Source organism: Microcaecilia unicolor, chromosome 8 (assembly GCF_901765095.1).
Source record: "Microcaecilia unicolor chromosome 8, aMicUni1.1, whole genome shotgun sequence".
In the NCBI taxonomy this organism is placed as follows: domain Eukaryota; kingdom Metazoa; phylum Chordata; class Amphibia; order Gymnophiona; family Siphonopidae; genus Microcaecilia; species Microcaecilia unicolor.
The window spans coordinates 183,677,739-183,781,902 of NC_044038.1; the positions used below are offsets into that span (position 1 = coordinate 183,677,739).

The following is a 104,164-nucleotide window of genomic DNA, read 5'->3' on the forward strand; positions in this document are numbered from 1 at the left end:
GGTTTGTGACGATGGGCCACATGTAGTGTATCTTTGGGCCAGCAATGAGTTAGAGACAAGCAGGTCACCTGTTATATGAACAAGGCAGCTTCCTTTAGCTCCTAACAGTGAATTGGTCAGTCTTGGTTCACTTCTGAGATCAGAGGATCAAAGAGCCCAGGGTGGTGTAGCTGTAAGCATTTAATAATTTTCCTTAATGAACTGAAGTAGATTCCCAAACATTTCCACCATGTTAGGAGAGGTGTGTGATTGAACACCATAAGCTCATCTGATGCTAGCTAGGGGGTCCACCTTAGGAGTCAAGAAAAAAAATCTAGGTGTCATTGTAGACAATACGCTGAAATCTGACCAGTGTGTGGTGGTGCCCAAAAGAGCGAAAGGGATGCAAAATAAGAACAAGAATATTGTAATCCTTCCATGGTGTGACCTTACCTTGAGTATTGTGTTCAACTCTGGTCACCGTATCTCAAAAACAATATAGCAGAATTCAAAAAGGTTCAAAGGAGAGCGACCAAAATGATAGAGGGGATGGAACGCCTCCTGCATGAGGAAAGGCTAAAGAGGTTAGGGCTCTTCAGCCTGGAAAAGAGACGGGGGGGGGGGGGGGGGATATGATTGAGGTCTACAAAATCCTGCGTGGTGTACAACGGGTAAAAGTGAATTGATTTTTCACTCTTTCAAAAAGTACAAAGACCAGGGGACACTCAATGAAAGTACATGGAAATACTTAAAAAACAAATAGGAGGAAATATTTTGTCATTCAAAGAATAGTTAAGCTCTGGAACTTGTTGCTGGAGGATGTAGTGTGGTTAGCATATCTGGGTTTAAAAAAGGTTTGGACAAGTTCCTAGAGGACCTAGAGACTATTGCAATGGAATCTATGCGGGATGCAAAGAACAAATCATAAAGAAACTCCAAACTGCTCAAAACACAGCAGCCAGGCTCATATTTGGCAAAACGAGATTCGACAGCGCCAAACCCCTACGAGAAAAATGGCATTGGCTCCCAATCAAAGAACGTATTGCGTTCAAAATCTGCACCCTGGTTCACAAAATCATCTACGGCGAAGCCCCGGGATACATGACAGACATCATAGACCTACCAACCAGAAACACTACAAGATTATCATGAGCTTACCTAAATCTCCACTACTCAAGTTGCAAAGGTCTAAAATATAAAACAACCTATGCATCCAGCTTTTCCTATATAAGCACGCAACTATGGAACGCATTACCAAGCGCCGTGAAAACAACTTATGACCACTTCAACTTCCAGAAAGCACTAAAAACTGACCTGTTCATAAAGGCATACCCTAATGATCCAACCTAAATGCCTAAACCCTGCAACACAACGAAACCAAAACCATACTGGAAATAACTAAACCCTTCCTCCTCTTTACTATCCCCAAATGTTTTTGTCACACATGAACTTTACCCTACTACAATTTCACTCTGTATTTTGTTCATACAAGAACTGGCGATTGCCTAATGGTATTATGTAAGCCACATTGAGCCTGCAAAAAGGTGGGAAAATGTGGGATACAAATGTAACAAAGAAATAAATAAAAATCCATAGTCTGTTATTGAGATGGTCATGGGGGAAGCCATTGCTTGCCCCGGGATTGGTAGCACAGAATGATGCTACTAATTGGGTTTCTGTCAGGTACTTGTGGGCTGGATTGACCACTGTTGGAAGAAGGATACTGGGCTAGATGGACCATTGGTCTGACCCAGTATGGCTATTCTTATATGTAAATTCAACCTTCTGAGCTGTTTAACATACAGGAGAAGCATTTATAACGTATCTCGAAACAGCCAAAACTGAAAATGTGAATCCCCCCAAAAGTATGTGTTGTGTGGCTTCAGAATCCAGCAGTATTAATAGAAGGAGTTACAACGAGCCTGTTGATATATTTCTTATGCTGTTAAAAGGATGTTTAGTTTGGCAGAGGTGACATTCCTTTCCATGTCATTTACATTGACATGTGCATAATATTTTGTATCTTTGAATTTGGAGAATAGGGACATTGTGGATTAGCTGCAGTAATTCTTGTCTTGTTACAAATATAAGATTATATGAAATGAAGAAAAAGAAAAGCAAAGCTGCCAAGCACAGTTTCATGGAGGGGAGAAAGAAGAGAGAGAGAGAGAGGGGCCCTTGGCAAGACATTTGAGGGCAGTTTTCCTTTTCTTTCTTTCTTTCTTTCTTTCTTTTTTATCTTTCTTTATTTCAAAATATTAACAAGAACAATCTTGTCATGAAATACAGCCATACAATTTTAAAGAGGAATTTAAATCAACCTTATAAACCTTATATATTTTTTTTGCTTTCTTAGACCACAATACTGCAGGGGGCGAATAGAATATAGAAGTCTACACTACATATAAATTGAAATTAAACATTAAGCTGCATTTCCTCCCTTTATGATTAAAGATGTCTAGAAATTATTTTAGCTGATCTGGTGAATAAAAAATATACTTTGTCTTGTTTCTTAATTTGAATTAATATGATGTATGTTCTCCTCAACTTAACTGACCCCCCCTTAGTCTTAATTTGTGGTCTAAGAAGAGAGTTGCAGTTACTTTATATTAGAATATTTCTTTTTGTTAACCTAGATATTATCTCTATGTTTCTCTTGCAAGGTATATCTTATATAAAGTTTGAAATACTATAAATAAATACAAAATATATACTTTGTCAATCCCATTTTTACAATGCATTTACATGGATAAGCTAGAAAAAAGGAACCCCCTACTTCCAATGTCCTCTTTTTCATAGCTAAGAAAAGTTTTCTTCTTTGCTGGGTTTGTTTGGTAACATCAGAATATATCCAAACCTTCTCACCTCCAAAGAGGGAATTAACATCCTTAAAGTATAACATCACAACTGAATTGAGATCCTGTTGGAATACAAAGGAAACAATAAGAGTAATTCTTTCTGTTGTATTTTCCAAATATTGTTCTAGTAAAGCTGTTATATTATTCAAATCAATATGGTTTTTTTTTATTTCCTGCTTCTCTTGTATCCCCTTCACCCAGTTTTCCCTTTCTTGATCAACTTTTTGTACAGATGTGTATTTGTATATTTGCAGTTGATTCTATGACAGATCTCCAATGACAAGGAATAGCACTATTAGATCCTTTTTGGACAACTAAACATCAGTGAATGAAGGTGCAAAGCCTCACTAGTGCCACCTAGAGGCATTGCCTAGATTTGAGAGAGAGAGAGAGAGAGAGAGAGAGAGAGAGAGAGAGAGAGAGTGTGTGTGTGTGTGCGCGGGTGGGGGTGGGGGGAGGACGTCAAAGCATTGTGAGTCAGAAGAGGAGCAGAGGAATGCCAGAGTGTTGCCCCTTGAAGCAGAAGCAGGCTTTTTTTTCCGGGGGGGGGGGGGGGCTGGGTGTTTGTTGTCTGGAAAACGTGGTGCCTTCTCAGAGGTGATTGTGAGTGGTTCTAATTAAGGTGCTCCTCTTCCACCACAGACACACACACTGCTTCTCCTGTTGGTATTTGTCACCGTGGCTGAGTGGGGTCAGGTAGTGAGCAGCTATTTCCACTGGGTCTGATCATTCAAACTCTCTGCCATGACATCTGGGAGCTGCCATAGGTTTGACTTTGCTGCACAGATGACTGCAAACTGGAGCCACTATAGAAACAGAGAAAATGAGAACAGATCAAAGACCATTTGGCTTTCATTCTGCCCATCCATACCAGCTACTGATCTTTACCATCCCTTCCTCTCCCTCAGAGATGCTCAGTGCTTGTCTCAATCTTTCTTGTATTCAGATGCAGTCTTTATCTCCACCAGGAGGCCATTTCACACACCCAGCACCCTTGGTGACACTGACAGCAGAACAGAGGCTATGAATTTACCATTGGTTTCCAACCTGGGGTCACTGGAGTGGGACCAGTCGTGCTAGTTGCGAGGATGTGATGGAAGGCAGCCATGGAAACTGGAAGCAGGAGTACTGGGACCAGCATCAGAGGGAGAGATATTAATGGTGGAGGACTAGTTGGTGAGAAAGAGGGAAAGCGACTGCTGGAGACTGAGTGGAGGGCAGATAAAGAGGGTTATTAGGCACAGCCTTGGCACTGAGAGGACAGGGCAGGGAAGAGTGGAGGGGATGAAGTGGGGGTTCACAGCCGAAAAATCGGGAACCCTAGGCCGCCTATACGATGTGGAAGGTTGGTTTAAATTTCAAGCCATTGCTTTTGGTGTCTCTGCCAATGACCCCTTTGGAGTGCCCCCGTGTGGTCGTCCCGAGGCTGAGCAGGGAGCCTGTAGACTTTCCCTCTCCAACGGCCGTGTGTCCTCAGACAACCCCGCGCCCAGACAGGCTCAGTATTCCGAGCACGTCCGGGCTGCTGTGAGCTCGAACCGCACACACGATCCGGCACCCCACGATCATCGTGGGGGGGGGGGGGGGGCAGTGAAACGGACCCTCGTACTTTCAGTGTGTGCTGCGCCTACATAGCTTGGGCTTAGGGTTCCGAGGGGAAGAAAACGGGCTGCTGCCTTTGAAGATTGCGGGCAGTGTGGGTGTCTCCGCTATTGCTGTTTCTCCATATTTGGAATGAGGGGCGGGGGAGACAATACAGGCAAAACCTACGGGACTTCGGCTGCACTGAAAATGTGGCCTAGTGACCCCTACCTTTGAAAATTGCTTTCGACAGAAGGAGACCGTCTCCTGCTGAGTAAACACGGACTGAAAACTTCCCGAGAGAAAGAAACCTCCCAGCAGGGTTTTATAATTCCTTTTTATTTTTTTGCAGTTTAAGACCAATCAAAGAGGGAACAAACCAAAAGGCTGCCTTACCCCTTATCAGATAAGAAGGCGTAGCGCAAGGAAATCAAGTGTAGCCTTTACATTTGTAAGAGCTGAGTCCTATCCATCCCTTCAATATCTGCTTTATCCCCATTTATAGATGTCATTTTATATCCAAGTTGCATCGACCTAAGAAGGCCGTAGAATATATCGAAAGACAAGGACATTTCTGTAGCTAAATGAAATCCTAAGGGCTTAATTCCTCCTCCAGAGGCCAGTGAGGGGAACTGCAGTTCGACAAAAACATCAAACACCTTCTTTGTCCCGTCCAGATTGAATAGCAGATCAGAGGATAATGAACATTTATGCAGCTGAAATGTATTGTCTGTTCATTTAAATATGCATGGATCTTATCTTTCCTTTCTTCAGAACAAAGACATATGTAACACATCTGGAAATGGGTGGAGAAAGTACAATGAGTGATGTCAGTATGGCCTAACAGCAAGAAGACAAACATCACAACTTGTCTCATTTAAATATATTCCCAACACTTTTGTGACCCAGTTCCATAGGATGTAAGGGGGGAAATCCCAGGTTTGTAAAGGGCAGTATGAAAGTCAGCAGGGAGGACCAAGACTAAAAGTTGTTAGGTAATTGTAATTTAGCATCTCTTGCCGTTCCAGAACTGAGATTTACACACACAACCTTGCCAGTGTACCTTTCTGCTTGCCCTGGGATTGGTAGCATGGAATGTTGTTACTAATTGGGTTTCTGCCAGGTAACATAACATAATAAATGATGACAGATGAAGACCTGAACGGTCCATCCAGTCTGCCCAACAAGATAAACTCATTTTGCATGGTACTTGTGACCTGGATTGGCCACTGTTGGAAGCAGGATACTGGCCTAGATGGACTATTGGTCTGACCCAGTATGGCTATTCTTATGTTCCTGTCCTGCAGTACCTCCTACTATTCCCATGTTGGGGTCCCTCTCCCCCCCAACACACACACTCACCACACATATGCAATATTGTGATGGGGGTATCTGGCCAGGATGAAGCAATGGATAATGGCTCAAGATTTTGTAGACCTCAATCATATCTCCCCTTAGCCATCACTTTTTTTTTTTTTTAATGTTGATCTAAAAATATATATTTTATTTTATTTTCAAGCAGGACTTGTATTTCCATAAAGTAATGAGTTTATTTTTTTTTTATTAATAGCATACTTTTTTTCTCTATATTCTATTTTCACCAAACAGTTTAAGAGTCAGTATTTTCCTGACTTCATTATCATCTTGAAGCAATCATTATGAGTCCCCTCTCCTTTTCAAAGATAACATCTACTTTCAGTAGTATGCATATCTTTTTTTTTTTATATTTGTTTATTGGTTTTTCAAAAATAAACAACCTCTACTGGTACAAGCTTCTGGTGAAATTATTACATCAACTACATACAAACAATGAAGATCATACAGCTCAGATGCTCATTTCTGTTCCACTTCAATTCTTCCCCCCCTCCCTCCCCTCCCCCCCCCCTCGGGTGTACATCATCCTGCCTCATCCCACTCCTTTCCATTGTTCATACGCAACTCATATTTTTTGAAACTTTTGAAGCTGACCTTTTTGCCGTCAATTTTGACATTTGATACAGGTGATGTAGCCTGCCCATCACCACCTGCATGGCTGGGGTCTCCTGCTGCTTCCAAGCCCGAGCGAGCGCCAATTTCGCTGCTCCTAAGACATGGATGACCAGCTTATGGCTATGTATGGGGCTCTTTCTAGGTCTTACATGCAGAAGACAATTCTCTGCCGTTTTCGGATAGCTAATCTCAGTCATTTCCTTCACCCTGTCCATGATCTCCGTCCAGTACTTTTGAACCTTTGGGCATTCCCACCATATATGCCAAAATGTGCCTTTCCCTCCACAGTCCCTCCAGCAATTTGTCGACATTTGTGGGCAGAACTTCTGTAGTCTAACTGGGGTATAATACCACCAGTATAAGATCTTATACCCATTCTCTGCCAGAGGCTGGGCAATGGAGGGCTTCAATAAGTGTCTATAGCTATGTGTCCACCACTCTTCCGTATAGTTACCCTGGAGTTCCTCCTCCCATTTTCTAGTATAAAAACCCAGTGGGGACGAGAGCAGAAGCAGAGCTCTATATATCCTTGTTATATCACCCCTACCCCCTCCTTGTCTCATTGCCTTTTCCACCTCCGTCTCTGCCAACTCCAATTCATCCCTAGCTCTTTTGAGTATATAATTTCTGAGACAATTATAATAAACTAAGTCCCTCTCCTCCAATCCATACTCATCTTGCAATTCCTCAAATGACCGCATTTCCCCGTTGACCCAAATTTGCCCCAGTTGATAAAGACCCCTCTTAGCCCAGATCTGAAATATCTTCTCCTCCCTCCCCAAGGGGAACCCTGGTGCATCTTGTATTGCCATCTGTTGGAAATATTTTCTTTCTGGAAAAGCCCGCTTTCTTAATTGAAGCCAGGTATGTAAGATGTGGCTCAAGCCCAACGGGACCCTCTCAATTATCGTTAAGAGTTCCTTTCTCGGTTTCCAGAGTGCGTCCCCTGTGTATCTAGTTCCCATCCATGCTCGCTCCCAGTGAAGCCACTTTTTAGTATTGGTCGGGTACCATTCAGCGCACACCCGCAGTTGCGCTGCCTGGTAGTAGAGAAAGAAATTTGGGACCCCCATGCCGCCTTTGTTCGGCCTTTGGTACATTACACTTCTACGCACCCTGGGTGGCCGCTTCCTCCAAATATATGCAAAAACCTTTTTAGTCAACTGTTGGAAAAAGGTACGCGGGATGGGAATTGGAAGCGCCATAAATAGATAAAGCAGCTTCGGCAGGAGCATCATTTTTACCGCATGTATTCTGCCCAACCACGAAATCGTAAGGCCCTCCCACCTATCCAGTTCTCCAAAAAGCTCCCTGACCTTCTTAGGGAAGTTTTCCTGATATAAAAGCTCTATTCTTGGGGTAATCATAGCCCCAAGATACCTTATTGCCCGCGCTGCCCATTTGAATGGGTATAATTTCTGCAATTCCTGGGCCTCCCTCTGCGGTACCATAAGATTAAGTATTTCGGATTTAGTGGTATTAATTTTAAAGCCCGAGAGCTCCCCATACTGCAAGATCACTTCTGTAACCTGCTGTAGCGATTGTTTAGGCTGTGCCAAGGTCAGCAGTACATCATCCGCAAACAGCATAATCTTGTGCTCCCTCTTACCTCTAACCACACCCCGTATACTCTTGTGTTCTCTAATCCTCTGTGCTAATGGTTCAATGGATATTGCAAACAACAGGGGCGATACCGCACACCCCTGCCTCGTCCCCCTACCCAGCCCTATCGGCTCCGAATAGGCCCCATTTATCTTTATGATTGCCAGGGGATTAGTATAGAGCAAGCTGAACCATTTTAAGATTCTTCCCTCCAGTCCCATCTGCTTTAGGACCCCAAAAAGAAAAGGCCACTCCACCCGGTCGAACGCTTTTTCAGCATCCACCGAGAGGAGTAGAACCGATTCTGGTTCTTCATTAGCTTGCTGAATCACATGAAGCAGGCACCTAATATTATCGAACGTCTGCCGGCCCTCTATGAAGCCCGCCTGATCCTCATGAACCACTCTCGGGAGTACCCTTTGCAGCCTCGCAGCCAGAATTTTGGTGAAAATTTTATAGTCCACATTTAATAGGGAGATGGGTCTATATGATCCACAACATGGGGGATCCTTGTCCGGCTTCTGTATCAAGACTACCTCTGCCACCCTCCACGAGTGAGGCATTTCCCCCATGTTGTCAAATGCTGTGATTGCTTTTAACAGCAATGGTGCTATCCACTTGGAAAACTGCTTATAGAAGCTCGCTGGGAACCCGTCAGGCCCAGGCGCCTTATTGTTAGGCAAACTCGCGATTGCCCCTTCTATCTCCTCAAGCGTTATGGGGGAGGACAACTCCTCCACCTCCTTCTCCGAAAGGCCTGGCATTTGTATCCCCTGTAGATATTGTGCGATCTCTTCCCTCGTGCCCCTCAGGTCCGACTTATAAAGTTGGCCATAATAATCCCGAAACACTTCCTGTATCTCTTCTGTGTGGTTTACTAACTGTCCTGATGCATTATATACCCCTGCAATATAATTTCTTTGGGCTTGCTTTTTCAATTTATTTGCTAATAGCCGGCCAGCCCTATTTCCAAATTCAAAATGCTCCTGCCGAACCCGCTGAAGCTGCCCTGCTATCTCTGTCATCTGGAGATCATTAAGCTGTGCTCGGAGTTGCTGCACTTCCTGCAATTTTTGCGTGTCGGACGGATCCTCTTTATGCTTTCTTTCACTGGCCTCCATGTTATTTCTAACTGTGTCCTCCTTCCCCCTATGATCCCTGACAATGTGTGCCTGCCATGCTATAATCTGACCCCTTAATACCGCTTTCATTCCCTCCCAAATACTGGTCGGATGTGCTTCTTCATTATCATTAAGCTCTATATATTCCTTTATGTACTTTTCCAATTCAGCTATATTCTGTGGCTCTAAGAGTAAAGCTTCATTTAGCCTCCAATGGGGACGACCTATAGGCCTTCTTCCCATCCTCAACGTTAGCACCACCAGAGAGTGATCCGACCAACTACAAGGCTCGATAGTCACCCTTTCAACCTGCCTCCTCACCATCGCATCGCCCAGCCAATAGTCAATTCTCGAGTAGGTTTTGTGGAGGGGGGCATAATGGGTAAAATCTTTTTCAGTCCCATGCGTATCTCTCCATAAGTCAGTCAGCCCCCACCTTGCCAGCCAGGACTGGAAGGCTACTCTATCTCCCTGTGCGTATTTTGCCACCCCCCCTGAGTTATCTAGCTTCGGGTCCAGTGTCAAGTTCATGTCGCCCCCTATCACCAAATGACCTTTAGCATGCTTTTGTAAAATCCTCTCCAGTTCCTGCATAAATATCCTCTGGTTCTCATTAGGTGCATATGCACATACCAGTGTGTAATATTCCTTATCAAGGGAGACCACCAGCAATATATATCTACCCGCTTTATCCCTGACCGTTGTATGCACCTGCCAGGGCAGGGACCGGGATAGAGCTATCAAAACTCCCCTCTTTTTCTGAACCTCTGTGGCTGATGCACATCTTATATATGGGTACTGCTTATTATTCATTAAGTATTCATGGACTTTTCTAAGGTGGGTCTCCTGGAGAAACATTATATCGGCTTGCTGGCGTTGCATTTCCCTAAATACCTGCTTCCGTTTTTGCGGAGTATTCAAGCCCCGCACATTTATAGTCACACATTTAAGCATTGTATAGGCAGACATCTTCTCCAGTTATAAGCATCATTAGAGCATATCTCAATATTAGCCACCCATCCCTCCCAGCCTTCTTCCCTCCCCCACCCCTTCCCTCCTCCGCTCCTTTCCTTCCCCCTCCCTCCCTAGTCTCCCCCATCCTCCCTCCTCCCCTTCCCCAAAGCCTTAGCACCTTTACCATATTCTGGATGGTGCAACACGGAGGTGTTGTAACTCACTAATACCCCTTCACATTTTTAGCTATTAATATCTTTAACTTAACTCTTATCCTACTCCCTGTTTAAACCAAAGTTCTATATTACCCTACTGCACCTTATAACCAACAATAACTTTCGACCAGGCCAGCTTGCTGCTTTCCAAGTCCATGGCACCTGGTATACTTGCCGCAAGGGCGCATCCTGTTAAACAAGTGGGATCTTATCTCCCATTGTTGCCATGCAAAGTCAAGTGAGGCGTCCCGCTGACTTCTGGCGCTGAAGGCGACTCTGACCCACTCTTTGCCATCTGGGGTGGGTCCTGGGACCCGCTGTCATTGATGGGCGCTCCGCTGCAGAGGGTATATCCATCTGGTAGTCTCCCTGCAGTATTCTCTGCGCCTCCGCCAGGGTTTTGACCATGTGCTGTTTCCCATCCTTGTAGAATGCTAGTCCAAACGGATATCTCCAGCGATAGCGAATATCCAGTTCTCACAACTTTGCCGTGACCGGCTTCAAATCAGCCCGTCTCTTCAGGGTGGCAGCCGCCAAGTCCTGGTATATTTCCACCCTATTGGTGTCCCATTTATAATCCTTTATTTGTCTTGCCGCTGCCATGACTCGCTCTTTCACTTTGAAGTCCTGGAAGCAAGCTATAATATCCTTTGGTAAGTTCTTTCTATTAGCCCCCAGGGCCCGATGTGCTCTGTCCAAGTTTATTTTTTCTGGTGGAATCGGATCCTCCGTGCTCGCTAGAATATCGCTGGTGATTTGCTGCACCACTTGCTCGCTATTTTGATACTTTGAAATCTCCGGCAAGCCCCGAATGCGAATGTTATGGTGCCTGCTCCTATTTTCCAGGTCCTCCAGTTTTTCAGAAAGAAGCTGCTGACCTATTCGCTCATCCGCGAGCCCAGGGACTCCGAGTGGTCATCTATTCGGCCTTCCGCCTCCTCCACCCGGTGTCCAAGCTCAGCTATCTCCCCTCTCAAGTCAGCCCCCAGCGTCGCCAGCTCTGACCTCATGGCCTTTAGATCCAATCGGATTTCCTGGATCCAAGCGCATAGCTCCGGCAGTCCAGCCCCCTCAGGCTCTCCCTGGGTCTGCGATGCGAACATGTCTCCCGATGGTTGCAATTCCGCATCTGTTCGCTCCGCCATTTCTTCGTTCGCTCGGGCCGCGATGTTGGATTTTGTCGCGCCTTTCTTATATGCGAATTTAGACAAGTTTAGCGGCGTTGATCGCCTTTGCATGGACGTCTCTGGCCTCCTCCGCTCTTCGTTCTTAAGTGGCGTCGTTTTCTTTGCCCTCCTTGCTTATTGTAAGTGCCGGGTAACGCTATTTTCACCTCGGGTACTCGGGAGCACAGAAGTTAGGCAGCCATGCTCTCCGATGACGTCACTTCCTCCCTAAATAAAAACATTTTTCATACAAAAAATAGTTTTTAGTAATGACTAGTGTTGCTAATTGCATCAATAACTGTGTAGAGATTTGCTGGGGTGAATCACGGGGCCTGCAGGTAGGACTGAATTGACACGGCCACCTTGACAGCTCCTATTGTGAGCCATCACTTTTTCAAGCTGAAGAGCCCTAACCTCTTTAGTCTTTCTCATATGAGAAGCGTTCCATCCCCTTTTATCATTTTGGTCACTCTTCTTTGAACCTTTTCTAATTCTGCTATATCTTTTTTGAAATACAGTGACCAGAACTGAATGCAGTACTCAAGGTGAGGTTGCACCGTGGAGCGATACAGAAGCATTATAGTATTCTCATTCTTATTTACCATCCCTTTCCTAATAATTCCTAGCATCCTGTTTGCTTTTTTGGCCACCACAGCACACTGGGCAGAAGATTTCAGTGTATTGTCTACAACAACACCTAAATCTTTTTCTTGGGTGCTTATGCCAAAGGTGGACCCTAGCATCAGGTAACTGTGGTTCGGATTATTTTTTCCAATGTGCATTACTTTGCATTTGTCCACATTAAATTTCATCTGCCATCTGGATGCCCAGTCTTCCAATTTCCTAAGATCTTCCTGCAATTTTTCAAAGTCCGCATGTGTTTTAACAACCTTGAATAGTTTTGTGTCATCTGCAAATTTAATCACCTCACTCGTCATTCCTTCCAATTTCCAGATCATTTATAAATACGTTAAATAGCATCGGTCCCAGTACAGAGCCCTTCAACATGCCACTATTCTCCCTCCTGTATTGAGAAAAATGGCCATTCTGTTTTCTGCCAATAGCCAATTCCTAATCCACAACAGAAAATGGCCTCCTATCCCATGACTCTTTAATTTTCTCAGGAGTCTCTCATGAAGAACTTTGTCAAAAAACTTTGTGAAAATCTAGATAACTACATCAACCAGCTTATCTTTATCTACATGTTTATTCACGTCTTCAAAGAGATGAAGCAAATTGATGAGGCAAGACTTCCCTTGGCTGAAACTGTGCTGACGCTGTCCCATTAAACCATGTTTATTTATGTGTTCCATAATTTTATTCTTTATAATAGTTTCCACTATTTTACCGGGCACTGATGCCAGACTTACCAGTCTGTAATTTCCTGGATCACCCCTAGAACCCTTTATAAAAATCATCATTACATTGACCACCCTCCAATCTTCAGGTACTACAGACAACTTTAATAACAGGTTACAGATTACTAACAGCAAATCAGCAATTTCATGCATGCCATCCGGTCCAGATGATTTATTACTCTTTAATTGGTGAATTTGACTCAGTATGTCTCCCGGGTTCACCAAGATTTCTTTCAGTTCCTCTGCATCTTCAGTCTTGAAAGCCATTTCTGGTACAGGTAGATCACTTACATCTTCCTATATAATAAAACTCACCCTCAACGTTCTGAGGACACTGACGTCAGTGTCACTTCCTTTGGGCACTTCCTTCGGGTTCGAAGGGTTCGTGGTGGTGAAGCCACCGAAATCACTGTCTCTGGGCCCCGCCCTCGCGTCAAACATGATGACGTCGAGGGCGGAGCAATGGCGTCACAGAGCGAGGGCAGAGCAATGGCGTCAGTGGCTTCACGACTCAGGAGATGAAGGTGGCGTGCGTTGATGAGGTGCGGAGCAATGGCGGTCAGTGGCTTCACAACGCCGAAGGGGTGGGTAGGGAGGGGGGGGGGGGTTCAGGAGGAAAACCTTGCTAGCGCCCGTTTCATTTGCTCCAGAAACGGGTATGTTTTACTAGTCTTCCATAAAGACCGAAGTAAAGAATTCATTCAGTGTCTCCGCTATGGCCTTGTCCTCCCTGAGCGCCCCTTTTACTCCTTCATGATCTAATGGTCCCATGGATTCCCTCGCAGGCTTTCTGCTTCTGATGTACCTGAAAAAGTTGTTACTGTGAGTTTTAGCCTGTGCGGCAAGTTTCTTTTCATTTCTCTTTTAGCCTTCTTTATCAATGCTTTGCATCTGACTTGCCAGTGCTTTTGTTGCTTCTTATTTTCTTCATTTGGGTCCTTTTTCCATTCTTTGAAGGACATTATTTGGGCTCTAATAGCCTGTTTCACTTCACCTCTTAGTCATGCTGTCAGTCAGGATGTCCATTTGAAAGAAGAGTAGCTGCAGTTGTCCAAGAGGCACAGGGAGGAGACCTCCTGGTGGACAGCTAGGCCGTACCCGCAGCCCTGCACTATTGAGACCCACTTCCCTACCCAACAGAGCTCTCTGCTAGTGCACCTCAATCCTGTCCTGCCAAACCCTCCTCTGTGCACTTTTACCTGGTCTGCACTTTAAATGCGAATGAAATCTATTTGACCCCCGATATGTAAGTTATTGACATGTTAGGACTAAACTCTAGACTGTGCACATGATCTCCAGGTTTTCTTTACAGCTGAAACAAGTATTGCAGCAGTGAAAGACCAGCATTAGCCTTATCAAACACTGGATGTCAGCTAATGTCAATAAACTCAGATATTGTTATTAACAAAGCCAAAACAGTAAGTTGCCCTGGAAATCTTCTCTTCGATCAATGTGCTATTCCTGTACTAAATGACATTCATTATCTTCCACGGTATTCTTACGTCCTCAGCTCAAATCAGTAATTAAAACTATTTTCTTCAAGCTTTGGTTAATTAGACAATTAGGTGACTACTTCACTGTTGAGAACTTTAGATTACGGTACAGAATATTCCTATCCCTCACTCTGATAACTGAAACTCATTAAACTGAGCACTAGCGACATATGCCCTGCATGCACCATGGGTTACACAAAATTTCATATGAGGCAGTTCCAGATCTGGCCATAACAGCCCTATTTTATGTAAATGCCACTGACTTCCAGTGACCTGGAGGACTCAGTTTAAGGTTTCCTTGATAATAAACAACACTTTTCACAATGAAGCTCCTTTTATTTAGCCTCAACATTGAAGATCTACTGCCCCTCAAGAATGCTGTGGTCAATCTTCTGGATAGTGAGCCTACATGAACTGAAATCTAGCACTTTCCGAATAACAGGTCTGCGACCGGGGAACCTGTTACCTACTCAACAAGAATTTGCCGGATATAGGTTCCAAGATTGTCTTTATTCGATAGGCCGCCTAAAGCTATGCCATCAAGGTGGATTACAACATGTAAAATCAAAAAATAGACAAGAACTCCATATAATCTTAATAGCAAAAGAAGACAGGGGGAAATAGAGGGATGAGGGAATTGACCGTATGCTGTAATCAACAGTCAAGGGCCAAATGCAGACCGAAAAAAGAGCGCCTTCAGCTGGGCCTTAAAGCGAGAGAGGGAATCCTCCACCTGCAGCGACAATGGGAGGGCATTCCATAATAAAAGCCCAGCAATGTTAAACATTGCTTTACGGAAAATATCCAATGGTGCCTCCCAATCCGAGGGCACAGTCAGGAGTTGCTGATATCCCACTAAATGCTGCACTGACTCCCAGTCCCGATCAAAGCCAGATTACTGTTCAAAACTAGCACCCTTATCTTCAAAATACTGTTCAACCTGGCACCTAAGCGCTAGACCTGATCGAGCTATCGCCAAGAAACTACCTATTACTTCACCTACCCAAATGCAGAAACATAATCTACAAAACCACCTACATGGCAGGATTCAGTTATTTGGGATACAAACGGTGGAACTCAATCCCCAAAATCACACGAGGCATCACAAACTACCTCCAGTTCAGAAAAGAACTGAAAACCTACCTCTTCAAGAAATTGTAGGGTTAAAATGTACGCAGATGACCCAGACAAATTGTAACTGAATTGCAACACTATAATCTCACCCAGGGGCGTAGGGTGGGCCCAGAGTTAACCTGGGTGGGCCCATCCCACCCCCACTCCTACCCCTGTACATACATACAATATAGGTTTTTTTTAATGACCCGACGTCTGCCCATTTCTCTCTGAACCCCTCCCCCGGTCCTAACTCAGAGTCGTTGCCTGTCGCAATTCCTATAGGCAACCTGCGCTGGCTCTGCAGGCTTCTCTCTACTACATTCCCGCCAAAGAAATAAGAAGTGACATCATGGAGGGCAGAACATGATAGAGAAAAGCCTGCAGGGCTGGCGCAGGATGCCTATAGGATGCCAGCTCTGAGGTAGACCGGGAGGGGGGATTTCAGAGAGAGACGGGCAGATGCCAGGCCATGAGTGGAGAAGAGGGAGAGAGAGTAGTGAAGCGCCGCCACTGATAAGTTTTGGGGGTCTCATGGGCTGCTGACTGGGTGGGCCTGTGCCCACCCAGACCCACCCTTAGCTACGCCACTGATCTCACCTGATTGTCAACTGTAAGCCACATTCAACCGAAACTTTGCTCCGGATATTAGTGGGATACAAGAATGAATAAATAAATAAGCATCCCATCCTTCCGGATAATGCGCTCAGATGAACTGAGATCTACCACTTTCTGAGTAACTGGTCCGCAGCTGGGGAACTTTTACCTGATGAACTGCTTAAACTGGATTAAGTGGTGTTATTTAGAAAACAGTTAAAAGCATTTCTATTAGGACATCTTATTGGATAATTGGTTTGTAATGTAGGAACTGGAAATGTAGATGACATTAAGGTTGATAATTACGTTTAAATTAATATTTTTTTGTTTTGTCTGATATTTTAAGCTTAAGTTTGCTTAATGTGATGTATTTTAATCTTGTACTGTCTATTTGATAACTGTGATTATGTGTGTATATTTTATGACCCACCAAAAATTTCAGATTGTGTGGAATAGACGTTGTAAAAAAAATTAAAAAAATAATAAATAAAGCTTCCCAATTTGTATGCTGGCAAGGTTTGATTTCCATGAGATTTCAACAGTCATTAACAGCTTTATGATATAAATTTCTGGATGTAAATTCCAGATCACCCCTGCTAATTTCTTCCATTTAAGCATCGCAAACCACAGCAATAGCCTCAGCAAATGAGAAGCAGAAACCCCAGGCCTTTATGCTGTGTGCGTTGAAAGCACAAGTATTCAAGCGCCACCTCCTGGTGAAAAGAATGTAGTGCTGCTCTGCCAATCACAGCTAGTGAAAGAATCAACAGCACAAACCAAGAATGAAGCACATCTGAATAAACCCCTGCTCTTCCCATCCCACACTAATTCTTGCACGTAAAATGTCAGTGAGATCCATACGTTTGCTTCCTCCTGGATGTGCAGGTACTGCTGTGCTCTGCACTTGTGCATAGACTTTCTCTCTCTCTCTTTCTCTCCCTCTGTCTCTCTCTCTCTCTCTCTCTGTCTCTCTCTCTGTCTCTCTGTCTCTCTCTCTCTTTCTTTGTCTCTTTCTGTGTGTGTGTCTCTCTGTCTGTTGCTCTCTCTCTCTGTCTTTCTCTGTCTCTTTCTGTCTCTCTCACTCTCTGTCTGTTGCGCTCTCTCTCTCTCTCTCTTGTGCACCATCCGTTTCGCTGTTTTTCATTTTTTTTGTTTTTTTTTGCAGACACTCCTCTTGGAAGAGCTTTCAGCATCCCATGGCAATTGCAGAAGGTGTAGTTACTCAGCACTGAGATAGAAACCTCCACGATCCCCTTCATATCGCAGATTGAAGAAAGCAGCTGTCGGACATGATCACATCTCATGAACCCAGGATAGTGATCCTGTGGTGAAAGAAGCTCAGGGCTAGATCCTAGTACCACAAGTTAGGAAATTCTGAGGGCCATTTGCATAAATGTGTTTATTATATATACAATAACAAGTCATTTTCTGACATTTCTTGTGTGTCTGTATCACTTATTTTGTTCTTTTTCTATTTTTTGAGGGGGGGGTGGAGCTATCTTCACTTGTATGTTTAATAATATTTTATTACCCATTTAGGGGTCCTCAGGAGAAACAAGATACAACAAAGACTACATATAAATAAACAATTTAGGATAGCATTTGTAGTACATTTGTAGGGACATTTTCGATAAAACATCTAAATTCAATTTTTTTCATGTTTTGCTAAAAATGTTCAAAAATCGAGTGGCAAACAGTCATTTTCGAACCTGAAAAATATATATCTTTTTGTTTGAAAATTGCCTTTTTCTAGATGTTTTGTGCACAGTGTGTTTTTCTTTTGGGACTATTTCTGGAGACTATCGTTCTTAGCAAACTGGTCACCTAGAAATCCCAGCAGAGCAGTGGGGCAGCCTAAGGGGCAATGCTGTGCACTTCACATACAAGGTCCCAGGTACACATCTCACCATAACCCCCTTATACTATATGGTGAGCCCTCCAGGAACAGAGAAAAACCTACTGTACCTCCTACTACAATCTCAAGCTTGCAGGTGTCACCTATATGTAGGTACGGTAGGCATTTAGTGGTTTTTGGAGGGCTCACATGTAGCACCACAAGTGTACCAGTTAGAGTGGGATCCTGGGTCCCCTTATTTACAGTCCTTTGCACCAACCACTAGGCTACTCCATGGACCCGCCTGCTGCTTTAGCAAGAATGCCTATCATATCTAGAGCCGTCATGTCATATCTTAGGGAGGTGGGAGGGGTCAGTGACCACTGGGAGAGTAAGAGGGGTTATGCCTTAATCCCTCCAGTGGTCATTTGTTCATTTAGGGTATCTTTTGGTCACTTAGTTGTGATTGAAAGAGGTCTAGCCAAAAACATCTTGATTTTGGCCTTATACATTTTTGTTTTGTTTCATTATTGCAGGAAAAACGTTTGCATTTTGGTGCCCCCCCTCCCATGCCTCACCCAAAACATACACCCAAGATGACCCCTTGAAATGTGGATGAACTGTGGAGAAAGACGTCTAAAAATGGAGTCTTGAGGGGAAAACATTCATCTACCACCTTATGATGTTTTGGGGATGTTTTTTTGTTTTGAAAATGAGCCCCATAGCCATTTTGGGAATTCAACCATCTTTAACAAATGAATCCTACTGTGCAGACCAAGAGGGAGTCATTACCAACTTGACAGTGGGAATGAGTGATTCCCCTATTGTAAAGGAAATTGTCCATTCTGCCATACCTCATCTGAAGAGGCCAGTGAAAGGGATTTTGACCAGTTCAACTTAAACCCTGAAAAGTCCCTATATTCAGCAAAAAGTTCCATCAATGCAATGGATGATCTTTTTTTTTTTTTTTTTTGGGGGGGGGGGGGGTAGTAATATATGCACCAACAGATTGTTGGCAAATGCAGAGATTTTGAATTCTAAATTTTTAAAACATTGGGACTCTTTTTAACCTGCTTTCTAACTTTTGTTGCTAGTTCAGTCTATTCCACAAATTGGAGGTTTGCCTCTTCCATCTTCTGTATTGAGGGCAGCCATTCTGCTTCTCATATGTGCCAGTAATGAGCAAGCAGTCCGTTTAGGGAGGGGGAGAGGGAGAAGAGATTATTTTCCAGTGAACTGATCCAATGCAAAATTATAGCAATTTGCTATCAAGATTATATCTAAAAGAATATTCTTTCATTTCTCTTTTTACCTCCATTAAGATACAAGTTATTTTAGATCCTAACATGAACTACTATCTGTATGTTTTATCTCTCATTAGCAAATGTCACTTTAAACTAAGAATGATTCATTCAATAAGTAAACTTAATGGATAAGAAGGCTTTACGCAATTTGGTTCATGCCTTGGTCCAAAGTAGTCTAGATTACTGTAATGCTTTGCTTCAGGGTGTCCCAATGATTGATCTCAGACAATTACATTTGGTTCAAAATGTTGCTGTTAAACTGATTACAGGTGCTGAGAAGTCTGTTCATGTGACCCCTTTGCTAAAGGCAGAGCATCAGTTGCCAATATTAAATAGGTTTCCAATCAAAATCTTGATGTTGGTCCACAAAATATTGTATTCTGATGAACATTTTATCTGTTTCGTTATTTGAACTCTTATTGATCCTCACATGCTCTCAGATCTACCCGGCAAAATTTCAGGATCATTTATCAATTGATATCCAAGCCAATGATCCTGAGCCACTGGAATTCCTTAGCATTGAATTTTAGGCTAGTATCCCTTATATATTAAATTTAGGACTGGTATAAACACCTTTTCCTTCATAAGGCTTTCGATTCTTGAGCTGAGATCTCAAGTTAGGGGCCAGACTATGGGATGCACAGAAACACAGTGCTTTCTTTTACTTTTTTGCTTCTATTTGGATGATTGTAACTTTCTCTTTACCTTTTTGTCCTTTTGTCTTTTCTTTGATACTAGTAAAAAAAGGCCCGTTTCTGACATGAAACGGGCGCTAGCAAGGTTTTCCTCGGAGTGTGTATGTTTGAGAGAGTGTGTGTGAGAGAGAGAGAGAGTGAATGTGTGAGTGTGTGTGTGACAGAGAGAGAGTGAGACTGGGTGCGAGTGTGTCTGTGTGAGAGAGTGTGAGCATGAGAGGCCCCCCTCCCTCCCAGTTCCAGGGTCCCCCCTCCCTCCCGCCCTCTGAGTTCCAGGGTCATCCCCCCTCCCTCCCTGCCTCCAAGTTCCAGGGTCATCCCCTCCCTGCCTCTGAGTTTCAGGGTCCCCCTCCCTCCCATTTCCAGGGTCCCCCCTCCCTCTGTCCCTCCGTCCCTCCCTCCCAGTTCCAGGGTCCCATGGAACTGGGAGGGAGGGGGGACAGAGAACGTTGGAGGAGTGACGTCAGCAGGTGGTTACAATCAGAGTGACACACATTGGAACGTTGGAGGAGTGATGTCAGCAGGTGGTTACGATCCCAGTGAGACACATTGGAATGTTGGAGGAGCAAATTATTATATTAGATGCTTTTAAATTTGAATTTTAAATTGAATTTGATTTGATGTAAACCTTTAGTTTTCTAATGGTGGCACATCATATACATTTAAAACTTTGTTAACCCACTACATAAATCTCTAGGCTGATTGCATGGAAAAGAAGTTATTGTACACAAGATGAAGTAGAGGCAGACAGAAATATATAGACTTGTTATCAACTTGTAAATTCTGGGTGGGAGTCACATCTTAGTTAGGGACTTTGAACTGGGTGCTGCAATATTTTACATGATTAATATTCTTTGTCAGGCAGTAAAAGCTTCCAACCTTTGGCGCCTGTGGTTTGATTTCCTGGTCCGTCATGTCTCTTGTTTTCTCATTTTTGGTTCTTCCTTCTGTTTATGTTTCATTCTTTTTCTTTTTCTCTGGTATCCTTTTTTTCCTTTTCTATTTGGTTCTCTCCTTCACAGTTCTTGCCTCTTCTTTCCTGCCTTTTCATGAGTTGTACATCACACTGAGCAGCCTGTGTTGCTGGGAGGTCAATATATAAATAGTAAATGAAATGAAAATCATCAGATATGACCACACCCAGATCCCTTCACGCCTAGAAGAACTTCACCTCTATACTGTGTTTCTCTCTTGAGTTCTTGCAGCTAAAATGCATGAATGCTCATTTTTCAGCATTAAATCATAGTTGCCACACTGTAGATCATTCATCAAGTTTTGTTAGCTTTGTTGCATTCTCATTCCCTCCCCCCCCCCTCTCTCTCACTTCTCATAGACAAACTTTTGTGCTTCACTATCCCTTTTGGGGACAGCAGCTGGATAAGGGCACTGTCCCTTCTCTTACTCCCTCCTTTTTACTGGCATCAGCAGCTGGCTTTCATTTCATCATGGCAGTGGCAGGAGCAGAGCCCGTGAGTCTTTGCAGGAACAGAAGCTACATGAACATCTCTATCTCCTCTGGCTGTACTGGCCACTTAAGCAATAAGAACATAACTAGAGACCAATGTAAAAGTGCCCAGAGTGTCACTTTACTCAACTACCTGGCACATTGCAGCCACTATGGCAGGGGAAATAAAACAGTAACACCAAACACCCAGGCTGGGAATCAAACCACTACTACTACTACTTAGCATTTCTATAGCGCTGCCAGGGTTACGCAGCGCTGTACAAGTTTAAACATGGGGAAGGATGGTCCCTGCTCAAGAGAGCTTACACCTTGCACAGACCTAACCCCTACAGCACACACATATTCAAGGAGCACAGTACACTGATCACAGAGGGCCGTCCCAGCATCAGTTGCCCCCCAAATGGATGTTCTCTCAAGCTCTCTAACCCTCACTCAATGGATATATCATTCTCCGCTCCAAAGGTCGGTGTGCTGCCCTGTGAGACATCTCTCAAGGCCCAAGCTGGGGGCCCTTGAAATCTCCACTTTATGCACTTGTCCACATTAAGTTTGTTAACTTTCGAGTGAACAGGCAGTGACCACTACGTTTGTGCTAGCGATTACATGTTTTAAGGTGAATTGATTTTCCGTGCTAGATCTGAGAAATAAAGTGCTAGAGGACATCCATTTTGAAGACTCCTGAAGCAGGCCATTGTGGTCAAAACACAATTCGTGTTGAGTCTTTGGATGTTTAAAATTAAAATCTTGCATGTTCTACACATCATCTAGCCTTATATATATATTTTTATTTATTTATTTTTTGTGTGTGTGTCACCTTTGCTGTGTTTGCTGGAAAGGGAATTAAGCCAGTGGCCCTGAAAGGTCCTATTTTGCAGATAGGATGTGAATGGGAAGGGCAGTTTCTATTACTCCCAGATGTTCCAACTGAATAACAAGAACGGTATGATTTACCGGATCAGATCCAAGTGTCTGGGTGAAAGAAAGATTTACTGTTATTTCCCTTAGATTTCTTTATATTTTCTAAAGTAATTGAACTCTGAATGCTTGTGAAAGATACGTGTCTGTGCCCCACTTTCATATGATTCTGGTTAGAGGTCTAGTTTGTGCATCTACGCTGGTAGCGTTTGGGTATTGACAAGGTAATGAAGCTCAGTGTTTATTACTGTATGTTCCATGAGCAGTTAATGATTGAACACTGCCTCAGAGATGGGGAGAGACAGAAGTATTAATGAGCTCAGAGGAGACAAAGGTCTGAGGAAGAATCCTGTCCAGGTCCTGTACCAGCAAGAGGTTGAAACTGACAAGGCTCACCCAGCTCGGATGGCTAAGGTAAGCAGAGACTTTCACCAGGTTGGTTCACAGGAAGTTACATGAGGGTGGGCTGACAGATGGTAGACAGGAAACCAAACTTAACTATAGGTTGTGATGTTCAAATGATACCATGAAAAGTGGTAAGAGAGACCTACATAGGAAGGAGCATTTGGCTCTCCCGGTCTGTGTAAGTTGCTCTGCCTTGCTATAGGTTCGTGTGGGTTGATTTTATTGTATGTTTATATTTACCATGATTCTTTTGAACTGCCTGTTGCAAGCGATCTTCTTTTTGTTTGTTCCTTGCGACCTTCTTCCTGTTTTGGCCCTCTAATCGTCCATGAGATTTACAACATTCTTATGATTAAAAAACATTCTATATGGTACAAAACTAATATTCACAATTAATATTACAATGCTCAAAGCATTGACAAACATAAAACAAATCGTAGTTGGATAAAAACAATCATATCCCATTTGAAAATTAATACAATTAATGAACTAAAAGCCACTTAGGGCTCTAAAATTAGTCTAACGCTTGGCCCCCTTCCTTGACTTTCTCTGCCTGCTGCTTCTCCACCTGTGCTTGCCACTATGCTCTGTGTCCGCCCAAGCATCTATTCGGTCATAGTTTTGTCTGTTCACGAAGGCACTGGAGTACATAACAAATAGAGCTCAGCCTCAGGGCTGGCCCGTACTCATCAACTCCACTCCAGAGTTTCTAGCTTTGCCAAATCCCATTCTTTGGAGGGACATGGGCAGTGCCAATGCTTAGCCCTTCCATCCATCAAGCACTATTACCACCAACTCATTTGGGCACAAGACCCTACAGACATTACTTTCACTTGGACCAAACAAGGCACCCAGCCCAGTGGGTATCTGGCCTCTGTTTGGGCTATGGTACCATTAGCACTGTCTCTCTCCTGTTTGCAGGATCAGTTCACTCTTTTCATGGGATGCTGGTTCTCATTCCACTATATTAAGACACTATGGCCATTGCTACTAATTGGTTTGCCTTATCTGCTTGTTCTGATCCCCTGAGTGACCTGTGGTTCCAGCAAGTCCAGCAGTCACCAAAAATGTAAATAATAATAATGGCAATAATAAGAAAAGTAGTGAGGCTTTGTTTTGAAACATACCTGGCTGTCTAATACTATTTGCAGTTTCATCCTACCATAGTACTAAAAGAAGTGCAAGGGGTGAGGTGGGGGTGCATGCTCAGCAACATCTCAGAATATCCCCCCCCCCTTTTGCATTCCTCTACTAGGGTATCACCCATGTATGGCTGACTCATCCTGCTTGTCTAAAGAGAAAGCAAGATTACTTACCTGTAGCAGAGGTTCTCTGTGGACAACAGGATGTCAGCCACCCGTCTCTCCTCTTGGATGAACCTGCCAAGGCTTTGGAATGACTGAGGGAGGGTGTGGGCTGGCTCAAGGGTGGAGGTTGCTGGCTTTCTGACCTTTAGGAGAGCAAATACATCTTGATGCAGTTGGATGACATCACCCATACATGACTGATTTATTCTGCTGTCCACAGAGAACCCCTTATCTTTCTTCAAACCAGATTTTCTCCCACATCTTTGAAATCTACACTGCAAAATCGTATGTGCTTTCAATGAATCAGAAAACAATTTTACTTTACTAGCTGGTCAAGAGAGAACAGCAGTCCCTCCTACTGGGACTACCTCATCCAGAGAAGAACTAGACACATGTGTCATTCAGTCTCCCTCAAAGGTCCTCCATCCCAATCTCTTTCTTTTCCCTAATCTGTTTAACTTTATCCCAGTTTTATTTTTTTTTGTACCATTGGCACAACAAGTAAAAACATATTACAAAATGATCAGACCAAGGAGTCGGCTTTTTCTCCTCTATTTTCTTGTCCCAGTCCAAAAGTAAGGAACCAGTATTTAAAATGTACTCTTGTTGATGGGTGGAAAATGCCAGCAATTGAACTAGGTCAATCAGTGCAAGAGAGGATAATTGAGCCATTGCTCTTTCATTCCAAAGGGCATCAACATGTATTAAAACCTCCTAAACGCTCAGCTCCTTAAGCCCACTGCTAAAACAACATTCACTTCGATTTTCTCGCTTTCCTTTCTCGATACCCAGAGGACAATAAAGTAGCAATATTCCACACCTTGCCACCAAATGTTCACTGTCCCCCTCCCCCCAAAGCATCTACAGCACACATAATTAGGGAAAGATAATAATGAAAATTGATGGCTGTCACCCCTCCCCACAACCCTCGGATCATGTATGTAGGCGAAAGAACATTCTTATTAGGTCCCCAGCCTGAGCACATCCTCTGGCAACATATGGGACAGCTCGATTGTGAGGTAAGTGAAAAATACTTTCTCTGAGTTCTAGTCCCATTTGAAAGGTAAATAACTGTTTCCTATTTAACCATTCCAACCCCTCCAGCTGAAGAGCGCTAATCATATAAGTACATAAGTAATGCCATACTGGGAAAAGACCAAGGGCCCATCGAGCCCAGCATCTTGTCCACGACAGCGGCCAATCCAGGCCAAGGGCACCTGGCAAGCTTCTCAAACGTACAAACATTGTATACATGTTATTCCTGGGATTTTGGCTATAGACTAGCCTCAAAAAGGAGCTCATTCAACCCCTTTGTCATGTTCTGCTTCTGATATATCTTTTCTGAGAGGCGGAGAGCACAACTGTACACAGTACTCAAGGCGTTGTGACATCACTGAGTGATACAAAGGCATTATAATGTTCTTTGTCTTGTTTTCTATCCCTTTCCTAATAATTCCTAGTGTTCTATTTGCTTTTTTGGCCGCTGACACAAACTGAGCTGAAGATTTCAACATGTTGTCCATGATAACTCCAAGATCCTTTTCTTGGGTGATAACTTCTAGAATTATATAACCGTACTTAGGATTGTTCTCCCTTATATGATTGTCCACATTAAATTTCATCTGCCATTTTGACACTCACTTCTGCAGTCTGGCAGGGTCCTTCTGCCGCTCCTCAGTCTGCTTATGTTTTTTTCTTTTTAATTTTATTTTTATGCTATTTTAAAATTCAACACAAAACTTGAAAAAAGAAACATTACTATACTACAAGAAATAATTATAATGAAAAATATAACATTAATCAGCAGTACTAATTACAAAGTCCACAAAAGAGAAGCTGAGGCTGAAATATGGAGATAAGAAGAAAAAAACCTTATAATAAAGAAAACTAAGGTGATCGTAAGCTCCTGCCTCTACTTATAGCAGGTACAGTCTACTGAACAAGAGAAGCCTCGGCCTGTAAGTCTTCAGATACCTGAAAATCAGTCTTATCGCTAAGAAATGTAATCATTTGTGAAGTTTAAAAAAGAAAACATATTTTAACATGGAAAAGACAAAAGAAAGCAGCCCCTATTTGGTGATCCCTAGGTCTAGCAATAGAAACTGCTTTCTTCTTTGAGTTACTACTTTGAATATTTTTGTGTGATCTGCAAGCTTGATTAATTCTTTCATTGCTGCTTTTCCGGATTGTTAATGAGTATGTTATGGTCCCTGAATTAATCCTTGAGTCACTCTCTACTATTTACCTATTTATTTATTACATTTGTATCCCACATTTTCCCGCATAGCAGTAGGCTCAATGTGGCTTACAGTTTCCGGAGAGGAGAGTACCAACTCCGGGAATATATACAGAGTGGAAAATAGAGTAACAGTAGGTGCAAGGAAGCTGATAAGGTTCCGGAAAAGAGAATACAACTCTGGGACGAATATATAGTAGCATATAGAGAGAAGTAATTCCAATGAGGCTGATAAGTCTCCAGGGATGGGACTACAGCTTCTAGTGAGCAATACAGAGTAGGATAAGAGTAGAACTCTCTGTTTCTTATATTTTAGTCAATCCACAGTGGGGCATTTTGACTCTTGAATTTCCTCAGGAGTCTCGCATCAGGGACTTTACCAAATGCCTTCTGAAACTCCAAATGCACAATATCAGCTGTTTTTTTATTCACATCCTTATTTACACCATAGATCAGGTAGGCACAACCTCCCTTCTCTAAATCTATGCTGGCAGTTCCCCATCAAGATATATTAATTAATATGGCCAAATAAATTTTATTTTTAACAATAGCCTTCCACCATTGTGCCCTCCACTATAGTTACTTGAGTTACCCTTACAGCCTTTTTTTGAAAAGCAATATTGCATTGACTACCCTCCAATTCTCAGATACAGAGGCAGATTTAAATGATAGGTTACAAATTACTAGTAGCAGGTCTGCAGTTTCTTGTGTGGATTTCTTTAGAACTGTAGTCAGCACCATCAGGTCCCTGTGATTGGCTATTATTTAGTTTACTGCCATGTAAAATGGAGGAAGTTGGGGAGATACTATACCAGAACCTTTCTAAAAAACAAAGACAAGAATTCAGGTTGTTTTTCAGCTATGACCTTATCCTTCTTGAATATCCCTTTGCCCCCTCCATCATAGGCAATGAAACAGGGTGGGCCATTGCAGCCAGGGCCCTACCAATTTTCTGTGCCACATGGCATCAGTTACTAGGGGATTTGGAGGACTGGGGCAGAGGTTGGCTTGTTTAGCCCCTTCTAACAAAAAAGAAGTTGAGCTGCCTCTGGTTTATTTATTTCTTTTCAAAAATGTATATCCCACTTTAAAGTCAAAGCAGGTTACAATAAAAAACAATCATAATATCAAGAAGAAACCCCACAACAAACAGAACAATCACAAAATAATCATAAATCTCATTCAATATAAAACAAACAGAGCAAAACATGGGAAACTGCCAAAGAAATAAACTCAATCCTATCCATTGATAAAAGCTTTCACAAAATAAAAAGTTTTTAGCAATTTCTTAAATTGTTTATAATCAGCACAAAGTTTTAAATAACCTGGCAAAAGGTTCCATAAATTCCCTCCAGCTATTGAAAAGGTACAATTCCGTGTTTCTGCAAAATGACATATTGAAACAACTGTTTCATTGACATAGATTGCAAATCACACCGTGGCTCATGCATATTCATATAATTCAATAAACATTGCAGAATATTACTATATACACAATGATGTTTCAAAGTTAAAATTTTAAAATATGCACAGAATTTTACAGGTAGCCAGTGCAAACTTTTCAATGTGGGAGATACATATTCAAACCTCTTCAGTCTTATAAGCAAATGAGCTGCTGCATTCTGAACAATTTGCAGAGCCTGAATGTTAGATTAATTTAAACCCAAATAAAGGGAATTACAGTAAACTAATCGAGATAATACTAGGCCACTGCTTGCCCTGGGATTGGTAGCATGGAATGTTGCCATTCTTTGGGATTCTAGAATCTTGTTACTCTTTGAGGTTCTGGAATGTTGCTACTATTTGGGTTTCTGCCTAGTAATTTGGATTGGCCACTGTTGGAAGCAGGATACTGAGCTAGATGGACCATTGGTCTGACCCAGTATTGCTACTCATGTTCTTATGAAATCAGAGCTCCAGGTCCCAAAATGCATCAGGATAGGGTTGTTAGAAATCGAGGGCTGGCCTGAGATCTCCCTCCTGAAATGATGTAATTTGGTGGTCCTGAAAGGGACTTGGGCATACTCCAGAGCTGATTAGAGGACCTGCACTGAGCCCACAAGATCCTCCACTTCAGGCAGTTTTTTGGGGTGACTATACCAGTTATGATTTTCAAGTCTTACTAAACATTGATGGGGGCTAGGGTGGTTAGTCTCAGGCTTTCTCTGGTGCTACAGCTCGGTATGGCATCAGCTTTCTGTGCGAGGTCTGTCTATAGGTTTTACATTCTGAGCACTGACTGTCACTTTTCTCCCCATGGATGCAGGGCTTGTGCTGGTAACACAAGATGAGCGGCTGGTTCATAACCATCCTCCCTTTCCTGCTTGCATCAGGTAAAACTGATATAATAAAAATAATGATAACTTTATTGTAATCAAGAAACCCCATAACTGCAGCCAAAGTGCACCTCACGCAGTCTGCAGTAAGTATCAGAAATTCCTAAACCGTTTTGTAACTGTATCCTATGCCGAAAGCTCTTATAATATGCAACTGTTATACTTGGAAGATGATTTGCTCAGTAAAGATTTGTATTTTGGAGCACAAAAACTCCTTAAAAATATCTCAGCGTTGAGCCCTGAAGGAAATTCGTGCTTACTGGAGCATCCATGCCAGTGGGACTTAGCCCTGGCATTGAGTGTTTCCTTCCAGTCTTATGGGTGTAACAGGAGGGGGTTGGTAGCAGGGGAGCTACTCCCTCCATAGACAATCATCCTGACTCATACAGCTCTACATTCCAGTTTCAGGACAGATGCCTCCTGTTTTTGAGTCCAACATGACCACTGTGGAATTAAAAGAGAACTTTCCAGTTGGTGAGTACAGAGACTGGAGAGATCACAAGGGCTGGAGAAGACCTCAGCTCACAGCCTCACTACCTTGGCTCTTTGACTCTTGTATAATGATTCTTTCTTGGCCTCTTTGGTTAAAGTCAAATGTAAGTTCTGAGCACGGTTGCCATGTCTGTATGTTCCTTATGATTTCAGCTTCCTTCTCTGGCCTTTGAGCATATGTGCAGGAGCATAAAGGTTTGCATGCCAAACAGTGATATGCACAGGGTGAAAGGGTTTGGTTGGTTTTTGGTTTGTTTGGCCATTTTTCCTGATTTGTGGAATTTGTTTTCAGTTCATTTCATGCATATGCTTCAATAAACATTTTAAAATGTATGTGCAAATGAGGCAGGTTCTATAATTGCACACCTCCATTTAAACGCCCCCTAGGTCTCGTGGTAGGATCCTATTCTATAGAGGATCTAGGCGCCTGGGTTCCATTATAGAATCATAGCATAACAGTATCAGCGCACCAGCCATAGAGCTTGGGGTAAATGTAGTGCCTCTGTCCTTACAGTATTCTGTTATTATTTGCCCTACCTATGACCCTTCCACGCTCCTCCCCTCTGTAAACCCCTCACAAATAGTATTTACAGAATACACATATATGTGAATACCTGTGTGCATAAATGTCAGACTTCTGTAACACACATAAATGTCAGTGCCTGGCTTATAGAATTATCCTTTCATTGAATTGAGTCATAAGTTAACAAATGTTATATGGATTTAGCCCCAATTGCATTTTTAATGTGTATTAATGAATGTACGTTCCTACCAAACAAAGTAGCTCTTCGATGGTAACAACTTATAAGGAGTGTAAAGAGACTGGACCAATACCGGGACCCTGACCCATCTTGTCTCCTTAGCTATAGGCTGGGAGTGGAGGGAGGGGAGCAGAAGTAAGAGTGTCTCTACCCAGAGATGGCAGCTGAGTGGCTTTGCTGTGATCTGTGTGAGCGGGAAAGTCTCTTCCCAGCAGATCTAATAGTGACCCAGAAAAAGAAAGTTAAGCCAGTGGTGGTGAAGCAGTGAGTGTCACTTGCTCTGTGACTTGTTAGAAGAAAGAGATCCAAAGCTTAAGTCAAAGGTGAGACCCTTTTCTCTTGTCTCCAGAGAGGATTATCTTAAGGTATGGAACCTCTTCCAATGTCTTCTCTGTCATGTCCATCCTCCAATGACCTGTTCCTTTTAGTAGAGCCAAAAGAAACAGCGGGTGAATGCCTCCACAGCAGTCGAACAAACAAGCAAAAAAGTGGAAGCACAGGTTCCAAGAATTCCCAGAAGTCCAATATCTTCCAATAAAAAATGTATTCTTCGAAGAAAAAAAAAAAAAAGGTCACATGCAATGTCCAGACCCAACATGGACCGTGTTTCGGTAGTATGCTTTCCTCAGGGGTCTCGACTCATCATGAATATAGAAACAATATGGAGAATAACTACCCCTGAGGAAAGCATACTGCTGAAACACGGTCCGTGTTGGGTCTGGACATTGCATGTGACTCTTTTTTGAAGAATAAACTTTTTATTGGAAAATATTGGACTTCTGGCAGTTCTTGGAACCTATCCTTCCACTTTTTTGCTTGTCTGTTCCTTTTAGTGACAGCTGTAACCACTTCACTCATCTGGTTCCTTTCTAAATTCCATTCATTGACTTCCTGTATGCTCCAAAATTTGTTTCAAAATTTTATTGTTAACTTTTCAGACACTTAGAACTAATGAACTTAATTAGCTAGTAAAGTAGATAGTGCCATTTAGTTCAGGCCAGCTTCTTTGCTCATCCAGTTCCATCTCTTTAGTCTATTCAGATGAATTATACAGATCAAGGCCTTTTTGGTGTCCAGGAACCATTAAAGCTTAAACCCAAGAGTTCCCAGGCTCATTTTAAAGAATTCTAAGTCATGGCGCTTCCAGCAGGTCTTCAGTGTTTGAGGCTTGTGGTTTATGGTGACCTTGTGTCTTGGACTCCTGGCTGGTCTTTCCTTTTTCTTCTTTCTCAGTTGGAAGAGTGGTCTAGTGAGTAGATACTACTACTACTAATCATTTCTATAGCGCTACTAGATGTACACAGTGCTATACACATTATATGCAGGTACTTTCTCTGTCCCTTGAAGGCTCACAATCTAAGTTTTTGTACCTGGGGCAATGGAGGGTTAAGTGACTTGCCCAAGGTCATAAGGACCTGCAGTGGGAATCGAACCCAGGTTGCCAGGATCAAAGTCCACTGCACTAACCATTAGGTTACTCTTCCACTGTAACATTGTAGCACTATGGCCTCAGTCTGATTTCTCAATGGCTCATTCTTCCCTGAGACCAGCAGCACTAAATTCACTTGTCAAGAGTTGGTGCCATAGTTAAATATCAGAATGAGGCAATATGACCTGCAGAAGCTAATGTGCCATTGCAGGTCTGTTTAATTTGTTTTGGTTGGTATTTCAACATTTAGAGTGTCCCATTCCTAATAGTGTTTAAGAAATGAGGTTTGTCTGAGTGCCATACTTCCTGGGCAGTGCAAATAGGATGTTTTGTTGTTGAAAAATCTGCCAAACCTGGGTCTGAATTGTGAGCTGAGGACAGTCCCGTCCTGACTGAGGACCTCTGTGATATGGAATGCTAGCAGTCTGCCATTCGACCCCACTGGGGACATGAAATCTTAGAGCCTACCCATAGTAGGTGCTTGGATGTTTCAAATATGGGTGACAGGCGCCCCTGTCACAGTGCTTCCTTTTTGATGCTGAATCTTTTCTGTTCACACAGGCCACATTGCATTTCGACTTGTTGCTCATGATGCAGATAATGACACGCTGTCCTATGGTATGGAAGGATCAAACTCATATCATTTTTCAGTGAATAAAATTACGGGATATGTAACACTTGTAGTCCCTTTGGATTATGAGGTGAGATATACTCTGAAAATGTGATTAAACTGCCTACACCTGTAGAGATCCCATCTTCTGCAAATTGTATTGGGTGTCACTGGTCTGATTAAAAAGAACTTCTTACCGTGTAGATGGCTTAAGAGTGAAGTTCATTATTATCATGGTGTTTGTAAAATTAACCTTTTAGAAACTTTGTCCCCCAGAGATCTCATCTCCTAGAACTCTCTGGAACACCTTACATTTCCAATAACCTCCTGAGATCCCTAGAACTTCCACAGACCTCCTGAGACCTCCAACAACTTGATAAAACCCCCAGAATTACCATGCACCTCTAGAGATCCCATCTCTTTCAAAATCTCCAGAAACTCTGTATGTCTTCTGCCACTTCTTGAGACCTGTATACCTCCAGATTCCATCTCCTTTCAAATCTCCAGAAACTCTTTATGTGTCAGGCCAGCCACTTCCTGAGATCCGTATACCTTCAGGGATCCCATCTCTTTTGAAGTCTCCAGAAACTCTGTATGTCTCCAGTCACTTTCTGAGACCTGTATACCTCCAGATTCCATCTCCTTTCAAATCTCCAGAAACTTTTTGTACCCCCAGCAACTTTCTGAGATCCCCATAGCTCCCATATATCTCCAGAGACTCCATCTTCTACAAATCTCCAGAGACCCCCCCCCCATACTTATGATATTTTTATGAGATGCCCATATACTTCTCAAATAGCTTCTGAGACACTCATACATCCATACACCTCCCGAGGTCTCCCACAAACCTTTGAACCCTCCTTTAACCAACCATTCCCATATTTTATAAATGTTCCGAGAAACAAAACTTTTTTTTGCTGATGTGAATATTAAATGTATTATTTTTAACTTTACAGGCACAAAGATCTTTTAGAGTTACTATTACAGTTGATGATGGCCGTCTTGCTAAGGTATGTCATAAACGGAAGGTCAGTTATGCTCTATGCTCTCAACACCCCTTCCCCTCTGTGTCTGTTCTCTCCACCTCTCCATCCTGTATGCCTCCTCTCCTCTCTGCCTCTCCTATACCCATTTCTTCATTTTCCCTCACCCCATCTCCTACCACCGCTCCCTCTTTGTGTCTCCTTTCAGTTATCATCCTGTCCACTTATTCTTCCTTTCCTTATTCCACATTTACACATCTCCCTCCTCCACCTCTGTTCTTCTCCTGTAACCTCCTTTTTATTTATTTCAGTTCTTTCTGTCTCTTTGCCCTTCTCTCTGTTACACCTCCTCTATCTTTCCCTCCCTTTCTCTCCTCACCTTGTTCCCATTCTGGGGTCTCCTGACTTCTCTATTGGTAATGGTTCCTCTTTACTCCTTCCTTGTGCTGTAGGTCAACATGTCTAATAGATGAAGCTTGTGCTTATTGTTTTTGAAAAAATTGTAACTGTAAGAATTGAAGTCTACTATTGTGCTCCAGGGGCAAGAGTGAGGTACATTGGCAGGTTTCAGTGATGGAATAGTAGAGATTGCTGCAGGGCAGGAGAGACACTCTGATAGAGTTGCTTGTGTGTCATCAGAGTGCGGTAGGACTGTGGTGAATGGTCACTGTGTATGTATGTGTGTGCGTGTTATGTTATGTTATGCTATATGGAGCTTCTTCTCTACAAATACCAGTGCTTTTAGTTCATTGCGGATAACAATAAGAATCAAAAAGTCATAACTCTAGAAAATACATTAAAACCTTGAAATTTTCATGATAAGCAGGAAAACTCCTCATTACATTATAAGGAGCAAAAACATATGTGTATATGTGTGTGTATGTGTGTGTGTGTGTGTTTGTGTATATGTGTGTGTTTATGTATGTATGTATGTATGTATGTGTGTGTGTGTCTGTATATGTGTTGTAAACGGGACTGCTGCGCCAGTAGGGGGAGGAAGGAAGTCTCCTCCCCAGGATTAATCCGAGCCCCACAAATTTCCACCAGCAGATACCTTCAAATATTCTTTTCTTTTATTTTGTTTCCAAGTTACAAACAAAAGCTTCAGTCCAGCCCTGGGTTAGGGCTGCCCCAGGCAGGGTTGTGCTGCCCCTCACCCAGCAATCCAAAGTCTCTGCCCTTTCTTGAGGGCTGCAATAGTCCCCTTTGAAAATACTTCCTTTTCAAAGTACGTATCACAGGCAGTGCTGGCCTTTCAGCAGGATTGTTCCCTCCTGTCCAAACAGGGTTTCCAGCTCCCACAGTTCTTACACAACAATCAGGAGCAGCTGGAGAACCAGGCTTATAACTCTTCCAGCCCTCTGCCCTTCCCCCAGAGCAAACAGTTCTAATCAAAACAGGCTTCCTCCTTACAACAGGTTTTAAATCAAAACTTTTACACACATAGCTTTCCACCTTCAGGTGCTACCTTCCTCAGGGCTCTCCAGCTCCCATTCCATCCTACTTTCTGCGTCTTGCTCAGCCTCTTTAACCCCCTCCTCCACCCAATCCATCCCCTCCTCCTCCTGCTTCTCACCCCCACCCTTCCCTCTTACAGGTGGGAGGCATGATGTATTGATTACAGAGCCAGGGGAACTGGGCTTCTTCCTTCTCCCTCCCTCTTGTGGTCAGAGTTGGTATATACCCATCTTGTCTATCCCTGGGGCTCCCCTTGCTGGGACGGGCAATGCATTCTGGGAGACGTAGTTCAGGATTTTGTTATTTCATTTTGTACCTCTGGGCTGTAGCCTTGTCACAGTGTGTATGTATGTGTCTGTGTGTGTATGTATGTGTGTGCATGTGTATGAGTGACTGTGTGTGTATGTGTGTTTATGTGTGTGTATGTGTATGTATGTGTGTGTGTGTGTGCTTGTGTGTGTATATATATGTGTGTATGTGTGTGCACTTGTGTATGTATGTGTATGTATGTGTGTGTATGTATGATGTGTGTGTGTTTGTATGAGTGAGTGTGTATGTATATGTATGTAGGGACTGGTGACTGGTGTTATTTATTGTAATGGCTTTGGAATAACTGGAACATTTTATTTTGCAGGTGACTAAGTCAATGACTGTTATTGTGTTAAACTGTAACGACAACGCCCCAGTTTTCCAGAACACGCCCTATGTGGCTGAGATCTTGGAGGTAAGGTACCTGTCCTTGCCCTGTGAATTGCTTTGGGAGGAGATGTTGTTTTTATGTCTTTCTGTTTCCTTGTTTGATGGCTGAGTGACCCATAATCTAGGACTTGGGCCTCAGCTACTAGTTGGGACTCACTGCCCAGCCTGCCCTCAGGCTACTCCAGGACAATGTTTCATCTAAAGAGTGGCCTGGTGTGTGCAAATGTTTTTCATGTGAGCAGCAAGTTTTAAAAACCAACAATTTTTGAGCGCCAGTATTAGCAAAAGCATTTTTATAGATAGTACCAACAAAAAACCCCACATTTTTGTGAGCAACCATGTAAACTCTGTGAGTGACACACCTAAAATGTCTGAGCAATCGCTCATGTGCTCCGCTTAGAGGGAACATTGCTCCAGGAGTCTGGAGGTCAAATTGCCTCCCTGGAGAACTGCTGCTGTCTGACGGGATGCTCAGGACTGGTGGAGTTAATATTATTTTTCAAAAATTATTCTTTTCCCGATAGACCTTCCAGTTCCGTTGGATCTTGGAGCCAGAATCTGGTACCTGTATTCTTCATTTCCCAATGTTATATCTGCTTCACACTCAGCCCAGTCATTGCAGTGACAGACCTCAGCCTCCCTTTGCAGTACTGGGCCCTAAACCTGTGTGATCTTAGGACATCTGCACCCCCAGGTCCTGGTCAGCCTGATCTGAGAACTGATCCTAGCTCCGTCCACAAAGCTGTGCACATGACATCAGCCCCTCCCTGATTTAGTGGCAGCATTACAGTTGGCAGTGAGAGCAGTAAGAGCCTCTTTCACTGTCCGCTAAAAGAAGAACTATCCCAACTCCTCTCTCACCAAAGCCAGAGCACACTGGTCAGCACCCCATGGATAAGGCTAAGACAGCCTTTTTGCTGTCTTAACCTTATCTGCTTACTGGACTAAATATTGCTGCTGACCCAATCTCTACCACCAGACTACCCTGGCACTAACTGCTGCTGAGTATTGCCAGATGGCCAGCTTAGCGGGGTTCAGCTTCTTCTGCTCGGTTAAACCCTTGTGACCTGGCTTGGCCACTGTTGGAAACAGGATACTGGGCTAGATGGCCCATTGGTTTGGCCCAGTATGGCCACTCTTATGTTCTGAATATCAGGCCCTCCAGTGTAGTCTTACAATAGGTATGTTCTTCTCCATGGATAACTTACCATGTATCTGTGTATGTACCTGAGGCAATGGAGAGAAAGGGGACTTGTTCAAGGCCACAGCAGGGAGCATGAGTAGGATTTGAACCCTGGTCTCTCTGGTTCACAGCCTGCTGCTCTAACCACTAGGCTACTCCTCCACTTCTTTCATTCTGAGGTGGATCACAAGAAGAACATCCATGAAGGTTGGGGGCATTGACATCTGACTGTTTGTTCCAATGAGGTGCCCTGAGTCTCACAGCCACTGCACCTGACACCTATGTTCCATCTTTCAGAACAGCACCGTGGGCAGCTCACTCTTCCATGTGTCTGCATTGGATGTCGATGACCCAAAACTGGCACTGGCTTTCACCATCACAGAGGTAATTGTGAGATGGGGATTGGGTAAAAGAACTAAACGTCTGATGAGAGAAAAAGAAATTACCTACTGAATGTATTCTGAACGCCTGATATTCAGCCTGGGATCAGGGTCTCTGTGCTGTGTGTGTAATCCTCTCCAACTGTGCTCAGCGCTGTGGTCAGATAGTCTCCATGTCCTGAGAGCCTGGATTACAGGTTTCCCACCCGGGGTATAGGGTCACCCTTGTGCTCAAAGTAGGATCCAAGTTTTGTTGTGTTTGGGGCTGAGGTTTCCTATGTGCTCTTTGCTCAGGGCTGGGGTTTGGATTTTCATATGCTAGTTGGGCACAGGGTCTCCCCTCACTTGAGATGAGAGATCACAGTTTCCTTTTTCTCATGATTGCTTCTTGGAAGGATAAGGGAGAGGAGTCTGGGCCATGAGCTGGTATAGAGAGTGCAACAGCTTTTTTTGCACCCCTGTCTTCTTTACATTAAAAAAGATACTTATATCCCAAACTAGCCTGTTGAGTTCAGTGTGACGGGTAGTGTAATGCAGCTGATCATAGTCAGGAAATTATATAAGAATGAAAACAAACCATATAAACTTATTCATCTGGATATTACACATTTTTGAAATAAAAACATTTTTGGCAGTTAAAAAAATTTGACATGATTAGTTTGATATCTAACCTCAGATAGTACCGTATTGCACCATTTAGCCACCTGATAAGGAAACTTTGTCGAGAGCATCATTTGTATTCTCTCCCCCTACCAATGATGGGGTTGTGTCACTTCCACAAGAGGTGATCATCAGCTTCCTGTATTTGGGAGGAAACATCTCTGCTGAGACTAGGACCAGCAACCTTCAGCTCTACAAGGTCCACCAATCATTTCTTCATTTTCACATTGATAATAAAAAGTGTCAGTGCTAGATTTAGGTGGTAGGAATGTAGGCAATGGTGGGTATTTAAGTCACTTATGCTCATGAAGTGTAAATGAAAGTATGTGCTGTGTACTCTAGTCACTTATCCTTATGTCATGTATTCTAGGGGAATGGGGACTTGATATACCAACTTTCTGTGGTTTTTGCAACTACATTCAAAGTGTTTTTTATTATATGCAGGTACTTTTGCTGTCCTTAGGGGGATCACAATCTAAGTTTTCTGTACCTGGGGCAATGGAGGGTTAAGTGACTTGCCCAGAGTCACAAGGAGCTGTAGTGGGAATGGAACCCAGTTTCCCAGGCTCAAAGTCTGCTGCACTAAACACTAGGCTACTCTTCTACTCTAGTCACTTATGCTCATTGAGTGTAAATGACCCCTTATAGAATGTGTATGTGCCGTGCTTTGATGGGGTGATTTTGCCAGTGGATCTGCGCATTGGCAGAATTTCGGTGGAGCATGGATAGACTGCACAAGTACACATATAAATTATAGAGTATAATTTACACATCTCCTGGCATTTACACAAGCTGTAGAGCTGCTGTATGTGATCACATCTAAATGGAAGCACATGTTTTGCCAGTTGCACTAGGAATTTCATACTTATTTATTTATTTATTAGGATTTATTTATTGCCTTAATGAAGGCATTCACCCTGGCGGTGTACAGCAAGTGTAGGCAATAAACAATTACAGCAGTAAAAATATCCAAATAACTACATATTAGGGTAAAGTATTCTACTTACAATGTCAACACAATACATATTAAAACATCTTAACAGACAGCAAAGGAGACAAGCAAAGGTGAACCTTACAAGACTGGGAGACTGGGCATCCAAATGGCAGATGACGTTTAATCTGAACAAGTGCAAAGTGATGCATGTGGGAAAGAGGAACCCGAATTATAGCTATGTCATGCAAGGTTCCATATTAGAAGTCACTACCCAGGAAAAGGATCTAGGTGTTATTGTTGATATATTGAAACCCTCTGCTCAATGTGCAGTATCAGCTAAGAAAGCAAATAGAATGTTTGGAATTATTAGGAAAGGAGTGTTGAAATAACTCTCAGAATTATTATGACAGAGGTCTACAAAATCCTGAGTGGAGTGGAATGGGTAGACATAAATTGCTTCTTCACTCTTTCTAAATGTACAAAGACTAGGCAATGCACAAAGTAGTCACAAAGTAGTACATTTCAAACAAATCAGAGAAAATATTTCTTCACTCAATGTGTAATTACATTTTGAAATTCATTGCCAGAGAATGTGGTAAAAGCAATTAGCATTGCAGGGTTTAAAAAAGGTTCCTAAAAGAAAAGTTTGTAAACTATTTTTAAAATGGACTTCGAAAAATCCATTTTGTATTCCTGGAGCAGTATGAAATCTATGGTATGTTTTTGGGAAACAGGATGCTGGGCTTGTTGGACCTTTGGTCTGTCCCAATGTGGTGATACTTATGTACCTATCCTATAGACAGATAAGATAGGATAACAGAAATTAGACAGAAGATAACGGTGACTAACATTAGGAAAAATTGCACATGGAGTGAGAAAGGTGTCTGCAAGTGATCTCAGCTAGACTCACGTGTGGTAACAGGTCCTGCTGCAGTATGTGCAGCCAGTGTTGGTCCTTGTGTCTGAATGATATCTCCTGTGCATTCCCATGCAGGTAATTCCAAGAAGCGAAGAGAACCGAAATCTGTTTTACATCACTCGTGAAGGAAATGTGATTCTCAATGGTACTTTGAGCTATAACGGATACAGCACTTTCTATCAGCTGAAAATCAATGCCTCGGTAAGTTCTTCAGACAGCAGCTGTGCACGGGGACCAGTCTGTGGCCCAGGAGATGGACAGACATCAGCTCATCTTTCTTAATGTTGCAGGATAATGGAGAACCACAAAATTGTTATTCAATAATTCAGAGCAGTATCACGTATTTATCTTTCAACATCATCGACGTTCCTGACTTGGCCCCCCAGTTCATTAATGTCCAAGACCTGGTCACAGTCATGGAGAATTCAGCTCTGGTAAGACCAAGTTTCATTTCCCTGCAAGTGACACATGTATCTCTGGCATGTGGAACCCTAGGAGTTATCTTGGCTGTGCTCCTGATCCTATCCGGGCACTGAGGCTTCTCTGTACCAGGCTTCTTGAATATATTCAGCTGCAGTGGGGAGGGATGTAGTTTTCAGTTCTTTTTTGGTGTGTTTGGGCTTTTTTTGTAATTTTGGACTATTTCAAGATTCAAATGTTTTATAACTTTCTATCCTGCTGATGGGAGGAACCATTGAGGTGGCTTACAATCCTAATTAAACAAAGATTAATCAAAAACATAAGTTTACAAAGACAGGACATGGTACAAAGGGAAAGAGGGTAGAACTACAAATTCAAATGCTCTGCATTCTGTGTGTGTCTGTGTGTTCTGCGTGTGTCTCTCTGTATCCTCTATGTGTTTGTATGGGGGGGCGGGGTCTATGTATGCTCTGTGTGTTTGTGTATGTTTCTGTTTGTGTGTCTTTGTGTCTCTGCATTCTGTGTGTTTTTGTGAGTTCTGGGTGTGTCTCTCTGTATCTTCTATGTGTTTGTGGGGGGGGGGTCTATGTATGCTCTGTGTGTTTGTGTCTGTGTCTGTTTGTGTGTCTTTGTGTCTCTGCATTCTGTGTGTTTTTGTGTGTTCTGAGTGTGTGTCTCTCTGTATCCTCTATGTGTTTGTGTGGGGGGTCTCTGTATGCTCTGTGTCTTTGTGTCTGTTTGTGTGTCTTTGTGTCTCTGCATTCTGGATGTGTTTGTGTGTTCTGGGTGTGTCTCTCTGTATCCTCTATGTATTTGTTTGTTTGTGTGTGTGTGTGTATAGGGGGGGGTCTCTGTATTCTCTGTGTGTTTGTGTCTGTGTATGTTTGTGTGTCTCTGCATTCTGTGTGCTTGTTGCTCCATGTATTTCTGAAGTCTGGTTGCTCCTTCTTTGCAGGGAACCTCTGTGCTGACAGTTTCTGCCATTGATGGAGACAAAGGAGTGAATGACAAAATCCTCTACCACATTGGCTGTAAGTTGCTGCTGCTTCAGATTATAGCTCAGAGCCAGTCACATTGCTGTGGATGTGAACTCCCAGACCTCAGAATGGTGACAGGTTTGTCTTGGGAAGTCACATCACTAAAACCTAGCTGAGTAGCTGGTCACATACACAAGGACTAACACACACTAGAGCAGGACTTGCTTATCCACTCCTATCCTAGTTGAGATCATTCTCATCCCTTTTGTATTTTACTAACCAACTGGTCACACGCAACAGCCGCACATACTGTAACAGGACACAGGTATCTCATTAATATCTCTGAAGTGTGTTACTCAGGGTTCTCATTTATGGGTTTTTGCAACTGTTGATAAGCCAAAATAAAGTGATATTGTAGAATCAAAATTAGTATTTAAAATTATATGTGTAAACCTAAAATCTTTTGGTGGCCCTTGGAGCTTTCTTGTGTGCACTTTGCGGCCCTTTGCATGAAAAAGTTTGAAGACCACTGCCCTTTGCTGCTTATTAAGATTTATTTATTTATTTAGTACATTTATACCCCACATTTTCCCACAAAAGCGGGCACAATGTGGCTTACAAAATTACAAAAAGTCACATATCAATAAGGGTAATAACTGTATGAAACAGGTTCAATCAGGAGGAAGAAGGTGTGGACTGAGCGATGTAGTTGGGATATGCCTTCTCAAACAAAAATGTTTTTAAGGATTTCTTGAAAATTTGATGGTCGGCAATCTCTTTTAAGGACCTTGGTAGACTGTTCCAAGACTTTGGGCTGACATGGGTGAAGGATGAGGAAAGGAGCAATTTATATCGAACAGATTTATAGCTTGGATAGCGTAAGTTGAGATATGATCGAGCAGTCAAGGAAGCATTTCTGGGTGGCAAGATGTTTTATTGTGTATTGTAAGAGGCATGCTGTACTGTAATGTGTATTGTTATTGCAATATTGTTACTGCTGTAATAGTATATTGACTGTTTGCGGCTTATTCTTGCTGTACCCTGCATTGGGTGAATTTAAAAGGTGGTCAATAAATCCTAATATATAATAATAATAAGCAGGTGCTCCTTGAGTTTTATAATCCAGAAGTCTAAGAATTCTCTCAGTAAGGTGTATAGAGAGGCAGAACCTCTTGGTGTGAACCAAGAAATTAAAAAAAATATATATACAGTGATGTCAACCCAATGAAAAGTTAACCAGATAGTTATCTGCAAGGGAGGATGGATAGTTTTATGGTGAGGGATAGGTTTCCAGTGGTGGATAGTTATCTCATGATAGATAATTATACACAGATAGTTATCTAGCAATGAATAATTATCTGGTAGTGGGCAGGTATCTGGTGATAGTTATATGGATAGTTACTTGGTGGTGGATAGTTATATGGTGATAGATAGTTACATGGATAGTTCTCCTGTAATAGTGGTTAGTTATCTGGTGATAGTTAGTTATATAGATAGTTATCCATTGTGGTGGATAGCTATCTAGTGGTGGATAGTTACCTGGTGATAGTAATATGGATAGTTATCTTCTGGTGAATAGTTATCTGATGAAAGATAGTTATATGGATAGTTCTCCTTTAGTGGTGGTTAGTTATCTGGTGATATATAGTTATTTGGATAGTTATCTGTGGTGGATAATTTTCTAGTGATGATGGTTAGTTATGTGGTGATGGATAATTACCCCAATAATTATCAAGTGAGGATGGATAGTTCCTGGATAGCTCTTTGGTAAGATAGCTAAATGGTCAAATTTAAGCCAGTGATATCTGCACCAGCCTTAACTAGTTAACTTTAACAAAATATTGTTTCTCCTTTTTGGGCAGCCAGCTTTGGAATGCTCTACCCAGACCAATCCGATTAATTAACAAATACTTGCCCTTTAGAAAACTGCTGAAAGCTCATCTCTTTAAGCAAGCCTATCCTAATGCCCCTGTCGGGTTCTCGAGGCAGAACCGGAATTCGTGAGCCCTTGGGCCACTGCCGAGGAGCGACAGCGGCAGGCGAGACCACCCTGGAACTGGATACACAGAAGAGCTGGACTGGAACTTTGGACTGGAGTAGTAACTGAGGCAGGACACTAGAACAGACAGAAAAGGAACAGCTTCACCTGCACTTGACCACCGTTCCTTCGGAGTTGAGCTCCGGAGTGCGGGTGGCCGGCAGGACTTGCAGGACAAAGCAGGAACTGAAGATCCAGAGGACCCACCCTGGGTCTGGGATATACGAGGGAGGCTGGGCATGGAACTACACTAGGACTGAAAGCTGCACGCTGCCACTAAGCCAGAAACATGATACAGACTAAGGAGACAAGACGTACACAAGGCTGGCAGGAGCAGGGTCTAGGATATACACTCAGGATATACACACTAGCTAGGCAGAGACAGGATTCAGGAATACAAGCAAGCTTGGCAGAAACAGGACTCAGGATATACAAGCAAGCTTGGCAGAAACAGGACTCAGGGTATACAAGCAAGCTTGGCAGAAACAGGACTCGGGATATACAAGCAAGCAAGGCAGAGCAGACAGAAGAAGTAACCAGGAACTAGCAGAGTCTTTGGGCAGGCAGCAGACAATAGAATAAACCAGGGATAGCAGAGTCTTGGGGCTGGCAGCAGACAATGGAGAAAACCAGGAGCTAACAGAGTCTTTGGGCAGGCAGCGGACAATAGAATAAACCAGGAGCAAACAGAGTCTTTGGTGCAGGCAGCGGACAATAGAATAAACCAGGAGCAAACAGAGTCTTTGGGCAGGCAGCAGGCAGAAGAAATAAACCAGGAGCTAACAGAGTCTTTGGGCAGGCAGCAGACAGCAGACAGAAGAATAAACCAGGAGCAAACAGAGTCTTTGGGCAGGCAGCAGGCAGAGGAATAAACCAGGGATAACAGTCAGGGCTGAAGCTTCAGCAGCTCCAAACACAGACAGAGAGAAAATGGCTGAAGCTTCAGACTCCAAACACAGAGCAAGGCAATGGAAGGACTAGCAGTCCACAGACACAAAGCAGAAGGGCAAAAGCCCACACAGAAGGACTAGCAGTCCACAGGCACAAAGCAGATGGGCAAGAGCCCCAGAGAAAGGCTAAGTAGCAGCACAACAGAGCACTCGCTAACCTGACGACCTTTTGGCATAACACACTTACTATGCAAAGGCCCTGAATGCAAGCACAGCACTTCCTTATGAAGGCTCCCACTGATGATGTCACCTACTGCAGGACAGAAGCAGGGAACACACTCACACCAAGGAGAGGCTTGGAACACATAGGAAGTGAACACACAGGAAGGACAAGCAGGAGTCATCTTGGAAGCTGGAATAGAACAAGCGGGAGCCATCTTAGATGCTGGCTCCTCAGAGAGGCATAGCCCACACAGGTGAGGTCTAGTGAAGCAATCAGCACACAAAGACAGAGACAAGACTAACACAGAAACAGACAGAAGCCAGCACAGATGCTGACCCCCAGAAACAAGGTAAGTCTGAGGGTGGTCACGACCACAGACGTGACAGCCCCAACCTAATCTCACCAACCTCCACTCCCAATTCTGTTCTGACTTAGATGACGCTCTCATCATTGGTTTTATTTACCCCACCTCCCCATTCCCCCTCTACTCATCCCATCCTTCTCTTCTCCATCTCCCCTTTATCTTATCCCTCCTTACCCCTTTTCTCCCAAATTATACTATCCTATCCTGTCTACCCTCTCTTATCCTAATCGTACATTATCAAGCTCAACTTATCATAAACTATCAAGCTCAACTTATAATGTTTTGAAATTTCTATTATATGACTTTGTATTTCAATTTACTATGTAAGCTGCATTGAGCCTGCATTATGTGGGAAAGTGCGGGGTACAAATGTAATAAATAATAATAATAATACTATCTAGTAAAATTTAACTGAATACCTGGCATTTCTCCAGTGCCTCCAAGATTTAATGGTTCAATAATATCCAAATAAGTTGTCTGATAAAATTTAGCTGGTCACTGGGTTGGTAAATTCAAAAGCTGAGATTTGTCCAATTAACTCCCAAAGTTAAACGGTCAGATCTTTTGAATGTCAATGGCCTGTGCATAACCCCATTCCCCATTAGTTTTTCTCAGTTTCTACTTTCTTCCTCTGCTTTTTCCCTGAAAAGTCTTTGTCTTATACTCTGCACTTCTAGCTCTGCTCATACACACCTCTCCTGGCCTTGCTGATAGGAGAACCTCCTCTGCACCTCACGCATCTCCTCTCCTCTCCTCTTACATTTAGATGCTTCTGTACCAGGTTTGTTTGCAATCAACAACAGCACTGGAGAAATCTTCGTGAGTGGACTGATTGATCGTGAAACACTTTTGGAGTCCAATGAACAGGTTCTCCTTACCATTGTGGTGAGCACAAACAAACAGAGCATGCAGAGGCAGGATGAGAGCCAGGAAATGTTGACAAATCTTTTTGCTAAGAGTTTTCAGATATTCTGCTTTCAGGAATGAGTTGAGTTATTTGTCCATTGAGAAGTTGTAGATGAATGTGGGGAAGCAGAGGCTGCTGGGAATGGATAAAATGAAATTTTCAACCCCAGCTTCCAGAGTATCTGGCATGTCTAGAGCTAGAGACTTCCAATGATTGTTCTCACGTAGATGAGTCTCCAGTAGATATGCCATAATATTCATGAAAGTCTGCTTGAAAGACCCCAGAAGCTGTTCGGACAGGTTGGGGATCTTGGACTCTTGATTCAGCAGGTGAGTACATTTTTTAATGTTAGATTTGTCTCTTTTCCAGGCACAAGAGTCAAATTTAAACATCTATGGTCAGGTAGCAGATGCCAGGATGAACCTCACAGTTAGAGTGATTGATGTCAATGATAACAAACCCCAGTTTTACAACTGTGAGCTCCCCAACTGTAATTTTAGTGCAAGCCCCAAGAGCAACTTTGTGGGAGAAGTTGAAGAACACTCGTCCTCCAGGGTCCCTGTTGCCAACCTCAGCATTACAGCTTATGACCCTGATAAGGTAAACAAGTCAGACCTGTCTGTTATTGGGCATACACAATTGTAGTGGGGCACGATTAAGGTGTATTGGCAGAGCTGGGTGTGTGTCCGTGTGTTGCTGAGGGTTTTTTTGGTGCTGAAGTAGCTTGGGATGCTGTTGGAAGGAGTGAGATACATTCACAGAGCTGTTTGGGGGTGGGGGTGGGGTAATGTAATATCTTTTTCCAGTGTTTTTGCTCACAAGTATATAATATAGCTAATTATCTGTCACAATGACAACCTTGGGATTGTTGGTTGTGGGTTTATGTTGGACAGGACTTCAACGGGGCCTTTGAGCTGTTTCTTCAGGGCCCAGATGCTGCTGCCTTTTCTGTCTCACCCCATAAAGTTGTTGGCAGTGGAACCGTTCAGATCCTGGTGAGCAACTCCAGCGCTGTGGACTATGAAGTAATGAAAGTCATGACTGTTCAGGTATGTTCACTGTCCGCAGTTGAATCTATTGGGAGGGAAAACATATGTTAATCCCCAAGACCATCCTGGCCAGCTCCTGCAGAGGGAATTGGTGTGATGCTTAGGGTGAAGACCTTTTCATCTCCTTCCCCCCCTACCCCCTCTGTATTTCCTGGAGACAGAGGGCCATGCCAATCACCAAAACCTTTGAGTATTACATGCAAGCCGGGCTATATCCATAACCCAGATGAAACTGGAGAAGCTTAATGCTCTCTCTGTAGTCAGAGTACACCTCTTATCTGAAGAAACAATGCAGGTTTCTTCTCTCTTCCTCCAATAACACTTCACTCTGTGCCAGACTTCACCAACAATGTAATAACAAGGAGTTGTCCTTTCCTGCTTCTCCGTTTGATGCCTGGGGATTCTTTTAAAACGTATTTATTTTTAAAATTTATATTCCGCACAATCTAAGATTCTAGGTGGATTGGATAATACACCCTGAAACTCCTAGGCGTAACAATTGATCGAAATCTTAATCTAGATAGCCATGTAAAAAAATGTTATAAAGAAAATGTTCTATGCAATGTGGAGGCTTAGAAGAGTGAAACCTTTCTTCCCAAGGGAGACAGTCTGCCATTGGCGTTCCGTGGTTGCCTGACACCCAGGGCGGATCGCCACTGCTCCCCCTCCCTCCCGGGTGCAGGGCAACATGGCACGGCACCCCCCACCCCACACAGTCCCCACTTGCCTTCCAAGTTCCAGCTCTGTCCACCCCAGCATGGCGCCGCCTCCCCCCCGATTCAGTCCCATCTGCCAACCAGGTTCCAGCTCCGTCCACCCCAGCGTGGCGCCTCGCATCTGCAGCGCTGCTGTAAAAAGAAGAAAATCGCCTCCTCATCGGCCCTTCCCTCACTGTGTCCTGCCCTAGAGGAAATAGGAAGTTATGTCAGAGGGCAGGACACAGTGAGGGAAGGGCCGACGAGGAGGCGATTTTCTTCTTTTTACAGCAGCGCTGCAGATGCGAGGCGCCACGCTGGGGTGGACGGAGCTGTAACCTGGTTGGCAGATGGGACTGAATCGGGGGGGGGGGAGGTGGCGCCATGCTGGGGTGGATGGAGCTGGAATCTGGTTGTCAGGTGGGGACTGCGTCGGGGGGGGGGAGGCGGTACCACACTGGGGGTGGACGGAGCTGGAACCTGGTTGGCAGGTGGGGACTGCGTGGGGGGGGAGGCGGCGCCACGCTGGTGGTGGACGAAGGTGGAACCTGGTTGGCAGGTGTGGACTGCATCGGGGGGGGGGATGACGGTTCCATGCCAAGGGGGGGTGTGGATGGACGGAGCAGAGCACCCCCCCACCCGTTGACACCCGGGGCGGACCGCCCCCACTGCCCCGCCCTTGCTATGCCACTGCATTCCGCAAACTAGTGCAATCATTGGTATTGAGCCATTAAGAAACTCCAGACAGCCCAGAACACTGCAGCCAGATTGATGTTCGGAAAGGCGAAATATGAAAGTGCTAGACCCCTTAGAGAAAAACTGCATTGGCTCCCACTGAAGGATCGAATTGCATTCAAGATTTGCACCTTGGTTCATAAAATTATTTATGGAGATGCCCCTTCTTACATGTCAGACCTAATAGACTTACCAGAGAGAAACAACAAAAGTTCATCACGCACTTGCTTAAACCTTCACTATCCCAGCTGCAGAGGACTTAAATACAAATCTATACATACATCTAGCTTCTCATACATCTGCACACAACTATGGAATGATTTACCGATCACCTTGAAAACAACACACAACTTGACAACCTTCCGAAAATTACTGAAGACTTACTTATTCATAAAGACGTACAATAAAGACCCCCATAACAATCTGACTTCCAAATTACTCTAAATGCAACTATTATGGAACTCTCCTAATTTGTTTATTTTATTTACTTCCTCATTACTGAATATTATACCTTGTCCTGATATCATTGTATTATGTTTTATCCATTTATCCACTTCCAATCCTACATGATATACTTATGCACCTTTATTTGCAACAATTCTGAAATTATTGTTCCGCTAATATGATTGCCATGATATTCTTATGCACCTTATCTGTATCTATATTCTGAAATTCTTATTCTATTAATGTGAATGTTGTTGTAACGTTTTGTAAGCCACATTGAGCCTGAAAATGGGTGGGAAAATGTGGGATACAAATGCAGCAAATAAACAAATAAATATACATAATCATAAATTATCAATATACAGAACACCATAGACCAGGGCTTGACAAATCCCGGGCACCAGGTCGCCATAGCACCAAGAAATTGCATCCTGGGATTTCATGCCTCCGAAAGATATTTTTTCCTTCCACAGCACTGGCTCAAACTGCTTCTCTGGGCTCTGCACAGCGATTGGGCTCTGCATATACTTGAGAGGCATGTTGCAAGGGGTTCAGGAAGTCTCTCAGGATTTTAAACCATGAGATTTCCCCAACTGCCTGCACTGCACGGCTCAAGTATATGCAGAGCCCAATCGCTGTGCAGGGCTGAAAGAAGCAGTTTGAGGTAGTGCTGTGAATAACAAGGTATGAGAAACAGGAGAAGGGGGGCACAAGAGAGATTGGGGGAAGGCTGGAGAGGGGCATGAGAGGAGCAGAATGAGGGCTGGTGGGGGGGCCTATGACTGAGACTGAGTGAAGGATATGGGGGGTATGGGAGAGAGTTAGACTGAGTGAAAGCTGTAGGGGAGGGTATGAGAAAGAGACAGACAGACTGAGTGAAAGCTGCATGTGTATTGGGGGGGATATGAGAGACAGACAGATCGGGTGAAAGCTGTGGGGGGGGATGAGAGAGAGAGACAGACTGGGTGAAAGCTTTAGGGGGAGGGTATGAGAGGAGAGAAAGACAGACAGACTAGGTGAAGGTTGTGGGAAAGGGGGTATGAGAGAGAGAGAGAGAGAGAGAGAGGGACAAACTGGGTGAAGGCTTTGGGAAGGAGGTAGGAGAGAGAGAGACTGAGTGAAGGCTGTGGGGGAGGGTATGAGAAAGAGAGACAGATAGACTGGGTGAAGGCGGGGGGGAACGAGTTATGAGAGAGAAACTGATGGAGACCCTGAAATATCCTGAAAACCTAACTAGCAAGGGGTACTCCAGGACTGGACTTGGGAAGTACTGTAGTATAGTATAAAATACTATAGTATAGTATGGTATAATGGCAGAAACAAACAACGAGGGGTTAATCCCCTGGGTGAAATAAGCACTTTTTAAAAATCTGTGCATGCCTTGAAGCTGGTCCAAACTCGACAGAGAAATGTTTTGTAACATATGTAAGATGGGGAATACACATGGCCCCTTACAAATCTCTGTGTCCTGGTGATGTCCATGTGCTGAAATTGTTGCTTCTATGTGAATGTGATGTACAAGTAGATGCCACTTTACAAAGGGAGATGCTTTTAGAACAGTGTGAGGACTGATTTTCCTGCCGTTCCCACCTACAGATCGTAGCTAACGACTCGGCCTTAGGCACGGACTGCTGCTCATTTGCCAACGTCACCATCCACCTCCTCGATATCAATGACCACAGCCCACAATTTGCAGAGTCTTTCTACAAGCTTCAAGTGGAGGAACACTGTAAGAATGGAACCGTCCTGTCCACTATCACGGTATGGCATGGAGGATCCATCAGGAGGGGCGTGGACACATAGAGGTCCATATTCAAACAGACACAACCTAGGAGTCCGCTTTTACGCCTCCCTTCCATGTGCAATTCTCTAGAATATTAGCACTTTCATATAAGTGTGCAATTATCCACAAAAGTGCCAGCAGTGCACCTGACTTACATAGTGCAAGGGGCGGAGCATGGCTGGGACATGGCGGGGCTCCTACTTTTGCATGTAACTTACAGAATACTATGTTAGGTGAGTGCTTGCTCATTTAGCCTCATTCTACCAGCTGTATGGCTGGTACAGCTGCGGGTGTGTTATGTTAGGCACACTGATGCCAGGTTACACTAGTATTTTATACAGACCCTGGGTGTCCATTAGAGAACAGAGCTCCTACCCCATGTCCTCAGGGCACCTAAATAGTGAAATTGCTCTAAGTGGGAAATTGGTTTGCATAATGTTATCTGGCTAAGGAGTGGAACTTAACCCAGAGAGATGTGTGGCTGAATCTGTCCAGATAGTTATCCATATAACCTTAGGGTGGTTTTTTTGTCTGGACAGTTCTAGCTGTTCAGCATTGAATATTAACAGCAAAAGGCTAAAGTATAATAGAGCCCCAGGAGAAGCCTCCAGCACTATCTTTTTTTATCTAGGTAAACCTTGTTTGAACTGTGATTTACATAGACAAATTTAGCCTGTGAATGAAGGGGAGGAATGACTTTAAATCACCAGTGTTAACTGCAAAAATCAGCTAAATAGATCCTATGACTATGGTTCTCATAGTTTAGGTATAAATGCCAGCTTCAAGTTACAGGTGACTTAGACTCTAAGCATGAATGATCTAGTGTGGGTTTCTCTGCACGTGTGTGATACAACCACATGGATTCTCACTCTAGGGACAGGCATGTATGCTTTCTCTTCTCTTCCCCCCTTTTGCCCCCCCCCCCCACTTTCTCTCTCTGAACCTTTGCATAGATGTACGTACACCTTCTCTCTTTCCCCCTCTACCTCTCTCACTGACCTTTGGACAGATAACCTTGCATTCTTTTCTTTCTCTCTGTCTGGTCTTCCCCCTCCCCCCACTCCACCTCCATTCTCTATCCCTCCCTTCCTGTCTCTCTATCTGCCCCCCCCCCCAGGGGCCAGCCCAACCATTAGGCAAGGCTAGGCCGTCACCTAGGGCATCTGCTTCTAGAGGACAGCAAAGTACACCTGCAGTCAAAGCAAAACAATAGATCATGTTAGTCACAAACTCAATCAATCAATCATTATTAAGATGGACTTAGGATAAGCAGCTTAACATTTGTTTTACTCTTTTGGGATCTTGCCAGGTACTTAGACCTGGATTGGCCACTTTACATTTTATTATTCCATTTTTTAATCTGACACATGAAAAAGTTAATTCCTTGGACATCCATGTCTACATCAAATCCATTGCTTTTGTTCTGTGAGTGGATCCCAGTTTCATGGACTGGTCAGTTTTTATGGACTTTTACTTTGAATTTTGTCTTCTCATCCTCTTTCCCAACCTGTAAAAAAAAGGTATTTTTTTCTCACGGTAAAATCGATGCAGAAGTTTTCTGGTTTCAAGTGACTTCATTGTTATCTACTGTAGGAGGAACTGGAGTCATCTTTGGAAAAATTTGTCAGAGTATTACTGCTGAATTGGATTTGACAGCTCCTCAAAAGCTTACATTTAGTTCTAGAACTATGAATAATCCTTGGTTTTTGGAAGAATTGAAGGATTTGAAATCTAATGGCGAAAAACTGGAGATAATACTTGTAAAAAATGTTGGAACATTTCTTTTCTCCAACATAAGCATCAAATAAGAACTAAAGAGAACATGTTATTCAGGGTTGATTGAAATAGATAGTCTGAATTTGAGAAAACTATTTTAACTTATGAAGTGTTTTCAACACCTGCTTTAGTAATAGTGACTCTGTTAGTGGTCAGCCCACTTCTAGTCAGCTACATGTTTTTCTCAGAGGAGTGATATGATTTATGTGTATTTTAAGGAGACATTGACCCATGTTTTTGAGGATAAAGAGATAAACACAGTACATCATATTTCTATTGCAAGTCTAGCACATAGACTTTGGTTCACATTTACAGAGGTATCGGTGAGGGATGTGTCACCCTTATTGAAAAACTTTGTGTTCTCCTGTACATTAGATAACCATCCAATCTTTCTGATTTTGAATTCTCCAAATTTGATAATTTGTTGGTTGGTCAATTTCATAAATGTGATCTTTGATCAAGGATACTTTTCTTCATTGATGGGTGATAGACTCCTATCCCCAAAGGAAATGGCCTTGATCTTTCTTTGCCCACTAGTTTTACACCTACCTTTTCTGACCAAATTAATAGAATTCTTGGTCAGTTCTCAACTATCAAGTTATATCCAGCAATTTAACCCCACTTTTACATAGCTGTTCTAGCGGCTGTTGCGTGCTAATGCCAACACAGCCCATTCATTTTCAGCGAGACACAGTGAAGAGCACAGGCACAATAGATCATCTGAAACAGAGGTGGGGTCTCCGGAAGAAGCCTATGCAAAGCGGGTCCCCATTGGGAACTCTGCCTAAGACTTAAAATAATTTTACAGAACAAAGACAATGAGACGATCATCTGAAGTTTTATATGAGCTGTGCAATTTAAGCTAAGTAATAATTTTACTTCATTTAGTTGTTGGTAAAATTATTGGTGAATTAAAAGTTTTGAAATTTTGTCTACTCAGCAACGGTGAATAGGAGGTTTTTCAGACCAATGATGACTTGTTTGACCAATCACACATAGGAAGCTATAAGCTCCAAGTTTGTGGATTGAAGTCTTAATGAGGTCCTTTTCTCCTAGTTTTTGAAAAACAAACAATTTAGAGAAAAAAGAGATTTTGCTCTGTATTTCCTATGAATATACCATACTGTATCTCTATAGCCATATTGAGTCACCCAAAACAACAACAATAGCAAACACTTACTAGAAATAACCCAGTGGAGACCTGCATTTCACTTGACGGAGACTCCATGGTGTGGCACTGTTAACTTTTTATGCTGACACCAAAGCAAATAGGAAGGAGATGTGAAGGGAGGTTTGGAGGAGGTGCTGTCCCCAATGGGTGGTGGCAAGATGGGGAGATGCCAGACTACATGGAGGAAGGCAGGCAGAGGCAGGAGTAATACTATACCCATGTCAAACTTCAATGCAGCACCTCTGTCCCCATTACTAAAATCGGGGACAGAAGGTATCCAGATAGGAAGGAGTCGAGGTCAGGGGTCTATATACGTGGACAATCCCTGAAAATCAGGAGAGTCTGGTACACTTAATTCTAATGCATTGTGGACCTGCAGCATTGATTTCAGTGAACTGAATCAGGGAGTTCAAATACCATACTAATTTTGGGATGTAAGCTTAAAACCAGAGGTAAACAAAAGGTTTCCCTCTGGAAACTGTGTGGTTTGCTAGCTCTGTCTCTCTCCGACATGGCACAGATGGCAAGTCACGTGGATAATATACAGTATGTGTCTCATGGAGTTGGTGGAGGGTCTCATGCTCAGATGCAGTTACCCCTCCTGTCATGCATTCAGGGCAAACCTTGTGAAGGAGAGGTGCAGACAGCAGGGTTCCCCCGGCTCCACCAGCAAAGAAATGAGGAGGACATGGATGGGAGCTGTGAAGCTGGTTGAGATCTCTAAGTCCCATCACTTCAAGAAGTAAGTCATAGCAGGGATGAGAACTGCAAAACTACTGGGGATCCCCAGGACCCACAGACTAAAAAAAAAAAAAAAGAGTAATGTGTAGACTGTTGCAGGAAGGTCGGCACAGATTCCCAGGCCCCACTGGCTGAAGATAGGATGTGTGAGAACAGAGCTGCACCAAATGATGGAAAAACTGAAGTTTCTAGACTAGAGAACAAAAGAGAACAAATCTAAGGGGGGAGGGGGGAGCCTGAAGTCAAAGGGGGAGGAGATAGGGTGAGACAAAACAAAATAGGGGAAAAGTTTAGTTTTGTTTATTCAATAATTTGATACACTGCCTTCCAACCCAAAGGCACAAGGCAATTTACAGTATACAGTTGCTAGTGGAGGAGAAGCAGAGATTGAGGCCAAAGGATTTACACCCCATGTACACTACCAACAAATTCTCATTCTTTGGTTTCACTTAGGGGGGCAGCAAATCTAGCTTTCCTGGCATCTTCCTGGTGCATATGCAATGCACGTCTACTGTTGCTGATTCAGCAAAAGTCTCATGTTTATGTTTATTAACTCAATATACTGCCTTATCGAGTGACCCATCAAGGTGGTTTACAATAAACAGACATAAAATGAAAAGGAAACGGAACTACAGTAAAATGATAGTAAAGAAGGAAGCAGAGTATTCAAGAGTTTTCCAGATACTGTTGAACTGGAAAATAGTTACTATTTATCCAAGTGCCGATGGCATTTGTAAAAAGCAGGGTCTTAAGGTCTGTTTTAAATTTAGGCCAAGAATGTTCTTAATGTAAAGGGAGTTGGAGAAGGATCCACAGGGTAGGGGCTGTATGAGAGAAGGCACATTAGCGAGTTGATTCTAATCTTGCTCAAGGCGAGAAAAGAATATTAACAAATAGGTGGAAATATTTTTTTACTCAAAGAATAGGTAAGTTCTGAAACTCGTTGCCGGAGGATGTGGTAACAGTGGTTAGCACATCTGGGTTTAAATAAGGTTTGGACAAGTTCCTGGAGGAAAATTCCATAGCCTGTTATTGAGATGGATATGGGGGAAGCCACTTCCTGCCCTGGGATTGGTAGCATGGAATGGTGCTACTAATTGGGTTTCTGTCAGGAACATGTGACCTGGATTGGCCACTGTTGGAAGCAGGATACTGGGCTAGATGGACCCTTGAATTGACCCAGTATGGCTACTCTTATGTTCTTATGAAACGAGGGAGGATGTGCAATATTATTTCCCTACATCAGTCCAAAATCCTGGAATGTTCTGCCAAAACAACTAAAAGAGCTAGTCGACCACCAACTGTTCAAGAAGTCCTTAAAGACATTCTTCTTCGACAAGGCTTATTCCACTGGCAACTCCTATGTTTAACCTCTCTCTCTTGTTGACTGTACATGGTTATTCGCTGGTTGCTTTGCCCCTAACACAGTGGCGTTCCTAGGGGGGCTGACATCCGGGGCGGATCGCCGATGCGCCCCGCCCCCCGGGTGCAGCGCCCCCCCGGAACAGCGCGACGCCCTCCTGGTGAAAGAACCCCGATCCCCCGGCGAAAGAACCCCCCCGGGTGCACGCCGCTGGGGGGGGGGGTGCCGCGCGCCTGCCGGCTCTTCGTTTTCATGCTCCCTCTGCCCCGTAACAGGAAGTAACCTGTTTTGGGGTAAAGGGAGCATGAAAACAAAGAGCTGACAGATGCGCGGCACCCCCCCAGCGGCGTGCACCCATGGCAGACCGCCCCCACCGCCTCCCCCTTGGTACACCACTGCCCTAACATTCACCCCGTGTTATCCCATGTTCCATCTCCTCCTGTCACAATCCGTAACTGTGCCATCTCTGTATTGTATTGTATCCTCATGAATTAATGTAAGCCACATTGCGCCTGCTCTTGTGAGAAAATGTGGGGTAAAAATACACCAAAATAAATAAAATAAATTAGAAGTGTGAGGTTTAATCAATATTGGAGCTGGCTCCTATGAATCTAAATCCCTATTGCACTTGCTACTAGTCCTTCCCTCTGCAAATTTCTCATTCACTCCTCTTTCTGTTTCTCACACTGCTCTTCCCAAAGAGGCTTGTTTTGAGTATATCAAGATGGTGGCTGTATGGGGAGATGGCTTCAGCCTTGTCATGTGACACTGTCTCCTGTCAACTTAACTTCCTTGGATTATAAACATGATGTTGGGCAGGAGAAGAGGTGGAGATTAGGGGCCTGAAAGTTAATGGGAGGGGGCAAAAGGCTTGAAGGCTCTCCCAGGTTCTACACCAGCCCAGTCCTATAGATGACAGAAATGGACATGCTTAGAGGAGGGGTCCCTCCCACTGCACCCCTAATACCAAGATTCCCTTACAAGCACTGCACACAATAAAATTTCAAGTAAAAAAGAAAATTCCTTTCCAAGCTGTCATTAAACTTTTATTTTGAATTTTTTCCAGGCAACGGATAAAGACTCTGGCGTATATGGGGAAATCTCGTATTGGCTTTTACCAGAATCTATGTGCGTATATTCACTAGTAATTATAATTCTCACATATACTAACTGCTTTATTATGTTATAAAATTCTATTGCCTGCTGGGTTTGGGATTCTCCTCTTTCCTTTTCCTATTGTACATTCTCCATTAATTTTCACACCAGTGTGTTCAGAGTAACTGGTTTGTAATTTCCAACCAACCTCCTGTGCTCACTTTTATGGCATGACAGAGCAGGGCATGGTGGGGGGGGGGGGGGATTCCTAGACAGACCCTCCCCTCATATCATTAACTGTCCTGCATTCTCCAGTGCTAAAGCGATTCAGGAATGAAGGATCTAGTTCTCAGGAAAATGTTATTTCATTTTCTTTCTTGTGAAGTGTTCACCAAAAAGGGGGCTAGCGAAGGACCATTGACATTTGGCAGAGGCACATATTGAAGTGGGGTAGATTTCACTCCATTTCTAGAAGAGAGGATTTTGTGAAACAAGCAAAATGAAAGAGGACACTCAGGTTCCCCTTTGCAGGACTGATGCAGAAAGCTGTGTGTCTGAGCTCTGTGCTAAAGCTCAGGGTTTCCTATTACAGGTGTAAAAATTCCAATATTCAACCAATGCAGTAACCAAATAATATGCAAATAAGCTGTGCACAGAATCTGTGCTTACATGGCTGATGCATGTGCACCTGGGTCTGTACATTTTGTGTGCCTGGAGCTGCATGCGCAGATATCCGCACATGGACTGAAATGCATTCTGTGCACATGTAGTATCCGTGCTCCAGCACATGCAACTCTGAGTATAATACCAACAAGACTGGGTTGCATTTCTCACCAATCCTGCACTTTACTCTGTTCCAGCACACCTTCCCCTCGGCATTGCATTATTACTATTATTATTTTGACCCTTGTCCTCGGAAGCTAGACAAGAACTGCAAGTCCTGTTTGCTTGCAGTAAAGGGCAAGCTCACAAGCACTGACTGTAGAAGAGTGAGCTCACCTTTAACAGCCTCCTCACAGCATTGGAGAACCTTGCGGTCTTCTGTGCACTTCTCTGTATCCGCGTTGAGCAGCTGATGCCTTCGTTAGCATGAGATTTAAATGAGCTGTGCACTGATACCGACCCGAGTCCTTGCACACGGTTACCCATGTGCAGAGCTCGTTTTAATCTAGGATGCCCACTGAAGCGCTCAAATGAGCACAGACATCAAGCTAAGTTGTGCGCAAGGCCTAGGATACTTCATTACACCGGCCCTTTGTGGGGTGCTGCCACTGTTTTATTTGTCCTGCATACACAGGAGTGACAGGCAAAGTGCAAGAGTCTCTCATCTAGGCAGCCGCCCAGGAAGATTGCACAAAAGAAATACTCAAAAAAATCAAACATGCAAAATAAAACAAGAAACCCCAAAACCCCAACTTCAGGAAAAAGAATTCCCTGATTCCCAGAAATTGTGGGCCTTTGCTCATGTTTTCTGCATACTTTTCTGGCCTCAGTTAGGGGTCTTTTGATGCTCCTTGCCCAGCTCTGCACAGCAGGTCCCTTCCTTACCTGATTCGCTCCTATTTTTCTGTCCTACAGACTGAACGTGTTTACAGTAAACAGCAGCACTGGGGAGATATCTGTTCGCAATGGTGACCTGCTGGACCGTGAGACTGGAGCAGTTTATTATGCCACACTTCAGGCATTGGACGGGATGGGGCAGCCTGGCACCACTTTCTTAGAGATAAACATCCTGGATATTAACGATAATGCTCCAGTCATCTTGGGTTCCTACAATGTGTTTGTGAATGAGAACAGTGGCACAGTTCAGCTGAAGATCCTGGTGAGTGTGTGTGTGGGTGGGGGGGTAATCAGCACAGTTCAGCTGAAGACCCTGATGAGTAGGGGGGGGGGAATCAACACAGTTCAGCTGAAGATCCTGGTGAGTTGGGGGGATCAGCACAGTTCAGCTGAAGATCCTGGTGAGTGTGTGTGTGTGTGTGTGGGGGGAATCGGGAAAGCTTAGGATCACTAAGGGAGTGATAGGGAGAGTAGATGGCCTGGATGGGGAGACTGGATAGGCCATATGGTCTTTATCTGCCTACATTTTTCTATGTTTCTATGTCTATTGTGGTGTAGTAATCTTTTATTAATATTGACCTAAAAGTGTGTCTATGTAAGAAGCGGGGGTGGGATTAAGGCGTAGCTAAACTAGGCATGTGCCCAAGGCCCAAATATTTAGGAGGGGCCTTCTCACATGTGCTAATTCAATGGCTTCCAAGGCTGATTTATACCTTGGAAAGAATGAAGAATGGATGGGGAGAGGGGGGGAGGCTTTCAGGTCATTTTAGACTTGTTCTCAAAATTTTACTGCATCCCGTTCGAACAGTCCCCACTTATCAGTCCAACTATCTGGCAGATTGCTCAGTGTCTCTCTATATAATGGATGGACTCGTCAAACGCCATTTGTTTTCTTGGTCTTGACACTGTGGAACCAACTTTCCATCGGTCCCAAGGATGGAAGCTGAAGCTGAAGCTGAAGAGCAGTCTTAAGTTTCAATTTCAAGTTTATTATTTTTTTTACTATACCGCAGTGTAAAATTGTGAATATATTCAAAAGAGAAAGAGGAAGGGAAGAAATTTAAATAGAGAAAATGAATTCCATTAATGATAGGAAAGTAGAAGAGAAAGAAAAACAAAGAAAAAGAAATATCACATGGCTGGGGCCTCCAGGTTCAGCTCCGGCCCCTGCCCCTGCCCCGCTATGCTGCAAGGGAAGGAATACTATTACAAAATTTGAGAAGACATCTCTGAATAGGAATGTTTTGAGTCCCAATTGAAATCTTTTTAGACAAGTTTCTGATCTTTACTCAATTGGAAGAGTTTTTCTTAACCTAGGGGCAGTAACACTAAAAATCGTCTTAGAACCTGTCTTTTTCAGAAAAGCTTTAGGATATAGTGGCTGGAGGCCCAGCCTTTCTGTGGACGGCACCCGGGTAGATTTCTTTTTCTTTTTTCCTCTCTCCTTTCTGTGTGTATTTACTTAGAATTGAAAACCACCCTACTGCAATGTATTATCGAGGAAGCGGTTTAGCACGTTTTAAGAAACATTGTAAACAGAGAGAGGTCTCTTCTCCTGCCCCCTGTGTCTTCTCTCCTGTAGGCAGAAGAAATTGGTGGGTGGGCAACACTTCAGCCTCTTCAGTCAGAACCATGCAGAGCCCCTTTGTAGGAGTTTTATGAATTTATATTACTATGGGGAGTCCAACATGCTTGTTTGCTTACAGCCCAGCAGAGGGTTAATCCTGCCCTGTTTAGAGAGAGTTTATTGTTTCACACTTTGGATAGCTGGTGTAGAGGTATGTAGTCTAATACATTTTATTATTCCTATTACTGGGACTGAGCCTTAGAGTTCAAGCCTTTTGGATAGATTTTTCTGCTCTCAGCATATGCATGGAGCCCTCTCTTCTCCATAATTTTGTGTACTTGGTTTATACTGCTCAACCAGCTGCTGCCAGGATCAGAGATTTGAACAAACTGAGCATGAAAGAGGAGGAAGAAGAGAAGGATGCTCAGAAGTGAAAAATGGAATGATGTGGGTAGCGTGAGACCTGTCCACAGAGGCAGCGCTGAGGAAACCTAGCAGAGCAATGGACCTTGTCATCATGTTCTGGATTCCCTGAATCCACTGGTAAGCTTCTTCTAACCTCAGCTCTTCTTTCCTTTCCAGGCTTCTGACAAGGATGAGTTCAACACCAATAACAGCATTGTGGAATTCGAGATCATGCCAAATCAATTTAGTCGCAATTTCTCCATTGGCCAAGAATCCGGTCTGCTGACCAACACAATTCAGCTGGATCGGGAGGCAATAAACGAGACTCTGAATGGAAAGATTGTGCTGCTGGTCCGTGCATATGACCTGGGAACGCCCCAACTGGACTCCTTTATCAATGTCACCATAACAGTGGAGGTAATGTTCATAGATTCTGAAGAACCTAAGCTTGGTGCTTTGGTTTTGGCACACCGTAGGGCAGGGCTTCCACAGAAACACTTCGGATTGAGCACAATGTTGTCAGTATTTCTGTGGGAACACTCTGGATTTGGCAGGCTGTGATGTCACACCCCTATGCTTTTCCTGTTCCATTTTCCGCTTCTCTTTCAGGACCTAAATGACAATGAACCTGTGTTCAGCAGTGAGCGGTATCAGTTCTCAGTGAAGGAGAGAGAGAGGGGTAGGTTCCCACTACTATGGGTTTCTAGAGATGCTTCATGTATGGAGATTCTCCTCTGTTCTGTGCTCAACTCAGGGAATAAACTTCAACAAAACCGTTTTCAGTCATTCATTTTCCTCATGAATCCTTGAGGTTTGAAATTCCATTTCTTACTTCAACAGTATGCTTTTCTGATCAGGACAGTTGCTGACAGCTAATGTTATGTAGTAGTCAGACAGAATCAAGGTCAGGCAACAACCGCTGGTAATTGCTTGCGTAGAGATGATTTGGTTTGGTGATTTTCTGTGGAAATCTAATACCCTGTCCCTGGGGTGCTTGTCTTTTTCTAGGTGTCTTCATCGGAAGTGTCTATGCCACAGACAGAGACCAAACTGAGGTGAACAACCGTATGTCCTTCCAGATTAGTAATGGCAGCTCTGGAAACTTCCTCATCCGTTCCAGTGTGATCCAAGCTGGGCATTCCCAGGGACAGATCTGGCTGGTCCCAGAGGTGGAGTTAGACTATGAAACACAAAAAAATTTCTCCCTTGTCATTGAGGTACAGGACACGGGTATAAACAATGTTATCCACCAGGCCTACACTACTGTGACTGTGCTGGTAAAGGACGTTAACGATGAGCCACCCACCATAGACCCATCTCTGCAGGAAGCAAGTGTCCTTGAGAACAAGACCCAGGATAACCTGCTGACCACGGTTGTCGCCTCAGACAAGGATACCAACCACTCCTTGATCTTTGAAACACTATTTGTGAAATGCTTCCAAGGTACCCGGGATGTTGGCAGTGTATGCTCAGACTGGTTCCGGCTGTTGCCCAATGGTTCAGTTCTGATTACAGAGCCATTGTTCATAGACTATGAGACCTGTGACTTGGTGGAGATAAAGCTGCAGGTGGTGGATCTATTCACAGAGATGGGGAGGAACCACAGTGATCCTGGTAAATCATGCATTTGCTTGCTGACACTCAAAACAATAGAAACACAGCTCTTGTAGTCCCATGCTCTCCCAGCAGGATACATTGTAGGAAAAGATATAGTAGCACTAACTGAGGAGGAGATCAGAGTTGTTGAGGTCCCACCTTCTCCCAGCAGGAGATGATGTAGGAAATAGTGCAGGAGTGTTGACTGTGGGGAAGCTCAGAGCCTCAACAGTCTCAGCCTTTCCCAGAAGGAGGTGCTGAACCTACTCGGCAGGACTTCTGGCTATGGGGGAGTTTATAGCTCCTGTAACACCAATCTATTACTGCACTGGGAGTAACATTAACATGGAAAAGTCTTGAATAAACAGATGCATTAAAGGATAGCACAACTTTACCACCTAGCATAATCAAGGGGAAAAGGCAACAGCATCAGACCTGAATAAATAAATTATTTGTAGTAACAGGAAAGTTGTGAAGCAGCAACTTCATCTCATCCTGTGCTGGGTTCCAAGTCTCTGTTCCTTTTCTACTGCAGGTACCCTACAAATCCACATCCTGGACATTAATGACAATGCCCCAGAGTTTCTGTCTACGGAAGATGTGTTTGGTAAGAGGAGCTACACTCATCCATTCTCCACTAATTAACTTCTCTTTCTGCCATCACAGTGTGTCATGTATCCCTCTATTAGCAGGGTGTACCAGCTTCCCCCCATGGTTTTTTCCCATTAATGACCAGGATCTGATGTGCCAGCCTGGGATGGAGGGTTCACACTTTCTCCTGGGTATGCAACATTCAGGGATGGGTGACGTACCTTGTATATACCAGCTGAGAAAGAGGGGCTTGCAGCCTCTCACTGTATATGCACTAACCTGGATTGGAAGGTCACCTCTTACTGGGCTATTCCACCCCCCTCAGGGTATCATTCATTGGAACTGGTTTTCTGTATTCACTCAGTAGTGACATTATCTGGGCAGAATGAAAGCAGATTACATGATGCAATCTTGTGTAGACCTGGTCATTAAGTGAGACCTATCTGTCTGTCTGTCTTCCAACAGTGCTGCTTTCAGACCCTCTGAAAATACAACCAGAGCCGAAGGTCAAAGTAAGAAAACACATGTTATTCTGCTTCTCTGTCAGGTGGAGTCAGTGTCAGGGCATATGTGTGACAGATTTGTTGAAGGATGGGTGTGTGGATGTGTGCGTGGGGTGGGTGGGTGGAAGGCTAATGCATGAGAGTGGACTGGGCTCTAGGATGTAGAGAGGGGGTGTGGGTGGGTGCATTTGGGTGGGTGGAAGGCTCATGCATGACACAGAATCAGCATTGGGCTCTAGGATGTGGAGAGGGGGTGTGGATGTGTGAGACAGAGGTAGAGGTGTTGCTCAGTACTTAACAGTCTTTCCTGAGAGATTTTGCTAATAAAATTCAACTATCATAATCAACTATCCTTCCCCCTCCCCAAGTCCCAGGAATGATTCTAAAAAACACAGGATACTAGTGTTATGCAATCCTTTTGCTAGATGGGGAATATGTAAAAATCAGCTCCAATCACACTGGAAGTGCACATGAGAGGCTCCTCCCAGGTGTCCTACAGATCATAGGAGCCAGCTCTCTGGGTGCTATGGGTGGCTTGTGCACCCCCAATGTTGAACAAACTCTTTGACTGTGTCCAAAGAGAGGTAATTTCCATTGGGTTTAGCACCCCCAATAATTTTGAAAAGTTGGCTCATATGCTATGGATGCCAGTTATAGGATCTCCCCCCCCCCCAGATCTCAAGACTGGAGAGCTCTTTAGGAGGACCTGGAGGAACGAATACCATGTTGAGAAGATCATACGGGTTGTTATCAGTGGCAGTTATGCAGGTATGAGCAAGTTCTACCTGGATGAGCGCCACACAACAGGGCCAGTCACTGAGCAGGTAGTGCCGGGGCGGTCCATGGCTGGAGCCATAAGGATCCTGGTACCACCGATATTTAATTCCAGTGGCCTCTTTACATCTGGCTATTCAGCACTGGTATCTGGGTAGCAGTGGTCAGAATATCATCTTGGCCCCTGGCGGTCAGTTGGCAAGGTGTTAATCCTTCAGTATTGTACAGGTCCACAGAGGGACAATCCTCTAATCATAGCTCAGACCCTTGCACTAGTTAGTATCCAACTAGAAGTTGTTGTAAGGCTCCAAACCAGTGTGTTTTTGAGGCTTTGCATTTCAGGATTTCCTGTATTCTGATCCGGTCATGGTTCTTCCTCATCCTCCCGCTCTCTTCCTCTGTCCACAGGTAACAGATATTGATACTGGACAAAATGGTGAGGTCAAGTTCAGCATCACCCACGTGGAATTCATTTTTCAGAATAATGACAACAAATCCCTGACCGACATCTTCAGTGTGATGACAACGCATGAGAATAAAGTCTACACTGGTAGCATCAGGTGTGGTAATGCCATTATGAACTGACTACTGCCCCTAGACACAATCACTCCCCAACATGCAGGAATCCCAGACAAGATCATCTCTCTCCCCCTCCCTCCCCGAGCCCAAGACACAAGCACAAGGTAAACTTTCATTGCTTCAGCAAGGCCCTGTAACAAACATACAAACATTGGGGGGGGGGGGGGTGTCTTTTACAAAGGCATGCTAATTATTAGCACACGCTAAACACTAGCGATGCCCATAGAAATATATGAGCAACTCTAACATTTAGCATATGCTTATTTTTAGTGTGCGTTGAAAATTCCTTTGTAAAAGGACCCCATAGCCCCATCCAAGTCAATTTATTTTTCTGGCATTTCATTAAATAATAGAATCTCCATTAGATGGATCTTCAGAGTTTGTAAACAACACAGATTCACAGATAAACTCTGTTTTTCAGTCCCACTTCAAACGTTCATTTAAGTTTATATTTTTTCTTTCTTTACTTTTCTTTCATAATTATAATTAAAGGTCTTTTCTTGTGGCTGCTCGCCCCTCCAGGCTCACAGGCTAAATGGAGCCATCCATTTTGCTTCTTCAGGAGCCTCGATATTCACTTCATAAATGCAGCCGTTAAAATTCCCATACTAACAGGCACTTCTTTATCATTCCGGTCTTCTCGACTGATTTTTTCATTTGATTTCAAATCAAATGACTAGATTATTCCATCACAAAACTCACTGTTCATCCAACCATATCAAGGGGGCCTTTTACAAAGTCAGCGCTAGTGATTTTAGCTTGCTGTAAAAATCAGCTGGCGGTAAATGCTGAGACGCCCATAGGAATATAATGGGCTTCTCAGCATTTACCACCTGCTGATTTTTGCCTCAAGCTATCAATAGAAATCAAACAAAATAAAACATGGAAAAGAAAATAAGATGATACCATTTTTATTGGACATAACTTAATACATTTCTTGATTAGCTTTTGAAGGTTGCCCTTCTTCGTCAGATCGGAAATAAGCAAATGTGCTAGCTGACAGTGTATATAAGTGAAAACATTCAAGCATTACTATGACAGTCTGACAGGGTGGGAGGATGGGGGTGGGTAGGAGGTATGCATGGAGACATCAAAGCATATCATTGATATTCTAACAGGATGGGTGTGGATAGGTGAGGGGTGGGGTGATCAACAGAGACATACAGCTTTATGGTTTATAATGGGCTAGGAACCCCAAGCTATAAATGCCAGCACAGCTTTGTAAAAGACCCCTCCCCCCCAATGAATAGAGTACTCCATATAAAACTCTCTATTCATCCAACCAATCCAAAAGAACAGAGTACTCCAACACAAAACTCAGTATTCATTTTGTTTTATTTGTATTACTACAAACACACAAAACACATGAAAACATAGGCATATATGTATAGATCTTGCAGGTCTTGAGAATTTTTAAAGAAACTCTCCACCCAGCGTTTCCTTTTGAAAATTTGCAGTAGGTAATGTATGTTCTTGTGTCCTCACACCTGAACTGCAGGTACAGAGTCTTTGGGGATTTTAGAATGAACTCTAGTGCTCTGCCCCTTTTCAGCAGTTTCCCTATTCAGGGGAGACAGTTCTCAAATGGTGTTTTTACATAGGTAAATTTGTAAAAGCTGTTCCCTCTGAGAGGTAACATTTGAACTGAGCACTATGCTTCCAGCCTTCTTCTATTTTCCTGTACTTCTAATCTCTTTCCAACTTTGCAAGATCACTAACCAGTCATGTCGCTCCGAGTTTCAATGGACATATGAATGCTGATATTATAGAGGGGTGGGGCAGAAGGGCAGGCTCTGTCTGCAGCATGGCTTGGGTATCTTTGGCTGGTGGGGCCTGGGGATCGCCACCAGCTATGGCACTCTTTCCTGGGGTACTGGAGGGCCTGAGCCAAAAGTAGAGGGGCCTGTGACCCCACTTTGAATTTGAGGTTAACTGCTGTTAAGATATAATCTGGTTCTTGATTCTGATCGATAGCTAAAGTTGGAGCCATAGAAGGTGCAGGTGTATTACAGACCACCAAACTGGGCTGCCATGAGTACAACACCTTTCAGACTGGGTCTGAGCCACCTGACAAAATTTAGTCCCCTACTCAGCCCATATAAATCAACCTATTGTTCACATGCATAGTGCCTGCTGAGTTTGGTTGTTTTGCGAATATAGATCATGCAGGTACCGTAAATTGTCTGGGGTTACTTTTCTGAAAGTTCCATTTGCACACTTTGCTATTTCCCCTGGGAAAGTTATGACACTGAGAACACTTAACATTTAGTATAGTGACAAGAACAGGTCTGAGACGCATAGATGAAACCACATTCTGCTCACCTACTCTGTAGCTTTCTCTATTACTAAGGGAGGGAAACAACCAACCAAAACTAACCATGTTTCCTTCCAGTCTTGTTAAGGTGCCTGACTTGTCAAATGGCGGCTACCGAGTGACAGTAGAGGCAACAGACGGAGGAAACCCAGCACTCAGTGCCCAGAAGAACCTTGATGTAGGTACATTGTATATTTTCACCCACTGCTGTCACCTCCACTGTGTTGCTTGTTTGTTCTTCAGCTGTGGCAAGTGGTTCTTCTGTGGTTTGTGTCAGTGTTTGTGCAATCAGTAAGTGTGTACATAAGAACTGCAAAAGCATAATTTGGACTTAAGATTTTCCTTCCATTCGGAGTGAATCCCAAGACACTTTAGAATTTATATGACATCTGTTAAGTGTGTAGCCATCTCTAGGGTATGTGATATGGCATCACAATTTTTGCTCCTTGATATAGTAACATAGTAAATGATGGCAGATAAAGACCTGTACGGTCCATCCAGTCTACCCAACAAGATAAACTCATTTTACATGGTATGTGATACTTTATATTTATACCCGAGTTTGATTTGTCCTTGCCTTTCTCAGGGCACAGATCGTAGAAGTCTGCCCAGCACTGTTCTTGTACTAAGTTCTGAAGATTCTGGAATCCTAAAGAGTTACAAGATTCTGGAATCCCAATTAGTAGCAAAACTTCATGTAGAACCCCAAAGAGTAACATAGTAAATGACGACAGGTAAAGACCTTAGGCCCATCCAGTCTGCCCAACAAGATAAACTCATTTACATGGTATGTGATACTTTATACCCAAGTTTGATTTGTCCTTGCCATTCTCAGAGCATAGACCATAGAAGTCTGCCCAGCACTGTTCCTGTACTAAAAGTTCTGAAGATTCTGGAATCCTAAAGAGTTACAAGATTCTGGAATCCCAATTAGTAGCATAGTAACATAGTAAATGACGGCAGATAAAGACCTGTACGGTCCATCCAGTCTGTCCAACAATATAAACTCATTTTACATGGTATGTGATACTTTATATGGCAGCTATGGATTTAGATTACAAGGCACCTAGGGACAGGGAACTGCCTGACTGAGTATAACACCCTGAGCTTCTGCTGCTCTGATAATGCATATGTGCTATGAGGGCACAGGTTCTCAGCATCAAAAGCTGTGCATATGTCACTGTATGGTGATGTCAGGGGTGTGCACTGTACATGTCTTTCTGTCCTGAGGTCTGGGATACTAAATAGTTTTTCTTCTTTCTGGTTCCATCAGATTTTTGCAGTGGAGAAGAGCTATGAAGTGCGGCTGGAATTCTCCTTGACCGTCAGTGAAGTTCAACAGAATCTGGATGCCATCTTAAAGTATTCTGTGCAGTTTTTTTACACAACAGATACACACAGGAGGGTTGACATGACCAGGGGGCAGAAGTTGGGGCAGAGAGGGAGAAAGTGAAGAGGAACCAATATAATGAGTTCAGCTTCTCTTGATGATCGTATTGGTTTATAGTTTGTTACACGTGATATACCACCTCTCATATTGGTACAGGGAGACGGTTTATGAACAAAAATATTTTAAAAACAGAGACGAACTCTATTAATTATAGGACAGAGAAAATCAGGGGAAAATAAGGGGAGGGAGGAAAAGATAGGAAAAAAGAGGCATCCCATCACAGCAACTGCATTACCTAGTGCTAACTCTCTGAAAGTGTTTAAAAAGTTTGGAAAGCAACTTTGATCTTATTTATTTAGATTTTGCTCACACATTTTCCAGTAGTTGTTCAAGGTGAGTTACATTCAGGTACATTGGGTATTTCTCTGTCTCTGGAGGGCTCACAATCTAGCTTTGTACCTGAGGCAATGGAGGGTTAAGTGACTTGCACAGGATCACAAGGAGCAACAGCAGGATTTGAACTGGCCACCTCTGGATTGCAAGCCTGCTGCTCTAACCACTAGGCCACTCCTAGGGAGGGAAAGTTCTGTGTGAAGAGATATTAGTGCTGTATCACTGCAAGGTGAGAGAACAGAGTGGAAATAGGAGACAGAAATGGAGGGAAGGGGAATAAGTAAGAGTGACATACCAGAAGAGCAGAGTTCATGAGGAACATTGTAGAAAGAGGGGGAGCCAAGTAATGAGGAGCTGCTGAGTGAATGTATCTGCTGGTGAGCAATAGAGATCTGAACTGTAGGTAAAAGTGGATGGAAAGTCAATAGGAATTATATGTCTTTTACAAGATAGGTCATGCAGCTTCCTTTTGAACATGCTGCTTTTTGGAAGACCCATGATGAGTAGGTTGCAGTAGTCTTAGTGAGAGTCAATGAGAAAATGGATGAGCATTTTGGTAGCATGATCAGAAAGGAAGGGACAGATTTTAGCAATGGGAAAAATGGAATAAACCCAGCTGGGCAGTTTTTTTGGGGATGAACTGTTTTGGCCTATGAGTCATGATTCCACATTAGCTATCTGCTAACGCTGATCTTTGGGAGGACTTTTCAAAACCCTTTACTACTCTGGAACAGTGCTTGAGTTTTTAGCCTTGTTAGCAGGATGTGATCCTGAGGGTGTGTTTACAATGAGGAAGGAAAGCTCCGAGCATAGGTGGCGTTTTCCAATCTTCATATGTAGTTTTCAGCAAAATTCTGCTCACATTAAATACAGGTACAAGTGAGTGGATGTACTCTACCCATGCTATATATTCTGTGGGGATATTTTTTTAACAGGGTGCCTATGTGAGAGGGTCCATAAAGGCATCGAATTGTAATCATATTTTATAAAGGCAACATAGGAGCCTGTGCACTTCTACAGAGTAAATTCCTGAACCATCTCCAATAGGGCACAAATGTCCATGTACTCTGAAAATGAAGGGTGGTGAATTTGTGGAACAGCCTCCCAGCAGAGGTGGTGGACACAAAAACAGTATCTGAATTCAAGACAGCTTGGGACAAGTACATAGGATCTGTAAGGGAGTGATAGGGAGAGTGGATGGCCTAGATGGGCAGGCTGGATAAGTCAAGTGGTTTTTATTTGCCTTCATTTTTCTGTGTTTATATGTTTCTAATCTGCTGCTGCCCCAGCCAAAATACAGGCCCAGAACAAGGTTGCACAGATCATATCACGTGTGCACAGATAATGTCACGTGTGCACAGATCATCTTCTGCCACTTTGTATTTAGTAGCAGTTTTACAGAATGCTTTTTCTCATGTAAAGCAGCTTCTTTACATGGAAAACACTTTCTAACATGACCCCTGAATGTGCATATTGCTGAATTCCCTGCATGTTTAAGCTGGTTTGCTTTTCCACATAGTGGTGGTGGTGGTGGTGGGGGATCAGTTTTCTCTGCAGAGTCTCCTTGAAAATTACCCAACAATGGTCAATTATCAATTCTGTGTTACCCATGTAAATAGTAATTAATCTGGCCAAACAGACAGTGTCAGAGTTGCTAGAGCTCGGCATGGCTTTCCCTGGCTGGCCAAGATTGGAGGAAAACGCATGTAGATTGAATTTTGAAACCCACGTACATAACTTCCCAGAGAATGTAAACTTGGAAAAAAAAGTGGGGCAAAGTCAGGGGTGATGAGTTCTGTCCTATTTAATATTAGCGTTCTTTTTCTGATTTTTATTTTATTGTCTATTATAAACTACTCTGTTTTTTTTAGAAGAATGCAATATCAAATGTATTAAACTATTTTCTATCTATGGCCGAAGGTACAGAAGTCACTCTTCCTTTGCAAATGAGATACTACAAAGTATCCCCAAAACAGTACACCTAGTAGGAGATTTGAATAGTACCTCCAGAAATGTTACCATTATTCGTATCATTATTGTAGCAGATTGTGATCCAAAACTCTCTGTTCCCCAGGAAGAGGTTTGTGCCAAGTGTGAGGAATAAAGAAGCCCACTCACCTCACTCCCAGGGCAGGCTGCAGCCTGGACACCCTGAGGAGCTTCCCCCCTGCTTGAAATATACACCAGATTTCTTTGTCTCTTTGTAACCCTCCAAATCTCATCTCCTAACTTGGATGCCCCTTTCTCAAACTCTTCCTGTTTCCTCTTTCAGCCGTCCTCCTGTCTTCTCCAAACTTTCACCTAATTCTTTCACCCGCCTTTCCTTTTTCACTTACTCACTCTACACCTTCCAGTCACTCAATTACTTTCCTCCCACTATTCCTTCCACTCATTGTCTTCCAGTTACTTCTTATCCCCTTCACACCTTCATATCTCTTTCCCAGCATGCTTCATTTTTTATGACTCATTAACTCCTTAATCTTCCAGTTATCTCACCCCATTGCCCCTACTGCCTTTTAGCTTGTTTTTCTATTTATCCAGCTAATTCAAAGGTTGGATGTTTTACGTCTTGATCCCTGCAGTCCAAAGGTTGGCTCCTGTCTGTGTTCAGGGTCAAGAAATTGAGATTAGAGCATGCCTTTGCCCTAGGTGATGGGCATATCAGCTACTGGTATACCATGCCCTGCTACTTTGCAATGCCGTATGGCTTTGTGCTAACAGGTGTCTAGTGATGGAGGCTTCCCCGACCCTACAGTCTCTTTTATTTCTCTCACAGGTTGCTGAAGACAGCAACTAAAGCAAATGTCTATGAACAAGGAATCAAACCTGTTGCAGACACCAAAGCATTTCCCAGGCAAGTAAATCAGACAAATCAACCTTTTAAAAGCTGGAGCTGAGAGGTACAGTATGTGCACCATTTCCTGTAGCACCTCCTCCTGGGGGAGGCTGGGATTGTAGGAGCTGTAAGCTCCCCCATAACCTGCTGCTGAGAGATGACAGTTCTGTTCACAGGCCTTGTTCTTTCTTTTCAGAGCTCTGGTGAAATGTTTTATGTTGGCGTACTTCATCTTCAGCAATGGAACAGCTATCAGGTCGGAGGAGCTCACTACGTGAGTAGCTGTGAGACTGACTGCACATGAATTTTCCAGAATTGTCTTTAGATTAATTTAGCAGTATGTTTCAGTCTCTTACGTGTCTTTCAAGAACTCAGTCGTGTGAAAAGGAGAGCAAGAAGACGCTTGGATTTTCTTCAGGACTATCCAAGGGAATTAGGAAGAACCAATTGCAGGGTCAGCCTGACCACTATGTGGAATGTGCATCCGCCTATGGCAGCACAATTCGGGGGGCAGCACTGGAACAGCTAGTGTGATGGCTGCCTGGTTTGACAGTCTAGCATTACAGTGTTTTTTGGTGTTCACTGCTGTGCTGCCATAGATAAGCAACATATGCAGGGGGAGCATTCAGTGTGTGGTGATGTGATCTTTTCTGGACAGTACCCCCGTACCTGCTTCCTGGCTTGCAGATATCCAGCCAACCTCCTGCTGCTGCCCAGACCTCCAGAGGTCCCCAGTAGAGCCCCACTGTCAATATTCACTTGTGTGAGCACTGCATGGGCAAGCAAGGAGAAATGTAGAGGAGCACAGCTTTAGGAACTGCTGCTCTGGACTCTCTCACTAATTTTTATTATTATTATTTGTTACATTTGTATCCCACATTTCCCCACATATTTGCAGGCTCAATGTGGCTTACATAATACCGTGAAGGCATTCACCAAATCCGGTACGGGATAGGTACAAAATGTTGTATTGGGATAGGGAAGATATGTTGTATTGGGATAGGGAAGATAAGATTCAATCAAGTTGGGTTGAGGTAAAAGAGTTCATTAATGTCCAATACGATTTTCTCTCCTATGAAATGATGTACTTCCATTCCTACTGTATTATATATATTCTGTAAACTGCTCTGAAGAGTACTCTAAGGGGGGGGTATATCGAGTAGCATTAAACTTGAAACACTGGGCAGCCACTTTGTCTTCCTTCCTTCTTTCCCAGCTGGCCACCCAGTCCCAGTGCCTGCTCCTTTTCCACCATGAAGGAGTCGGGACCTGGTCAGGACCCGAGTCCCAAGAAGACATGCTGCCCATTGGTATTCCTGCTCTTGAGCAAGGCAGGCCTTCAGATTGCTGAGTGCCAACTGACCTGACCTGACTTCTGCTGACCCATATGGCCACTGGGCCACCAATCACCTATAAGCCAGGCCATCTCTGGCAGTCCTTCCTCCTTCCTTGCTCCTCTCTCCAGATTGTCCCAACTCTGACCCGACTTACTTTAAGGACTAATGTAGATCATGATGGAGTCAACTCCAAAATATTTAAGTGAATAGATTTGTGTCCTTGTTTGAGGGGATGGGTGAATGAGAGGGGGGGGGGGGGTGGGAGACCAGAATGAAACATGTTGAGAGAGGAAGGAAAAGCATACAGGGTATTTGGGGGCAGGGGAGAGAGAAAGAGTTCATGAGGAGTGCAAGGGCTTAGGGAGTCCAGAGGACATGGAGATGGGAGTAAGGACAGAGAGAGCATGAGGTGAATGTGATTGAGTGAATGGGGATGGGTGGAACGTGAATAAATGAGAGAGAGTGGGATAGAAAGGGAGAACAGGAAGTAGGTGGAGGAGTGCATGTGAGGGGAGGAATTTGGATGAAAGACGCTTTAGAAGGAGGTAAGGGTGAGGGAGAGAATATGGGATGGAGTGCTGTGGATAGTGTGTAACATGCTGTTAATGTGATTTGCATGGTGAAGGATAACTGAAACATTTCTAAATTATTGCAGTGCAGTCTTATATTTTTATTCAGAGAGGTGAATGAAGACTTCTGGGGACTGATAAGGAGAGCGAGAGAGTGAGGACTGCCTGAAGGTTGGTAGGGAAGGAGGGAGAGAGAGAGAGCTGGTTGGGGACTGGCTAGGGAGGGGGAGAGTGAGTGAAGACTGCCTGTGGATTGACAGAGAGCATGAAGACTGGAAAGAACAGTGAGTGCTGGGGACTAGCTGGGGGTGGGGTGGGGGACGGGGGGGAAGAGACCGAGCATTTCCCAGTGCAATTTAATATTATTTAATCATTAAAATACTATGATACATTCATAACATTAATTTTTTATAGAATATACCCCCTCTTCCTCATGCTCTCAGTCACAGAGGAGATTTTTAACATTTCCACTTCTGCTCCCCCCCCCCCCCCCCACACACATACGTTTTGCAGATGGGTGTCCAGTCTTGTGGAAAAGTTGGCAACCTTAGACAAGGCAGGCAGCTTCTCTACTGAACAAAAATCAGTCCACCCAGTGTGGCACCTTGAGCATTTGAACCACTCAGGCCTGCTACTTCCTGCCTCTCTTAAACAGGAAGTTTGGAGGGTGTGGGATGCTCAAGGCTCTGTGCCAGCCACATTGGCTCAGGTTTGCAGCTGAATGCCTAGTCGGATGGGGCAGGGCAATGCAGCAGTAGCCATAGTGAGTGCAAGGAGAGGTGAATTAGGCCCAGCAGGAGATAGGGTGGGTAGAGAAGGAAGAAGCAGCTTGACACTTCAGCTGGGGGACTAGGGATAGGTAGAGGTTGGACACCTCAGTGAAATAAAGGAGAAGCTGGACATCTTGAGGGGGGAGGGGTGTAAGGAAGAGGAGAGATGGACACTTGGGTAGGCAGGAAAGGGGTGATGTGGACATTTGGAAGTGGTAGAGAAGATAAAGTGATGAGGGGGAAGGGCCTTTAGCTGTCGGGGGGGGGGGGGCATGACTGAAGGTTCTCCTAGAGCATCAGATACCCTTAGGTTGGCTCTAGCAAATTTGTGGTAGATTGCTCTGAGGCTCTGGTTGCTACAGTAGCCCTACCTCTGATATCAACTCCAGAGAACTAGCAGGGCAAGGGCTGGTCAAGACAGAAGTTCCTCAGTACTTCCTGATTTGCTGGTCAGCTTAGTGACCCAGTGTTTCTGTCTCTCCCCTTCCCTCCTTCAGGGCTATTCTTTATTGTATGGTGACGCTGCTGGGCTCATCTGTTTGCACTACTAGCCCCCTCCAGCTGCTGTCTAGAAATAAAATTTTGGGCTGGTAAGGCCATGCTCTGATACAGTTGCTGGTACCCTCTCTTAATGAATCAGGTAAAAACAAAATAAAACATGGGTTTGCTAGTGGTAAAGCCAAGGGACAGTTTAAGTCACTGGCCACCAATTTGAGGGTTGTTCCTCCTCCTGCTTCTTAACCTCTGAGGGGACCTGCCCATGTTCCTCAACCTTCAGGAGTAGCTGCTTGGGCACATTCACATCGGCCCCGCAGCACCTACATCCCTTATTTACCATGAAAAAGTTGATATTGCATTGATGTAAAACAACTTATTCTAAGTGAATTATAATTGAATGAAAAGGGAGAAAAACAAGGAGAAAGACATACAAATCAGGGTAACATATCTAAATGCATTCAAATAAAGCAGAATATGTAACAGAGAGCACCCAGCTATGATTTCAGTTTAGTAACAGGGCTTTGGTTGTGAGGGGGTGTCAGAGGAACAGTGGGGGTTCTTGTTTACTAGTTAGTTAGGTAAAAGCAGCAAGACTTGATAGTAGTCATGCCTCATATAAAGGATCTCACATCTTATTTTTTGGTTTTCAGAATTCTCCTGAAGGATGGTGAAGCATTAAGTGAACTCAACCATCTGGGACTTTATCTAGTTGTGAGTATGTTGGAGTGAACTGAATCATCTGGGACTTTACCTAGTTGTGAGTATGTTGGAGTGAACTCAATCATCTAGGACTTTACCTGGTTGTGAATATGTTGGAGTGAACTGAATCATCTGGAACTTTACCTGGTTGTGAGTATGTTGGAGTGAACTCAGTCATCTGGAACTTTACCTGGTTGTATGTTGGTGTGAACTCAATCATCTGGGACTTTACCTAGTTGTGAGTATGTTGGAGTGAACTCAATCATCTGGAACTTTACCTGGTTGTGAGTATGTTGAACTCAACCATCTGGGACTTTACCTAGTTGTGAGTATGTTGGTGTGAACTCAATCATCTGGGACTTTACCTAGTTGTGAGTATGTTGGAGTGAACTCAATCATCTGGAACTTTACCTGGTTGTATGTTGGTGTGAACTCAATCATCTGGGACTTTACCTAGTTGTGAGTATGTTGGAGTGAACTCAATCATCTGGAACTTTACCTGGTTGTGAGTATGTTGAACTCAACCATCTGGGACTTTACCTAGTTCTGAGTATGTTGGTGTGAACTCAATCATCTGGAACTTTACCTAGTTGTGAATATGTTGGAGTGAACTGAATCATCTGGGACTTTACCTAGTTGTGAGTATGTTGGAGTGAACTGAATCATCTAGGACTTTACCTGGTTGTATGTTGGTGTGAACTCAATCATCTGGGACTTTACCTAGTTGTGAATATATTGGAGTGAACTGAATCACCTGGGACTTTACCTAGTTGTGAGTATGTTGGAGTGAACTCAATCATCTGGAACTTTACCTGGTTGTGAGTATGTTGAACTCAACCATCTGGGACTTTACCTAGTTGTGAGTATGTTGGTGTGAACTCAATCATCTTGGACTTTACCTAGTTGTGAGTATGTTGGAGTGAACTGAATCATCTGGGACTTTACCTATTTGTGAGTATGTTGGCGTGAACTGAATCATCTAGGACTTTACCTGGTTGTATGTTGGAGTAAACTCAATCATCTGGAACTTTTCCTGGTTGTGAGTATGTTGGAGTGAACTCAACCATCTGGGACTTTACCTAGTTGTGAGTATGTTGGAGTGAACTGAATCATCTGGAACTTTACCTGGTTGTGAGTATGTTGGGGAGGGAAGCCCTCTGAGGGTCTTGTTACACTTCCATGAGATGGATAGTTGATGGCAATTGTGTGTAGAGTATTATTCTATTCATGGGATACAGAGCTGAGGTGAGATTGGGCTGTAAGCAATGCTTGCCCCTCCCTATCCCACTCCCCCCCCCCCCCACAACACACACCTGCACACTGTTTTTTCTTTCTCTAGGTCACCTATCTCTAGATGGGATGGAATGATTGGTCAGGGGCTGACCCCAGCGAGTTGTTATCTATCCCTCTGTTATGTAGAGTTCAGAGACTGAGGCTTGGACTCAGGTCATTCTTTGTGTTTTCCTCAGGCCTCGGGCAATCGTGACAGTCAGTCTCCAAACAAAGAGATGGAATTGATTGGAATCGTGGCAGGACTTACGGCCGCATTGGTTCTTTCCATTGTTATTATGATTGTGGCCCTGGTTTGCATCCGGAAAAGGTAGAAGAACTCTCTCTGTCCACCACTGACTCACGTCCAGTGGCCAGTCTTACTGTTCGTCATGTGTACATTTCTGCAGTTGTTTCCACTTGTTACTCTTTGCAGCTTCCAGAGACGGCTGAAGGCATTGAAGGCATTGAAAAAGGCAAAAACTGTCAGAGAAGATACCCTGCAACATGCACCAAACATCCCTGGTACAAACAAGTACAACATGGAAGGGTAAATGTTTATCTGGGAAGAGCGGTTTTCAGTCCCCTGTAGAATGTGATGACCTGTGTAGACCTTGTACTTGTGGGCCTGCCCAGCTTATTCTGAAAGGGAAATTTAGGCACTGGAAAAGAAACTTCCCATATCAGTTTTGCTGAGAGAGCCCTGGACGTGCCCCTTTTCTCTATGATTTTGAAAAGAGTCAGGAGAATGCTTTTGAAAATTGCTCCAGTATGTCTTATGGACACTTTACCAATAGCGCCAAGAGACCATGAAACCAGCAGGGGGCAGCAAGGGAGTACTAGGCCTGGAGGAGAAGATGGGGGGTGGGGGAAGAAGCACCTCTTACTATGGAGCTCCTGTTGAGGGGGAGGGAGTGAAGAAATGCTGGTAGTGTGGAGGGGCATAATCGCCGGCGATCTATTTTGGCGGCGGCGCAACAGCTGGCCGGAACCGTATTATCGAAAAAGATGGCCGGCCATCTTTTTTTTCGATAATACGGTTTAGCCCGGCCAAATGCCAGAGTTCGCCGGGTTTGAGATCGCCGGTTTTGTTTTTCAGCGATAATGGAAAAAAATGCCAGCCATCTTAAACCCAGCAAAATCCAAGGCATTTGGTCATGGGAGGAGCCAGCATTTGTAGTGCACTGGTCCCCCAGACATGCCAGGACACCAACCGGGCACCCTAGGCAGCACTTCTAAAAATGTTTAAAAAATGCAAAAAAGCTCCCAGGTGCATAGCTCCCTTACCTTGGGTGCTGAGCCCCCTCAAATCCCCCCCAAACCCACTCCCCACAACTCTACACCATTACCATAGCCCTTATGGGTGAAGGGGGGCACCTATATGTGGGTAGAGTGGGTTTTGGCGGGGTTTGGAGGGCTTAACATTTACCACCACAAGTGTAACAGGTAAGGGGGGGATGGACGTGGGTCTGCCTGCCTGAAGTGCATTGCACCCATTAAAAACTGCTCCAGGGACTTGCATACTGCTGTCAGGGAGCTGGGTATGACATTTGAGGCTGGCATACAGGCTGGTAAAAAAAAAGGTTTTGATTTGTATTTTTTTAGTGTGGGAGGGGGTTGGTGACCACTTGGGGACTACGGGTTGGTCATCCCCCATTCCCTCCAGTGGTTATCTGGTCAGTTGGAGCACCTTTTTGAGGCTTGGTCTTGAAAATAAAAGGACCAAGTAAACCCGGCGAAATACTGCTTAACGCCGCTTTTTTTTTCCATTATCCACAAAAGCTGGCCATCTGGTAGCCACGCCCATGTCTGCCCATGTCCCGCCTTCGCTATGCTGCCAACACGCCCCCTTGAACTTTCACCGGCGAGGCGACGGGAAAGCGGCGATGCTGTCAAAATAGCCGCTTTTGATTATACCAATTTCGCCACTTTTGAGAGAACGCCGGCCGTCTCCCGATTTATGTCGGGAAATGGCCGGCAATCACTTTCGAAAATAAGGTTGATAGTTGCATTGTGAGGAATTGGGGTTGGGGGTTGGGAAAGAGGTGTGTTAGAAGTTATGTTCTTTTGGATGTTAGGGGACCAGTTCTGTAACAGTTCCTCTATACTGAGACACCTAACTTCCTGTATAGAATCCTAGCATAACAGGTTATGAGCATTACACCAGTGCTCACTCCAAAATGATGGCGATATGTATAAACGTTACAATATTCTACAAGTTACATGTATGTGTGTGAGATCCACTCATGCTTGCCCAGACTCTGCCTATCAGCGCCACTACCTGTAAATTGAGCGCAATGTAAGATATGTCTGTATTATAGAATAACATTGAGGCAGAATTGTAGCATTTACACAAATATCTGTGCACACACAGTGTACATGCCATTTGTGTAATTACGCACATATTTGCTTAATATAAGAACATAAGAATAGCCATACTGGGTCAGACCAATGGTCCATCTAGCCCAGTTTCCTGTTTCCAACAGTGGCCAATACAGGTCACAAGAACCTGGCAGAAACCAAATTAGTAGTAACATTCCATGCTACCAATCCCAGGGCAAGCAGTGGCTTCTTCATGTCCATCATTTTTGTAATCATTTATGCACATATTTTGGGGTGTCAATGTTAGCAGATACTTTCTATAATTCACCCCTTACTGTGAAGTACTGAAGGAAGTTGTTATTTGGGAGGGAGAGAGGAAGGAGAGAGAACAGACTGCATAATGTAAACTAGGGGAACAAATCTGCTGGGGTCACCAGTGCACTTCTTGCATAATTTAAATTCACCTCCCACATGCCAATGCCACCCTCCAGCTCTGCTAGTGTGCCTGGGCTGTTCTCTGCACACCCCTTCTTGCCTAGGATGCCTTTTGGGCTACTCGCTTGTGCCAGGCACCCTCAAATCACACCCCTTTTTCTCCCAGATTACCTTCCTCATATCTGAGCTGCCTTTGTACACCTCTTGTGCCCCAGGGCTGAGCTCTGTACACATCTCATGTGTCTGGACTACCTTCCATGCTCTTCTTGTATCACATGTCTGAGCTGCACAGATCCTGCTCCTCTGCTCTTGCTCTGTTATGTTGTTCCTTTCTTTCCTTTCAGGGCCAACCCTGTGCTCAATCTCAGTCCAGTCCCAATTATTGACCGTGAATTCGAAGAGCAGCCCTCAGACACTGCTAGGTGAGTCTTGAACCTTCAACCTGCGGAAACCTTAGCTTTGTTTTTTGTTGTCATGTGTCTGCATAAATACATCTCTCTGTATTTCTCTGTCTGTTTATTCATCTGGGTCTGTGTGTAAATAGAAAGCACATTTCTCAACAGCTGAATCTGACCCCTGTGTGATCCAATCCTTCTGACTTTCAGTTTGAACTCCTTGGATGAAAACAGCATTGGGTACCTGGTGGAAAAGGGCTACATTCCTTCTGCAGTCCAGGTGAGAATAAGTAGCATCTACAGCTCCTCAGTGTATTTCCTCCAGTGTCAGACTTTGCTGGGCTCTTCTCTATTGTCTCTCCCTGCCGTCAGCACTGCCTTCACTCTCATGTGACTGGTGAGCCCATGTGACTGTGAGAGATGTTAAATAATGTGGAGGAGGTCAGCTTAAGGATAGGAAAAGCATAGGATCATATGGAATATAATGCAGCCAATCCCAATGAAATATCACAGGACACAATGCACAGCCCAAGACCATCTCCAATCCACACTGCATAACACAAATTTTTTTTTTTTTTTGGATTTTGCTCGCGCCTTTTCAGAAGTAGCTCAAGGTGAGTTACATTCAGGTACACTGGATATTTCTCTATTGCAGGAGGGCTCACAATCTAAGTTTGCACCTGAGGCAATGGAGGGTTAAATGACTTGCCCAAGATCACAAGGAGCAACAGTGGGACTTGAACCAGCCACCTCTGGATTGCAAGACCAGTGCTCTAACCACTAGGCCACTCCTCCACAATGCAATACATAGCTTGGGACCTAGGTAAAGTACTAGGTTAGCTCTTGATAAATGACGCCATCATAGCTCGTGCTTAGAAAAGCAGAAATCTCAGTGTAGCATGGATTGATTATAAGAAAATCTTTGATAGCATTCCACACTCCTGGATAATATGTTGCCTTGAAATGTAAGAAATAAATGCTAAATTGATCAAATACATTACATTCATCATGAAAATATGGCAAAAACCACACTCCATCTCCAGTACACCACGCACACCCTCATCATAATTGGCAGCAGCTTGGCCCAATGACACATACGGCGTTGCTCGATGCTTTCTGTTTTCGAGTTTATGTGTGGGGAGTGTCGTGCCACACATTGCAAGGCAATCCCGTTCCTCAAAGAGTGACGGGAGGGGGAGGAGCCGTGCGTACGCCTGATAAGTTACCAATAAGATGTTCGGAAAGAAAAATGTTCTTCTAGCACAGTGAATACTGTGAGCCAATCATCGATCAGAGTGGATGTGTTGCAGATTGTGACTGGAAGATTCCAAGGTGAGGGAAAAGTTCTGTGTCAATCAATTTGTCTATGAAGACCCGTGTGGAGCGTGGTAAGGGTGAATGAGAGTCATACAGTTTGATTTGAGGTAGATACAGGTTGTCAATATTTTAAGATTCTGGGTCTCTGTGGCAATATTTTAAAAGCAATTTGCTTCTGTAGGGGAGGGAGTTGTTTGGGCGTGGCCCCTAATGTGATCTTTATAGGAAGCCCTACAGAATAACTTCTGTTGATGCTAATTTCTACTTGTTTTCGTTTGTTAGTTTTCCCCACTCATGCTTGGAGGCTAAGTTTCTGCTGTCCAGAAGAGACGGCTGAGGGGAGAGATATGATAAGACTGTTTTTGGATTAGATTTTAATGGAGATAAAGGACGTCCTTGGCATGCACAGAGCAGCCAGCATAACGCTTGGCTGCTCTGCGCATGCTCAGCTGGCCGACTTGCTTGGAAGGAAATCGCATGCAAATGAGCTAGCAGCGACCAGCTTATTTGCATGTGATTTCCTTGATGCATGCCCGTTTCTTACCAATTCGCTAAGGAATCGGTAAGGGAAGGCCATTAAAGTTTTTGTTAGTGCATCTACCCCTTAATCCTTTGAGTACACTTTTTAACTCTGTGGGTAATGGATTTAGCCTTAATCCTAGAATTGGCAAAGACCCAGAAGTTACATTATTACTACTGTTTGTAGATGACTTGAAGCTATACAGTTCCAGCAATCACCTCTCCGCAGAACAACTCAATTTAGCAAAAGGCTCTACAGATGATATCAGGATGACTTTTGGCCTGACAACTTTCCTAGGAGGGAAATTAAGTAAAACTGAAAATATCTCCTTGGACTGATGACTTAAACAGGAAGGGGTATATAAATATTTAGGAGTCAAGGAAGGAGCAATCAAACATATAAACGGCAGGTGACCGACTCACCTGCAAATGCGCAGTAGAGTTGGACTCGGGACACTGAGAGTGTATAAGTCCAAGCCCCGCCTCCACCAGCAGTACAGCCCAATAGGGAGGAGGGCTTGGACATGGGCGTGGAAATCGGAGGAGGAGGGAGCAGGGAGGGAAGGAGGGGGCGGAACTGAGGGAAACAGACGCTGGGGGGAGGGCAGGGGAGAGAGCAGGGTTGGTGGAGGGGGCGGGGAGGCCATAGGAAAACAAAAAACTAGCCCGTTGTTACGGGCTTAACGGCTAGTAATCCAGTATAAAATACAGAGACAAAAGACCAGCAAAGAGTATTACAGGAGATTAAAATTTATCTTGAAAAGTGCTCTAACATCAAAGAATAAGATATAAGCCATCAACCAACTTGTGAGTCCTGGAATTGTGGACTGGACTTTTAACTACTTTGAAAAATTGGATGTACACATAAGGAAATTCCTCAATGCTCACGAGGTAATCTATAAGAATCAGTGCCTGCTGAGACTGCATTCCTAGAGCCTCATAGTATACATATAGGGGCCGATATTCAGAATGCAGGAGTTAGCCCAGCTAATTTCCGCAGTCGGTGGTAATGCCAAATATTCAATGCCGGGCCATTTCTGTTGACCGACATTGAATATGTGGTTTATTTTTGGCCAGTTTGAATTTAACCAGCCAAGCCAATATTTGGCACTGGCCAGTTAAATTCAAACTGGCCAAAGATATTCCAGCTATACATGTGGCCAAAGATGGCTGCCAAACCCATGCTAAAAATAGACGGATAGCCAGTTATATCATGCGATATAACCGGGTAGCTGCTAGCCGCTAACTGGCGATATTCAGCGGGAGACAGCCAACTATCTCACGCTGAATATCGCCAGCTAGCCAGCTAAGTGCCATTTAACTGGCCAGGTGCTGTTCCTGGCTGGTTAAATGTTTTTCAGTATTGGGAAGATAGGGCTATCATCAAAGGTCTTCAGGCCTATTTAACAGCATCAACAGATCCAAACACAGAAAAAGTGCTGAAGTATGAGATCAAGAGTCCAGAATCCAGTTCTGTCATTAAACTTGGGTAGGTGTTCCAATGAGCAGAAGGAATGAGTGACAATCCACAGGAATGGAACTTACAGAATTTACAGAGCAGGAGAAAAAAACTCTTGAAATAAGTAGATCAGCAAACAGATAAATGCACAAATACAGTAGGAAATGTAGAGTTGCTACTCCATGTGAATCATGTGGATCAAGGCCAGACATGGGAATAGTTAAGAAGAGGAGAACTGAAACCTAAGGACGAGAGATTGATAGTTGCAGCTCAAGAGAGTGGATTACAGGTGAGATGGTTTACAGCAAGTCTAGAAAAAAACTGATACCACAGACATTGTAGATTCTGTAAGAAAGAGGTGGAAATGGGTACTCATCTCGTGGCTGTCTGGGAACTGCTGATGGCAGAAACATTTATACAGAAAGGCACAACATAGAGGTGGGTCTCATTCATTGGAAACTTTGAAACATCATAAGACGGCTGTGCCTGCCAGAATTTCATTGGGATCTTGACCCTAAGAGAATTGTGGAAAACGAAGAGGTTATGATAACCTGGGACATCACTATCCTGACCAATAAAAATCTGGATGCAAGAAAACTGGACATAGTGGTACCAGAATGGCATTAATCATAGGGGTGTCAGTCCCGAATGATTACTCTGAGGATCTACTTTCTCTTTACATGATTCACAAATATCAAAAAAATGCAGTCCAAAAATGTAGCAGAAAGATACAGAAATTCTTCCCATTCTTTTGGCTGACACAGACTTGATAAAAAAGAATTCCCAAGACACCTGGGTAACTTGCCCATGCATGTTGCATCTTATGAACTTCAGAGGGAAACTCTCTTTGGCACAATGGAAGGACTACGGTGAGCATTAGCAGTAAATCTGAGAGACTGAGATCAGACTTCACATACCCTGGCTTAGGAGTGAGATTCATTCCCATCATGGCATGTGCAAAACCATTTGGAAAAAGTAGCTCCCCCCATCTGCATCCCATATTGAACCATAGGATGCAATCCACAGCCCATGAGCATCTGCACCTCACAATACATCACAATGCATAATGCACTGCCTGTGACCATCCACATCTTACACACTGCATCACAAGACACAATGCACAGCATGTTACCATCTGCTTCTCACAGTGCATCACAGGAAGTAATGCACTGTGAGAAGCAGGGGTTTCTATCCACACCCCGTCAGGAAGTATTTTTTCACGGAGAGAGTAGTGGATGCTTGGAATGCCCTCCCGCGGGAGGTGGTGGAAATGAAAACGGTAACGGAATTCAAACATGCGTGGGATAAGCATAAAGGAATCCTGGGCAGAAGGAATGGATCCTCAGGAGCTTAGTCGAGATCGGGTGGCAGAGCCGGTGGTGGGAGGCGGGGCTGGTGGTTGGGAGGCAGGGATAGTGCTGGGCAGACATATACGGTCTGTGCCAGAGTCGGTGGTGGGAGACGGGACTGGTGGTTGGGAGGCGGGGATAGTGCTGGGCAGACTTATACGGTCTGTGCCAGAGCCGGTGGTGGGAGGCAGGGATAGTGCTGGGCAGACTTATACAGTCTGTGCCAGAGCCGGTGGCAGGAGGCGGGACTGGTGGTTGGGAGGCGGGGATAGTGCTGGGCAGACTTATACGGTCTGTGCCAGAGCCGGTGGTTGGGAGGCGGGGATAGTGCTGGGCAGACTTATACGGTCTGTGCCAGAGCCGGTGGTTGGGCGGCGGGGCTGGTGGTTGGGAGGCAGGGATAGTGCTGGGCAGACTTATACAGTCTGTGCCCTGAAGAGCACAGGTACAAATCAAAGTAGGGTATACACAAAAAGTAGCACATATGAGTTATCTTGATGGGCAGACTGGATGGACCGTGCAGGTCTTTTTCTGCCGTCATCTACTATGTTACTATCCAGCTCATTTTCGAAAGTGATCGCCGGCCATTTTCCAACATAAATCGGGAGATGGCCGGCGATCTCGGAAAAGCGGCCAAATCGGTATAATCGAAAGCCGCTTTTTTGGCAACATCGCCGCTTTCCCATTGCGTCGCCGGCCAAAGTTCAAAGGAGCGTGTCGGCGGTGAAGCGAAGGCGGGACATGGGCGGGCATGGGCGTGGCTACCAGATGGCCGGCTTTCGACAATAATGGAAAAAAAACGGCAATAAGCAGTATATGCCGAGTTTACTTGGTCCTTTTATTTTCATGACCAAGCCTCAAAAAGGTGCCCAAATGAACCAGATGACCACTGGAGGAATGGGGGATGACCTCCCCATACTCCCCCAGTGGTCACCAACCCCCTCCCATACTAAAAAACATTAAAACTAAAACCTTTTTTGCCAGCCTCTATGCCAGCCTCAAATGCCGTACCCACCTTCATGACAGCAGAATGTGTTGTATCCTCCGACAGCCTTTCCCTGGTTGCGATGTGGCTCTCGGGTGAGTGTGACACCTTTTCTGTTAGGTGCCCTGCAGAGTCACATCAGCAATGCATTGTAGTGGGTGTAGGGTACTGGGCTGTACTCCCATGGTGCTTTTCCCCCCTGCTAACTGGGTCAGAGTGTGCCCTGTTTTGTTTCCGGTAGTCCATGAGGTAGTGGCCATTTTTGTAAGCCAGTTTTAGATCCCTTTCATGTGTCACCCACGTTAGAGAACTTAGTTATTACCTTGAATGTTGCTGAAAGAGGGCATTGTACACCATTCTGCCAGCTCTGACCTACTGCTAATCTCAGTACCAAGGAGACTCTTTGCCAGTGTGGCACAACCTCTGATCTGCAGTTAACTGTGAGTAAACGTGCTTATTCAAATAAAGGACTTTTTTCAAAGAGATTAGTCTTCAGGTGTCAACTGGTGTGCCAAGATTATACAGCAGCAAGAAGTCCTAGAGGGCTCTGCGCGTATGCAGTCCTGGAGCACTTTTTAGTGGGTACCGCAGTGGCACTTTAAGGCAGGCGGACCCAGGCCAACCCCCCCCACCTGTAACACTTGTGGCTGGTAGATGGGAGCTCTCCAAAAACCCACTGTACCCACATGTAGTTGCCCCTTCACCCCTAAGAGCTACGGTAGTAGTGTTGTACATTGTGGGTAAGTGGGATTTTGGGGGGGGTTGGAGGGGCTCAGCACCCAAAGTAAGGGAGCTATGGCATGTGGGAGGTTTTTCTGAAGTCTCACCGCACTGACCCCTAGGGTGCCAGCTGGTATCCTGGTATGTCAGGGGGACCAGTGCGCTACAAATGCTGGCTCCTCCCATGACCAAATGCCTTGGATTTCGCCGGGTTGGAGATGGCCGGCATTTGTTTCCATTATCGCTGAAAAACAAACCCGGCCATCTCAAACCCGGCGAACTCCAAGGCATTTGGCCGGGCTAAACCATATTATCGAAAAAAAAGATGGCCGGCCATCTTTTTCGATAATACGGTTCCGGCCAGCTGTAGCACCGCCACCAACATAGATCGCCGGCGATCTATTTGGCCAGCGACGTTCAATTATGCCCCTCCACGTTACTATGTTACTATACTGTGTGTAACACTGCATCACAGAAGACAGCATAGCAGAGGATTCCACAATGACAACGAAGATTAAAGAGCAGTGCATTTTTGAACAACGTATATTGTTCCATTTGGGAGAATCTAGTTACCGTTATAAGCAATGTGCCCATTTGGACTGAGCTGATTCCCTTCTGGGTCCCATTTCAGGATGTTTATCAGTTTCTTCATGTAGGGCTGTTAGTCCATGTTTAAAGTTAATAAATAGAAAGAAAACCAAACCAAAGAAGAAGATAAAATGGTACCTCTGTTTATTGGACAAACAACACATTTTTTGACCAGCTTTTGAAGGCAACACTTTCTTCTTCATGTAAGGTAAAATTATAAAGGACAATTTAAAGCATAAAAGAAACTCATTTGTCTTATAATAGATCTTACTCCTGGAGGGTAATTCTGTGAGAGGGTAGGCAGGCGCCTATTCCCTGAATGAGATGGCAAATCCTCTGGCACAAGTGGCAGAAACAGGCCTCCATTTAAGGCATAATCAGCTATACCAGCCTTAATGACCAGAACACACATAATGTAGATGCCTATAATTTACACACATACTTGTGTGCTGTGCCCTTGAACAAATCATGGCACATACAGTGCTATTCCATTGGTTGGTATTCTGTAAAGAAGCTTATTTTACCACCTCCATTTATGTGGGTTCCTGCCACCTAAACTAGCCAGCACCTTATAGAATTACCCCATTGTCCATCTCAAGGTAAAGCTGAGGTGCGGTTCCTCAAGACACACCAGGATCTGGCATTAACTATCCTGTCTGGCGGGATGATTTCTTCCATTAATGCTCACTGTTGTCCTCTGTTACCTTCTCATCCACTTCTGTTCGGTTGTTCTTTCTTATCCCTTTATCGTCCCCTCTCTCCCTTATACCTTTCCCACTTTTTTTCTCTTTGTCACTTTCACTTTGTTTTCTTTCCTTCTCTGTCGCTATACTTCAGTCTTGTTGCCCCATTTTCTCTTTCTGTCTCATTCTTCACTCTCTCAATGGGATTCTCTCATTATCCTACCTCTTTCCCTCTTTCTTGTTCTCAAGTCTCTTTTTCACCATCCATACTTTCTTTTCTCTACAGATGAATACAGATGTAAAGTTTCTGGTACTGGAAGGAGCACAGCAGGATTTCATCAAATTTAAGGAACCTCTAACTGCAGCTCTACAGGACCACAAAAACATCTTTCAAGACTCTGAGGAGGCTACTTCTTCTCTGAATACCACAGATCTGTGACAGTAGCAGAAACATCAGAAACCAGAACTACTGCTGATTACTGATGTGGGAGGGAGGGAGAGATAATGTAACCCAACACAAATATTTCAACCTTAGTGGTCCTGGCTCAGCAGCTGAGTGCTGATCTTCAGGAGGTTTAGATCTGATTCTCATGCTTGGCTTTTGTTCTTTGGAGATGCCTGCTGAGACAGTATTTTCAGTCTTGGGTGGGGAGGAAGACCCAGCCTTGAACAACAATGACACCTACTGATTAGCTCAAGGGTGCATTTGTGGCAAGATCCAGAGGGAGTGGGAGTCCGGAATGCTGCTGAAGTGACTGCACAAGATAGGAGAGGGTTATAAATGGGTAAAAAGAAAAAAAAAACTCTGTCTATCTGTAAATGAAGGTTTTTAGTCCTGAAACCTGAGTAGGAGCCAAATTTAATGGAGCTGAAGGATGAAAAGCCAGAAAAGAAAACAGAGATAGAGTTCATACACAATGATGGAAGTTCTGGGCATTCTCAGGTTTTAGCATCCACCTTAAGCATAATTGTGAGGTTGTCACCTTTTTGTTGAGATTCTATCAAAGGTTGGTTCCTCACAAGAGGCTCTCAAATCTTGCATTATGTGTAAGAGTAGACCTGGAATTTAAGCAACAATAGATGCATTGCCCTGAGTTTCTCTATTTGGAGTCCAGCTAAATCTACCTCTCCAGCCATGAAAGACTGGATCTCACAGACTCTCCACTGCCCCTCCCCCTTGTGTGATAGTGACTGTTTTGAATGGGATATTCTATTAATCACATTCCATTGAGAGAATATCATTCAGCATCAAGGACAATGTTGCAATAAATATTTATCATTAAAGTTTGATAAAGATCATTTTTATACTATCAAATTTCTGTGATGCATAACAGAAGCTGTCATTTTTCAAAGAAGCCCAGTACAGATGTCTTCCTTCTGGGAAACAGCTTATGGTTCTGGGTGAGATAATACTAGTGACTCAAATACTTTGTGGGTGCTGTACCCTAGGTTCTAGTATACGACACAAGTCTTCTACCCCCTCCCCCTACATACAATCTCTGTATCCCAGGCAAGGGAGAGGAACCTGTGCATTGCAAGAACTTTTAATAGCAAACACAGAGGCTTAAATACTTTACCCAAACCAAAGTGACACTTTAATGAACTGCCATCATTCAAAACAATCAAATATTTATGGCAGATATTAAAGTTTACATCCTATTCAGAGTACTGAACAAGCAGAGTAGAAACAAGCTGGACCAGGGGAGGGGAGGGGAGGGGAGGGGAGGGGAGGGGGGAAGCTACCCTGCTGAGCATCTCACTTTAAAAGTGTGATGTCTCATCCTTCCCAGCAGAACAAATACAAAACATCAGCTCAAATGAAAGAAGACTTGGAGGAGGCCTGGTTACATGGACCAGTATCTGCTCTCTACAAACAGTGATGTCTGACCAAGACCATGTATGTAATCTCGTGAAACATAGAAACATGATGGCAGATTAAGGCCATATGACCCATCCAGTCTGCCCATCCTCTGTAACCCCTAATGCTTCCTTTTCCTAAGTGATCCCACATGAAGAGGGTACAGGGAATGGGAAGAGGTCACCACAGCCACTGTATCAACAATGGACTGAATAATGAGTTACCTTCTAACTTTCAAAATCTTCCACACAATCCTCTGACTGTACAGTTAATGGCTGAAAAAAAAATAATTAATGATGATCCCCAACTATTAACACCATGTCTAATAAAAGAGCTTTTAAATGAAATTTCTAGGTAAAAATAGACTGCATTCTCTTGCTGATTTCTATCTAGTCTTTGTCCCTTGAAAGGTGTTGGACTGTTTCTGCCTAGTGGGGGCTGCAAAAATGAGGCCCGTGATCCTGACCCTCCCTTATGTCACCAGTAAACATGCAAGCCCATTGTCCAAGCTTAGGCATTTCCACACCCTGAGGTTTACCGAACTGCTTGATTTTTTTTTAACCAGGCACAAAATAGAGCAAAGGTACTTTGCTAAGCAAATTGTTGCTTTGTATTCACCACAGCAAAATGATACCATTCTCCCCATTACAGCAGGAATGTGGTCATGCGGCACACCATGCAGTGTGAGGAGCATTTTCACGTACACTAACAGAGTGATTGTCTGCTTGTTAAATAGATCCAATACACATAGAAGTCTTTGTATGTAAGACAGATCATACTGACAATTCAAAATTCTTCTCTGTTCATCTCCATTACAGACCAGGGCACCAGCTGTACCTGTACCCGGTATATCCCTCCCGGATTCCAGGACTAAGAGGGAGGGATGAAATGAGATTGCATTCTGTGCAGAACAGGCCAGAAAACATCAGAATAACACGAAAGGAAAGGCAAAATTGCTAAATTCACAGTGTTTAGCAAAGAAAACCAAAACAACAATATAAGCTTAAGAAATCTGCCCAGTAAGATTCAATTCATGAAGCATAAAAGTCAGTCCTAAACTTGTGTAACCTGTATCATGCACAGGAAGCAGTAGGAACGCTCATAACCACACCAGGTCTACTGTCAGACAAGATTTGTATTATGGCAGTTTTTCTTCTGCTGTGATTGAATGGTGCACTTAAACTTTTTGAGAAGTCTATATATATTTAGTATGGCAAGAAGAAGGAAACTTTTCATGTGCCGGGAAGGAAAGAGCTGAATTGTTTTACTTCTCCGGGGTATTGACCTGTATATTTTTGTGGAAAGCCATTTTTGCAGCATACGTATTTGAATTGATTTTCACTGGCTTCAAATTGTTCTTAAAATACTCAACAACCAGTGAGGGTGCATATGAAGGATCCCAGATAGGATAAGTCTTTGACATCGGGATAACTGGTTCCCTTCTAGGATCTCAAGTGAGCTAAGGACCATCTGGTGTGGCTCTTGTTTCCTAAGTGGAGGATGGTTAGACCATGCCTTGGGATCATTGATTTCCCTCATGACCGGCATGACAATGGTACTGTCTAGATAAGAATTAACAACATCCTGCATGACCAGTTCTTACTTTGAAACTTATTTAAATACATTTATTCTTTTCTCTCAGTATTAGACACAGGTGTTCACTGCAGGGCCAGTTCCTAATGAGATTCACAGCATTGCTTCTTCTTTTTTTTTTTTTTGCTATGTGTTTGTGGATCATGAAATGATTAAGAGGTCAGTCATATGCAGAATTTCAGAAAGATGGTGTCCAGTGTAAGAAATCCATCACATATGTACACAGCCCAAAGTATGTGATAACTCCTACCCTCACATCAAACTCATGTAGTCACCCAATAATAAATGGGGCTTATCCTTGCTCATATTTCTCCAGTTTGCCAAAATAATACATAAACCCCTTGTAAATTACAGGGAAACTGAGTGATGCTGGAAAACACAGGAAATCATGGGAGGTCAGATAACAGTAGCAGGTGGGATGTCCATCACTTTTTTTCTGACACCAGGGGCAGCTTCTAATCCTTTAATCCAACACAGTGCAAAAATGTACTTAGCAAGTTAGGTCTATACAAAAATATGCAGAAAAAGGATCTTGAACCTTCATTGGTGACACACCAGGAAAACAGTAGCAATAACATTAAATGTGTAAAGGACATCAGAGTAATTTTTAAAAAGTCCCCAAGTCTTACCTGTGTGACTAAAATGCTGCCTGCCATATTTCTCATTGTACCCCTTCTCCCAAAATTATGATATATAAAATAGCCCAAATCTCAGCTCTGTGGCAGAAACTCTGAAAGGCACATATACTGTGTCCTACAGACCTGCTCTCCTTCCATTTAATAGGCAACCTCTTTGAGTCTCTTTTGGGACAAAGAGAAATGGCAAAGAGCTGCCTCATTGGTTCCTGAAACTCTACCATCAACTCTGTTGTTTATGGAAACTGGTTTGAAAATGCAGATGTGGAGAGTGGTGATAAATATGCTTCTGGATATATGGATGGAGTGGTAATAGTTTGTGACAGGAACATGATGATGTGGTACTAAAGAAGTGATGCAGATTTTAGGGAAGATTTGTGGTTGCAGTTGTAATAGTGTTGTGATGGCACACTTGGAATCTGATAAATTAGTGCTAGGTTCTGTCAAAGGGCACCGATCACAAAATTTCAGTTTCAGGCAAGACCACCACCCTTCATAGACTCATGACAAGAATTGCGTAAGAAGAGATATCCCAGCAGTTCTCACGTTTAACCAATAACAATGAATTGTTTACTCCACAGTGGGGCCTGCTGTAGAACAACAACGTGGCCGTCGAACATTGTGCAAGAGAGCTCGGAAAATGCTGGGCTGTCTTTTAAATTCTCCTTTTTCTGGGGCTTGTCTGAAGGAACTGGTTCTGGTATTCTGAGGAGTCATCACCTTCTGCCTGCCATGTTCTTCAATTTGCTTCTCTAGGTGCTTCTGGATTGCCATCCCTAGGACTTCTACCTCCATGGATGCTCCATACACCTCCCATGTCATCCCTTTCTCATCCCAACTGACCTCCCGAACAGGTTCTGGTTGCTGTTCCTGAGCTCTCTTCACACAAACTTGAGGATAGGAAGCCTGATGAGATTTAACAGTGGGAGTCATTGGCCCTATTGCAATGGATCTGGTCTCCACTGGAATGGACACTTGTACCTCTACATCTTTTTTTGAAGACTCTAACTTCTTCAAAGATGAAAGCTCTTGGTTTACCATTTCTGCTTGGAAAGTGAATGCTGAAGATCCACCTGATGGATTTATGGGACTGACAGCAACAGATTTACAGGGTACTCTGATGTCAGTTTGGGTACCAACATCCTGTTGAGATGGGCTGAGCTCGGTCAAGGTGGTTTTTAATAATGTGTCTGGAGTCCTAATGTCTCTAGATTTCATCTCTGTTTGGAAGGTGAAAGCTGAAGATCCAACCATTATATCTATGGGACTGACAGCCACAGATATACAAGGTACTCTGGTGTCAGCTTGAATTCCAGCACCCTGTTGGGAAGGATGAAGCTCAAATGAGGTCTTTGAGAGTGGAACAGCAGCCACACTGTTTCCACTCTGGCTTTCTGTTTGGAAGTTGAATGCTGAAGATCCATCTATTAGATGAAAGGGACTTAGAGCCACAGATTTACAGGATGCTCTGGTATCAACTTGGGTACCAACGTCCTGCTGAGGAGGAGTAAGTTCAATCGAGCATGTCTTTATTAGTGTGCCTGGAGTCCTGGTCTCTTTGCACTTGGTTTCTGTTGGGAAGGTGAAAGAAGATCTATCTGTTAGATTAAAGGGACTGAGAGCCACAGATTTACAGGGTGCTCTGGTATCAGCTTGGGTACCAATGTCCTGCTGGGAATGAGTGAATTCAGTTGAGCAGGTCTTCATTAGCGTGTCTGGAGTTCTGGTCTCTTTACACTTGGTTTCTGTTTGGAAAGTGAAAGCTGAAGATTCATCCATTAGATTAAAGGGACTGAGAGCCACAGATTTACAGGGTGCTCTGGTATCAGCTTGGGTACCAGTGTCCTGCTGAGGAGGAGTGAGTTCAATTGAACAGGTCTTTATTAGCATGTCTGAAGTCCTGGTCTCTTTATACTTGGTTTCTGTTTGGAAGGTGAAAGAGGAAGATCCATCTATTAGATTAAAGGGACTGAGAGCCACAGATTTACAGGGTGCTCTGGTATCAGCTTGGGTACCAATGTCCTGCTGAGAATGAGTGAATTCAGTTGAGAAGGTCTTCATTAGTGTGTCTGAAGTGCTGGTCTGTTTGCATTTGGTCTCTGTTTGGAAGGTGAAAGCTGAAGATTCATCCATTAGATTAAAGGGACTGAGAGCCACAGATTTGCAGGGTCCTCTGGTATCAGCTTGGGTACCAATGTCCTGCTGAGGAGGAGTGAGTTCAATTGAACAGGTCTTCATTAGTGTGTCTGAAGTCCTGGTCTGTTTGCATTTGGTCTCTGTTTGGAAGGTGAAAGCTGAAGATTCATCCATTAGATTAAAGGGACTGAGAGCCACAGATTTACAGGGTGCTCTGGTATCAGCTTGGGTACCAATGTCCTGCTGGGAATGAGTGAATTGAGTTGAGCAGGTCTTTATTAGCGTGTCTGGAGTCCTGGTATCTTTGCATTTTGTTTCTGTTTGGAAGCTGAATGCTGAAGATCCATCCATTAGATTAAAGGGACTGAGAGCCACAGATTTACAGGGTGCTCTGATATGAGCTTGGGTACCAGCCTCCTGCTGAGGAGGAGTGAGTTCAGTTGAGCAAGTCTTCATTAGTGTGTCTGCCATCCTAGTTGTCTTACTCTTGGTCTCTGTTTGGAAAGGGAAAGCTAAACATCCATCTGATAGGTTTATGGGACTGACAGCCACAGACTTATAGACTAATCTGATGTCAGCTTGAGTTCCAGCATCGTGCTCAGAGGAAGTGATCTTTGAGATCTTGATCTCATGACTGGTTACCTGATCTTTCAAGGGACTCTCTTTTGTTAGATTCATGCTATTTTCTTCCTCCAAAATTGCATTAGCAGGAGTCTGGCTTGAGTTTATTTGCTGTATTAGTTCCAGATTCCCTTTGATCTGTGTTTCCATCTCAGATACGTTCTCTCTGGTTCTTCCTGTCTCAGTTTTGAATTTGATTTTAGTAGTGGCCATTGACTGTGGATCTATACTAGTGTCTGGGTTAATTTTCTGTTTGAATACATTTAAAGGGAGCCCTGAATCCTCTTTGACATATGCTTCCATCTGTGAAGTCATTTTTGTTGATGAATTTAATGTAGTTTCCTTTCCAGATGAATCATTTGGTTTCACGACAGTGTCCTGAACTGTTGACGACAAGAAGCCAGAAACAGATTGGGCATCACTGTTTTCAAGTACTGGATCTCTATGGGCTGCATTGTACATGCTGTCTTCTGCTTTGCTCTTTCCCATGTCAACCTGTGCCCTCGTTGTGACGTCTTGAATTAATGAAGACAAAAAAGACTGTTCTTGAGCATCACTAGTCATCTGAGGCATACTTCCTTTGTGGGTCTCAGGAGATTGTTCCTTGTGTTCCTGAGAGCACATGGAGGGCACTGGATCAGATTCTTGACAAACCTTTTTCAATGTTAAACTTTCTCTTTGAGGCAGTAGAGTTGTGGCCTCACCATAGTGAGCATCAGGCTCTGGTGAGGATGGCATGTTACAGATGTCTTTGTTAGCTGACCTTTGACACTGTGATGCTAAACCTGCTACACTTTTTGTCAAAGCCTTTTCACCATCAGTATCTTTGTTTCCTGAGGTTTCTCCTCCACCAGTAATGCAGACACTAGTTGGATTTTCCTGCAGGATGTTAGTGGAAAATTCTTGTAGCATACTGAATTCCTGCACATCAGCCTCTTCTAGCTTGGGTTCATTCATTTTTACCTTTTTTTTTGTATCAATGATGTCTTCCCATTAAGTTTTCTAACTAACCAAGGTTAAGGCAGCAGCCGTATTCTTTGATGGTCCTATGTTGTTCTCTTTCTGGCAGGGATTATCCAAAATTCCTCTCTCAAAATCTTGGACACTGAGCTCACTGAAAGAGCAATTGCTTGTATTATACAGCCTGACACCTTTGAGCTGTGATGGACACTGTTCCTTTTCTTCAAGAATAGAGAACCGTCCAATAAAAAAGCCTCCTCCCATGTGCAGTCTGTGTCCCTTTAGCACTACCCATATCCAAGAAAAACAGTTTCCATAATATTCCTGGAGTATCCTAAAACAGAAAGCAAAGAAGAAAAAGAGTTAAAATTTCCATTGCACCTGCATATTTAGACATCACTGAAAAGTCAGAATTATCATAATATAAAACAAAAACATTTATTAAATCCATAAACCAATATCTGGATCCCAACAGGCAACCCTCATCAGGAATAATGGAATACAGCAAGTACATCAGAAGGATTTAACAGATCAGAAGAATAATTTTAATTTATAATTAAGGGAAACACTTTACTACTACTACTACTACTTAACATTTCTAGAGCGCTACTAGGGTTACGCAGCGCTGTACATTTTAACAAAGAAGGACAGTCCCTGCTCAAAGGAGCTTACAATCTAAAGGACGAAATGTCAAGTTGGGGCAGTCTAGATTTCCTTAATAGAGGTATAGTGGCCCCTGTTTACAAGGCCACACTGGTGGCTGGCTGTGCAGTACTGCTGATACAGCCCTTTCACTTTAAATGGGCTGTGTTGGCAATGCCACGTGACATTGTAAACAGGGGAGGAAAGTGAGTCTTGAAATGTTTTCTTTTTCTGAGGTGGGAAATATCAACCATAGTTTTCAAGGGGTCAAGAAAAAACTAGTTGACAAATAATGATTAACTTGAGCTGGAAGAATAAGCAGAGAAAGGAATGAGACTCAGCAAAGAGGATGTTTTCTTGAGCAACTGGCTAACCTCCTCAAGGAGAGTGTCAGTGGTGGAAGGTAGAAAAGAAAAACACAGTTTGGTGAGGGAGTTAGGCTGGTAAGGGGTATGGAGAATGTGTGAGGGATTTCCAGAATCAGAAATGATTGAAAGTTTAGTAGCAGAGGTGAGTTTGGATATACTTGCTGCTAGAATAATAGGTATTGAGGAGGTAGCAAGTGATACTTCCAGATCCCAAAGCAGCCTTCAGGAAGATCAGATAATGGAGAGGGTGAGAGATGTCCCTGGTCTTTCATCATCTAGTCCACTCTCAGCCCCAATGCCAGAATTAGAGATCCCATAGAAACATTAGAGATGTAGAGGCATTTTACAGTGCTTGAGGATCAGCATTTTGCACAATACATTTCCTTACTGTTAGAAGGAAAACTACCAGCCTTCTTTCTAACAGTGGCATGCTACATCATTTGCACAAACACCACCTGTTAGAGCTGGCTTCAGGGGAGAATGCTGATATGAGTCTGTGGACTCCTTCTGAACTGCAAGTAGCGGTAGGAAAGCTACAGAAAAGAGAAAGTCTGTCTCCTAAGCTTCTTCCCCTAGTGAGATGGCAGGCAAGCAGCCTCGCCACTCATCTAAGGAAGTCACCTTGGAGGAACTGAGGTGTTCAGCATCACTGTCCTTGGGGCAAGAGGCAAGCAGCATCCAAGGCGGTGACATGATGCATCAGCAATTGCACTGGCTTCCTGTTGTACAAAGAATTCAGTTTAAGGTGTTGACAAATTGTATGTCAGGCATTATTTGTCAGTGCTCCATTTTATTTCAAGCAAGAATTGAACGTGTACCATCCAAGACGTGCACTGAGGTCAGAGTCTAAACAGCACAACTGGCGAAAAGGCTGGCCACAGACCAAACCAACTCAGGAGATGATGCTGAGAAACACTTTATTGACTGCACAAGGGACTCAACGCGGTCCGTGTTCCGGCGCACCAAGGCGCCTGCCTCAGGGGTCACAAATAGTATTTGCAGAGTAAACTGATTAAGTAAAATTGCAACCAAGCATGCACTCTGTGAAATTGAAAACAAAGTTTCCACCAAACACAAACACGAAGGACATGAGCAAACAAAGCATCATCTCCTGAGTTGGTTTGGTCTGTGGTCAGCCTTTACTCCAGTTGTGCTATTTGGATTAATTGTAGAGGATTTTCCTGTTTGCTGTTCCTGATCCTGAGGTCAGAGTCTGCCATGTGTCTCTCCACTGATGCAGTGATGCGACTGCGTTATGTTGATATCTGAGCTTCAGCGTTTATTCCAGCTGGAATTTCCTTATGGAATGAGTTACCTGGCTAGCTTTGTCACTGCTCTTAAAATGTTTTACTATTGTTTTATCGATTATGAGTGTTTTTTTTTAATGGAAACCACCTAGTTATAGGTGGTATATAAGTTTTTTAAATTAATTAATTAAACAGCCCTGCAGATTGGCCACTGTTGGAAACAGGGCTTGATGGATATTATGTCTTTCCCAGTATGGCAATACTTATGTACTTATAACAATGTGGAATTTATGTAGCTGTTGGATTTCTTAGGTTCAATTACCAAGCACCTTCCAGGCCATGTGTATCCGGGTTGACCCCCAGCCTGTATAATCAGTGCTACACAGGCACAGCTGGCCCAAGAACAGAGCACCATCAGGAGAAGTGAGAAAGCCACACATTCCTACTTCTGCTGATGGCACACTGGTGACAGATGGACGACACGGGTCATGGTATGGTTTACAGTTTATGGCTTAATCGTTTATTCAGATTGTTGAATCGCCTTTTGACTAAATAACTCAAGGCGATGTACAATAAAATAACTGAGGAAAAGAACTCCAATTTGTTCATATGAAAGTCCACCAATCATACAAGAAGCAGTTTGGGCACTAAAGTGACTGACTGGGATAAAAACTGATTAAATGGAAGGAAGACAGAGGGTAGTGGTAAATGGAGTTTGCTCCAGGAAAAGGATCTTATCAGTGGTGTACTGCAGGGACTGGTCCTTGGGCCGGCTTTTTACAACATCTTCACGAGTGATATTGTGGAAGGGCTGTCTGGTAATGTTTATCTTTTTGTGGCTGATACAAAACTCTGTAATAGTTTGGACACCCTGGAGGGTGTGGATAGCATGAGGAAAGATCTAGCGAAGCTTGAAGAATGGTCCAGTAATTGACAACTAAGATTTAATGCTAAAAAATGCAGGGTCATACACTTGGAGTACAAAAATCCAAGGGAAGGGTACAGTATAGGGGGTGGAGTACTTCCGTGTATGAAAGAAGAGTGGGACTTGGGGATGACCGTATCCAATGATCTTAAGGTAGCCAAACAAGTAGAAAAAGTGACAGTCAAATACCAAAAAGATGCTCAAGTGCACGGGGGGGGGGGGGGGGGGGGGGGAAATGGCCAGCAGGAAAAAAAAGAGGTGATGGTGCCCTTGTATAAATCTCTGGTGAGACCCCTTATAGAATACCATGTGCAATTCTGGAGGACCCCACCTTCAAAAAGATATAATCAGGATGAGTTGGTCCAGAGGGGCTGGCTACAAAACTGGTCAGTGGTCTCTGTCATAAAGCGTATGGAGACAGACATCACTTCGGTTATTGGAAAATTTAATGAAGCAATGCTGAAGGAAGGATAGTGAATTTCCTGGAAGCCAATAAGTTGCAAGATCCGAGACAACATGGTTTTACCAAAGGTAATCTTGCCAATTGAATCAATGGACATGCTATAGACGTAATCTACTTAGATTTCAGCAAAGCTTTTGACCACGGTTCCCACACAGGAGGCTCTTGAACAAACTTGCCAGGCTGAAGATAGGACCCAACGTGGTGAACTGGATTAGGAACTGGTTGACGGACAGACGACAGAGGGTGGTGGTTAATGAATTTCACTTGATGAGGGAAAGGTGAGTAGTGTGAATCCCTGAGGGATCAGTGCTGGGGCCGATTCTGTTCAATATATTTGTGAGTGACATTGCCGAAGGGTTAGAAGGTAAATTTTGCCTTTTTGCGGATGATACCAAGATTTGTAACAGAGTTGACACCCGGAGGGAGTGGAAAACATGAAAAAGGATCTGCAGAAGCTAGAAGAATGGTCTAAGGTTTGGCAATTAAAATTCAACGTGAAGAAATTAAAAGTGATGCACTTAGGGAGTAGAAATCCATGGGAGACGTATGTGTTAGGCGGTGAGAGTCTGATATGTACAGACGGGGGGAAGGATCTTGGGGTGATAGTATCTGAGGATCTGAAGGCAACAAAACAGTGTGGCAAGGCGGTGGCCATAGCCAGAAGATTGCTAGGCTGTATAGAGAGAGGTGTGGCCATCAGAAGAAAGGAGGTGTTGATGTCCCTGTACAAGTCGTTGGTGAGGCCCCACCTGGAGTATTGTGTTCAGCTTTGGAGGCCATATCTTGCTAAGGATGTAAAAAGAATTGAAGCAGTGCAAAGAAAAGCTACAAAAATGGTATGGGATTTGCGTTACAAGACGTATGAGGAGAGACTTGCTGACCTGAACGTGTATACCCTGGAGGAATGGAGAAACAGGGGTGATATGATACAGACGTTCAAATATTTGAAAGGTATTAATCCGCAAACGAACCTTTTTCGGAGATGGGAAGGTGGTACAACTAGAGGACATGAAATGAGATTGAAGGAGACTCAAGAAAAATGTCAGGAAGTATTTTTCACGAAGACAGTGGTGGATACTTGGAATGCCCTCCCGCAGGAGGTGGTGGAGATGAAACCGGTACCGGAAATCAAAAATGCGTGGGATAAACATAAAGGAATCCTGTTCAGAAGGAATGGACCTCAGAAGTTAGCGGAGATTGGGTGGCAGCACCGGTGGGGGAGGCGAGGCTAGTGGTTGGGAGGCGGGGCTAGTGCTGGGCAGACTTCTACGGTCTGTGCCCTGAAAATGGCAGATACAAATCAAGTAGTACAAAAAAACAGAAGAAACCCGTCTTCGCAAGGAAATTCAACACGAAACAAAACAGCAAAGATGACCAACAAAAGCAAAAAAAAAACAAAAATATAAAAATAAAAATAAAATCTATATATATAAAAAACATCAAAATTTAAAATTAATCATAAAATATGTATTTAAAAGATGAATCCATCAAAATCAAAAAATTGCATAAAAAAGTCGACACTTTGGATGTAAAAATGAAGAATCAACTTTATTAGCCAAACTGTAGTAGGGAGAAAGGGACTTGACACAGCTGTGTTTCGGCTGTACTGGCCTGCGTCAGGAGTCTTCTCTGCCATCTGTTGATTATTAATTCTATCCAAATGTAAAAAGAATATGTGTGTCTTACCAATAAACTGAAGCTATAGTGCTCATTTGTACTGGAAACAAAGTTGTTGAGCGGAGAAGATCAGAGCAGAGAACACTCCTGACGCAGGCCAGTACGGCCGAAACACAGCTGTGTCGAGTCCCTTTCTCCATGATACAGTTTGGCTAATAAAGTTGATTCTTCATTTTTTACATCCAAAGTGTCGTCTTTTTTAGATACAAATCAAGGTCATGTATACACATAAAGTAGCACATATGAGTATCTTGTTGGGCAGACTGAATGGACCGCACAGGCCTTTTTCTGCTGTCATCTACTATGTTACTATCCTGCTTATTTTCGAAAGAGAAGGGCAGCCATCTTCCGACATAAGGCCGGCCAAATCGGTATAATTGAAAGCCGATTTTGGCCGGCTTCAACTGCTTTCCGTTGCAGGGCCAGCCAAAGTTCAAGGGGCGTGTCGGCAGTGTACCGAAGGCGGGGCGAGACATGGTTAAGAGATGGCTGGCCTCGGCCAATAATGGAAAAAAGAAGGCCGGCCCTGACGAGCATTTGGCCGACTTTACTTGGTCTCTTTTTGTTCATTGCCAAGCCTTGAAAGGTGCCCGAACTGACCAGATGACCACTGGAGGGAATCGGGATCACCTCCCCTTACTCCCCCAGTGGTCACCAACCTCCCTCCCCACCCCAAAAAAAATTAAAAAACATTTTTTTGCCAGTCTCTATGCCAGCCTCAAATGTCATGCCCAGCTCCATCACAGCACTATGCAGGTCCCTGGAGCAGTTTTAGTGGGTACTACAGTGCACTTCAGGCAGGCAGACCCAGGCCCATCCCCCCCTACCTCTTACACTTGTGGTGGTAAATGGGAGCCCTCCAAAACCCACCCGAAACCCACTGTACCCACATCTAGGTGCCCCCCGTTACCCTTTAAGGGCTATGGTAGTGATGTACAGTTGTGGGTAGTGGGTTTTGGGGGGGGGGTTGGGGGGCTCAGCACATAAGGTAAGGGAGCTATGCACCTGGGATCAATTTGTAAAGTCCACTGCAGTGCCCCCTAGGGTGCCCAGTTGGTGTCCTGGCATGTGAGGGGGACCAGTGCACTACAAATGCTGGCTCCTCCCATGACCAAATGGCTTGGATTTGGCCAGGTTTGAGATGGCCGCCATTAGTTTCCATTATCGGCGAAAACCAATGGCGGCCATCTCTAATGCCGGTGATCTCTAAGGGCGGCCCAAATGTTGAGATTTGGCCGGCCCCAACTTTATTATCGAAACAAAAGATGGCCGGCCATCTTGTTTCGATAGTACAGTCGGATACGCTGCTTTACAGGGCCATCATTAGAGATGGCCGCCCTTATAGATGGCCGGTCCCATTCGATTATGCCCCTCCACGTATACTGTGGAAGAAAGGTGGGAGAGAAGGGATATGATAGAGACGTTTAAATATCTCCGTGGCATTAATGTAAAGGAGGTGAGCCTTTTTCAAATGAAGGAAAACCCTGGAATGAGGGGGCATAGTATGAAGTTAAGAGGAAACAGCAGAAATAAGGGAAATGATAGAGTTGGCAGTCAAGCCAGAGAGATCATTGTGGTTCCTGGCAATTTTGTAACCAATGGTGGCAAGAATATAATTGAGGCAGTGAAGAAGGGGAGGGAGACTTTGACGGAATCTAATGCTTTGCATATTTGTTACACTTGTTAATAAGAAACTTCATGGGCTTGGTGACCCAAGGGAAAGAGCAACCGTGTCCTAAAGCTACTGATCGAAAAGTGCAGGAAAATAATAGGGTATTTTCACAGACGTATAAAGGGTGGGTATGAGCTGTATCAGAAGCAGGAAGCAGATGTTGGCACCAGGGTGAATTTCACCTAAGTGATGAGGGTTCTGGAACAATGGGTGGCTTTCTATCAAGATGGCATTGAATAATAAGACAGGGTAAGAGATAGTATAGTGGAGAAAACTAATGTTTCACATCACTTTAGGAAGAGGGACAGAAGAAGAGAGTTGGAAGGGTAAATTTACTTCCCAGTCAGCAATGTTTGACAACCATTTATTTATTTATTGCACTTGTATCCCACATTTTCCATTTATTTGCCAGGCTCAATGTGGCTTACACAGCCCTGTTATGGCATTGCCATTCCAAGGTAAACAAATACAATTGGTGTTACAAAGGATCAAGGATAACAAAAGAACTAGTCAGTTATAGAAGAAGACTTTCAGGGAAGGGTGGGGTGGTGAAGTGTTATAATTGAGCTATGGATTCTCGGGGTAGGCTTTGTTGAAGAGGTATGTTTTCTACTACTACTACTACTACTACTATTTAGGCATTTTCTATAGCGCTACAAGGTGTATGCAGCGCTGCAAAAGTTAGTTATTTCGTTAATTGTTTTCAGGCTAGTTGGTAGTGCATTCCACATCTGTGTGCTCGTGTAGGAAAAACTGGTCGCATGTGTTAGTTTGTATTTTACTCCTTTGCAGCTGGGGAAGTGTAGATTAAGGAATGTGCGGGCAGATTTTTTTTAGCATTTCTGGGGGGAGGTCTACAGGTCTAGCATGTAGGACGGGGCATCTCCATAGATAATTTTATGAACAATCGTGCAGATCTTGAACATGGTATGTTCTTTAAATGGGAGCCAGTGCAATTTTTTTCTTAGGGGTTTTGCACTTTCATATTTTGTTTTTCCAAATATGAGTCTGGCTGCGGTATTCTGGGCTGTTTGGAGTTTCTTGACAGTCTGTTCTTATAGAGTGTGTTGCAATAGTCTAGGTGACTTAGTACCATCGACTGTACTAGGTTGTGAAAGATGGATCTTGGGAAGAAAGGTTTTATTCTTTTGAGTTTCCACATGGAGTGGAACATCTTCTTAGTTGTATTCTTCACGTGGCTTTTGAGACTAAGATTTCGATCAATGGTAACTCCAAGAATTTTCAGAGTGTTTGAGATGGGAAGGGAAACATTAGGTGTGTTTATGGTAGTGAACTTACTAGTGTTATGTTGTGAGGTGAGTATAAGGCAATTGTGTTTTTTCTGCTGTTGAGTTTTAGCTGAAATGTGTCCGCCCAGGAGTGCATGGTTTGAAAGCTTTGGATGATATCATTGGGATTTCCTTTAGATCATGTTTGAACCAGGATGTAGATCGTGACATCATCTGCATATATGTAAGGGTTGAGGTTTTGATTGTTTTAGTAATTTGGCTAGGGGTATCATCATTAGGTTGAAGAGGGTTGGTGAGAGGGGGGATCCTTGGGGGACTCCACATTCAGGTGTCCATGGGGCTGATTATAGATCGCATTAGTTGTTACTTGGCAAGACCTTGTGGTCAGGAATCCTCTTAACCAATTGAGGACATTACCTTCAACTCCAAAGGTATTTTAGGATATGTAGTAATATTTCATGGTTGACCATGTCGAAAGGCACTGGATATGTCGAATTGTAGGAGAAGTATGTTGTTGCCAGTTGCAATTGTTTGTTTAAATTTATTCATTAAAGTCACTAGTACTGTTTCAGTGCTGTGGTTCATGAAGAATTGAGTTTTTATTTAGGTAGTTAGTGAGCTGTTTCGTCACTACGCCCTCCATAAGTTTGGTTATTAGTGGAATAGATGCTACTGTGTGATAGTTGGTTAAGTCATTTGAACTTTTCTTGCATCTTTCGGTAACGGGGTAAAGTAGAATGTTTCCTTTATCCTTTGGGAAGAGCCCATTTTGTAGCATGTAATTCAGGTTGTCTTGTGAGGTCTACTTTGTGTTGTTGAGGGGCAGATCTTATAAGGTTAGTGGGGGCAGATGTCTAATTTGCATTGTGACTTGGCATATCTTCTGAGCGATTGGAAGATGTTGTCGATTGAGAGTGTGTCAAAGTTGGTCCATGATCGGTCTCTGCTGGATGTTCCCCAGGTATTTGAATCTAGCACTCAAGGAGATTTGCATAGTCAGTTGTGTTGATAGGTATCATAGGTCGTAGTTTTATAATTTTTTCTTTGAAGTAGTTGGTAGATTGTTGCTGATGGGGTGGTCTATGTTGTTAGAAGTAACCGGTGTGGTATTTAATAGTTTGTTTACGAGTTGGAAGAGTTATAGTGTGTCTTTGTAGTCTGGTCCAATTTTAGTTTTATAATATGATCTTTTAGTTTTGTCTGATGGTGGTATTTGTATTTCTTTGTAGTTGTTTCCAGTCATTGAGTGCGTTGCCATCTTTTTTTCTTATTCCATGCTCGCTCTGATCTTCTGACTTGTGTTTTTAGTTTCTTCAATTCTTCATTAAACCATGGTATTGAGTTTTTCCTGTGTGAGGTTCTGGTTTGAAGTGGTGCTATGTTGTCTAGTATGATTCTGCATCTGTTGTCCCATTCTTGAAGAAATTGGGGTTATTCCTGTGGGGTGCTGACCACTCGCTGTTATAGAATTGTTGCCAGAATATTAGCAGGTCTATTTTGCCTCTCGTGGTGTAAGTAAGTTGTTCTCGTTTATGTTGTGAATCTTTTGTTTGCCAGTGAAGGGAGAGGTTTGCTTTGTAGTGATCAGACCATGGTATAGCTGTCCATTTTGTATCTGTTAATGTGAGGTTTTGTTCTGGTGAGAATTTGTGTGTAATGATGTCTACTGTGTGTCCTTTAATGTGGGTAGGCTGCATAGTTGGCCAGTGAAGCTCCCAAAGTTGGAGGAAGTCCTTGCATTCAGATACATTTGTTAGGTTTGTATCCTCAAGGTGAAGGTTGATGTCTCCTACTATAAGAAGGTTTTGGGTGGAAACACATGTGTTCGAAATGAAATCCATGAAGTGTGTTTGGCATTCTTGCCAATTGCTGGTGGCCTGTAAAACAGGATATAGGTTTTAGGTGGTCATGTAGGTTGGGGTGGTTGATTCTACTGAAGCTATTCAAGTTGGGGAAGTATGGATTCTGCTGTTGTTGTGACTGTGAATTGGGA

At 43.7% G+C, this 104,164-nt stretch overlaps 1 protein-coding gene across 1 annotated transcript; it reads left to right on the forward strand.

The window, feature by feature from the left end:
• The first annotated feature begins 22,568 nt into the window (after nucleotides 1-22,568).
• CDHR2 (cadherin related family member 2) lies at nucleotides 22,569-87,368 on the forward strand. Its single transcript, XM_030213161.1, has 32 exons — nucleotides 22,569-22,653; nucleotides 28,454-28,520; nucleotides 28,926-28,997; nucleotides 31,767-31,906; nucleotides 32,772-32,825; nucleotides 34,891-34,980; nucleotides 36,436-36,522; nucleotides 39,107-39,232; nucleotides 39,322-39,465; nucleotides 40,407-40,482; nucleotides 44,710-44,828; nucleotides 45,220-45,450; nucleotides 45,744-45,899; nucleotides 49,370-49,534; nucleotides 55,674-55,735; nucleotides 57,281-57,524; nucleotides 59,412-59,651; nucleotides 59,844-59,913; nucleotides 60,243-60,848; nucleotides 61,366-61,437; nucleotides 61,887-61,933; nucleotides 63,107-63,258; nucleotides 65,670-65,769; nucleotides 66,865-66,953; nucleotides 70,151-70,228; nucleotides 70,407-70,484; nucleotides 74,035-74,095; nucleotides 75,553-75,683; nucleotides 75,789-75,902; nucleotides 78,454-78,531; nucleotides 78,715-78,784; nucleotides 86,411-87,368. Exons 2-32 carry the CDS (start codon nucleotides 28,475-28,477, stop codon nucleotides 86,561-86,563), a joined length of 3,951 nt encoding a protein of 1,316 aa, XP_030069021.1. The 5' UTR covers nucleotides 22,569-22,653; nucleotides 28,454-28,474; the 3' UTR covers nucleotides 86,564-87,368.
• Nucleotides 87,369-104,164: the final 16,796 nt, after the last annotated feature.

Coding starts and splice junctions, on each gene's coding strand:
- CDHR2 (XM_030213161.1), top strand. CDS start 28,475: ATGAGCGGCTGGTTCATAACCATCCTCCCTTTCCTGCTTGCATCAG. Junction 61,934..63,106: donor AACCAGAGCCGAAGGTCAAA/GTAAGAAAACAC, acceptor CTCTGTCCACAG/GTAACAGATATTGATACTGG. Junction 70,229..70,406: donor GACACCAAAGCATTTCCCAG/GCAAGTAAATCA, acceptor CTTTCTTTTCAG/AGCTCTGGTGAAATGTTTTA.